General features: G+C 36.6%; 1 protein-coding gene across 10 annotated transcripts; it reads right to left on the bottom strand.

Moving 5' to 3' along the window:
• Window positions 1–12011: 12011 nt before the first annotated feature.
• Window positions 12012–116954, bottom strand: LOC111154411 (phosphatidylinositol binding clathrin assembly protein). Of its 10 annotated transcripts, XM_022513988.1 has the most exons (22): window positions 116599–116954; window positions 81466–81608; window positions 77966–78041; window positions 74689–74791; window positions 67891–67984; window positions 64887–64998; window positions 62987–63093; window positions 60241–60282; window positions 58132–58217; window positions 55946–56069; window positions 55544–55680; window positions 53293–53396; window positions 47783–47932; window positions 44466–44546; window positions 40182–40289; window positions 38223–38354; window positions 38096–38126; window positions 37813–37912; window positions 34265–34288; window positions 32582–32641; window positions 31072–31176; window positions 14937–15033 (listed from the first exon to the last, which is right to left on the bottom strand). In XM_022513988.1, the coding sequence occupies exons 1-22, from the start codon at window positions 116726–116728 to the stop codon at window positions 14941–14943; spliced, it is 2142 nt and encodes a 713-aa protein (XP_022369696.1). In that variant the 5' UTR covers window positions 116729–116954; the 3' UTR covers window positions 14937–14940. The 10 variants fall into 10 exon arrangements, with proteins under 10 accessions (XP_022369695.1, XP_022369696.1, XP_022369686.1 ...); XM_022513978.1 differs by lacking the exon at window positions 44466–44546 and having other exon boundaries at window positions 116599–116814; XM_022513980.1 differs by lacking the exon at window positions 44466–44546 and having other exon boundaries at window positions 38223–38339; window positions 116599–116814.
• Window positions 116955–120280: the final 3326 nt, after the last annotated feature.

The raw sequence follows: 120280 nt of genomic DNA, 5'->3' as shown, positions 1-120280 counted from the left end.
AATATGGAAGGTAAAACAATAAGCTTCAAGTAGGAAATATAACAGAATGTCTTTGTGTTCCCCTTTACAATACTCAATAGATTCTCAAAGTCTATGCTTGAATTGACATCTATATCTGGTTGGTGTGTAAATGTGGATTCAGCTGTGGTGGTCCACATGCTCCCTTCTCCAAGTCTACTGCTCCTTGTGTCACCTACTCCTTTGGGGGGAAAATGCTATAAAAATCACTAATCATAAACTGATAAATGGAATTTCATGAAAATTATAGTCTCTTTTCATTGAAAGATACTATTAAGAGTCAAAAGGCAAGCCACATCCTGGGAGAATATATTTTCTATATATATAGTGAAAAAAAAATATCTAAAATATATAAAGAACTTTTACAAATCAATAGGAAAAAAGACAACCATTTTAGGGGAAAAAGAGCAAAAGATTTGAATAGGCACTTCACAAAAGAGTATATCCTAATGACTGCTAAGCATAAAAAGAAGATTGATATACATGCATCAGAATAACTAAAAAAAGTTAAAAACAGCACAAATATTGACAAAGATATAGAGCAACTTGAACTCTTCTGTAATAGTTGGTGGGATCATAACTTGGCATAAAGACTTTGGAATATGTTTGGCAGTATCTATTAAACCTGAACGTATATATATGTCATGATCCAGCAGTTCCATTCTTGTTTTAATACAGAACAAAAATGAGTGTTTATGTTTACCAGAAGGCACGATAACAATATTCCTAGCTGCTTTACTGATAGTAGTCAAAATTTGAAACAACACTAATGACTGTCAGTAGTAGAATGTGTAAATAGAATGTATAAATGTGTATATATATATATATACACACACACACACACACACACATACACACACACATGTGCACGTGCGCGCAAACAGCAAAAGAGAGGGGGGGACAGAGAGGGAGGGAGGGAGGGAGGGTCACATGGTAGAACACTATACAGCAATGAAAAAGAATAAACTAGTGCCAAATATAGCTACATAGCTCAATCTTATATACATAAGAAAAGAGAGAAGACACAAAAGAGCACATCTGATATGCTTCCATTTACACAAAACAGGACAGGCATACTAACCTTAATGATGGAAGTCAGAATAGTGGTTACCTTTGTGGTAGGGAATGATTAGGATGGTACATGAAGGAGTTTTCTGGTAATCTTGATCTGAGTGGCAGTTAACATGGATGTTTCACTTTATAAACATTAAGTAGGACACTTAAGATTTGTATACTTGACTGATATATTTTATACTTTAAAAAGTTACTCCCCAAAATGTCCCCCGAATATCTATCTTCCATTCCATTCCATAAAGTGACAGTGTGGAAAGGCGATGCTTACGTTCTGCAGTGCGAATGGCAGTGACGGTGTTTCCTGGTGGGAGGGCAGAAGATTTTGTTAGAGTGGTCTTTCAGAGGTCAATAGAAACAGAAATGTCCTTGGAAAAGTTAGGAACAATATGAAGTGGATTTGCCAATTTTCTTTTTAAGAAAGAAAGGTAAACTTTTTATAGATAAGGTTTATCTTTACTTTTCTCAGATAGGAAAAAATAACTTACTGCCTTTCCACTGGGACAAATCCAAGAGCTTCCAGTAAACCAACAAACAGAGGCTATGTGACAGCCCACTGGTTTCAGTAGGTCAGCAGAAACGGACATTGTTTTTCTCTCACTCTTGGGAAGTTCAGACCATGAGATGATGAAAACAAGCCAGGCATAACATGGTAGGATTCCAGCATTAACTTGTTAGTCGTGGCAGTTTTTCACTTCACAATGTGAATTTGAATTGGAAGAAAATATCAAAGAGCTAAAAGTCTTGTTTGCTGCCAAGAAGATGGTGGAGTAGAAAAAGCATCCTTTGGAAAAGGAAAGGGAAGAACGTTCTTTCCTTCTGTTAATATAATTTCTTGTGTTTAGAATTTGCAGAATGGTACCATCTCTTAAAAAAAAAAAGTTTTTTTTAAACAACCCAAATTCTTAACAGTGTAGGGTTGTATCTTTGTGAGATGACATTTCAAAGCAAATCTCAACAAACCCCTGTACCAATGTGAACCTCCTATCAGTGTCACTCACTCGAGGAATTGTTGATCAAACAAGTCCTTCCAGCCAGGCACTGTGTGTAAGGCATTAGGGAGGCAAAATGAAATTGCACCTTTCTTCAAGATGCTTAAAGTCCAGTAAGAGCCTGGTCGCTCTTCATACCAGCAGCAAAGAGAAGGCAGGACATCTAGACATGTTCTAGGTGTGGTGGGTGGTTGTATTTAACTTGGAACATTCTATTTTGAGCACCCTTAGTAATAAGTTTGGAAAAGAAATTTAATGATGAGTTTAGAAGGATTTTATGTAGTGGTTTCAGTTTTCAGAATAACCAAGCATGTGAGTTTTATATGTTGCCGTTCAAGATTTTGGGGGTGGAAGGGAAGAGACTGTCAGCAGCTTTAGCCTCAGGCGAGGAAATTGTTTATTTTGGGCTAGGAATTAGATAAATTTGAAGAAATTAAGGAGATGTAAAGAGATAAAGTAGAGTATGGGAAAACACATTTTGTGGAGTCAGGCTGGCTACCTTGAATCTTGGGCAGTCACTTGACCTCTTTTAAGCCTGGTTTCCGCTTCTATATTACAAGGACCTAATTCTCATCTTGCAGGATTTCTTTAAGGATGAAAAAGAGGACATGTGAGGTGCCTGGGTGGCTCAGTTGTTTAAGCATCTGCCTCTGGCTCAGGTCATGATTCCAGGGTCCTGGGATTGAGTCCCACATTGGGCTCCTTGCTCTGCGGGGAGCCTGCTTCTTCCTCTGCCTTTGCCCTCCGCCCCCCCCCCCGCCCCATTCGTGCACTCTCTAATAAATCTTCAAAAATTTTTTTAAAAAATTATTTTAAAGAGGACATATAACCTGTACATACTAGACATGCAATACAGGCCGTTGAAATAATGACCAGTAATTGACAGGAGTCTCTGGCATTAAGGCCCAGGGTGTCTGGCTGTCTCTGCAGTGCATTCCCATGGAGGGACAGAGCATGCCTGGGTCCCATCCGTCACATGCTGTGAGGTGCTGACCAGTGTCTGAGGACGGCTGCATGAAGGGGTTTTCTGCTCTGGGCTGGCTGGGGGAAAAGCTGCCGCCTGGCATGAGGGCTCCAAGGGGCCTTACCCAGGATCTGCTGATCCACATCAGGCTGTAGGGACCAGTAGTAAACCCACTTCCAAAATTCTTACGAGTGTGGGGGAGGCAGGGTGGGCACCGTGGGTCAGTGGTAACATTTTTGGTTCTTTTTGAGTCCTATAGCCAGACACTAGAGCGATTCAGGGAAAGGAGAGGCCAGGGGATTTTTGTGGCAATAAAGGGCTGTTTGTTAAAGACCTGCTTGATCCTTCCTTGTTTTACTAGAGCTCAACACAACAGTTCTCTTTATTTTTCTTGGAATAAAACTGGCTTTTGCACTAGATGCAAGGAAATATGCCCTCAAGCAGCAGAGGCTTTCTAAATATTAGTGACTTTAACTAGATTAAGTATTTCCATTTCCTATTCCTGTGACTTTATGAGGCTCAAGTTCTCAGAAAGGCTGCCTTTTCTTTTTTTTAACTATGACTCTTTCAGTTGGTTATGTTTTCAATCATTCCGTTCTTATGATCTGAGTAAGTGCTAAAAATCTTCAAGATGCTTTTAAAAATTCTTCACGTAGAAATGTTTTTAGGTTTCCGGCAGAGTGAATGAGTTTGAAAGGGACTGCAGATTCAGATATCCTCACAGATTCTTGGTAAAAAATTTTGTCAGCATTTCCTTCCTCAAACTGGGTGCTCAACTCACTGACCTCTTGCCTTCTTGGGTTCGGGCCATCTTTTTGTATAGCCTCAGCTATAAAAATATGCTAGGCCTTGCAACATTTCCCTTCTAAGAGGAATGAAAATGAACTATGCTGGACTCCCCTCTGCATGACTAACTGAGGTCAGTGAGGCATTTTTACCTTAAAGCCCTCGGACACCAGATCAGAGGGATGGCGTGCCCTGGCCTCATTTTGAGATTCACTTCAGATCTTTGACGTCCTGTGACTGTTAGAATTCATCTTTGCATCAGTTCTTTTCTCCTACCACTTAAAAAGTGACTTCCATGACTTTTTTGCTATTTATGTAAAATTGTCAACATGGACTACTGCTGGGCCTAAAATCTGATGGGAAGGTGCACATTTATACTGAGCACTAGCAGTTTGGATTTGCTTCTTTTTCATTTTTAAGCGTTTGACATTTAACTGTATTCAGTTTCTGTGAAATATTTCCATTCTAAGCTCTAATACTTCTTTTAGTATATCTCAGATCTCAACTCACAACATGTGACATGGGAAGGTTTTAAAGTCATTGATCAGAAAAAGGCTCAGGAAGTTAGCAATTCTTTCGACAGAAAATTGTGACCGTGACAGTGCCTGCTAGTACGCCTTCAAATCTCGTTCTCTTCCACTACAATAATGCACTGATTCAGCCATTTTAGCTCAGTACATGATCACCGAAGTTAAAGACTACTTACCACCTTACCCTGCAGCCACACGACAAAGTTCTAGCCAAGGGAACATGAGAAACTGAATACAATTTCTGGATCATGTCCTCCTTTCCTTCCTCCCCACATCCTCCATCCTGCTCCAGGGGATTCGGAGACGCAAGGAGCAAGCACCTGAAGGACTATGAAGCAGCAAGACACCTACCTAGACCTGAAACTGGGCACCTACCAGTCTTGTGAGCAAAGCTGCGATGCCAGCTCAGACTTGTATGAGAGAGAGAAAATAAACTTGTCTCGTTTGAATCATTCATTGTTTGTGTGAATTTTCTGTGATATGCAAGCCAAATCTAATCCTAATACAGGGACAAACATGAATATTTACCTCACAAGAAGTCAATGTTTCCAATAGGAAAATGAAGTTTCTAAGACACTAAGCAAAACTTCAGTAAGTATTTCTTCTTCATTAAAAAGAAAAAAGAAGTGGTGGCGGGGTGTGGGGGGGAGGTGCTCAAATGACCTTAGGAAGTATTCTGCTTTATCTGAGGACGTCCAAGTGGCTGACCTAAGTATGCGTAAGTGAGTGGGGCCGGCTGTTTTAAAAAATGTGTCATCCCAGACTCTACAGTTACTGCAGCCCTTAGGACCAAGGACTCCTGCTTATGTGAGGACGTGCGGAGATAGAGGTTCAGGGTTTTGCTTTGGAATCAACTCCTGCAACCTCCAGCAGAGCACTGGGCTGACATCAGCACAATGCACACAGGGCAGGGGGGACAATTCCAAAGACTGACATTTTAGAAGCCTCTTTAGTAATACTAACAAAAGCTAACACTTAACTGTGCTTATTATATGCACTTTACATATATTAACCTAGTCCATCCTTCTATAACCCTATAATCTATAATCCTGTGTCTACAGCTATTTTCACTTTACCAACAAGAAACAGGCAGAGGGAAATTTAATAAATTTCCCAAAGTCCCCCAGCTAGTAAGGGACAGAGTCAGGATTTAAAAATACAGATTTTTACCCTTAAAAAGTCTAGGCTCTTGACCACAAGCTATTCTGTATCCTAGTTCAGTGTACTGAAACTTTATCATGTGCCAGGATGTTCTAAATGCCTCTGTTTATTAATTCGTTAATTACAACAGTCCTATGAGGTAGGCATCGTGAGGCCACTTTACAGATGAAGACGCTGAGGCACAGGCAGAGTATGTAAATTGTCCAAACTTGGGTTTTGACCTATAGCACGGCTGCAGGGTCCACACTGCTCCCACCGTGCTGCTCTGGGTCATCAAGCAGCAGGGGCTTCACTCAGTGGTGGAAATGCCCTCAGAAGGGAAGAATGCTCTTCAAAGACAAGTCTCGTGAACGTTGCCCTCTGCGTATGCTCCTAGCCCAGGCTCGTCTCATGCATATTGCCCTCTGCGTATGTTCCTATCCCACAGGCTCTCCCTGTGTCCTTTCCTCACTTACCTGGTCTCATCTCCCATTCTAACCACTCAGCATTACCCTCTCTCCTGCAGATTTTGCTGTTTAGCTCATTGTCACTCTTTTTTAAACATCCTTAACTTCTACTCTAAGGAATTAACGTTACTAGTGCATTCTTCTCTTTCATCTTTGAGATATAACTGGCAAAATTTAAAACTAAAGTATAGGATGTGATGATTTGATATATTTAATCTTTGTGAAGGGATTCCCCCCATTGAGTTATACACACATCCATCACCCATTTATCTACCTTTTTGAGGGCAGCAGGAAGAACACTGAAGTCCTCTTCTCTTAGCAAACTTCGATTATATGAGTGTTATCAACTACAGTCACCATGTTATACATTAGATCCTCATAGCTTATTCTTCTTCTAATTTAAACTTTGCCCTTTTTCACTAATTGCTTATTTCCTCCATCCTCTGATAACCAATTTTCTAGTTTCCATTATTTTTCTATTATTTCTATTATTTTGACTTTTTCCTTTTTAGAATACACTTGTGAGACCATGCGGTACTGTTTTTATCTGTCTTATTTCACTTAGCATCCCTGTTGTCATAAATGACAGAATTTACTTTCTAAGAATAAGTAATATTCCACTGTGTATATATAACTATAATTTTTTAATCAATTCACCTGCTGATGGACACTTAGGTTGCTTCCATTCCTTGGCTGTAGTGAATAATGCTGCAGTGAACATCAGAGAGCAAGGTATTACTTCAAGATAATGGTTTTGTTACCTGCAGATACATACCCAGAAGTGGGGTTGCTGGATCCAAGGACAGCTCTAGTTTTAATTTCCTGAGGAAACTCTATTCTGTTTTCCATAGTGACTGTACTAGTTTACATTCCCAACAACAGCACACAGAGTTCCCTCCCTCTCCATATCCTCACCACCATGTTATCTCCTGTCTTTTTGAAAACAGTTAATATCCAGCTCTGTTCGTTTCCTGGTCTCCATTAACTCTTCACTATCCCTTAGGAATGGAGATAATCTCTGGGACTCATCATTGAACTTCCCCTTACTTCGTGGTTGTAATTTTGGTAATCTCAATCATTTGGGATTGGTATTTTTCCACAAAAACTATTTTCCACACTTTGGATTAATCTCTTCAGATTTCCAGAAGTGGAATTATAAGTATAAAAGCATTTTTATGATTTTCTAAAAAGGCTGTCCAATTCACAATGCCCCTAAAAATGAAGAGAGGTGCTAGTTTTCCCTACCAGGAGTGAGAGTACTCAAATAAGCAAAATAGGGGAAAAATAACAGAGACCAAGGGGCAGGGAACTCCAGAATTCTATTGAGAAAAAGTCTGAGCAGAAGTTTCAAGAATGGAAGTGTGAGAAAGGCTTGAATTGTTCTAGACCCTGACTGCATGGTGAGCACTGAGCCACACAGGTACACTCAAGGGCTGCAGGGGAGGGCTGCAGCCAGTCAGACACACGGATCCCCCATGTGATGGATCACCCATGCCCTTTACAGGGAAAGCCATTTGGGGAGAAAATTACCACGTGTGGAAACTTTGTGAAACATGTATGTTAAGGTTTGCAATCAAGAAACTGTATCTGAGAAGCTGCTTGATAAATGTGAAACTAAAAACACCTTATGGGTCCTCTAGTTTCCCTTAACATAGGACAAGGAAACTGGAGAGTTCACTTACCTCCTAAATCTTCTAGAACAGTAAAACTCATGATGAATGTAAAGCCCTCTTCTCTGTTGGGTGACTGGTAGAAAATTTTGTTCTCCTATGTACCTTGGACCAGTATTCCTTCTGTCGTCAGTGGAAAACTCTTTCTCCACCTCATCACCAGCAAACCCTTGCAAGGGAGAAAACAGCTCTTCCTACTTTTGGTTGGCCTGGGAATTGGCAGAGCCTGGTAGTGTAGACTGGCTTTTAATCTGGAATGATAGCAATGAAGATCTGCACTGAGTCTCCAGTTGTCTACTGTCTGCTGTTGTAAACTGATCCACAAGAACAAGGTTGTTTGGTTTCACAGATGGTCTCTAGGTAACTTCCTATTCTTTGATATGGGCAATTCCTGATTTTAAACTTATGTGCTGTACAACAATTCAAGGCAAGTTCCCTAGCCAAGACCCCATCCCCAGGTTATTTCCCTGGGTAAATTTCCCAAAAGTGTAATAGGATTGGGAGTAGAAACTCTCAAGACTTCTGACAATTCGAGCTAACTTCCATCCAAAAAAGCTATACTAGGTTATAGTCACCGCAGCTTTCAATTAGCAATCAAACCCCATGCACTCCTACCTGTGCTGTTTTTGTGTGTGTGTGTGTGTATATACACACACACACGTAATTACATATATGTAATTACACACGATTACGTGTGTGTATACACACACTCATATATATACACACACATACACACACACACACAGCAAAATGGCATCCTCCTACACCAGCATACAGCTAAGTGGTTATGCGCAGACTATAGCCAGACCAAATGCTCAGGATTGCAGTTCACCTAGTTGATAAAAATCAGTTAAGTGAAGTACTCCAGGCTTTAATTTCCTCGTCTATAAAATAGACATAGCAAATGTACCTTCTCCATAGACTTGATTAAATGAACAAATACATACAAAAGCACTGAGAATGTCCTTACACTTGGAAAGCTCTATTGTTCCCACTGAATCTTCTAGTTATTACTAGATTTTTTTTATTTACTTTTTTCATTGGTCATCAGTTCTTTGATAAACTGTTTTTATCATATCCTTTCCCTTTTGCTATTTGACTGAGATAGTCACCTCACCTATATTTTCATCTAATTTCTTACATTTACACCCTTTCTTTCATTTGGAATTTATATTGGTATACGTTGGAGGGAATTCTGTCACCCTTCGCCAGCTTTATGGTGCCAGTTAAAACCACTTATTAAACGGTCCATCTCTTTATCTTTACTCTTTTGAAATGCCATCTCCATCACATGAACATACCTCAGCTATTAAGATTAAACGCATGAGAAAAACGCTTGTTTCTCCTTTAATCTCATACTCACAATATTTTTTGACACCAGACATGTCCACACCAAATAATTGTAGGACACCATCGGGGTGCCCTAGAATTCAACTTTCACACTAAGTAGAGTTGGTGCAAACCCCAGAGTTTAAGGACTCAGTCCTTCAAGATAGCCCACATTTCCCCAATGCCCCAGACCCCAACTTCAAGTCCAGATCGTCACCTGCACTTCTGACTACCTATAAGTGGGGCACCTGGGGGTTTGATGATCTACTTGAATGGCTCACAGAAGTCAGGGAAACACCAAGTGCTTGTCAGTATTATAAAGGATATGATAAAGCATACTGACAACAGCCAGATGGAGATCCCTAAGTCTGAGAATACCAAGTGCAGGAGCTTCTGTCCCGGTGAACGTGGGGTGCCCCACCCTCCTGGCAAGTGAATTTTTTCACCAACCTGGAAGCTCTCCAGATCCCTTAACATTGGGATTTCTATGGAGGCTTCGTCCCTCCACAGGCATGTTCCATCATTATCTCTGCCTCCACTCCCTCTATCCTGAAGGATGTGGTTGGACTGAAGGGCGAGCTTCTTGGATGACCAGTCCTCGTCCTGAAGCTATCCAGGAGCCTACCAAGAGCTGCCTCATTCAAACAAAAGACAGGAAATTCCAAGGAATGAGTAATTTTTTGTCAGGAACTGGGGTCAAGACCAATTAAAACAAAAGATGCTCCTAGTGCGGTCTTAGCTCTGTGCCAGAAGAGGGGACAGAGACTTTTATGTGTTTTCTATCATTTCATATTATCCTATTGTATTCTTATCTCTTAGGCCAGTATGACCCCAGTTTAACCTTTATAAGATGAAGTGAACTATCATTCTTTCATTTCCACTTTTGGACCCACAGGTGATATAAATTCTGTCCACCATAAATTAAGTCCTGTTATCAGTAGTTATCAAAGATTCGCTCCTAACAATGGATGTTCTGACCACCACACAATGGGCACAGCCATCCTTGCTGGACTTATCTGGCATCTTTCCCCTCCTATTGCAGTCCCTCTACCTGCCTCTTCCTGGCCCTTTGAGTTTCCTTTAAAACATAATTATACAGAAACAAAAAGCTTTTCAGTTCCTATGCTACTTCAGGACAAAAATGATCAGAGAAGTGCAGATTTTGTTTTATGCCTTTTGAGTTGGCCACTAAATTATATGGAAGTACTAGCTAGGGACTTAGAATTAAAAGATTTTATTTATTTATTTGACAGAGAAGAGAGTGAGACAGCACAAGCAGGGGGGAGTGGTGAGGGAGAGAGAGAAGCAGGCTCTCCGCTGAGCAGGGAGCCTGACATGGGTCTGGATCCCAGGACCCTGGGATCATGACCCTGAGCCAAAGTCGCTTAACTGACTGAACCACCCAGACACCCCTAGAAAACATTTCCGATTGGTGACACACCAAAATGGAAGATGATACTGCAGCCTTTCCATTCAGAGCCTATTTAGACAGCAGAATTCCAGGCCAGTCAGATCCATGGAAAGTAGCAAATATGGCTGAACAAGGAACTAAGCTATCTGCAGTAGCCACTGATGGAAGCTGTGAAGCTATCTTTTCTGTAAGGTAAGAATAAGTTCATCTGGCTGAGTGCTGTGGCCTCTCCATATACTCTGTGACCCAGCCACTGTCAAACACATGGGGGCCACACTCATCCTGAATGTAGAGATGTTTTTCTCTCCACTAAGTGTTAAATAAGCATTTGTATCAGCACTCTGAATTCTCAGAATTTGAAAACATGTTGGTTGATGATAAAGAACAAGAGAAGAGACTTGAAATTGTTTTGCTCAAGGAGAAACTTATCCCATAAAGGCCTCTTTTCCAGGGCTCATGTTTTATTTGTGGAGAAAATTTCCTAGTCTAACATAAGGCCTTTCCTAAATATGGACTCTCATAATCACTGGTTAAGAAAAGGCTATCTTAAAAAAAAAAAAAATTTAAAAAAAAGAAAGAAAGAAAGAAAGAAAAGTCAATCTTTAAGAAAATTTTAAATGACAATGTTAGGTCAAAACTACACTAATTTTGAAAATAATCTGTGATGAGTATAGCTGCCCTCTGCAGCTAATAATCTTAACTCCTCTGTAGCCACCGCCAGCTTGGTAGCTGGGTACTAAGATGGTGTGGGTATGTACAGGTTTATAACCTAATACAGTTAAGCATTCAACAGCTAATGTATCTCACTTGTTATACTGTGACTAAAGTTGTATGATCATGTGTTTTGTATTTCTCCTTCCATGGTGTATGGGCATCAGAGCAAGAAGCAGAAAATGTGCTTCATGGAAGAAGACCACACAGGAGCGAAGTATTTGTCAGTCGACAATGCAGAGGGACAAAATTCCCTTTTTGGTTTATAAACAGCAGGTCATAAAAAGGACAATGGATCATGAAACCAAAGACCTGACTCCTTTATCTATTAGCTTATCAACCTGAGCAAGTTGCTTTCCCAGTTCCTGATTCCAATCTGTAAAATGGGTAAAATGTGGGTAACACCTATAAAACAAGTCCCAAAGTTGTTTCAATAGGATGAAAATATTTCTGAAGCACCTTCACAAACACACAAGTAATAACAACAACAATAATAAAAGTAATTATAAAAGGAACAAGCCAGAGACCTGAACAACAACAACAATAATAAAGTAATAATAAAAGAACAAGCCATAGACCTGAAATAGAAGATTCACTCAAACACAAGAGAACAGTCAAATCTGTGATAATGTTAAGGAAGTTAACTACAAAAGTACAATTTCCCAGTTTATATGAAAATGGTTTAATATTAATGGAACTCAGAAACTAGTAAAATTAACAAAATATATTGGCTAAAGCTGTTTTTTTTTCCAACCATGGCAAATATTATGCAGACACTTATCAATGCAAAGTCTTTAATCCCTCCATCATGTAGGACGAATCCTACTTACTACTCCATATTAAACGTGATACATTCAGAGGTGTCTCTGGCAGAATAATCACACGCATCAATGTGCCAAACACAACCATTTTCTCCCTTTACACTTACCTGACCGAAGACCTCTGATCAAAACACAAAAATCAACTATTTTAATAAGTGGTTTAGTTTATCAATAAGGGTCTAGAGGGAAAACAAAAGGTACAAAGATAAATCTTTTAGGAAATTAAGTTAAAACAAATAAAATTTACATTTTATTAAGTCAGCAAATATAATCACCTGGATATATTTTTACTAGCAAAAAAATTGATACTGATGATGAAGAAAACGCAGAAGGCAAAACAAAACAAAACAAAACAATGCACCTCAGACCAGAATACCATAACAAAAAGTTTTGTGGAAGCTGCATTTTATTTGAAAATCCACCCATTTTTGCTAACATACATTTTAATATTGTAAACAAAAATAGAATCTGCAGAGACAATGCAACAAGTATGCTTAAACTCATGTACAGAATTGCTTTCCTACAACAAACTGTCCTTCTTAAGGCCCCTCTCAACCAAAACGTTAAGATGTATTTACACAAAGCACCGATCAACAGTGCAGTTTAATTCTTCGTTAACTAAACTCTTGGCTAGACATTAACTTTAAAGATACTATTTCCCCTTATTTAAAAGGTACATGATCATAACATGGCATGAGCCAAATAAAAGGTTTCAAGGATTTTGTCCCCTCCCCTCCCCCCTTAACACCTCCTAGAGTTTTACTGAAAAGAAGGAAAGTCTTGAAGTGAAAGCAATTCCTCACATTCATTTTGGAAAGGCCCTAATGTCAAATGGAAAATAATGACATGCCAAGCACAAAGCAGTAAAGTTCCTTCCCAATGCACTAATGCTGAATTTAAAATGTAGTGCTTTTCCTAGTCAGCGAACTGTTCCCTTGCAAAATCCTAGGCACAGAATTGACTATAAGGATTAATGCATTTATAATGCTTCCCTAAATCCCATAGAGACTGAGAATTCTTAAGCGACTCAGACCTATGGACTTGCCTTAAAATATTTAGTGCTCTGTATGTCAGCTGAAAAGCATTCTGAATCAGATTCACTTTTATGGATAAAAATCAAACATACCGTGTACATCCATACTCATTTTCATAAGGAGGTCTGATACAATATTAATGTTATGTAAATTGATAATCATAAATAAATACAAATACTTAAGGAATGTCTACTGCAAACTGAATATATAATTTTTTTAAAAGAAAAGTTAATTTTAGTTACTGTTCCTGTATCTGTGAGGACTGGAGAAAAGAAAGATACTGCATAATTAAGAATTACGATTTTGATACCCCCCAAAAGAGTTCTGTTGCATTACAGTAAAGGACACAGCTCTTCTCTCCAGGCAGCTTTTCCAAATACAAATTTCACACTTTCCAAATAAGGGCTTTTCTTGGTAGGTTACTGATTATGGGTATTAATAAAAGTTGAAAGAACTGAAAAGTTAGTCACCAAAAAGACAGATCTTAGTCTGAAATCATGGCAATTCTTGGCTTTATAAACTGTATTGATATGTTCTATAGACTAGTCCCAATTTCCTTCATGGGCCTTCACTGGGTTACTGTAGCATTCTAATGGAAGAAGAGAGTTTAAGAGACAGCAGTTTGGATTTTGCTGGAAGTAAGTATTTGCTGCTTGAGCACTTGTCTTTTTGGAATAATTCCATTCTCTTCCATCTAGTTACATAAACTGTATCTGGAAGAAAAAAAAAAAGAAGAGTGTAAGTTCATTTACAGCATTGTAAGATGTCTTCTCATTAAAAAAAAAAAAAAAAAAATGCTCTGTGGCTTTTACCATTCAACTGGCCCAGAAATGTTTACTGCATGTTTATCACAACCCTGATTACAAAACTAGGTCACTAATACCAGCTCATCATGTGCCAGGACTCAATATCTGAAGCCTAATTAGAGGGACTTCCAAATATATCTAATTACTAAAACCAAGAGACTGGGGAAGAAAGAAAATGAATGAACAATTTTTCACTGACAAATTGAGAACATCTCTCCTTGAACACAAACATTCCATGTGAAAATCTCACTGAGAAAAGCACAATCTGGTATCATTTCCAAATGGTATCATAAAATTAAATAATTAAAGGAAGAGTAATATTATGCTTACTAAATCACTTCTTTACTAATATAAATAAAAATCTGAAAGATCTATGAAGGAATAGTTTTCAACAGGGCCTCACTATTTGCTCAGATACTTCACTCAGGATATCCCTTAAACTGTTCATCCAAAGACATTACTGAAGTAGATGTGCTAATAAACTTGTCAAATCAGAAGATCTCTCAACTCTCAAAGATCTAGAAGCTCTGTCTCCACTGGGGGCTAGAGCACCAAGAAGAACAAACTTCACCACCTTCCAGCAAAAAGAGGCAGTGTGGATCAAACAGAATTCTTCTATCAAAAAGGGCATAAAGTATTCACATGCCCTTAACTTCCAAAAAAAAAAAAAAAAAGTCTATTTTGGGGGAAAATGTTACTGGTTGTAAATGAAAAGGCACACATAAATATAACATTTTAAAGAAACCGTTAAAATGAATTCTTCACAAATAATGTTCAGGGACATTAAAATCAAACTAGAGATGCTCGTAGTCAAACTCTAATCCAACGTGTAGAACTGTGTTGTTCTCCATACATCTTTTAAGAATGACCCAAACATCCAGTTCTTAAGGGTGGTATTTGATCCCATCCATCTGCTGTGAGCAGTGGATGCTTATATGTAAACATGAGATGGTTCTTTGATTTCACACCTTCTAATTATGTTAAAGCAGTTTCCAAAAATTGTTTGTCCTTACGTCCTATTTTGAGGTCTATTTTTATTCTTCACCTAAAGAACAGAGGAGGAGGAGGAGGAGCGAGCTAGTGTCCTTTAAAGAAACAAAGGAGAAGAGCGAACTGTGTTTAATATTTGATAAACTTTTTAAGTATTTAACTCCCCATCTCACCCAACAAGCAGCAATACCTAAAGTGATTTATAAGAAATCCTCCAAAGAGAGCTCTGCAAAAGGGTCCTTTCCTGAAGCTCTGTGAGGACTGTGACTGGAGGGGCTGGATGCTGCCGACAGCTGGGGGAAAAGAAGACAGAGAGAGGGAAAGAAAAAAAGATCTCTGAATGACAGAACATGAAAGCAGAAAATGTAATGAAAGAAGAAGTGGTTTTGTTTTCATCTTTAATAAATATAGAGGCAGCCTTTGTAGAAAATGGAATTATTAAAACAAAAGTTTCAATCACATGTCAAGTTAAAGGTATCCAATGGCATGTGTTTTTCAGAAAACAAATTCTTGTTTCTGAAATTCCAAAGGAATGAAAGTCTTTTACTCAAAAAACGTTGATAAAAGCTGACCCACAGTTAAGACTTCTATTGTGGGTAGGGGAAAGAGGGGAAGAAAGGGCATAATTGTGATTTTTTTTTTCTTTTTAACTAAGGAAAGATGGCTTCCTACATCCAGGCTACTTGTCAAAAGCTGTGCAAACTCGGACCTCAGTTCAGACCCAATACATCCATCTGTAATATTCTTTCCTTCCTTTTTCCTAAGAGGTGGAAAGTCTTGTCCTCAGTGCTCACAGTGTTTTCACATGGAGTTGTCTTCTGCTCTTTCTCTGGACGTGCTATGGCTGATAACATACATTCTGGGAGGTAAAAGTGACGTTAGAGGTCACCTAGTCTAACTGCCCACACACATATGCCCTGAAAATAGGGAATACTTAAGATCATTGATTGTCTTCTACTTGATAACATTTGCTGGGTTCTTGGAATTAGCGCTCTCATTTAATTTGAATATATGGTGAGGCAAAAAGAGTTTGTTAAACTCAATAACGTGTCATCAAAGACAGACAGTTCCTGAAGAATAACAGGTTCATTTTCATATGTGTAGCTCCTTCACCAAACCTACTTTGAATATTTCAAACCAAACACAAATCCTTTTAGTTTGGAGCAAAATTTAATTTTTTATCTCCCTCCCCTGCATAAGACTGCAGAGACATGCAAGCACAGAGGCATGCAAGCATTACTAAATGAGCTATCCTTCTAGGGATGTTCAACTGAGTATTAAATCAAAGTTGACTAAGGGGGAATAGTTTCAATTTATATTTCCAACACTCAAATCCTATTATGGATTTCAAGCCTCATCATCGGTCTTTGCTGGTTCAAAGTGATCTCAATTTTACCTTTTAAGAAAAGCACTACAGAGAATGAATAGACAATGACTTTCAGCAAATATTACAACACAAGTACATGCAATTTGTTGGTGTGGATGTCAAAAGCAATTTAAAGGTCTGTAAATCAACTTCAGTTATTTTAGTGGTTGAGTTATTTTCCTAATCCATACCTTTTGCTCAGAAATAAACAATCAAAGACAATGGGAAGAGACAATGGAAAGGATGATGAACTTACATAGGCAGCTACAAATGGGAGGACAGAGCAGCAGACTGGGCTTAGGGATTCAAGTAACAGCCAGGTAGAGACAAAGTAAGGTGGTTTGGAAAGATGGTTCCTCCTCCCCACTTCAGACCAACCATGGATGACCATTCAGAAGCAGAATGACTTCAAGTAAAGTGATCACCAGTCTCTGAGCTGGAGGGACTCTAAGATTAACTGCGTTTCTCTCCAAAACAAATTTTCTCTTTCACTTGGAAGTTCAAACAAAAACATCAAAAATCCCTTATTGGGGTAGACTGCATCCAAAATCTCAAGTCTCCTATGAGAGACTTAAGACTAAAGATTTAAAGACTAAAATGTCTTAAGTCACATGTTTTCATGAAGTTGGCAGTCTGAAGACCTGACAGTCCCAGAGGAAAATGCATGAAGAATATGATCAACAGAAGGGAACACTTCTACTCTTCTCAATGTGTGAGCATACTGCTAGAGAGAAGTCCTACAGACTTAGAAATAATGTTAAACAGGATCTATTTCCTTGGGGAGAAAAAAGTGCCAGTTTCTAACTAATACTTCTATTCAAATAATCCACACACCTAGAGCTTACATTTATAAATATATAGCCAAATTAAAACATAAGAAAACAAGAGCCAATATCCTTGTATAAGTTCTACGTCATCAACACTCATCTCAAGCACATGAAACTATGGCCCAGACTGGTTTGGCTGACTGCAGAGCACTACAGGCATGGTGGTGAAGCAGCCCTGAAACACCTGTGCCCACCTCTTCCCGGCGCCTGCAAACCACAAGCATACCATGCACTGGTGATACAGTAGCCGGCTCTGAGAGAAAATAAGGAAAAAGAAAAGGATATATGCTGCAATAGCCTAATTACTGCTCAAGGAAAGCAGGAAGAGCAAAAGAGCATGAAGGGCCCAACAGGATCCTGGTGGGTGAGAAACAGGGACTAGAAGAGTCTGAAAAGTCACCTGTAAGTAAAAGAGCTGACCCTCCTTTACTTATCATTCTACGGTAAATTAGAGACTATGTAGGGCTGCTAGTACCAGGTGTGTGTGCGCTCTTAAAAAAAAATCCTACTTCAAATATGCCATCACACACAAAAATAAAACATGGCGTGGGGGAGTGGTCTGTTAAGTGTCTGACTCTTCATCTTCACTCAGGTCTTAATCTCAGGGTGGTGAGTTGAAGATCCGGCCTAAGGCTCCACGCTGGGCAAGAAGCCTATTTAAAAATAAAAGAAACCCAGGGGCACCCGCGTGGCTCAGCTGGATGAGCGTCGGACTCTTGATTTCGGCCCAGGTCATGATCTCAGGGTCAAAGGACGGAGCTCCTGCTCAACAGAGAGTCTGTTGAGGACTCTCCTGCTCTCCCTCCTACCCCTCCCCCTACTTCAGCTTTTCCTCCCATAAATAAATAAATGAAATCTTTAAAACAAAATAAAACATGGCCTTTTAGTCATTTATTTCAACTATTCTCCATACCAACTCCCACAGATCTAAAAAAAAATTAGCACAACTATCGTTCAAATAAAACTGACCTATAACACAACTGAATATGCCTTTTTTTTTTTAAAGATTTTATTTATTTATTTGACAGAGATCACAAGTAGGCAGAGAGAGAGGGAGGAAGCAGGCTCCCTGCTGAGCAGAGGGCCCTATGTGGGGCTTGATCCCAGGACACTGGGATCATGACCTGTGCCGAAGGCAGAGGCTTTAACCCACTGAGCCACCCAGGTGCCCCTGCATATGCTTTTTTAACAGTCACTCTTACTGTTAAGTCTAATACAGACATACTTATTCTTCCTTCCTCATCTCATAGGAAAATAAAATATTGAGAAACAATAAAAGAAGAGCAGTATATAAATAGAAATACTAAGATTTACAAGTAACTGATGATGGTAACTCTTCACTGAAATTCCTCCACCCTTCCCCTCCACTCTAATCAACCTTTAAAACATAATATTGAAATGGGAAGAAAAATTCTAATGCTACCAAAAATCTTTGCTTTTATGTCAAAAGCAAAGGTATTTTTGGTTGTAACATGTGTTTATTGGTATAATACAGAGAGTACACAAATCCTAAGTTAACTTTAATAAAAGTCAAACATACTTAAAAGAGATTTCAAACAAAGAATTCTATTGCTACACCACATATCAAAACAAAAATGGTTACTCCTTCATTAGCTTCCTGTTTTCAACACCAAAGAAAGAAAATTTCCCGTCAGAACAAGAAAATAACAGCAGTGTCAAAGTGAGACTAGTGCAACTGAAAGCTTACAGGAGAATGAAGAATTGGATATTTAAGGATAAACTTCTGACGTATCACTGGCTGTGCTCAAAATTCTTGGAGAAGATGCAACCCTGACACATCTTTTCTTTCCATTTGAATTCCGCAGTCACCCAAAAGCCTGGATAGCAAATAGCAATGCTGTAGAGACTCACTCTGTCCTTGTTAGAGAAGCAAAGTCAACACCTTAAGAAGAAAATGGGTATTTCCTTCGTCCGGGTTGACAGAGCTGAGTTTTATAGAAAGATAGCACTGAATCTAATTTACCTGGCACTTCTATAAATGGGGCTTAGACTATCTAGACCCAATACTCCTACCTCCCTTTAAGACTGTCTTGAGGATTAAATGAAAATATACATAAAGCATCAATACATTCCCTGACATAATATTAGCTCAAATACTAGTTCAAACCTCCCTATCACCTACAATCATTGCTCATCTATTCCTGTAAGAGGCCCAGCTCAAATGTCATTGAATCCACTGTGCTCTCAACATGCTGTGTTTCTCTTATAATGGTTCTTACTGCCATCAACCAGTCAGTCACTTCTGTGTCCATATTATATTCAACCTTAGGCTCCTCAGATGTAAGAAACATAATTTACCTGTCTCTTGTTAAATTTAAAAAAAAATTAAATTAAATGTTAAATTAAAATGTTTTTTGGTGATAAAACAAGCTCTGTATAAAAATAAAAACCAAGGTTTATGTCAACTATTATTATAAGACAAAACAGTAATTAAATGTGCCTATAACACATCCCTTGCTTGCCATTTACTGGAAATACGGCACCCCAGCTTGGTTAAAAAAAAATTTTTCTGAACTGTGTTCCATATGAGCTTTAAGCTACATGCTTTTACCTGTTTTATGTAGTCAATTTCCACTAAAAATGTCTAAGAAGAGAATTTTAGACTTAGACATTTCAAAAAAGGTTTACCCTTCCCCCAAAACAGATGAGCTTATTTCTTTGGTCCAAATAAATATTTTAATTATTATAAACTGAAGTTTCATACTTCTGGGTAACACTACATTTCAAAAAGGTTGAGCCATTAAAGTCCTGCTGATACAGTCCTGAAGACTGATGTGGCCTGGTTTCTGTGAACAGTGTCCACAGTCTACTGGGCACATGGACGATTCCTGCACTAATGCAGACTGTGCTAAGGAGGGCCGCCCTGTCACCACCATGGACTATGTCCATGTATTTATCTGATGTTGGCATAAGAGTTATAATTAAGGTTTCAAAATAATGAAGTATGTATTATTTACAATCAAAGTTATTTGTAATGCATGGAAAGAAATATAAACTGTATTAGATCAGAACAAATTAAATTAGAATTTGGGAATAGAGGCAAGCACTGAAAATAAGGCAACCTTATATAATTTTTTTCTAAAAACAAACAAAGTTCCTCAAAACCCTCCACATTCCTCAATTTCAAATATTTTTATTTGATCCTTATAGCAACTTATAAAGTACACAAGATAAAATTACCATTTTACAGATTAGGAAACTGAGGCTCATCCAAGTTACAGAGTCAACTTGCCCTGAAACACTTGGTTATAGTGACACTCAACACTGTTGAATTCTGTCCTCTCAAAAACATAGGAGGTCCTAATTCCCAGGACCTATGAATGTGACCTTATTTGGTAACAGTATCTATGTAGACGTAATCAAGTTAAGATGAAGTCATTAAAAGGACACTAACACAATGATGGTGTCTTTTTAAGAGGGAAATGCCACATGAAGACAGACACGGGGGAATGGGATGTGACAGAGGCAGAGATTGAAGTGCTAGAGCTGCAAACCAAATAATGACTGGGGCTAACTCTTTCCCTCTGGGAAAGAAGAAAGGCAAGATCTTCCTCCAGAGGATTTGGAAGAAGCAACGGCCCTGGGCCACGTTTTCAGAATTCTACCTCCTGAACTCTGAGAGAATGTATTTCTGATATAAGCCATCAAATTTGTGGTATACCTTGCTATGGGTAGCCCCATGACACTAACAGTAGACTCTAATGCAGATCTGCTGACTCCAAGGCAGGTGCTTTTGTTTCCTCTCTAAAATCTGCTATCCCAGTTAATTTCAACTCAGCCAGAATTTATGGCTATATTTAACATACAGGAAAAAGTTAAAGTGTAACAGAGAAATAATTTTTTAAAAGGGACTCCTCTAGGGGTGCCTGGGTGGCTCAGTGGGTTAAAGCCTCTGCCTTCACCTCAGGTCATGATCCCAGGGTCCTGGGATTGAGCCCCAGATCCGGCTCTCTGCTCAGCACCACCCCCCGCCTGCTTCTCTGCCTGCTTGTGATCTCTGTCAAATAAATAAAATTTTAATTTTTAAAAAAAGGGACTCCTCTAGTATATGTTAGACAGTCAATATACCCCTGTATTTTCTATCCACACAGTGCTGTATATGCTCAGTTATGGTCATCACGAAGGTAGAACTTTACGGTCATTCAAGGTTTTAAGAGTATGTTCTGGTTTTGTTTAAGACAAGAAATTAGATCTCTACCTTTTAGAAAGAATGTCTTTAGGAAAGAAACAGTAAAAAGGCCTTATTCTCTAGGTTGTCTTATTAACATTAAAAGGGCGCCTGGGTGGCTCAGTGGGTTAAGCCTCTGCTTTCGGCTCAGGTCATGGTCTCAGGGTCCTGGGATCGAGCCCCGCATCAGGCTCTCTGCTCTGAGGGGAGCCTGCTTCCCCTTCTCTCTCTGCCTACTTGTGATCTCTGTCAAATAAATAAACAAAATCTTTAAAAAAAAAAAAAAAAAGTCAGAAGATGGGACTTCTCAAATTTTTGTTCTGATTCAGGTTGTACCCCAGGGATTACGGAAGCACTCTCATCTATGGTATTAAATCCCAATTCCCGAACTATATTCCCTCATGGTATCTTCTAGGAGGCAACGGTAAATGAGTATAATGCACTACTGACAAGGCAAAAGGTCTTTTTCACAGAAATCCAGCTGGGCAGATCAGGTGACAGAAGAGGCACTGCCAACACCCACAATTAAAACACCAGGAAAGTTAAGAAAGGAAAAAAGAAAAGAAACGAAAAGAGTAAGAGATTAAGCCTAACAGCAAAAAGAGCCACTAGTTCTGACACACAAGAAAGTCATTAAAAAGGCAATTTTTTGTAAGACTTGAATTATTCCTATATCCAACAGTGTCCCTATTTAGAAGGGTAAAAGACACAACAAGCCATTGTTTCCTTTCAGACACTTAACTGATGTCAGACTTACTTAAAATTGGCCGTTACAAACAAAACACAGCAGCCATTTTGCATCCTTAGCCATATCCTCCATAAATAAAACTAGCAAACCACCATATTAAAACAAAACCAAACCAATACCAATCAAGAAACCAACAAAACTTTCGACAGTTCACTTATTTAATTTTTTTAAAAAGATTTTATTTATTTGACATAGACAAACACAGCGAGAGAGGGAACACAAGCAGGGGGAGTGGGAGAGGGAGAAGCAGGCCTCCTGGTGAGGGGCTCGATCCTGGGACACTAGGATCATGACCTGCGCAGAAGGCAGCAGCTTAACAACCAAGGCACCCCAATAGCTTATTTTAAAAATTAAATACCCATATGTAACACTCTGGTTTTCATACTGCTTTTGAAAAGTAGATTGGTATGGGATCAGAGTAAGTTTCTCATGTAAGGAAGTGATAAGAATATAACTAACAAAATACCCACTCCCCACCCCCCAAGATCTTCAACAACATCTAAACTGCCTCATAAACATCCACTGAAAGAATATTACTTCGCATCATAGTGACTTCAAAAGAAAACTGAAACTAGATGAACTGTCTTCATGCTTTTAACAGAAAAGCTGCATAATGCAATGTAGAATGAGTTTAATAAACTACTAGTCAGCAATGGGTATTTCAATGTATACACCAATAAGTACTAGTAAGATTTAAACACCATTAAGAGAAGGAGTAAGAGTCTCCTAAGAGTCCCCATTCTCCTCAAGTTAATAAACAAACACACTTAAAATAAGCCATTAAACAGTGAGCGAAACTGGGAGGAAGCATGAAAAGAGAAAAAAAGTCACCAATCACAGGGATCTAGTATTTCCCACGTAGTCAAACATCTAGGTAAGATACACTAATGCAGAATTTTTTTTCCTTAAAAACTACAATATTCAAAAACCCCACCAAAAAGGGAGAATTTCAGACCAATATCCCTGATGAATATGGATGCTAAGATTCTCAACAAGATCCTAGCTAATAGGATCCAACAGTACATTAAAAAGATTATCCACCATGACCAGGTGGGATTTATCCCTAGGTTGCAAGGGTGGTTCAACATTCGCAAATCAATCAATGTGATAGAACAAATCAATAAGAGAAGAGAGAAGAACCACAGGGTCCTCTCAATTGATGCAGAAAAAGCATCTGACAAAATCCAGCATCCGTTCCTGACTAAAACACTTCAAAGTATAGGGATAGAGGGAACATTCCTCTATCTATGAAAAACCCACAGCAAATATCATCCTCAATGGGCAAAGCTGACAGCCTTCCCTTTGAGATCAGGAACACGACAGGATGCCCACTCTCACCACTCTTGTTCAACCTAGTATTAGAAGTCCTAGCAACAGCAATCAGACAACAAAGAGAAATAAAAGGTATCCAAATTGGCAATGAAGAAATCAAACTCTCTCTCTTCACAGATGACATAACACTTTATATGGTAAACCCAAAAGACTCCACCCCCAAACTATCAGAATTCATTCACCAATTCAGTAATATGGCAGAATACAAAGTCAATGTACAGAAATCAGTTGCTTTCTTATACACTAACAATGAAAATACAGAAAAGGAAATTAGAGAATTGATTCCATTTACTATAGCACCAAGAACCATAAGATACCTGGGAATAAACCTAACCAAAGAGGTAAAGGATCTGTACTTGAGGAACTACAGAACACTCATGAAAGAAATCGAAGAAGACACAAAAAGATGGAAGACCATTCCATGCTCTTGGATCAGAAGAATAAACATTGTTAAAATGTCTCTACTGCCTAGAGCAATCTATACTTTCAATGCCATTCTGATCAAAATTCCACTGGCATTTTTCAAAGAGCTGGAGGAAACAATCCTAAAATTTGTATGGAATCAAGAGACCCCAAATTGCTTAGGAAATGTTGAAAAAGAAAAAAACAAAACTAGGGGCATCACACTGACTGTTTCAAGCTTTACTACAAAGCTGTGATCACCAAGACAGCATGGTACTGGCATAAAAACAGACACATAGACCAGTTGAACAGAGTAAAGAGCCCAGATATGGACCCTCAACTCTATGGTCAAACAATCTTCGACAAAGCAGGAAAAAATATACAGTGGAGAAAAAGACAGTCTCTTCAATAAATGGTGCTGGGAAAATTGGACAGCTATGTGTAGAAGAATGAAACTCGACCATTCTCTTACATCATTCACAAAGATAAATGTGAAATGGATAAAAGACCTCAACGTGAGGCAGGAATCCATCAGAATCCTAAAGGAGAACGTAGGCAGTAACCTCTTCGACATCAGCCACAACTTCTTTCAAGATATGTCTCCAAAGGCAAAGGAAACAAAAGCGAAAATGAATTTTTGGGACTTCTTCAAGATCAAAAGCTTCTGCACAGCAAAGGAAACAGTCAACAAAACAAAGAGGCAACCCACGAAATGGGAGAAGATATTCGCAAATGACAATACAAAGGGCTGATAGCCAGGATTTATGAAGAACTCCTCAAATCAACACCCACAAAACAGATAATTATGTCTAAAAATGGGCAGAAGACACGAACAGACAATTCTCCAAAGAAGACATACAAATGGCTAACAGACACATGAAAAAATGTTCATCATCACTAGCCATCAGGGAGATTCAAATCAAAACCACATTGAGATACCACCTTACACCAGTTAGAATGGCCAAAATTAATAAGACAGTAAAAGAATGTGTGTTGGAGGGATGCCTGGGTGGCTCAGTGGGTTGAAGCCTCTGCCTTTGGCTTGGGTCACGATCTCAGGGTCCTGGGATCGAGCCCATCACTGGGCTCTCTGCTTAGCAGGGAGCCTTCCTCCTCTCTCTCTGCCAGCTTCTCTGCCTACCTGTGATCACCATCTGTAAAATAAATAAATAAAATCTTTAAAAAAAAAAAAAAGAACTTGTGTTGGAGAGGATGTGGAGAAAGGGGAACCCTCTTACACTGTTGGTGGGAATGCAAGTTGGTGCAGCCACTTTGGAGAACAGTGTGGAGATTCCTTAAGAAATTAAAAATAGAGTTTCCCTATGACCCTGCAATTGCACTACTGGGTAGTATTGGTATTTGGTATTTATCCCAAAGATACAGATGTAGTGAAAAGAAGGGCCACCTGTACCCCAATGTTTACAGCAGCAATGGCCACGGTCGCCAAACTGTGGAAAGAACCAAGATGTCTTTCAACAGACGAATGGATAAGGAAGATGTGGTCCATATATACTATGGAGTATTGTGCCTCCATCAGATAGGGATGAATACCCAACTTTTGTATCTACATGGACAGAACTGGAAGAGATTATGCTGAGTGAAATAAGTCAAGCAGTGAGTGTCAATTATCATATGGTTTCGCTTATTTGTGGAGCATAAGGAATAACATGGAGGACATGGGGAGATGGAGAGGAGCAGGGACTTGGGGGAAATTGGGAGGGGAGACGAACCATGAGAGACTGTGGACTCTCAAAAACAATCTGAGGGTTTTGGAGGGGCAAGGGGTTAGGGTTGGGTGAGCCTGGTGGTGGGTATTATGGAGGGCATGTATTGCATGGAGCACTGGGTGTGGTGCATAAACAATGAATTCTGGAACACTGAAAAGAAATTTAAAAAATAAGTAATTTTTTAAAAAAGCTACAATATTGGGCATGAAACAGAACATAATCCCCATCTTTTTAAGCAAAGGTTACATAAAAATACCTTTAAAATACAGAGTAAGACAGCACAAAAAATGAGGGGAGAACAGGGTGAGTGTATAGGAAGGCATAACTTCAATACTACAGTGTAGTCTATTAAGTTAAAGACAATATCCGAAAGAACAGAGTAGTCTAGTCTGAAATAAGAGCCATCTGGAAGGTATTCAATAACACTAACGCAGCACTTAGAGTAACCTAAATACATGAAGGACACAGAACAGAATTTTTGGCAGCTAATTGGCAGTAAGATGAATATATCTGGTAGGGCTGAGATACTCTAAAAATATTAACGTAACTTAACGTAAGCAAGCAAGAAACCAGAAGATACAGGTTATGTCCTAGGTGAGTAACAGGTCCCAAAAAGCATTTCAAGGAGCAGGGAAAGATTTTTGGTAATAGGTGCAGAACTGGGAGTTGATTGAAACATTTCATTTTGATGGGATTTCACTTTACATTTAAATTACTGTTTACTTTACCATGTCTTCCCTGTCTTCAAAGAATTTTGAATCCAAATGAAAAACGGGAGGAAAATAATGAGAGAACTAAAAGGTTAATTCATTAAGAAAAATTACTCTGTTTACAACTAGCATTTGAATGGACAGAATTAATCCAAGGGACTGTCTCAGAACCATTAAAAGCTAACAAATTAAACTGATTTTAAATACAGCTATAAATTATTACACAATGGTTATAAGTAAGTGAAAAGATCAATGAAGAACAAGTAAGTTAATATAACAGAGAAGGTAAGTTTTCAACCAGGTTCACTTGTCAGACAATGTTCAAAACTTTTATGAGTCAGGCACTGTTTTAGGAATCAGGGACAAAGAAGTAAACAAACACACAGAAGCCTACCTCTATGAAGCTTATAATCCATTCCAGGAGTCTCTTGCTAGACAGGATGGATGGATGGATGGATGGATAGATGGACAGACAGACAGGACAGACAAACAGATGTCAGGTAATAGTAAGTTCTATAAAGAAAAATAACGCAGGATAAGGAAAAGAGCTTCAGATCTCAGAAGTACTGGAAAGGGACAAGAGAAGACTAAAGAATAAAGAATGAGAACTGGGTAAGGTATGCAAGTGTTGAATCACTGTATTGTACACCTGAAACTAATATAACACTGTATATTAACTAACTAGAATTAAAATAAAACCTTAGGGGCGCCTAGGTGGCTCAGTGGGTTAAGCCTCTGCCTTCGGCTCAGCTCAGGTCATGATCCCAGGGTCCTGGGATCGAGCCCAACATCGGGCTCTCTACTCAGCAGGGAGCCTGCTTCCCCCTCTCTCTCTGCCTGCCTCTCTGCCTACTTGGGATCTCTGTCTGTCAAATAAATAAATAAAATCTTTAAAAAATAAAATAAAATAAAACTTAAAAAAAAAAAAAACTAAAACCATTAAAAACAACAACAACAACTAAAAGCATTACCAAAGAAAAAAAAGAACAAAGATTAAGTCTACTTTAAAACATATGAAGGCTTTCTGGCAAAGACAAGCAGTAGGATAACACTGGATACTTTCTGAGAACTGTAAAGGCATGGGAACTGAAGAACCTGAATGTTCTATTTACTCACTATTACTCTTACAAATAAGGAGACTTTGTGAGGTAGCTGTTAAGAAAGAAGGAAAGTTAAGAGGATGAATATGTTGTTATATTTAGATTCATTTCCTTAGGTTTCTAAATATAGAGATAAGATGCTAAAAATACCACGCATAGATTATTCCAGTATCTACAGAATGAATTAAATTAGAAAGACAAGAAACACAGGGAGACTCTTGTAAAATAAGCATGAGATAAAGGGTTCCAATCTGGGTGAAGGCTGTAGAAAGCAAGATGGATGGATGTAATGATAGTAGAGAAAAAAAACTAACGGGGCTTTGTGATGAACAGTTGGAGAACAAAGGGTTAAAGTAATGAAAAGTAACATTAAAAGTTAGGAGATTCTCGGGAGCCTGGATGGCTCAGTTCGTTAAGCATCTGACTCTTGATTTCCGCTCAGGTCGTGAGTGTCTCAGCATGGAGTCTGCTAGAAATTCTCTGCCCTTCCCCCACTTGCGCTTTCTCTCCCTAAAATAAATAAACCCAATCTTTAAAAAAAAAATCTGAAATTTTGCCTTTTAACTGATTGAAACCAACAGAAGATTTTCTGAGCCATTTCACTGCCACCTGATTTTCTCTTTTTCTAGTTATCTATTTGCTTCCTTACATGCTTTCTTCAATTTATATTTAGAGTTAAGTGCTCACATCAAATTTGATTTCTTAATTTGAAATTAATTACTCTAATGTTCTTATTCTCTTCTCTTCTGGCATAATTTCATTAGGAAAAGGTATTTCTGTCACTGTCTCTTTTCACGCCCATGGAAATTCTTGCACTTTTCTGGTGTTTTAGTGACTTAAGTGGATTTTTAGAAGGCAACAGGATATAAAACCTAGAATAAGAGGAGATGCTAGGAGACCAGCACTTTTTTTTTTTTTTTTTAAAGATTTTATTTATTTATTTGACAGACAGAGATCACAGGTAGGCAGAGAGGCAGGCAGAGAGAGGAAGGGAAGCAGGCTCCCTGCTGAGCAGAGAGCCTGATGTGGGGCTCGATCCCAGGACCCTGAGATCATGACCTGAGCTGAAGGCAGAGGCTTTAACCCACTGAAACACCCAGGTGCCCCTTTTTCACAATTTTTTTAAACCATGTATTTTTTTTTTAAAGCAAATTCATATAAAATGTTTGAGTAAGGTTCAAAGCACTCCCAACACTAGAGATATTCTTGACATCTACAGAAGTTATATTCTGAAATGTGTAAATCCAGCAGGAAACCCAAAGATTTGCAGAGTTGTTCACTGCTGCCAAAAGGAAGACAGTGTTAGTATAGTAGCCATTTGGGCCCAATCCCATTAAGTAGAGAGGAAGAGTGTTAGAAATGAGCACTGGACCAGAAACCAAGGATTTCTGGGGTAAGCTGCATTTCATCATTTATTTAGTTGAAGAACCTTTCCAAGTCTCAGCTTTCTCTATCTCTAAAACAGGATGGTGATAGCAAGCCCATCTACCTTAAAAATTATTTTGAGAAGAAGGTGATATAAGTGCTCAGAAAATGTTAGGTGGTGTTCAAGTAGGTGGTATTCAAGTAGTTCCTAGTAAATTTGTAGCACTGGAATATAGCTTTTTCTCTTAAATACATTTAAGGTCCTAATCACTCAATCAATCTATACAGGAAAAATAATAAATAAATGACAGGGGTTCTGGGTGGCTCAATTGGTTAAGCATCCAACTCTTGATTTCGACTCAGGTCATGATCTCAGGGTCATAAAATGGAGCCCCACATCAGACTTCACACTCAGCAGGGGATCTGCTTCTTTCCCTCTTCCTCTGCCCTTCCCCCCACTCGCACATGCTCTAAAATAAATAAATTCTTAAAAAAAATAAATGATCCGGGACGCCTGGGTGGCTCAGTTGGTTAAGCAGCTGCCTTCGGCTCAGATCATGATCCCAGCGTCCTGGGATCGAGTCCCACTCGGGCTCCTTGCTCGTCAGGGAGCCTGCTTCTCCCTCTGCCTCTGCCTGCCATTCTGTCTGCCTGTGCTCGCTCTCTCTCCCTCTCTCTCTCTGACAAATAAATAAATAAAATCTTTTAAAAAATAAATAAATAAATAAATAAATAAATGATCCATATCTGAGGTTAAAAGTATAAATAACAGGGGTGCCTGGGTGGCTCAGTGGGTTAAAGCCTCCGGCTCAGGTCATGATCCCAGGCTCCTGGGATCGAGCCCCACATCAGGCTCTTTGCTCAGCAGGGAGCCTGCTTCCTCCTCTCTCTCTCTCTCTGCCTGCCTCTCTGCCTACTTGTGATATCTCTCTCTGTCAAATAAATAAATAAAATCTTGAAAAAAAAGTATACATAACAAACAAAAAAACTGGAAAAAAAAAAAAAAGAAAAAAGGACATGAGGGAGACCTACAATCTCAAGAGAACATCTACACCAACCATTAGGGAAATCATCATTTTAAAAGATTATCAAAATCTAGTACTTCTTTAGCAAGTTAAGCCAGTATTTAGAACTACCATTGGTAAAAGACAGAACACAAGGTAAACTATGTATATATTTCCATAATCCATTTTATAAAAACAAATACATACAAAATAACTGACTTAAAAAAAAGTTATGGCTGCATCAATTACTCTCACTCCCAGCCATTTTCATTATAAATACTTTGATTAAGAAACAGGAAGAAAAGGTTACTTTAACATGGACAAAAGGGGAAAAAAAGAGGCATCCAGGCAAATATATGAATTGCAAAGAACATGGCTTTTACCTTTTAATGAGGACTAAATTCACTATCCACTCCAAGTTACTGGTAGTCCCTGAGATGCCAATTTATGAAATGAGTTAAATGCTCAAAAGTCTAAAAAACAAAAGGACTGATCACCTATGCTTCCCAAGTCTATGAAATACACAGAGACTAAATTCAAACTGGGTTAATACAAACTAATATTGGTAGTGTAACACTGTAGGGATTGGCAAATGGAAATACTACATGTATTCAAGCGGGAAAGGAATAACAAGTCCATTACCAAATGCTCACATCAATGTTTTCAAATAAGTTTTAAACACATGAAAGTAACCAATCACTTGGCATCAGAAGCAGTGTAAGAAAAGAGTACTTTAATACTTGCGTGTTATTTCTACCAAGTGTTACACAACAGGAGCAGAGTCGTAACGAATGAGAAGCCATTCTATCACTTCCTGAGTGTTACATCTACTAATATGCCACAAGAAAACTGAGTAACAAAGAAACTGCACATCTCTTCTAACCACAGTGGGGAAAAGCTTTTCTAAAAAAAATCCAGATTCCCCTAATGCTAATAATAATGGGATGAAAGTGTGAATATTTGGGGTGAAATTTCAGGAACTGGGAGAGGGTCCTAGAAACAATTGAAGAGGAAAGTCTCTTCTTTAAAGAAATTAGGTCAGCATGGCATTTCAAGATTTTTTTTTTGCCTTCCCATCATCCCCACCTCCACCACCATTTGTTTTTAAATACATGTATCTAGTGAAAGAATAACATTCACCACTTTTATAGACTTGCTACATTCCACAAATATCTCAAGGGCAACACCTTTGTTGTAGCACCAGTCAAACCAAAACACTGGAGCTCTGAGTTTAAGGTTTCTAGGGTTCACAAAGGAGAGCAAAGCCACAATCATGAACAGAAAGTAGGTTCCTTAAACTCAAAAAAAAAAAACTGTCCTCTGCATTGATCAACTGTAAGTTGTCAAGAATTTTCCATCCTTAATGTTTGTAATCTGTTTGTCCACTTCTTCCAAGTAATCAATATTCTTAAAAGTGTTTTTAGATGATAAAGAGGCAAAGAACATCCATTGTCAAAGGGAAAAATAATTTGTTTCTTAAGTTGTATAAAAGGAATTTTTAGTATTCTATCGTTCCCATATCACGCACATTTTAGAAGAGTTACATGTGGCACATAAGTACCTGTGCTCCTGATACAGGACCAAAGGGGTTTGGTGGTCTCATGACAGGCTGGCTATATATTAAGGTTGGCTGCGTCATTACAGGTACACTTCCCATTTGAGGAGGCTAAAAAAAAAAGAAAAAGAAAAAGAAAAATATTAAGTTAGTTAATGTTGATTAACATTTTGCTTAAGTAGTAAACAAGAAGAACGGCAGGAATGGAAAGTACTAGAATTTTAACTCAAAGGAAAAATTCTTGTAAATACAAGTAAGACTGATAGCCATAAATTCTTAAGAGTTTTTTTAAAGTCTTTGATGTATATACTTCTAAGGTTTAAAAAAAAAAAAAGCTTAAATTTAAGCAAATTTAAACCTTACTACAGTATGGCAGACAAAATTTTAACCAATTCAAAATTTTCAAATTTGCAGTTTTAGACATAGGAAAACTTGAAACTGTAAAATGGCTAAGATATTTCAAAATAAACTACCTTTGAATGTCAAATCAAGTTCTTATGCCATTATGCAAGTGATCCTAAGTGAATACAGTTGTTTCTTTGAAGTGGTTTACTCTCAATGATTCTTTCCTTTTATTTCATCTATTGTTAGGGAGAACCAAGAATAGGCTTAAATAACACATTCTTGAGTAACTGAAAATTGAGTCTCAACCAACCAAATAATTCATTCTTGAGTAATTGAAAATTGAGTCTCAACAAACCATCTCTTTGTTTAAAAACTACTACTCCATGGTATAGAATTAACACAAATAAGTAACCAAATAGAGAACATACACACCGCAGTATCATTTTGGTTAAAATACCATACTCTATAATCTTATCTTTCTACAGGTTCTACCTTTCAATTAAACTCCAGAGCTACTTCCATAAAATGTAAATAAAGAAGTAGCACAGCAGCCACAGTAGCAATCCCAAGGGATGTGATGCTGCCTCTTATTAGCAACAGTTCCTCAACCACATACAGGGGTTGAAGCCATTATCTCCATTTCTTATCTAAGTGAATCTTAGAGAGGTGGGAGAGTAAGGGCAGTGTAGACTGGATTGCGGGCAGCTTAAAAGTAAGGCAAGTATTTCTGTATGGTAGTAATTAATCACTGTCATAGGGAAGTTTCTCTGGCCTATACTGGACTAAATTTGCCCCTACACAATTCAAGAAATGTTAATTCCTCTCTTCCCCTATAGTATTAAGGTTTTAAGACTTCAATGGTATTAATATAAGGGCACACAAAGGGTTGGAGATAACATTCATGTTTAAACAAGTTTGTAATGAAGTATAAATACTTAGCAAAGTTATGAGGGGAAAAAGAAGCCAGGTAATACTATGAACATTCATAAATGATATCTACTGTAGAATGACAATTCTAGAAATATTTATGAAACCAATGTTATGATACAAGATTCTATGTTATGCACTAAAGGTATGTGCGTCACCAAGTTCATTTTTTAGTAACTGTAAAAAGGCATGTTAAATATAAATCAATCTATTCTCAAAAAGTTATGTCTGGACAAATACTTACAATTCCATATCCTATCATGCCTGTGGGTGTAGTAGCAGGATAGGCCATTACAGGGGGTGCCTGACATGGTGGAGAAAAAACAAACAAGGGTGTATAACTCATGTTACATCAGTTGAGTTCAAGGAATCAATAGCATAGTTCCACTAAAAAGAATTGCTAAGACAGCTGTGATTAAATGTGACACTCAGGATCATTAATAACTGTGTCAGTTAATGCTCAATGAAAAAAGAGTGTCTTAAAATTAGCGGAAAAGCAGATCAGAAAAATAAAAACATTTAAACTTAGATACAACAGTGATCTAAAATTTCAACGTGCTTTTTACAGGTTTAAAGATCTTCAGATTTAAAAAAAAATACTGAACATTCTAAAATTTGAGGTCTATTGCTATTATAAAAAATGTTTACCCAGGGGTACCTGGGTGGCTCAGTTGGCTAAGCACCTGCCTTCGGCTCAGGTCATGATACCGGGGGTTCCTGGGATCGAGCACCAGGTCAGGCTCCCTGCTCGGCGGGGAGCCTTCTTCTCCCTCTCCTCCTTGCTCTTGCTCTCTCTCGTTCTCTCTCTCTCAAATAAAGAAATAAAATCTTAAAAAAAAAAAAAAATTACCCAGAAAAAGTATTAATGAATGTCTTCCTAGGTGCTTCAGTATTTTGAGCAAGAAAAAAAAAAAAGTTAAAGATCCCATATCATTTAATCTGATCTTTCAAAAACTTATTCTGAAGACCTCAATTCACCTTTTTCAAAGAACCTCAAAGATTTCAAAACACTACTGAGTGTGACTATTTTTATGAGGCACACAGTTTTTATACAGAGTACGTGTATTAGCACTTCTTATAATTTACTCTGTAAATTATTTAAACAATCTTCTACAAAGCACCAATTTGGAGCAAGAAATTTTTAAATCTGTTTATTCTTAAACGCTTAAAAGAACCATCTAGCTTTAAAGTTTAAAGTTCCCCTCCACCTTCTACCCTACACCTCAAGCTTTCTGTAAATATACAATGTGAGCACAAAATCATTTTAAATATATTTGCTGTCTTAACAACATTCCCTCTGTGTGTGTGTGTGTGTGTGTGTGTGTGTGTGTGTGCATTATCTTATAATGAAAACTGAAACTGAATACAGGAGAAAGACCAATAACACTGCTGAAATATAAAAAATAAATTACACGGCAATTTGAACATATGCGTGGAGCAGTTAAATGAAGCATAACTAAAGTGAATAGTTAAAAGTTTAGTATTTGAGTGAGCATGTAGGATTTATTGGTCTCTCCCTACTTAAAAACTGAGAGCTGCAAGAGCAGTAGACAAACTGCCAAGTACAGCGGAAGCCTGTAAGATTTCATGCAATTGTTATTTTCAACATTACAACAATCAACATTTCCCTTCATTCAGAAATCATCAAGTGCATAGTGGCAGCACAGATACACACACAGACACCCAGCCATCTGGCAGCAAATGGCAGAATGTTAAGCAAGAAAAAAAAAGTCTGTATTTCCCATGCCACCATCAGAATCAATTCTGCAACACATCCATGAAATCAGTAGATGCTAGAAAGAATTTCTGGCACATTGAAAATCTGAATGTGAAAAAAGTAATAGCTGGAAGGTTATGAGATTCTGCTACAGCAGTGGTTAATAGCATGCCAATTTATTGCAAAAAAGGCTAGTTTTTGGTCACTTACGTATTGTGGAAAATGCATGCCATTCTGTTTTTCCCAGGGAGAACAATTACATAATGCAATAACACTGGATTAGAACAAATACTTACACAACAGAAAATAACACAGAGAGCATTTTAGTTCACATGTACATTCACTAACTACCTAAAATCCCTTGTATTTCCGGTATCTAATGGAAGAACACCTATACTAAAACACTATCAAGGTTGACAAGGGAAATTTAGTCTCCAACATAATCCCTTTACATATCTAATAGTTTATGACAAGTATCATAAAACACAAAATCTATCAGTAGTGTCAACACTGCAAAATTCAGTGCATCCCATAAACAGGGTTGCATCATATGTCTACCACTCAGGAAAAAAGAAAGCAATAATTCAAAGAATTTGTAGTATAATATCATCATACAGATTAATAAAAGACCAATGAATTTTTTAACTTAAAAAAGTTCAAAAACCTTGACAGTGTTTATAGATTAATAAAAAGGTTAGAAATGTAAAGAAATGACATAAGCAGCAGTTTATCTAAGTAGTGAATCACATCACCAGCCCTCTATGTTAGTCATTAAAAAGAAACGCTATTATATACATACATACAAATATTTTAAGAAAATTCTTAAGAGATGACACACAATGACATAGTTGCATAAATATCATCAACTTACATACAAATTCTAACTGATTAAATGCCTATTACATTCCGGTAGTCAATCTTAAGTCAAGTGGTATCTATAAACTTCTAATATTTCATATAGGTCAATACCAATTTAATACAAAATAATAAAATATTCATTGTATTTTCATATCAGCATTTGGATTTTCAACAGTCTTCATGTATTATCAATGTGTAATTCACACCAAACAGTATAAAATCCACTAACCTAACCTTTTGTCATCCCCTGGTCAGTGAAGTTTGTTACAGTACAGATAAACCTGGGATTCAGAGTCAGAGGGAATGGATTTCAACTAAAATCTGCTTTCTAGATGTTTTAATACTTACAAAAGAGAAATTGCCTAACTTTATTCTTGTAATTGGGATGCTATCAATTCAAACTTCCCCAAGAATGCAGTGTTAACAGACTCAAGATAGTGAAGATACATGTATGTGTAAAAACCTAACAAGCTAATTAAATGCAAGGATTTATTAGAATGGCAGTGACCTCTATTAATGAAAAAGTGTTGCCTTAAAAAGGTGGCTAAATTAAAAAAAAAAAAAGTTGGCTAAATTTTTATTTTTCATCGAAGAAGACTAAACCTAACAAAACTCTTTATATAATGTCACAAATTTTATTAGCACATTATTTTTAGATGAGCCCAGGAAAACAAGGTGGTGCTCTGGAAGTGATTTAATACAAGAAAGTGGCTATAAGAGGGATAATGGTGGTCTTTAACAACAAGAAGGCTACAATGTGTAGCCTATGTAATCGAAATGCTATTTATTTCCAGAATATTGTTAAGAAAGCTTGTTTTAGGGATGCCTGGGTGGCTCAGTGGGTTAAGCCGCTGGCTTCGGCTCAGGTCATGATCCCAGGTTCCTGGGATCGAGTCCCGCATCGGGCTCCTTGCTCAGCGGGGAGCCTGCCTCTCTCTCCGCCTCTGCCTGCCTCTCTGCCTGCTTGTGTGCTTTCTCTCTCTCTTTTTCTGACAAGTAAATAAATAAAATCTTTAAAAAAAAAAAAAAAAAAGAAAGAAAGAAAGCTTGTTTTAAATTTTTCTTTAAGAAGAAACTGGTTTGGGGTGCCCGGGTGGCTCAGTGGATTAAGCCTCTGCCTTCGGCTCAGGTCATGATCTCAGGGTCTTGGGATCGAGCCCTGCGTCGGGTTCTCTGTGCAGCAGGGAGCCTGCTTCCCCTGCCTGCCTCTCTGCCTACTTGTGATCTCTCTCTCTCTGTCAAATAAATAAAATCTTTAAAAAAAGAAGAAGAAGAAGAAGAAAAATAAGAAGAAGAAGGAGGAGGAGGAGGAGAAGAAACTGGTTTTCTCTAATGTGGGAAAACTTTCCGCACTGCTGAAATAGCAGCTAAGGACAGGGGTAAAGCCATAAAGCTACTCTGGGACAACCATACCTTATGGTGATTAAAAACATTAGCAGTACTTCTTCAATACTAGATGCTAACTAGTTACTTGGCATATAAATTAATCCTCATTTTTCATACCTTCTATATTTCTAAATTTGCTTACTTGCTAAAATTTGTGATCCCGAAAATTAACGTTTGTGGTGCTTTCAAGGTCACTGACAGACATGCATGGAGTGGTGAAAAATTTGTTGCCTAACACCTTCATTCTCAGCTGAGGCTGAACAAAATAAGATTCTACCTTGTTTCAGCTCTGATATAACAATGACCAGAGGGATGGAGAACACAGGGAATAATGCAGTATACTACTGCAAGAAGCTCTCTGGCTGTGGAGCCAGCTAGATAGGGCTGGATTCTCAAGTTTAGTGCTGCAGGCTCAGGTAAGTAAGTCACTTAACTCTTACAAACCACATTTTCTTTTCTGTTAAAAAAAAAAAAAAAAAGGCATCTGCTAGAAAAAGTATTTTTTAGGATTTGAGATAATAATGAATGTAAAGGGTATATGTGTGTGTGTGTGTATATACACATACAGGCAATTCTCCTTATTGTTGCACCTATGTTGTTAAAGTAACCCAATACTAAATCAGTGAACCCTGAACCATTGCTAAAGGAAATATGTACACATGTACATGTGAGCCTAGCAATGGTTCAGTGTTTAGGGGATTTTAAGAATATAATTATAGTGGGGTGCCTAGGTGGCTCAGTGGGTTAAAGCCTCTGCCTTCGGCTCAGGTCATGATCTCAGGGTCCTGGGATCGAGCCCCACATCGGGCTCTCTGCTCGGCAGGGAGCCTACTTCCCTCTCTCTCTCTCTGCCTGCCTCTCTGCCTACTTGTGATCTCTCTCTTTCTGTCAAGTAAATAAAATCTTTATAAAAATTAAAAAAAAAAAAAGAATATAATTATAGCAAGTAAGGAAAATCAACTCTATGAACTATTCGACAACATTAACAAAAACCAAACACGTACAGTTTCTTTACCAATGGTGAGATCAGAAAAACACTAATGATTTTATATTCTAGATAAATACATAATAAATTTGAGATCAGAAGTAGAGGGTAATGATTAGAGTTTAAGCTCTGCGGTTAGGCTTCCTGTATTCTAAAAATCCACCCAATCACTTAAAAACTCTGGGATCCTAGGCATATTATGTAGTAACTCTGTGCCTCCATTTCATCTGCACAGTGAGGACAGTAATAGTTACCACCACATGTAGTTAATTTGAGGATTATAGAAGAAAAAAATCACACATTATTTATTAGAATGATGGCTGGCACAAAGTAACCCTTAAATAACTGTTAGCTACTAAAATATACTTGGCAAATATAGTCGATCAGCTTCCTTAAAAAAAAAAATAAAAAATTACTTATATATCTAAAACTCAATAAACAAATCTTCCCACTTACAGCTATCACTTTAAAAACATTTTCATGTTACTCTCCTAAATTAGTCATGTTACTGTGAGCTTTTTCAACTCACCATTGTTGCAGCATTCCAAGCAGTTGTTGGTGCAACCTTTGGCTGCCAGTTAGATCCTCCAGTTAGCTTCTTTTCACCTGGCTGACTCCAATTTACATCACTTTAAATAAACATCAGTGAGAATGTTAAATGTCTATAATTGTAAAGTTTCTTTACTATATACTTAGATTGAACAAAAAGCATTTAATATGCAGATCTGACAGGTCTACACATATTTTTGAGATGAAAGCCAAATCAACCTCTAAATGGTACATGGGGGAAATAATACATATAAAACACTCACTTCTTAGTAGTTCCATTTCCAATGCCAAGATCTACAACAGGAAATAAAGAAAGCATTTAAAAACTAGACTCATTTTTATAATACAATTAATTGTGAAGAAGATTAAAAGAATCCAAAGAATACTTACTGCCCACCAGGTTGGCTAAGGATGAATCCAAGTCATCAGATACTAACTTGTTAGGTGGGAGTTTGGCAACAGGAAGACTCTGGTTCTGAGAGGCCACTGTTGGTTTGAGAAGTCCACCTAGTTCATCAAAGCCTTAAAGTTACAAACAGATGAAACAAGATTTGTAAGGGACTTTATGGTGCTAGCTTTCTACAGGAGATCTCTGCCTTTTCTACTTATTCGTCTGCCGGAAAAGTCCTCCACGACGTTGGACATTAATTAATGACTTTAAATGGAAGAGTGAGAAATTCACCATTTCAAAGTGAACTGATTGAAAAGATCTGTCATGTCTTATTTCATGACAAAATTATATTAAGGTTGGGGCACCTGGGTGGCTCAGTGGGTTGGGTCTCTGCCTTCAGCTCAGGTCACGATCTTAGGGTTTTGGGATCGAGCTCCACATGGGGAAATCTCTGCTCAGCAGGGAGCCTGCTTCCCCCTATCCTCTGCCTGCCTCTCTGCCTACTTGTGATCTCTGTCAAATAAATAAATAAAATCTTAAAAAAAAATTATATTAAGGGTAAAGGGGACGAGAAAGAAGCATTCGAGTAAACAATTCTTATTCCAAAGTTGTGAAAGAGAAGGGAATGGAATAGAATTCTCCCCCTCACTGGCAAGATTTTCTGAAGATTCACTTATTCCTGAGGAAATATAGACAAAAAATACATCTCTGTTCCTCTGAAAAATGTTTCATCTAATAAGTATTTTGTAGACCTTTTTACATTCTTCAGAGTAGAGAATGTAAGGTATATGTAAACCACAACATTAGAAGGAAGTAAAAATGTACCATTTGATTATCACTTTTCTTCTGTCTAAAAACAGTTAACCTAAATTATACCTAAGAAATTGCTAACCTTATGCTCCAATGACATTAAACCATCTACTAAACTAGGACATTGCTTAGAAATGAAAATAAAATAGATCCCTTAAGGTTCTCTACCAAAGCGAGAAAAGTGAATCCAATCAAACAAATCCAGTAAAGGACTCAGTAACATGACCCAGGACTGATAAGAGAATTTGAAAAACAAGGTCACCAAAAATGGTGGTGTACAAAATATGAGTAGCTGATCTCTATTTACTTTATATCCTTTTTCCCAGAAAAACAAACTCAAAAGGAAAAAGCCAAATGTATCCAAAAATGTAATTATAAACCTACTAGTGCACAGAGAAAAAAAATTCTTAGTCCATACATGCTCTTTATAAGATTGCTTACTTTTTGTATAATTGTATATTATAAAATCAAAAACGCCTCAGTATGTTTCTTCAAATGACCTGAACTTATTTACTAATCAAAATCAAAGGTCATTCCATGCTAAGAATAATAAATTTCATGGAAACTCTTAATCTTTACAAAGTTCAAATTAACAAAATACTAAATGAAAACAAATGGAAACCTGGCTCTACAAATTTATATAAGTCCTAATTTTAAGACAAATGAACAAGCATACTACAGAAAGAACCATCCTTAAAAATAACAAAAAGCCCCTAGAGCTCTGGTACTTAATACATTCTAGCTGGTTAAGCACCAACTGTCTCAACAAGTCAGGTACCAAATGTTTTATTTTTCCTACTTTTCAAAAAAGCCAATTTCATTTCAGTAAAGGTTAAAAATTGTAATACTACAAAGCACAACATTCTACACATAACCATTAGCAATTTACCAATCTAATGTGAAGAAGATCTCATTTAGCTCTAGGAGAAACAAAATCCTCCCAGAATCAAAATTGCCACTAAGAAAAGGGAAACAGTTAATAATCCCTTGAAGTTCTTCTCATCTAGTAGCTGGGAGAAGAGAAACAACTTCACTGGCTTACCCCAGTTTAATCTATTTACATATGTTCAAAAGATATTATTATCTGTCCTTGCACAGAATCTAAATGAGAACATTATATTAATGTTAACAGAACAATTTTTTCTTACCCCCAGAATCTACAATAACGTTGGTAGATTTATTTCCAAACACAGATTCAAAGTCAACATTAAGGCCAGCCGAAGGATGTGGCTGTGCAACTGGAGATGGAGTGAATCCTAAGGAAAACCAAAGTGGAAAAAGCTCAATTCTTTAATACATCTACATTTACAGCTCTTAATAATGACGACAATAGGATGGAAAAAGCAATAAATTCCCCCAATGAAAAACAAGGCCAATCCTTCAAGCAGAATGTTTCTTAACACTACTCCATCTTTTTGTGGTGATGACATTTTTCTGTAACAAAATCATCCTACTGACAAAGAAAACAAAAGAGCAACTGAAGTTGTACTAGTAAGTAGTAACTAGTGAGTTTCATTACAAAAGTAAAATCTTTATCTTTTTACCTTAATTTTGTGTACTGATGATTTTTTAAAAACTAAACACATCTAAAATTCCAGGACTGTGCATGAAGTAAAATGTATACACAATGCAAATGATCACTCGGTAATGAAGTAAATATTCTATAGTGTTTTAAAAAATACCTACTTAGAGATTCTACTTAGATCCTAGAATCTTCCCTCTCCCCCCGCCAACCTACTCACCTTCCATTATTTCTCTCACCTTCCTTCCACCTTTAAATTATTAATTAAATGCAATATGGTTTAAGTTCACTTGAGAAGAGGATTCTGAAAGTTACAATGCATTAATCCTTAGGTTTCCCCTTTAAAAATAACACTTTAGATCTATCATGAGTATTCCATAGGACACAAGTTTTTAAAAATATTCTTATTCCAGGGGCACCTGGGTGGCTCAGTTGGTTAAGCTGCTGACTCTTGGTTTCAGTTCAAATCACCATCTCAGGGACCTAGGATCAAGCCGGAGTCCAGGCTCTGCCCTCACCGGGGAGAGTGTGCTTGGGATTCTCCCTCCCTCTGCCTCTGGCTCTGCCTCTTCCTCTGCTTCTGCATGCACGCTGTGTACACTCTCTCAAATAAATAAATCTTTAAAAAAAAAGTTCTTATTCCATAATTACTTCTTAAACCACTCTTAAAAACAATGGTCAGGGGAACCTGGGTGGCTTAGTTGGTTAAGCATCTGCATCTGCTTTAGGTTCAGGTCATGATCCCAGAGTCCTGGGATTGAGCCATGCATCAGGCTCCCTGCTCTGTGGGGAATCTGTTCTCCCTCTTCCTCTGCCCCTCCCCTCTGTTCTGGCATGCGCTCTCTCAAGCTCTTTGTCTCTCTCAAATAAATAATAAAATCTTAAAACACCACCACCACCACAATGGTCATACAATGAGAACACAAACACTATCAAAGTATAAAATAATTTAGTATATAAATCTGACCATTCATCAAGACGTTTCTAGATTTCTAGACTTACCAGTTTAATAACATTTTATTTTTTTAAAAAAGATTTTATTTATTCATTTGACAGAGAGAGAGAGAGAAAGAAGCACAAGGAGGGAGAGCAGCAGACAGAAGGAGAGGGGGAAGCAGGCTGCCCGCATAGTAGGGAGCTTGATGCAGGGCTCGATTCTAGGACTCTGGGATCCTGACCTGAGCCAAAGGAAGATGCTTAACTGACTGAGCCACCCAGGTGCCCCTAACAACATTTTAAAGTGTACAAGCTGTTTAAGAATTACACCATGGGCTCTCACTGGTTCTTCTCTATGAGAACTTATGCATCTACTCAAGAAAGACAAAAACCTACTGTGCTTAATTTTGTGCCCATAGAACCATCAGTGTAAGAAATACACAAATTGTTCTTTAAGTGATTCTGGAAACAGTACGCTGGCTAGGTCTCCAAAGTTTAGGAAATACACACAAGAATAATTTATAACTAGGATAGCATATCAAATTCCCGTTTTCTCCTCTTTTATCCCACCTTTCTAGAATCCGGTTAATATCAGAGATAAACCTATCTTCTACAGTAATCCATTTATTACTTTCTTTAAAGAGAGGAGCCATTTACTATGGTCCCTAGGGGCATCAGTCTGTGCAATTACAAGACTACCACCTAAAAGTGTAAAAAGTTTGAGAGGATATAAAGTAACCCAGAGCTAGCACCTCAAATTTAAAAACGTCTCTAGGTATGCAAAAAGTAAAAAGAAATTTTTTATAAATTGTAATATCTGATTGGCTCCTAGGGAAGCAAGCAATGTATTTCAAAGTAACAATATTTTAAGTAGTAACACATCCTCAAGGTAAGAGTTCTACGTTTTCATTTCAATGAACATTATCAACTTAATGGCCTTTTATCCCAAGTCATTTTTTGGGAGACTGTTAGGGTTTTAAAAAAAAATTTTTTTTTTTTTTTTTTAATCAGATAGAGAGCATGCACACTCACACAAGCAGGGGGAATAGCAGGCAGAGCAGGCAGAGCAGGCAAAGGGAGAAGCAGCCTCCCTGATGAGTGAGGAGCCCCATGCCAGACTCCATCCCAGGCTCTGGGATCATGACCTGAGCCGAAGCCACCAAGGCTTCCCAGGATTTAATTTTTAAAAGTTACTTAAAACAAAGATTAAAAACTACTATCACCATCTCAAAAGAAAAATCCAGAGACCAAAAAAAAAAAAAAGATGAACAAGTTCTGAGTTAAGGTTAACTGTATAAAATAATCATGACACTGAACTGCCTACTCTTTCACTTCACCAAGGCCCAGTGAAAACTCTACCACTGACCATCAATAATTCATAGATCAACATTTAGAAATCACTGCCTGGCAGAGCAAATATCAGGAGGACGATAATAAATTAACTGCATGGTACAAGATGAATAAGCTTTGGGGACAGAAAGGCATTCCGAATACCGTCCAGAAAAACACACCGTTTTGTTAAGGGATTTTAGAGGTAGTTCCATAATAAATTAGATCTCATACTTTCTGTGAAAGTAACTTCTACTATTTACTAAACTCTATGAAACACTAATGCAAGAGCTTTATAAACAGTGTATTATTTAAACTTCACAATAACCCTATGAGATAGTCATTATTATCCTCATTTTACAGATGAGGAAACAAAGAGCTTAAACAATGTTATTCAAGGTCAAAGATTTATTTTTATTAAGTAGCAAAACCAAGACTTAAACCTCAGATTATGTGATTTCAGAATCTTTTAGCGGTTTTCAGCTTATCCCAAGTATTTCATTTTATATAAACTAGTAGGCAGAAAGAGAAAATTGTATTATTACAGCTATAGTAATTATATTTATTTGCTATTAACGTTGTATGAACTTCTTGAGCTTCTCACAGCAAATGCTGGGCCAAAAAAGTGAACAACCATAGCAGTTTTAATAAAGTCTAAAAGCAATGAAAAAAGTGTTCAAGGCTGTATCTGATGATTAAATAATAACAAATATAAAATGATTTACATACACAAGATAGTTTTCAGTAGTAGTTTTAATGATAATTCTACGTACCAGGCATAGCGCTAGATTTTATACAGTCATATATGTAAATCTCATGACAATCCTGTAAGTTATTATTATCCCAATTTTCATACGCTTAAGAAAGGTCAAATAACTTGTTTCAAGTCACACAGGTAAGGACGTAGAACTGGAATTCAAAAAGGAATTCAAATGCAAATTCACTGAATTCTAAACATATACTTTCCATCAAATGTCCTCATAATTTCCATTTTTAAATCTTTTTAATCACGCCCAAGTCTGCCAGTCAAGAGCCTCATTCGTCACTTGTGTCAAACCCACTTTTCAATCCCAACTGAACTAAGGTAATCAACTCTTATGCACCAAGAAGAAAAAAATAAAATAAGCTGGAATTTGGGGTTTCATTATCACTGCACTGGCCTAGAACATGTTTGGAAAGACAGAAATGAGTATCAAAATGGCCATGCCTCTCTGGAAACTGTTCCCGGTTTCTTCTGCCTTTGCATAGTGCTGGCAAAGCACGCCTATTTCCAGAAGAATCTCCCTACATCTGTGCCACAACTGTTTAAATCAAAAATTATTTAGTGTTCTATCACTATACAAAGAGCTTTAAATTCCATAAGCTTGTAATAATAAAATGTTATAAGCTTCTCTGAAAATGTGAACCTTTTGAGTACAGATTAAAGTAGGGAGATGACAAGCATCCACTCACAAAACAATCCTGTGTTTAATTAAGACAAGCAAAATTAGGGAAAAAATTATCTGTTCCTCAAAAGCAAGTATATTTTTTCTTAGCCAAATTAAAAAAAACAAAACAAAACAAAACAAAACCCTCATTTTAAAGAAAACAAAGAACTCCCTCCTGCATAAATAAATTGATAAGCTTTAGAGATATCATTACCTACCTCCAAATAAACCAGCTACGGTAGAAGGCTCATGGCACATAAGGGTAGTATTAGGATAAGCTTGAGTGCCACAAAAAGAATCTGACAAGGCATACATGGGGGGCGGGGGAGAGGGAGACAGAAAAAAAGGAAGAGAAAAATGAGGAGGAACAGTTAAGAGTGGAATGGAATAATTAAAAAACAAATGAACAAACAAAACAAAGACAGAAGAGTCCAAGCTCTTAGTGTTCTTCACATTACAACTTATTTTAAAAAGCACTTAAGTCTCCATTACAAATATTCTATTTAAAATATATTCACAACAGAATTTTTAAAATAACCAACATGTATTTCCTTAGAGAAATAAGCAACAGTTGGCTTTTTAGTCAATATTAACATGTCTTCTGATGTCTTCTTTTACAGATGAGTAAGTAGGCCTGAACAAGGTCACAGACATGGCATAGCTGGGATCATCAACCCATTCTTCTTGACTTATAACTGCTTTAATGAGGACAAGCTACTTTGTACACTGGGGTTCACATCATCAGACCAATGTCCTACTCTGAACGAGTTAGAGGGTGTCTATGTAGCTGTTCTCTGATTTTTCTCGGTCGTTCTTAATCCTTCAGAACAGAGGCTGGCAAATTACAGCCAGAGGCCTATTTTTAATATGGCCATGTGAGCTAAAGAAGGGTTTTACATTTTCAAAGGGTTATTTTTTAAAAATGAAAGAAAATAAAAGAAGAATATGTAACAGAGATCTTATGTATCCTGTAAAGTCTGAAATATTTACTATCTGGCTCTTTACATAAAAAGTTTGCTGATCACTGTTCTACAGAAGCACTATCCAAAAACTTTCTTGTAACAGAAATGTTTTATAAATCTGTTCTAATATGGTAGACACTAGTCACATGTGCCACCGAGCAACAGAAACGTGGCTAACACAGCTGTAGGAATGACATACCTTGGGTGGCCCTTTCATGCTCTGCATAAGAAACTGTTGGAATTTTTATTATACAACCTTACTTCTCAGGAACTTTTAATGTGGATTAAAAGGCTTTTTATTATAAAGCCTCTTCTTAGGACAGACATTAGCAAACTACAGCTGCATGTCTTCATGAATAAAGTTTTCCTGGAACACAGCCAAATGCACATTTATGTTTTGACTATGGCTACCTTCATGCTATAATGCCAAAGTTGGTCGCTGCAATAGAGACTATAGGACTCATGAGCCAAAAGTATTTACAATCTGATCCTTTAAGAAAAAGTTTGCTGATTCTTGTTCTAGACTAATGGCCTAGGTTGACATGAATGATTTACATTTTCCCATTCTAGACTCACTTTTATAAAAACGCAAGTACTAAACAGTAAGTTTTTGCTAATGATAAAACTTGACAGATGAATATTTTTTTAAGTATACTTTATACTTTCATTTATATTATTTACACTCAAAGAATATAAGAGTTTAAATAAAGTCAATACTTCCATAAGGAAAGGGCTCTGTAAAGCAAAGACATTGGACTCCTGCTTCAAGCCTTTGCTCCTATCAGCCAGGTTGTCTCAGGACATTAACTTTTCTCAGACTCACATGATTGTATTTACCATCCATAAAAATGGTAGCAATTCTGTTACCAAGATGAGAATTGAGAACTTGACCAAATATTCTCTGGAGGTCCTCACAAGCTTACAATCACCAATTCTAGGATTTTAATTTTCAAATGCTCCTACTCACCTTAGCATATATGGCCATCAACTTTACTAACTTTCTTTGCTTTTTGGTCTTCCTCTTGCCCCAACCCAAAGGCCTTAAATTAACTTAAAAAAACATTAGGAAAAGGACATTTCTTTTCTAGTACATTCCGTTAAAGGGTTTCCTTGAAAAGCGTAAGTAATAATTAACTCTAACAGAATTTTTTCTATTTTTACTCTGGTTCTGTTTCAATGTGAAATAGCTATAGCCTATAGCATTATGTCCCTCTAGGGTGAATAGAAGACTGACATACTGAAGCACATGTACTGGTCTGACCTAAAAGACAGAAACTGTAAGACCAATAGTAAAGACATAGCTGTTTCATACCCCCAATTAAAGCAACTGACTTAATGGTACAAGAAGCCAGACCCACTAAATACATGCTAGTTCATATTCAATAAGTATAAAGAAAATATAAACTTATTAGAAAACCACATTCCAAGGTTAACTCTAGTAACCTTTTTCTACCAAGCAAATAAGGTACAGCACTTCACAAATTTTCTGAAGAGTAGCAAAATATGAAATTTAGTTTCAACCACTTTTTACTTAATTTGTAATATGTTACAATGACATGAAGGAATGCCTGCAATTAATTCTTAGAATTTGGAGCTAAGAGACTAGTTATATATAATGACAGCACCTGCCTTGGAACTTCCTAAAATCTCCAACTACTCTTTTCTAGTCAGCTCTCTTCCACCTCCTCATATGTATTGAACAGAATGTTCAGAATGTGGCCACATGTCTATTTAGGGTACACAGTTGACTTTCAGCATGCTGCTTTAAACACAGATTTAAATTTACATCACCTTAAAAGTTGTTTCTCTGAAGTGAATAAAAGCAGTTTCATCATCTTTTAAGGGGTGTTCAGAATCTTTTCACAGGATTGAAAATTGTTAATTTCAGGTTACTATATATTCATAAACTTAGATTTCCTTGTGTAACTCTGGAGTGAAATTTTACCTTTTTAAAGATTTTTATACCACAACTAAAGGCGATTTAGTTGTTTTCATTTTCTACTTGTCATTTATCTCCAGGCTAACAATAAAGTGAAACCCTTAAGAATGGGACAGAGGGTATGTATGGATTTAAGACAATCTACAACTGTACTATTCACAGTTCAAAAAAAAAAAAGATAGCTACTGAGAATGATAACCATCCTCTCTCCTAAACAAAGAGGGAAAGATATAAGTACATACATATTAGTAAGTGTAAGAGATGTTACCCTATAGCCAACTCTCTGAATTAATAAACAAAACATGGGGGGGGGGAATGTGGTAAATGATGTTAGACAGCTTGAGTATCATACTATACTATGATGGAAAACAACACACTAAAAAAAAAAAATATCAAAAAACAAAAACACCAACCCACAACTTCAAAGGAAATCTTCTTTCCTAAAAACTTGGATCAAATAAAATTAGGGATACTAATTTAAAAATGTCACTACATTATTGTTATTTAGTTTATTTTAAAATTTAATAAAATCCAAAATAATTACTGCAGCGCCTTAAAAATAATTAATGAATATGTAAAAAATACTTAGGCAGTATAAACATTAATTGGAAAGAAAGGTTAAATGGTACTTTACCAACAAACATTTCATGAGTAGGTGTCCTAGTAGTAAAAGTGGATACATCTGAAGAAATGGGAAGGTGAACATCACCACTACTTTTTGTGAGGAAAGGATTTAAGCTTGGAATGGCATCATCAACAGCATCTACAGTAGCAGAGAAAGGATCTGTGCAGTCCAAGTGCATTACAGCAAAATGAAGAAAGGAAGTAAATTAATTAGTATTGTAATTAGTCAAAAGATGCAAAGTGAAAAGTAGCAGCTATATTATTGTTTATTAATCTTAAGTGCAAAATACCTAATCATTGTCATCAAGATGGAAGAACTACATTTAACATCTTTTAAAATGAATCATCAGAAGAAAACATTAATGTGTCCAATTAACATCTGTAGCATACTAAGGACAGATCTGCTCTCCAACATCAGGAAGCCAATAGGTAAAAAAGAAAATAACCAAAATGCATCGATAAAAGAGCCACCCACCCTGGACCATGTTCCCCACCCTATATGGAAATGTATTGGCTTTCATGGCATACCTATGTTTATTCAAGTGAAAGATATAAACAACCAGTATAGTATGTGTGTGGCATAAGTAAAATATCAAAAAACAAAGAAAATTAGGGGTAAAGGGCTATTTATAACATGTGGGTAAGTCTTAAATAGGTTCAGAGGTAGAAATTTAAAAAAATAAAGAAGAAAAGGTCTAATGATTTAGAAACAGGAAAGGAATTTTAAGAACAGAGACAAAAGAATGGTGGCCACTTCACAGACTGGGAACCACAATGAAGGTCCAGTTAAGAGTTCTAAAGCGAAATCATTAAGGCTTTAAATGATTTGCTAAAGTAGTAACAAAAGTACTATTCCATATTAGGATGGTACCAAATGTGTATTATTATCAAATCCTACCTCTAAAGTTATTTTAGAATCAGATATTTACTATACCTAAACCTCATTCAAGGTAATCACCATTCTAATGACTTAAAACCACACATCATTAGCAGCAAAACACTCCTAACCTCTACATTCTATACTTTTAACCAGAAGCCTGTTCTTGTCTACTACAGTTTGTGATGCTCACTTAACAATATGATATTAAGCACTGTATTTTACTCTAAGACTGTATGATAAAACAATAAGAACACAAAAATAGCCTAAGGACCAGCTCATTCACTACAAATACACTTTTCCCTGAAGTCAATAAATTCAAAGCAGGTGCTCCACAAACCCTACAACTATTTTAAAAAGGAAATAGCAAGAAAATATTGAGGTCACTGGCTTATACAGAATCATTTTTTAAAACTTTAATTTTTTTTTTTTAATCACACAGGACCTTTTCTAGGAAGTATTCCTACAGAACATCAATTTACACCCAAAAATAAAGTCTTACAAATGTATCAAAATTCACTGATACAGTATTCAAAATAAAACGATCATGTTCAACACCTTTCCCATCTCCCACTCCTTAATAAATGGAACAACGGGGGAAAAGAATCCAAAAAAGTAATTAAGAAATAAGAAGTAGAAAATAGATAACAAGAAAAAGGTTTTCTGTACTAGAAAAAAAAAATATAATGATGACCACTCTAACTCCTTTCTGCGTAAAGAAGGGGATGCATTGTTTAGAGTTCATCAATTTGTTCAAAGTACTATTTTAAAATACTGAATAGTGGCATGAGGTTTTTAAAGTATTTCATACATGGTCAGACCCAAAACATCTCTAGTTCTTCATACAAAAGAAGCCATGAGAGAAGTCATTCGAAAAAATACATTCTGCTGTTACAGATCTATTAGTTTATGAGAAAAGACATGTTTGGGAAAAGTCATTAGTTATCTGCTGCTCTGATGAATGATTGAGTTTTACCTAAGTACTTATTATCAATCATTTTCTATTATATGAAACATCTTAGAGAAGAATATGCAGAAACAAGCAAGTGTGACTGTATTTAGGTTTAGACAGTAAGAAAAAACAGTTCTTAATCTACTTGACAGAATTATTAGATAATATAGATGATGTTAATCTGTTAGTGGATACTGTGCTACTAATAATAAAAACAAATCCATTACGATTAAAAGAAAATAACATTCCAGCTACCCCAACTTAAACTTTATTCACTAGACTGGTGAATGAAAAATAAATAAATAAATAAATAAATAAATAAGTTTTTTATTTTAAAAAATATTTTTTCCCATTATTCCTATATTACTTACTAGAAAAGTTTTTTATGTTACAACAGTCAAAGAAAAATAATCCCAAAAAATTGAGGATTAATATAGCAGACATATTATAATGCTGAGGTCCTAAATACTGGATACCCATATTGATACAAATAAGTTTTCCCTAAAGCATTGTGTGTTTCATGCCAGTGGAGAATAAAGCAAATTTAACTTCAGAATGGTAATTCTTTTTTGCCTGAATTAAATTCTAAAATCTAGCTTAAGACATACATCAGTGTACTGAGCTGATAATATTGTTCATTTTTAGATTTGATGTAACACAAAGTTTTAAAGGTGATATAAACTTAAATCTTCTCACATATTAGTATTCAACACGAAGTGCCTGTTCAGACTCCAGACCATTTCTTGAAAAATCAAAGGCTCATTAATAATGCAGTGAGGGGTACAGAAGAGCTTGTGTTCTCTCTTTCAGTTCATTTTTAGGTGGACTCTTAAATGCCTTTTAAATAAACAGTCAAACCTTACTTCCCTTTAATTCAGCATCACTAACTACCTGTGATTGGGAATACACAGCATCTCTGTGGTGCTTTATGGTAAGAACTAAATTAATGCCAAATCTGTTTTAAAAACTCTGCTATTAAAAACCATTTTAGCAAATAAAAGCAAGACACAGAGTAAAATTTTAGGATTATCAAAAAATCATACCTTTGCTTTGCCACATGCTATAAAAGCAGCATGATGTTAAAATGTTACATATTTCAAATGTTTAGGTAAATGGTTAATTTAAAAAAACTTAACACTTTACTGTTATGATCAAAACCTTTTACTTATATGGTTTATTTATTCATCTCAATCTAACTTTAATTTCAAAAATAAAGTAAAAAATCTTAATCCGAATGTCCTGTATATAAAAAATATACTGTATTCAAAGTATTCAAAGTATTCAAAGTTCTTGACTTAAAACACTCCTCAGGTATCCATGCAGAAGTCAAAACTCTGAAATTATCATCGGCTCAGAAATCAATTATCTTTATATCAAAGTCAAGATAAGATTTAATTCTTTTTTTTTTTTTTAAAGATTTTATTTATTTATTTTACAGACAGAGACCACAAGTAGGTAGAGAGGCAGGCAGAGAGAGAGGAGGAAGCAGGCTCCCCGCTGAGCAGAGAGCCCAATGTGGGGCTCGATCCCAGGACCCTGAGATCATGACCTGAGCCGAAGGCAGAGGCTTAACCCACTGAGCCACCCAGGTGCCCCAAGACAAGATTTAATTCTTAAGTTGAGAGGTTCACAGTAAACATTACTGTCCTTTCCTCATATATAATGATAAGCTTTTGGAAAAATAATGGTCAATTGCTATAGCCTCTGTTCCCACCATACTTGATTTGTATTTTTAGTACTTTTAATGGCCTCACTTGTATATAACAAGCCTAATGCTAAAATATGAAGGAATTTTTGATGGAAATAGGAGCAAGAGAAAAATAACCTAAAACAGAAAAATAAGACAGAATTAAGTATGTTCCGACATACAGTATTCACCCACAGACTGCTATGAAATGAGTTCTTTTAACAGGACATTAAACGACTTTTACAGGTTGAAATTTCGTGAAATTATTCTCCCACAAAAATAGTCTATCTGCCTTCATATGAGTTCAATAATCCCAAGCCAAAACTTTTTAATTTGTTAATTATTAGAATTAACTATATATGGTGTCCAAATAAAATAACTTCACAGTTCAGTTTCTTTGAAATGTATTAGTTCTCACTAAGACTTCTGTAAAATTTCTCATCTATTTTGGAAACAACTACTTGTTTTGTTTCTTTTTTTGTGGGGGGGGGTGGAGCAAGCTAAAACTGCTTACATGGTCATGTCAATTCTACTAAACTTCTAAAACAATTCACAGTAAGCAGAAAATAAGCATGTAAATTTTGCCAGATTAAAAATCCTAAAATTAGGATATATCATTAGAATCTTAAAAAATTACTTTCTAAATTTGCTATGTTTCACTCAGATAAAAAATTCTAAAGTATTTATTGACTTTAAACTAGATTATCAGTTTTAGGAATTAACTCAGAGAACTTAAGATTTAGCTAAACTAAACTAATCTTCTAAATCCTTTTTTTTTTTATCAAGTCATGACTAACAAGATTAGTCTAGAAATCTAGTATTTTAGCGTTTTACTATTTCTGTTACCTGCCATATCCTGAACCAGAAATAACCTGTCCAGAAAAAAAGAAAACATCCACTCATTCAACAAACTTATTAAAAATCAGTGTCCTAGGCAATGATAATATAGCACTGAACAAAATAAAAACTCCTGCCTTCAGAGACTGTGCTCTATTATACTACACAGAGCCTCAAGAATTAACTATAAAAACTGAAAAAAAGTTCTTAAAATTCGAATCATTAAAATATAGAGGAAACAAGTCTAATTCATACTAACATAAAAATTCTTGAAAATAATTAACTTTATCTCGCTATGAGAAGTAAGCTGATCAATTCAGATTTTACATGTGAACCAAATAAAACTTTAAGGTAGCTTGCCATTCCCTATTCTATAGACAGTATCCTTGCTCAGAATATCTCCCCTTTTACTAGCAAATAATTTTTGAGTGTTCATAAAATAATACTTACATAACAGAAGCATCACAACCAACCAAATGAAATAATTTGAAAACATACTATATGTCTATGCAAAACTGCTTAAAAATTGACATGGACTAGGTAAAATCCCTCAAAGATGCTAGGTCAATGATCATGATATAGTCACCCTAAGATCAATAACTACTACAGGGCAACAAACATTCCTGTTACTATTAGGGGAAAATTCTTTGAGTACCAAAATCTTATAGGTCTCAACTAACTACAAGTTTTAAATACAAGTAACATAAAGATTGTCATGACAGTCCCAGTCAGAACACAGTTTACTACTTGATAACACCATGTGAGTTTTATTAGAACCTTATCAGATATTTACATGACAGAAGTTTTCTTTCTCCCGTAAGTCACTTTTTTTCCTATACCAAAAACAAAATAACCCTTGGGCATTTTCTGATTACGGAACAGTTACTCAACACTGAAAGAATGATTTCATACTTCAACATACACTGGGACCTTCCTCTTCACCTTTATTAAAACTTTTCATAATTTAATTGAACAGAAATTCCAAAATTACATTTACAAATACATGAAAATGTCTTCAAGGAACAAAATGACCTCAATGCCATGGTAATATTTTTGAAATTCTCACTTATCAAGTGTAACCAAAAACTACACAAATAAGTAAAACACTACAGAATGGGAAAGGGAGTGGCCTATACAACATAAAAAGCAGAATTCATTAATGCTTACCTCCCCATGTACTTGCTACCTGAGAAGCAGTTGACATAGGAAGTACAGATGGGTGAAAAGTTGGCTGTTGTAAATCAAGCAGATCATTTGGTAGCTTTGATGTGCTAGGAAAATATTTTGAAAAGATGAGTTATTTATTTATTAGGTAAATGTTGCTCTATCAGCCACTTCCTTTCTCCTGCCCAGTAAATAAAAAACATTAAAAGTGAAAAAAGGCCAAGTAATGTAAACCTCAAAAGGAGGAACACTTTCAGGAAGGTAATAGTTGCATATCCTTTATATATTTAACAGCAAGTTTTTACTTATAACAGTGTATTTCTAAGGAGGTTTGGGAAAAAAATTCATGTACCGTATTTTAAGTTTATATAGGATTCAAATAATTATAGCCCTTCTGGAAAGCATCAGTGACTTCCCCAGGAAAATACTGATTTCTTTACTGAAATGAAGCTAAACAACACGATTCTGAAATATGAAATATCCTGGCAATTTTAATTTTTGTAAGGAAATTTGTTTTCTTTTAATCTTCAAAGAACTTCAATTACACTGGTAATACTAATACCTTTAGCAAAGTAAAAATACCTGTTAACTTCCTTCTATTGCTTCAATATCCAAATATACCAACAATATAGGAAAAAATTATGCATGCATACATGATATAAACTTACAACAGAGTCAACCTATTACACAACTCTGGAGGCACTGTTTACACGATATGTAAGACTTTTATGTGATTAAGGAGTAACAACTCAAAGATCCTAGAGTTCCCTGAATTGAAGCATTGTGTGTACTATAGCACAGATCATTTTTTACTTACTCAAAAACAAAATGCCTTTTAGACATAAAAAATAGTTTTGACAGGTAAGTAAAAATACAAATGCATTTAATGCCTTGAGAAAAAAAAGAACAGGCAATAAAGCATTCTATAATAGGCTATAAGACTTGCCCTCAGTTACAATTAAAAAGGTAAAAACTTTGAGTGTATTAAGTGAAATAAAACATAGTCAAATTAGTTCTTTATCTAATAATTTGTTTAATTCTCAAACATTCAAGATCTTTTCCATTTATCTCTCCTAAGACAGACTTCTTTCCAAGGTCTCCAAGTAGGGACACTTCATGTTATTTAAGAAGGATTCTAAAAACATAGCACATAAATTAAAAAACAAAATAAAAAAATAATATAAAGCTGGGAAAAAAAAAAAAAAAACGATTCAACAAGCATCTATTAAGACTTTAGGGAAGAGGTAGCAACTGAGTAAAAGTTATACTGAGCTATGAGTGGACTCAGTAAATGGGAGGGAAGATGTTATAAGAATGAGTTAATAAAATAAACAACAACAATAACAAAATTAAAGAAAACCCTATCTCTCTCTGTGGAGCATCTACCATATGCTACTTAAGAATTGTGCTAAATCCTATACTAGCCACCTGGGAGTCTGCTGGAAATGAAAAACCCCTGTAACTACTGAATCAGAAACTCTGGGGGTGACACTCAAAAATCTATGGCTTCAGAAACTCTCCAGGTGATTCTGATGCTTATTAAAAATTGAGAACCACTGAACTGTACCATACATCTTATTTGGAGACAGAGATAGAGACAGAGATAGAAAGGAAAAAAAAAAAGAAAGAAAAGAAAAGAAAAAGAGAGAAGGAATGAAAGAACAGAAGAACAAACAGAGCAAGGATTCAAACCAGAATCTGAATTCCAAACTTAAGACTTTAAACCACTCCGAGGTAAAAGACAGGACAAATTTAGAAAAAGCCAATTATCCTAATTTGCCTGGAAATATTAACTTCCACTGTTCAGTAGCTTTAATTACACAACAAGATTACTGAAGTTAGTCTGGTAGGCTTCAATTGCCACAGAAACCTGGCAACTCTAAACTCTTACTATGTTCCAGATCACTGAGTTTAACACCTGGGAACAGACATCAAAGACATTTAATTTAATATCCAATGAAAGAATACTGTGAAATAGAATACATATCCATGTACATAAATGAAACAGCTGCACAGAGATAACCTACTACATTCCAATTAGTATGAATTTGTAACTCAGCCATCTTTCATCTCCTAAATATGCAAAACATAAACTCTTAATTATATCACTATCACGAACTATTATCACCTTTGTGTGAATTTATGAATACAAAATCACAAATTAAACTAAATCTGAAAAGTTCTGTAACATTTCTATGAGAAGTCTATCTTTAAATCTAAATATTCAAAGGTAACCTTTATCCCCTCCACATACCTGTTAGAAGAACTAGGAGTAGAAAAGATGTCAATGGCTGGTGCAGTCATTATACCCCCTGCTGAGGAGGACACAGGAGAGGCTGCGGTTGTTAAAGAGCTATGAGGTTTCTTTGCAAGTTCTTTTAGGCGCTGTTCCTGTTGAGAAAAGAAACTAGCATAAGGAATCCAGAAAGCAGATTTTAAGGCCTTGGAAAAAAAAGTATTATCTAATTTTGTTCTGATAGCAGAAAGGTATTCTCTGTTTTATCAGCCATTCAATGTCAGGATGAAAAATCCGACTACTGAGTTTCACCCCATCTGGGTAACTATACATGAAATACTGTTAGTCTATTTAGAGGTCCCAATTACTTGATGAACACCTTTACTTGTTTTTCCCAATACAGAGAATGCAAACACCTACCTTTAAAGCTTTTAAACGAGCCTGTTCTTCCTCTAATGCTGCCTGCTTTTCCCTCTCATCCACTTTGGTTAGAGACAGGCCAGTACTTGCCAAGGAAGAAACTGCATTGGAAAGTGTTGTCGCCCTAGAATAATTGGACAAAGGTAATTTGGCTTTTTGCAACATAGTTATGAAATGGTCTGGAAACATGGCCATGGATAAGCACTACAATTATGAACTTACCTTATAGAGTAAAAATCAGTACTTCAGATGAAATATTCTACCCACAGGATTATTAGCAATTAGCTAATTTATACAAACATTCACTGCTTTTTTAACGGTTAGACTTTGGAAAGGGTTCACAATAACATTAAGGGACACTGCTTTTTCCAAGTCCCAAGGGAGGGAACCAATGCAATTAGGAAAGAGCTCCTGTGCTCCCAGAAAAAGCCTGATGGGTAAAATGTATTGACTTTCTCACAGGAAATTACTCTGCTAATTTACATCCTAGATTTTGGCAGTACTACTATAGGAACACTAAAATATGAGTACCAGTAACAAGTAATGTGTGTCTAGATGTTTCCTGTGTAATAACACCCAAAGATGTCGTTCCCAGAGGACCACAGGTTCCTTTAAAGGAAGATCAATTTTATTTCAGTCATTAGTCCACCTGGCACTTCCTTTCTATGTGCTAGTCTTTTGCCAAGCCAGAATTTCCTTTTCAAACGTCACACATGTAGAATGCATCATCTCTCACTGGCAGATACACAGCAGATCACCTCCTTTTCCTTATGTATCAAAACCTTATCCATACCACAGACCCCAACAACATTAAATTCCCAAATGTCAATTTTAAGCACCATAAACCCATGTAGTAAAGAATTCTAACTTATAAAGATACAACTTAGAAGGGAAGAGTAATACAGTTGTTACAGAAATGCAAGAAACCCGGCAAATTTTATGATAAAAAAGTATGAGGTTAAATCAATATACACCTGAACTATTTGACTTTATTTTTCATTATTTTCTCAAGTAAGTGAGCCATATAATTTGGCTTATGCTTCTAAAAACCTACCAGAAAATTCAAAGAACAAATCTGAATTAAAAAGTACTAAAATCCAGTAATAACATTTTCCTTTAAAAATTAAATTTTGGGGGTCCCTGGGTGGCTCAGTGAGTTAAAGCCTCTGCCTTCGGCTCAGGTCTTGATCCCAGTGTCCTGGGATCAAGGCCCACATCGGGCTCTCTGCTCAGCGGGGAGCCTGCTTCCCCCTCTCTCTCTGCCTGCCTCTCTGCCTACTTGTGATCTCTGTCAAATAAATAAATTAAATCTTTAAAAAAAATTAAATTTTGTTACCCCCCCCAAAATAATTGTGAAATAAAAAGTCTAAAGAAAAAGAAGGTTCTCATTATAAATATTTTACACAAATTTTTTTCATGCTATTAAAAGAAAATCATCATAATAAAAAATGAGAATTACTCAAGTCACTACCCAATACAAAACTCATGTTACACAGTCAGTATTAGATGATCTGTGCTATTTTCAAGGTTAACTGGTTTCAGTCTTAGAAATCAGCTCAAAAGCTGTTTAAATATGTCAATAATCAACTGGCATTAGAGAAAGATGATGAAATTTGACATCAGACATCATAGGTTTGAGTCCCAGAATTACTACTGCATAAATTTCACTGGCCTACAGTGGAGGTTAATCAAATTTGTAAAAGGGCATCTGAAAATTACTAGACACCATATGAATCGATGCGTTACCACTTTTTTAAAAAGTTTTATTTTTTAAATTTATTGCTCATTTTTTAAAGTTTTATTTCTTTTAAGTAATCTCTACACCCCACGTGGGGCTCAAACTCACAACCTCAAGATCAAGAGTCGCATGCTCTTCTGACTGAGCCAGCCAGGTGCCCCAATATACTATCACCTTTGAGAGAAATACTGACACTATGAATACCATTGCAAACCATGTAGTCAGTTTTATCATCTTAAGAGATACTGCCATCTATTGAAGATCAGGAACTATTCCAAAAATTTACATGTATTAATGCATTTAATCCTTAGCAACTCTATGAGGTGAGATGCTATTAAGCACATTTTATAAATGATTAATCAAGAGAAGGGGAAGTTAAGTAACTTGGAATTCATCAACTTTCTCAGAAACATCACTCCTGCTCTTTGCCCTACCAAGAATAATGTACCTGCTTGCAGCTGTAGAATCTTTGATTTTCTTTCCTTCCAAGGAAGCTAAATGTTGTTCCAAAGCATCAAGAAGACTGCTTGGGGCCTAAAATTGTACAGATATTAAGATTTTCATGATCATTAGGCCACTGGTCAAAAAAAAAAAAAAAAATTAAGTATTATCTAACATATGAGAGTAATAAATAGGTATATTCCTCACAAACTAACTAACAGTGGAGTTATTTTTATTATATAAGCATGACCTAGTAAGGGGTATTAATAAATGTAATCAAAAATATAAAAACTGAGACTATGTAAACATGAAACATTAAGAGAGGTTCCTGCAAGTAATTACTTTTTTAAATATTTATTTGAATTTTAAATAAAAACATACTCCTAAAAGCTAAACATATTGTTGGGCCCATTCCCTATAATTAATAAATACTTGTTGAGTAATTGAAGTGTGCAAACATTATCTTTGAACAGTTACTCAGAAATAAAACTACAGAACAGCATCAAGAAAATGCCAATTAAAAATCACAATGAGATACAATTTTTTGCCCACTAGAATGTCTGAAGTTAAAGACTAGCAACATGGAACACTGGTGAAGATATGGAACAAATGAAACTCTTACACAATGTTGGTTGGAATTCATCCACCTTGAAAAAGGATCTGAAATTTTTTTATGATATGAAATATACACCTAGCTTAACTATTCAATTCCATTCCTAATTATCTACCCAAAAGACATAAATAACTATCTCCACATGAAAAGACTTGTTCAAGAATGTTTTAGTAGCTTTATTAACAACAGTAAAAAATTACAAATAATCCCACAGCCCATCATCTGGAAAATGGATAAACAAAATTGTGAAGTCGCACAGTGAAATATACTAGTCAGCAATAAAGAGGAATAAATTAATGGTACACTCAAGACTGACAGAACTCCAAACACTATGATGAGCAAAAGAAGGCAGATAGAAGAAAAATACTTGCAAGATTCTATTTATATTACATTTAAGATGTCAAAAAATTATGTTATTAGAAATCAAAACAGTGATTTATGGAGAGGACTAGGTAGTGACCAGAGGGGGACCTGAGAACAGGGGTGATGGAACTGATTTTTATATTGAACAGTGTGCTGATAACGCAAATGTTTACAGTTTATCAAATTCCAGTGAAACAGATATTTAGCTTAATTTTATTTTAAAAAACAAAGACTGGCCTTTAAAGGCTATATAGCAAATCTTAACTTAATATGAAGAGCTAATTACTTTCAAAAGGAAACCTTTTCAGTGAGCTGAAAAGGAACTGTTCACTACCTTTCAGTGAAGCAAATGCCATCAGTGGCATTTACTTGCCCCAAGTAATCTTTAGGATTTGAGATAAAGAGTTACTGGATTACAGGAATCTCAATCTCTCTACCAATTACGACTTGCACAATTTCCTTCACTCTGCATTTTCTCTCTATATACAAGACCTTACCTTAGTACAAGAAAGATATAGTAGAAAACCAATTAAAACCAAAAATACTGGATTATAACATTAACTATGTTGAACTGAGTACACATGTACACCACTCCCTAATCTCAACAAAATGTCTAAGACTCCCAGGAGCTCTTGTCAGAGATGAGAATGTTGACAGTGATTAACATTTAAAAAGCTATTATAGCACAACAGACCCATGCTAACTACCTCATATGTAATTACTGAGTCCATGAGGAAGACACTAGTATTATATCCATTTTACAAATGAACAACCTGAGACAGTGAAATTTAAGTATCTTGCCTAAGATCACATATAGTCTAAGGTACACCTGAGCTGAACATTTAGATATTTAACCACCAGGCTACAGAATCCTAAATTAAAACTGGGCTTTGAACTGGAAATTAAAGGGAATAAACTAAAGGAATGGTATAGTAATGGCTAGCTCCACCAACATAAGAGATGAAGAGATCAAAATGCTAGCACAACCGTAGGCAATGTATCATGTTAAAATCTGCCAAGAAAATTACACTGATCTCCTTGACAGCAGGAGCTGCATATTATTCATCTTTGTACCCTTCACACCTAGCAATACAGGGAAAGACAGGAGACAGTGAAATGATATTACAGCAATATATTTACCTGTGAAAGGTCTGGTATATCACCTCTGTCAATTCCGACTTGCTGTAAGAAGCAGAAGCATTGTATTCAATAAACAAAATTATAATAAATAAGTATTTAAAATTTAGAAAATGAAATTTACAGATAGTACTGCGAACAATATTCTAGATAGATAATCTTTAAAATCAGAAGACTATTTAATATCCAGAGGTATCATTCAATATTCCCAAGGGCTTAGATGTTCTTTAATGGCTCTGAAAGTCATAAACGGAGAACTAGAGGCTGAAATTCAGTAAGACTCTTTAAGTTACCATCTCCGCATCTTCTGAGCACCTATGTAAGCTATGCTGTCACAATCTGCAAGCCCAAAGACAGTCTCATGAAAGAGTATTTTATTTCTCACATCATACGGAGCAGATGGTCTATTTCAGTTCAAACCAGAAGAACTGGAGGTAAATAAAGGCTTAAAATTAAAGTCAATAACTACAACTATCAAATGCAAAGAATGTAAAAGGCTAAAGGGAAAAGTCAACAAATTAAAACATTTAAGAATTTATTGGAAACATAGTAAATACAGTACCTTTTTTTTTTTTTTTAAGATTTTATTTATTTGTCAGAAAGAGAGAGAGGGAGAGAGAGGGTGCACACAAGCAGGGGGAGTGGCAGGCAGAGGCAGAGGGAGAAGCTGGCTCCCCGCCAAGCAAGGAGCCTGATGTGGACCAGATCCCAGGACCCAGGGATCATGACCTGAGCTGAAGGCAAGCACTTAACCAACTGAGCCACCCTGGGTCCCAAATGCTACCTTCTTCTTATTTTAGTATATGACTTACCCAAAAGAAATGGAAAAAAAAAATAAATACACTGATTTCTCCTTGAGAGATACTTTAAATCCAATACAAACTTCAGTGTACTTCATAAAAGTGCTAACGTAAAGCTATTTTCTTCAAAGGTCTCATCATCCTGTTTTATTCTATTTCATCTGCTACAGAATGAAATACCACCATGGTAATAGAGCTAGACTCACCAACTTGCTAGTTCCACATTAACTACTTTGATATAACTGATCAGTTATAGCCCAGTCATCATCCAAAATTATCCTAGCAAGACATCTCTACTGGTGATGGGTAGAGTATACAAAAAGAGAAAACAGAAACTTTGAAAGCTGCCTCTGTGCAAGCTCTGTGCAATGCCTATAAGCATTACCACAACACAAATGCCTTCTGTGACAATGCCAGAAAATTATTTTTTTAAAAGGAGGGTTTTATTAGCTTTTTATTATTTTTATTATGGTTTCTGGCAAAAGATAAATTCTTCAGTAAGATGTTTCGGACAGTTTAAACAACTTAAAAGTAAAAATATTTTTGTCTAAACTAACTAAATCCTTCCTTTATTTGCCAAAATTAATGAACTACACTTTTCAAACACCATTCAGCTACCTATAAAAATCCTTTGTACACATCAATACAGATAAAAAATTACTTGGGCCAAGAGTTCTCAAAATAGGACATCTGCTGGATTCTGAACTGAAGGTTATAGATTACTTTCTTTTCATTGGAAAATATAAATGTATAATATAAAATTCCTATAAAATATATATTAGTTTATTATCCTTAAAAGATCACTACTGACATTCATTTGCATTCCAATAAGTGCTTTCTCAAGGTGGCAGAGAATAAAAATAATGGCAAATGTCTTCAGGACACAAACTAGAAGTCAGATACTGTTCTGAGCAATTTTACAACAAACCAGTGAGGTAAGTACTATTGAAAACCCCTTTTACAGATGAGGAAACCATGGGATGCCAAGATTAACACCTGTATCAAGATGGTATAGCTGAAATCAGGGTTCAAACTCGGGACATAAGCACCCAAGTTTATAACACCCCACTGCAGAATTAAAACCACACTAGGGAAAAAACGTTTTCTAGGTGTCGTGGGGAAAAAATGCGGAGGTTATCAGTCGATGGCTAAGCATAATTTCTATAGATTGATACAGAAATGTTATTATGAATTATCTTAAAGTTTATCATTCGTAATGAGCTCACTAAAAATTAAATTGTTGGCTCAGGCTAACATTCTTTAAAATATTCTGTGTTTTCTTACAAGAAAAAAAAACCTCTTGAGGAAAATTTTCTATTAAACTATATTTGCCATTAATACATCAGACTGAGGAATGAAAAAAAAAAAAAAAAAAAAGAACACTTTAAAGTAGTGTAACACTATTCTAGAAATCCAGGAAATTGTTTTTTAAATAGATCTATAAAATTATCCTACAACTTACATTCGTGGTTTTCATAATCAATGATAAACAATATATACACTAAATTCACTTCTGTAGGGGGAACAAAACTCTATGAACCATGTGACCCTATCTACAAGTCTCACTGGAGGAAAAAGACTTGCACTCACACTGAATATTCTCTATCACATACCAGGACAAATATGCTAAAATACATGGCTAATGCCAAACATAAAAATCTCTGCCACCATTATGTACCATCTACCTGATTTTGCAGAGAAATAAACAATTTAAAAATAGATACCTTTCAATATTGAATATTGAATTAAATATACAGGATCTTATTCAATATCACATCATATTCATACCATAACAAAGGATTCAACAATAGCATATGGATATGACTAACTATATACTTCATCATATTTAAGATGTTTCTTTCATTTGGATAATGCCTTATTTCTTTAAAATCTATACTTAACGACAAAAAGGCAAGTTAAGAGACATAGTCAACTTAAGGACAGTTTACCTCTGCAACTTTGAGAAATTCTGAGATTCTTGTCATCCTAGTCAGGAACTTCTTATAGATGTCAAGACCTTCTTTGCACTGGTTCTTTTTCATATCAAAATATTTTTCTGCCAAAAGTAAATGTAAGAATGCTTTTGTTCACATCAAAACAGAACACTCAAAAAGGAAAAGGCTTAAGTAATAGCCCCAAAGAGATGATACAGGTGTCTCAGAGAACACACTCACCCTACAGGAAAAATATTAAGTGTTATATTAGCTTAGACATTTAAAGCAAATTAAAACAGAGGTGCTATTATATCAAAACAGAAAAATCATTTGACTTCGCCTATATTACTAGTTTGTTCTATAAAATTTCTTACCTCACAATTCCCTAAATATAATTTGCATTTTTTGTTAACACGTTATACTTTTCTCCATTTAAAACAGCATTAACTTCTACTTCCAAATATTCTTAGTAGTAACATATTAATAAAGATGGCAACTTTATCATGTCCAAATGTCACCTGGAAAACTTATTTAAACTTACTATATGAACAGCAACAAAGAGCTTCATTTATACCAATTATAGGGTCTTAAGACAGATTCCCAAAACTCTGTAGAAAACCTTCTTTTACCTAAGAAACAGTAAGTTCAATTTCCCTATCATCATAAATTAAAACATTCCTAAAGGAAGTAAGTTGTGAATAAGCTCATAAAAAGCAAATTTAAATAAAAAATTTTTTTAAAGGGGAGGGGAGGGAAAACAAGCACAGTGGAGTGAAAACATTTGATACCTGACACTTGATACTTAGGTACTCTTTAAACTGTTAATTTGTCTACTCCATCCAAGTCCCACAGAAAAAAATGATAATTTCTTGGAAAAACTAACCACACTCTCTCCCTCTCTCTATATATATAGAACTGCATTCTGTATATAATGAATATACACATTCTTAAAACGCCTCAAAAGTAAAAGGCATCCCAAAAAATAAATGTTTAATGCATTTAAAATAATTATCAATTTTAAAATTAGGCTTAGAACAAACATCTATTTTACAATCAAAATTCTTTATGGAGTGAATTGTGAGGAAGTAAGATTTTTCTGGCAGAGAAAAAACTCCAACTTAATTTTAAGGGTATTTTATATTTTAAAAAATAGTAAAACTAATAGGAGAAAAACACAGATATATGTAAAAAAACAAAGTTCATCTAGGGGCACCTGGGTGGCTCAGTTGGTTGAGCAGCTGGCTCTTGATTTTGGCCCAGGTCATGATCTCAGGGTCCTGGGATCAAGTTCAGCACAGGGCCCCCTACTCAGTGGGAAGTCTGCTTAGGGATTCTTTGTCTCTCTCCCTCTTCCCCTCCATCCCCTTTCACCCCATTAACCCCTCACACCCGACCCCACTTAGGTGTGCACGCGTGTGTGTGCATAAGCACACTCTCACTCTCTCTAAAATAAGTAAATCTTAAAAAAAAAAAAAAAAAAAAAAAAAGAATTTCATCCAGTTGAAACTTCTAGTTGTAAAAAGAAGTATTTAATCACTTAACCCATAATCAGGTATAAAAATCTTTTCTCCAAATAAATTGTCGTCATCAATAACCCAACGAGTGGTTAGGCAGCTCTAAGTAACAACTCACACATTATTTATCAACAGGACACAAGATTAAAAAAAATAAAATGTTATTAAACTACAACAGTGTTGGGGGGCATGGGTGGCTCAGTCTATTAAGTGTCTGGCTTCAATTCAGGTCATGATCCCAGGGTCCTGAGATTGAGCCCTGCACTGGACTCCCTCAGTGGGGAGTCTGCCTCTCCCTCTCCTTCTGTTCCTACCCCTGGCTATGCTTTCTCTCCCTCTCTCAAATAAATAAATAAAATCTTAAAAGAACAGCAACAACAACAAACTATAGCAATATTTACCCAACAGGTTTATAATTCCTTCATTGTATGCTGCAAACAGTCTAATGGCATCTTTGAACAGGAGCATGAAGGCAGCATTTATTACCCCATTTGTAAGTTCATTACTATTAACCTAAGGGGAAAAAAAAAAAAAAGAGATGAGCTAATCTATGTATTAAATGACAAAAACTTCCTTCAAAAACTGCAAATTCAAATATTTAAGTTTATTAGCGAAAAAGACATTTATTTCTTGCAATCAGAGTTACATCCAAATAGCGCAAAAATCTGTCAAGAGTTCAGGCACAAGCAAATAAAAATTCTGTAACATTCAATTTAATTCAGAAATAAGTCACAAAGAACAAAAATACCCTGTAACTTCTGAAATTCCTAGGCAATCACCAAGGCACAAAGCTAAACTAGGTAGAAGAAATGTATTTTTTTAAATACACCTTTTTCCAATATTATAAACAAACACCTTCACAATAGCTATGATAATATTTTTATTTCATATGGGGGAATTTAATGATATACTGATTGTAAAAAGCATAGTACCTCACACATAAAGAATATTACTAAATTATGATATAACAACAACAAAAAAAAACCAGCACCTATTTGTCTATCAAAAATACTAGAAATACCTTTAGTTTTATCTCAAGAAATGAATAAAAAGGATGAATCAATTAACTTGCTTTTAGGTATAGAAAAACATAAGCACAAAGTTGAACAGTAAACAACAAATTGGTAAATACTTGCAAATCTCTAACAAGGTTGACTTCCATTATAGAGAATCCTAATAATGAAGCAGATGACAGACAATTCACATATCATGTTGAAAAGACTTCCCTTATCAGGCAAATTAAAATACAATAATTAAGCTAGACTAGAACTATCCTTTCTTCAGCACCAGACTAGGAGATACCAAAACAATCAAAACCAAGCTACTACTCAGTGCCAACAAGGATGAAGAAAAACAGGCACTCGTTGACAAGTGACTGGGCTTAATCCTTTTGTAATGTAACTTGGCAGTATTTATTAAAAATTTAAGTGTTTATGTCCTTTGATCCACCAATCTTTTCTAGGCATTAACCCTACAAAATTGGATTTATAAATGGGTAGGTAACACACACTAACACACAAATAGAATTTAGTGTGTCCCCCCCTCTCTGGTTTCTTCCCATTCATTTTCTGAGTTAAAAAAAAAAATCAGAAAAACTCCAAATCCCTGCCAAAAGGAACATCAGGCAAATTGTTACATGCAATGAAGGACAATAGAGACACTGAAAAGAACACAGTTTTATAAAAATATTCATAATTAATCAGGTGAATTAAGTTTCACAGTTGGACCCTCTCTCTAATAAAAACCAAACTAAAGCTCCATAGTTACACCAATCCCCTATGTCTTCCACACTAGAGATAAGCAAACATTTTCTGTAAAGGACCTAAATGTAAATACTTTAGATTTTGCAAATTATATGGTTTCAGTCACAACTACTCAGTTCTGTTATTACATCAAAAAAGCATCCATAAACAATATGTAAGCCAGTGAGCCTGGCTGTATTATAAAAATACTATTACAGAAACTGAATTGAAATTTCATATAATTTTCACCAGTCAAAAATATTCTTTTCTTTAAAATTATTTTCAACCATTTAAAAATATAAAAATTATTCTTAGCTCACAAGCCATATAAACAGGCAGTAAGCCATAGTTTAATAACCTATTTCAGTCTATGAAGCATCTACAGAATTCATTTATTGTTTAACTCAACATGTACTCTAAGCACCACATACTCCTGACAATGGGGACATAGTAGAGAAAAAGCAGACCTGGTCCCTGCCCTCAAGAACTTTAAAGACTATCAATTAATAGCACAAGTTAAAGAAAAAATCTATTTGAGTATGAAATTTTCAAAGTTTCATTCACTAACTTGTACTTATATAAGCTCTAAAATAAAATGTCTCAAGACAGATGCCCCCAAAAAGAACCGATTTGAAAATGCTAACACCTCACATATCACAAACAAATGACAAGGTTGGTAACTTGGTTTAAATAATGGTCACTGGGGGCGCCTGGGTGGCTCAGTGGGTTAAAGCCTCTGCCTTCAGCTCAGGTCATGATCCCAGGGTCCTGGGATCGAGCCCCGCATCGGGCTCTCTGCTCAGCAGGAAGCCTGCTTCCTCCTCTCTCTGACTGCCTCTCTGTCTACTTGTAATCTCTGTCAAATAAATAAATAAAATCTTTTAAAAATAAATAAATAAATAAATAAATAATAAATAAATAATGGTCACTGAAACAAAACTTTCAGGGAACACAATGCTTTTCAGCAACAGCTTTATATATAACAAGCTGTTTTGTATGTGTGGGTGTGTGTGTGTGTGTGGGTGTGTGTATAACAAGTGTACTTGAACTTTCCTGTATTTGTTAATAACTGATATGCTTTTGGTCCTACAATGCAGACAAAGGTGAAATATTATATTGGCTATTCATAAAGAAAATCTTTACCTATTTTTAAAATCTAAAAACCATTATCAAAAAAATTTTGATTTTCAATCAATCCTTTCACCTATCACTTTCTTTAGCTAGTATACCTTATAATTCTAGAGCTAGAGAAGCAACACCAAACAAGTCAGAGCAAATCTAAAAAAATCATAAAAATTCAAATTTACCTAGGTTGGGACCACATTTATATAGAGTCCTTAGCCAAACAGGATATTAATGTGAAAAAATTAAGAGTTTATGAAAACTTGAGAATAAAGACTATGATCAATAATGTACTTTTTTAGGGGTGCCTGGGTGGCTCAGTGGGTTAAAGCCTCTGCCTTCGGCTCAGGTCATGATCCCAGGGTCCTGGGATAGAGGCCCTCATTGGGCTCTCTGCTCAGCAGGGAGCCTGCTTCCCTTCCTCTCTGCCTACTTGTGATCTCGGTCTGTCAAACAAATAATATCTTTTAAAAAAATAATAAAAAAATGCATATTTTTTAAATCTTAAATTTTTATAAAAGCATTTGCGCAATCAACTTACATTAAAATCAAGAAGGGCATCCATCTGATTTTGAATAATTGGTACAGTTTTGAGGAGTTTTTCTGTGTTCATTGTTCTCATAACACCATCAGCCCTGTTTTTAAAATTAAAAAAAAAAAAAAAAGAATTGTTGTTAAATCTACAGTTTAAGCTCTCATCTGGTTCTCTAAAGAGAATAAGTTGCTATAAAACATCACATATTTTTAAATCATTATCAAACCTGACACTTCAACGAAAGTCTTACAGAGAAAAAACAAAACAGGAAACACTGTATGTCCAACATCAAAGAACTAAAAAAAAAAGGTGTAAAAACATTAGACATAAAAATCAAAGCTTACATTATACAGCCAGATTTACAGCATATTTTTCACATGAGGAATCATCTGATCCTCACACCACTCATGTGTGTGAAGGGCAATTCTACAGATTTTTTTTTTAATTGAAGAAAAAAAAAAAAGAAATCATCATTGGCCTCAAATCACTAAACATTTAGGACATGATGGAGCCAGGAGATGAACTCAAGTCAGAGTAAGCACTGCTTTATTTAAGGGATTTTATTTATGATGACTCAAACTGCAATGACTTATAAGCCATTAAAATATGTGATATTTAAGAGGAATGCTTCTAAATATTCTATTAAAATTTCCCAAAGATTTAAATATTACTTTAGATATTTAGTCTAAAGATATAAGAAATATTAGCAGTGTCAGAAAAAACTAGAATTTTACAAAAGTAGTCCCCAAAACACTAGGTAAGAGGTACCTGGGGCTAAGGTACACAATGAACATCAGGCTCCATTTTAAGGGTTGGTGTATGTTTTTCAAATGCTCACCAAAATCCTATAGATAGACTATTCCCATTTTGTTTGATGAAGTTTTAGGTTCCTTGAGATATATAACTGTCTTAAGGTGAGAACTAATAGGTGGTAGGATCATTATGTAAACCCAGGTATATTAGACTCAAGAACAGTGCTGTTCATAACCTTTTGTCAGAAAAAAAATCACTTCCAGAAAGTGTGTAGACTTTCTCTAATTTACAAATGACCTACATTTACTTATAAACAGCTACTCCTCTCAACTTAAAATGCACTAGTTTAGGTCATGTAGTAGAAAATCCATGTTGATTCTCCAGTGGGTACTTGTCTAACATTATATGACTAGACGTACAGTGTTTTCTTCACTATCACATTTTCCGTGTCTTGCTGGCTCCTCATTCTTTACACATCCTCTAAAATACATGTTTTGTACCTTAAAGTGTTCCTTGGCCCCATCCTCTCACTCTATACTTAAACCCCCAAGTAATCTGTCATTCCCAACACAGAAATCACCAAGATGCCAATGACAGACTTATACTCCGGACCAGAACTCCCAAGTTCCAAGTTAGTATGTCCAATTGCCCACTTCATATCTCATCTTGTATAAATAACAGGCATGTCAAAACTAGTATTTCCAGGGGCGCCTGGGTGGCTCAGTGGGTTAAGCCGCTGCCTTCGGCTCAGGTCATGATCTCAGAGTCCTGGGATCGAGCCCCGCATCGGGCTCTCTGCTCGGCAGGGAGCCTGCTTCCTCCTCTCTCTCTCTCTGCCTGCCTCTCTGCCTACTTGTGATCTCTGTCAAATAAATAAATAAAAATCTTTAAAAAAAAAAATGGTGATATTCTAAAGCCCCAGGTATAATTTACAAAAAAAAAAAAAAAACAAAAAAAACAAAAAAAAAACAAAAAAAACTAGTATTTCCAAAACTAAATCCTTAATGTTGTACCACTATGCCCAATTCTACTCCACTCCAAAATCTTCCCAGTAAAAGGTGCCCATCTCCCCAGGGACGTACACCAGAAACCCTAGGGACAATTTTGATTCCCCTTCTCTCACTAGCTCCCACATCATGTCTTTCCAACGAACTTCAAATTTCTCAATTAAGAAAAATCCTAACAACTACCAAATGCTTATATTAGACTTTAAAAGACTCAAATATTTCACAAACCCAAGTGCTTTAATATGATTCAGACCAAATATACGACAATTCATACTCCATACAGAACATCAAGTTTTAGGACTCCTTAAATACATTATAATTAAATTCAGATACTTGTTTCTCAAATAAAAAAGCAATGGATTAAAGGCTGGTCACCCATGTTCTTATTTACAGAAAATACCTGGGTTATTCTGTCTTTTGCTCATTATATAGTAGTGTCTTGATACTTTGAATCAAACCAATTCAGAATTCAAGGTAATTCAATTTTAAGTTAGTACTATCAAAAAGTGGAATGTTAAAAAGAAAACACAGGGACTGATATTTAATAACCAACTGTAAAGATCAATCCACAGGCAACTGGATCTATTTTTCATAGAACTATTTAATATGGGGCGCCTGGGTGGCTCAGCGGGTGAAGCCTCTACCTTTGGCTCAGGTCATGATCTCAGGGTCCTGGGATCGAGCCCCACATCAGGCTCTCTGCTCAGCAGGGAGCCTGCTTCCCCTCTCTCTCTGCCTGCCTCTCTGCTTACTTGCGATCTCTGTCAAATAAATAAAATAAAAAATCTTTTAAAAAAAAAACTATTTAATATACTATTTACAAACTGCTCTAGCCATCTTTTCAGAAACTGCTAAACACCTACTATGTTTAGACACTGTGGTAAGTCCTGAAGATATATTATGACTAAGGTTATATTGCCCTCATGGAGGCGACATGTTAACATAAAATCTAACAAGAGAAATAAGATTTCCTCAAAGAAATGATGTTTGAGTGAATTATTGAAGAATGACTAAGTATTTACCAAAATAACAAAAAAAGAGGCTTTATTTAAAGAAGGCAGTACTTATAAGCAAAAAGTCATTTAACCATTACTGGTTAGTAATTCATCTTAATTTTTTAATATCCTATACTTCTATTTGAAAATATAGCTGATCTCCACCTCACGTTTTTTATACCAAGATATGTTACAAATGAATCAAAGACTTTAACATAAAATACTATATCCATAAATATATGCAATGAAAACATGAATAGGTAATTGATCATTTTGGGGGTAGAAAAGCTCATTTTGAGTGTCCTAAAAAGAGGAAAGCCATAAAAATAAGACTACTCATAAGATTTAAAAACTTTTCATAATGTTTAAAAAAGAGAGAATATACTTGTAACTCATAACAATTTATCTACCTAATAAACCAAAAGCTTATTTGTTGGAATGTTTGCCACGTGCTAAGCATTACACACAGTATTTAATTCTTACTACGACCCTAACAGACTAGTAATATCACTGTTTTTCATCTTACAGATGAAATAATTCAGAACTTAAATCAAGGCTTCTCCATTGTACCAGAGCAAACAGTACAAATAGGCTATCTATGCACCAAGATATCAATCCTTAACCCTTCAGCCTCAGGAAGTGTTCTTAATTTAATCCATTGTCCTGTACAAATAGTATCAGTGTATGTGCCATATGGAAAAAATTAGCATGATGGATATGTAAAAAAAGATCCTTGGGGGCACCTGGGTGGCTCAGTCACTAAGCATCTGCCTTCGGCTCAGGTCAGGATCCCAGAGTCCTGGGATCAAGCCCCACATCTGGCTTCCTGCTTCTCGGAGTTACCTATATTACCTATATTATTCTTGCAGCATTTCTGGAAGTGAAATTACTTCAAAATAAAATTATTTTTAAAAGTGAGCAAGCTGGCTGAAGTATGTTACTAAAATTCCTCATCTAACTGGAGTAAAGCTAGAATTCAAACCCAGATTAATCTGACTAAACAGCCTGAGAGGGAGGGACACATGGTTAGTGACACTCCCACTGCTTGTGCATGCACACTCCCTCCAAAAATGAATAAATAAAATCTTAAAAAAAAAAAATAAATAAACAGCCTGTGAGCTCTTAACATTAAACACAACAGGAAAGAATAAAATACCGAATAGGAAGGGGGCAAAAGATACTGAAAGGCAATGAACAAAGTATGGATTGCATTTTAAGAGACAAAGAGGCTCAGTATCACCATTTATTGAATTATTCAATCACTCAATGTAAAATGAACACCCAGTAAGATACCTTTTCATGAGGATGGAAGAGTACAGAGGTATCTGTAACTGTATTTAAGTCAATAATTTGGTACAACTTTTATAAAGGCCAATTTGTTGTTTTCTATTAAAATGTTAAATGTGTATACTGGTTTACACATACCAAACATACAAAATTATTACCCCAATAAGTAAAACTTTACTATTTACCACACAAATCCTCTCCAAAAATGAAACAACTCACTGAGGTTCAGCCATAATATGATACATTTCAAGCGCTATCACTTTCTCAACTTCTACCCTAATGTCCCATTATTTTTTCTTCCTTATATACATAATCTGATAAATATATATGTATGTGGATGTATCTGTGTGTGTTTGTCAATTTTGTGCTTCTTGGTTCACTCAATTATGGCTCCTCGATTCACTTTCCTTTCCCTTTAAGAGTAGTTTCCTTTATGTCAATACTAAATATATTGTGATTAATCAAGGCTGTTCTCAGCCAAATAATAAAAGTCTGCTCTATTAAATACAACTCTCCTCAATCTCAAAACTAGCCCTTCAGTTTAGGAAAAAAGTTACTACTTTAAAAAATCTATTAATATGGGGGCAATTGGGTGGCTCAGTCGTTAAGTGTCTGCCTTCGGCCCAGAGTTCTGGGATTGAGCCCTACATTGGGCTCCCTGCTCGGTAGGAAGCCTGCTTCTCCCTCTCCTACTCTCCCTGCTTGTGTTCCCTCTCTCGCTGTGTCTCTGTCAAATAAATAAATAAAATACTTTTAAAAATCTATTAATATGAAATCTACAAATATCCTGAAGATTAGTTTTACTGAACATACTTTATAGTGAAATATTACAGAAGTCAAAATGGAAAATGGTTCATGGGACAGAATACTGGAATTAAGAACCAGATTTTTAAGACGAACTCCTCTATTATCATCTCATAAACAACAAAGTACTTTAAGATAGGAAACAAAATCTGTGGAATTTAGTTTTGGTAAATTCCAAACTAATCACCTCCTGATTAATTTGGAATAGCTACACAGAACATTTAGGTTTTAAAGATGCCTAGTGGGATGCCTGCGTGGCTCAGTCAGTTAAGCAGCTGCCTTCAGCTCAGGTCATGATCCCAGCGTCCTAGGATCGAATCCCACATCAGGCTCCTTGCTCCTCGGGGAGCCTGCTTCTCCCTCTGCCTGTCACTCTGCCTCCCTGTACTCTATCTCTCTGACAAATAAATAAATAAAATAAAATAAAATAAATAAATATGCCTAGAGTCGCCTGGGTGGCTTAGTTAGTTAAGGGTCTGACTCTTGGGTTTCAGCTCAGGTCATGATCTCTCACTCATGGGATCAAGCTGAGTGAGGATCCATGCTCAGCCCAGAATCTGCTTGGTATTCTTTCTCTCCCTCTGCCTTCCTCCCAACCCCTCCTCGCCCCCCACGCCACCCTGCACATGCAGGCAAACTCTCCCTCAAATAAATAAAATCTTTTAAAAATAAAAATTAAAAAAATTTAAAGATTAAAAAAAAAATTTAAAGATAAAAATGCTGAGGCGCCTGGGTGGCTCAGTCAGTTGGGCATCTGACTCTTGCTTTGGGCTCAGGTCATGGTCTCCCAGTTGTGGGACTGAGTCCCACTCCGGGATCTGCATTCACCAGATCTGCATTCTGCTGGAGATTAATCTCCCTCTCCCTCTGTTCCTCCCCCTGTTCCTGCACTCACAAGCACACACTCTCTCTCAAATAAATAAATAAAATCTTAAAAACTAATGATTAAATAACCAAGCAGTTATTTCTACATTTGTATTAAATTTTCCATTGAAGTCTAATAATTTAACATTTCAAGAGAACAATTTAAAGAAAACATTAATTGCTTAGAGATTTGAGCAGTAGGGAAATTCAGAAAGGCATTTATCAAAATTATTTCTTCAGAAGCTAGATTCCCCTTAGGGCAGTCCTTTAGAGCTATAAGGGTCACCAATGCCCCTTAAGAATGTCTTTAGTGGCTTTTACTTTTTTTTTTTAAGATTTTATTCATTTATTTGACAGACAGAGATCACAAGTAGGCAGAGAGGCAGGCAGAGAGAGAGGGAGAAGCAGGCTTCCCGCTGAGCAGAGAGCCTGATGTGGGGCTTGATCCCAGGACCCTGGGATCATGACCTGAGTCGGAGGCAGAGGCTTTAACCCACTGAGCTACCCAGGCGCCCCTTTAGTGGCTTTTTCCTAAGATCTTCTATCATATACCCCAAGAAAAATCTATATACCAGGTTGTATCAGGTAGCAATCCACACTGCAACAAGGATGCTACAACTTGAATACATTTTGCTAGGTGAGAAAAGCCAGACTCAAAAGGCCACGTAATGTATGATTTCATTTACATAAAATATCCAGAATAGGCAAATCCATAAACACAAAGTAGATTTGTGGCTGCCAGGGTCTGAAGGAAGATGGAAACAGGAAGTGATTCCTAATGGGTGTGAGGTTTCTTACAGAAATGATGAAATGTTCCGAGATTAGACAGTAATGTGGCACAACTTTGTAATATACTAAAACCCACTTAATTATATACTTTAAAAGAGGGAATTTTAGGTTGTGTGAATTGTATCGCAATAAAGCTGTTATCCTAGCACAAAAAGCGTATGATATACTTCAAAGAAATAAAAAATTCATCATTCAAAACTGGTCTGACATTTCATAATTCGTAACTTAATAATTTCTATGGTTTACATTTTAAAATAGCCAAATACATCAGATATATTTAAAAAAAAAAGGAAAGCTTAACTCACCCCCTTTTCACTTTTGTGAAATCAAATGCAACTTGTCTGTATGAAACTGCTTTTTCATTGAGGTATCTACTATACCGCCTAATAAATGTAGACATGTCATATCCTGTAAGAAACAAAAAATGTTTTCACAAATTACTGAAATCCCAATTTGCTTAGAAAACCAACTCATTTCATCCAATGACAATATCTTGATATCCCAACTCAATCTAAGGATGTATATTGTGACTAATAACAGTATCACATTAAAATCTCTAAGACCTCACATGTTTTAAGTCAAGAAAGTCCTATGTGGCTTTGAAAAACCTCCCCCCACTTATAATTTCACTAATAAATATTTCTATTTTACCTCTAACCAACATTCCTACCACAACTGGAAAACCGTGTTCTCTTAAACACTCTTTGATAACCTCATAATTCAAATTTAACATCCTATGGGACCATAAGCCCCTGTCCTCAAATCATTTAGCAATTTTATAATTTTCATACTTATGAAATCTTCAGTTGTGTATTATTTGTAATAACCAAACTTACATATGCCAATCTTATAAGAAGTGCATAAAATTATTGCACAGTACAATGAAAGAAACAGCAATATGCAAGTTTAAAGCATAATAAGAAACTAGAGGGATATTTTTGATAAAACTTTAAGATTTCATCATAATCATGAGATTTGAAAACTTCAGCAACATAAGATCAAATCAATGCTATTTAAAAAGCAACTTGTATTTTAATTATTGCTTTGCTCAAGGAGTCTACAATTTTTGCTACTCATTAAAAAGCACGTCCATCCATTGGGGAGGGTATGTGCTATGGTGAGTGCTGTGAAGTGTGTAAACCTGGCGATTCACAGACCTGTACCCCTGGGGATAAAAAGATATTATATGTTTAAAAAAATAAAATTTAAAAAAAAAAAAAAAAAGCACGTCCATCTTATTTTAGCTCATCTTCATCTAATAAATTTCACTTTATTTGATGATCTCTACAACTTTAAAAGACAATAGCAAAAGGGTAACATTTTTGTGACTGGATTTAACATCATTACCAATTCATTTATTCAGCAAATATCTATTGAGTGCCTACTCAGTGCTGCTGAAGAAAAACCAATGAACAAAATGGAAAAAAGAAATGACTGCCCTCATATATTCTCGTGACTACTACTGTATTGTATAAGGTGTTACATATATTCCCTACCTCTTTTAGTTTCTGACACTTTCCTTGAACACTGTGTTCCCATATTACTCTTATTCCGTGTTCAGTTTCTACCTCTTTGATGTACAGTGTTTAACTCACTAGACTAGAGGCTTATTTATATTTATACACACCCAGTATAACATCCAGTGTGTGCATGTGTATATATATATATATATAGACACACACACACACACACACACACACATATAACATAACAGACTTCACCCAACAAAACACATATGCAATAAAAATTATTTGTCAAAACCACTGAATCACATGCTTTTATTTACTTTCTGGGCTTTCTCTACAGAACAGGAGCTTCAAATAAAAGGCCTAAAAAATGTTCTCTACATAAAAGGAACAAAAGTCCTAAAACCTTATTACTAGAAGTGCTTAATTCCCATCTTAAGAAAGTAGAATATCAGTAGCTAATAAGACACCAAAAATTCCCCATTCGGACAAATGCATATACTCTGCTTTTGAGTAGTGGTTTGCAAACTGTTTTCCAGAGATTCTTAACTTCTAATGAAGTGAATGAAGGGAAACAGAATCAAAAATACAAGCAAGTAGAGTTTCTTCCATATCCCTGAAGAGAGACCAGGTCCAGTTTTATCTGCTACATATTTCTGGTGTCTATTTAAGGTTTTACTTGAAAAAGGTATTCTACTGCTTAATTTATTCTTAACTAACTACTGAGAGTACTACTCCTCTTAAAAAAAAAAAATCAATCTTGTAACACTCAGCCCTATCTAGAGATTACTGGCCTTCCAAAATCTCTGGAAGATAGGGTATTTGATTCATTCTAATTAATACTCCCATCTGCCCAAAGTGAACAAGTATTGAACTGGGCAGTCCCTGGCCCAAACACTGCTAGTCACTAAATTCCATTGATGTTACCTCCACAAAAGACATTATTCAGGTCCTCACTACCTTTCTACTAGTGACCAGAACAAGGACCAGAACAGTCTCAATGTCTTTAAGACTTTATCACTCTAATCCAACCTGTACTGACCTATGGCAATTTCTTTATAACACATACTCCCTCTCCCCTTCTTCCTCAAATCAAAAAACTCTGATGGTTTCTCACTGCATTACAAAACCCCAACTCTATAAAAATCTTCCATGTCTGATTTTGGCCCCAAACAGCTTCTTGAAGGCCATCTGCCACTACATGTCCTGCAATACGTCACTTGTAAATTCTATTCAAATTCATTTGCTCTACAAATCTTAAATATCCCATATTCCTTCACATCTGTGTACATCTATGTACCTTTGCTTAAACCAACCCACATCCTTGTCCATCTTTCAAAGCCCAAAAAAAAAACCTCCCCTTCTCCAAAGACATTTCCCAGATTGAGCCCTACTGCTGAATATTCCCAAGTCGTGTGGTATGTCCCTTATGATGTCATTCCTAGACTTGACCTGTACAATGTTAACAGCCTAGTTCTCGAGCTAAGTACAACAGATCCCAGTAAGACAGAACATGCATAGAGCACATAGCAATCTCAAGTTACTGAATTAGAAGTAGAATAAATAACAGATGTGAGCATCAGTGAGCAACTCATCCGAGTAACATACCATACTTACCTTTGCTACTAAAATATATAATATTCCCAGCTAGATTTTTAAAATAAAGCATAAAATAACAACAGTAACAATGAAATCTCATACTTACACAGGGTTTCCTGTGTGCCAGGCATTGTTGTAAGCACTTTACATTTATTAACTAGATTAAGCCTCTTTACAACCCTAGAGAGTAAGAGCTATCATTATTCCTGACTCTATAGACCCAGAGAGGTGAAGTAAGTTGCTCAAATTCACACTGCTGGTTAGCAGTAAAGAAGGGACTAAAACCCAGGCAGTTAAATTCCAGAATCCATGCTCTGAAACCACTATCCAATTCTATTTCTTAGAGTTCTAGGTGTCAAGTACTAAAGTCAATGTAATCATCACATTAAAAGGCAGTCTTTTCTTCCTTATACCTTTCACTAAAATATGTGATTCCTCCACAGCTAAAAGACAGAGTTCAACTCTGCAGTAGTCATCATACAGGGTTGATTTGCTATAATGAAAAAGTTGTCTTTACCTTGCAATCCACTTTTATCCAAAAAATTGCTTAAGTTAAACAGCGTGTTTCTTGAAGCCAAATACTGAATAAAGCGCTGGAAAACAAATGATTATGTCAAATTAAGGTAATGTCATCTAACAACCTCTAATTCAACAATGGGGAAGGGAGTGTGTTTAACACATTCTGTTAAGCTTATCTAACTTAAATTTTTCATCCTCAGTCCTACTAACAAGTTACCAAACCTAAATACATAATCCATGTATGTCACTAGCACAAGGGAATTTATTAAAGCCTAATGCTCATGGCTTTGGCATAAGCATCAAAATAAAAGGAAACAGGCACTTTTACCCTGGAATCAGCAATTCTGGCTTTACTACTGCATTATTAGAGCTATAGCTAATCACACTAAAGTGGCAACTTTAAACAGCTACCTGATGACCCATATTTTTATGACATTTTTAAGAATGAAATACAATCATACAAGAGAATAGTATTACAGATATCCCCTTACCCACTGTCCAGATTAAACCATGGCCATATTTACTTTAGATCTTCTTACAGAAACAAAACATTAAAGAGTCTATTGAAGCACTCCTTCTATCTCATTTCCTTCCCTCTTCAAAATCAATCACTTTTCTGAAGTAGGTTATCTATCACTCTAACACGTATTTTTATAATTTTTCTATTTAACCCATACAAGGTACAAATTTTCTTTTCTATTTTAAATTTACAGAAAAATCATACCATACTTATTCTTTTCCAATGTGCTTAAAATTTTTAAGAACTTTTCCTCAAGAATTATCCATTTAATATATGTAGATCTAGTTCACTCATTTAAAGTGATGTTCTAGTATTTCAGTGACCTACTATATGATTATATATTCATTTCTTCATGGATGTTTAAGTTCTTTCCAATTTCACTATTATTAACAATGTTTCACAGGCATCTTTGTATTGGTCTCCCTGTGCAAACATATAGGAGTTTACCATGATATAAACTTAGGGTAGAATGGCTGGATCAGCATGTATGTAAAGGTCATCTCAAAATTCTGCCAAATTCTCTCCAAAGTACTTACCACAGAACACAACCTTAACTTCCCTTTATATATACCCTCTAAAATAGCTAATTCCTTTCAATTTCACTTCTCCTTAGGATTTCCTTCTTTTTTTTTTTCAATGTGTGCAGAGGGTTACTATCAATTAGGGTATACACCATCACTCCCCTAATCTTGTTCATCTGCCTTCACCTCAAACTAACAAGCCAGAATTTTGAAAAACAATTTGTAAATTGAAGGCTCACATTTCATCATTTACCCTAAAATGACTGGTTGCAAAAAAGTGTTATATGATCCCAAGACAAAAGGTCCCCAGATGGCTCAGTTGATTAAGTGTCTGCCTACAGCTCAGGTCATGATCCCAGGGGCCTGGAATCCAGTCCTGAACGGGGTTTCCTGCTCAGCGGAGAGTCTGCTTCTCCCCCTGCCGGGATTCCCCATCGGAAGTAAAAAAATAAAATCTTGAACAAAATCCTAAGACAATATTAAACTCCATGATTTTCATAAGCGGTGATAATTCTTTATTGTGGGAAGTTTGCCCTGTGCATTATTATATTTAGAAGCATCCTTGGCCTCTACCTAGGGATGCCAAGACCATCCCCATCATTTTTGACAAACGTCCCCTGGCAGGGGCAGAACAGAGGATCACTTTCCTCCCTTCCCGATAGTATTCTCATCACCAACAGCACAGTAAAATCATATGCATACTTTCTCAAAGACTAATAAACCTGTCAATGAGAAGAACATCACATTTGTCTTAGCTTAAGGGAAATTAAACATGGGTTTATCTAAAAGAAACGCTATCTCTCTTCTCCTGTCAGTCAAATGTAAGGAATGACAGTCAATTTTGTTTCTTTGCCTTTGTCAAGGTTTTAGTCCTAATATTATCACCTTATTTACAGTCTCTAAAAGCCATTACTAATAGTTTTCCTCTTAATTCGGCATTCTAATTGGTTATATTTGTGGCTTTTTCTTTTTAAAGAATAAACTATAATATTTTTTAAAAAGGTGAAAAATACAATAAGCCTGAAATTCTTCAGAATGATCATGATCTTAAATAAACAAAGTATCAACAAAAACAGAAACTATTACCCTAGTTAAGATCAAAATGCTTCAAGTTATATTAAAGCTAGTATATCTAAATATTTTGATTGACTCTGTACACTGGTTGTAATAAAATAGAAAGCAACTGAGTAACATATGTCCTAAAAATGATCGAGTCTATTGACTAAGCAATCATATTTCAGCTAACACGTCTGGAAATAACTTTTGAAACTTAAATACTACCAATAAAATCACCCAATGTGGAGCTGCTGTTAAAAATAATCAGAAAGCAAAATTTCTAGGAAAGGGAAAGTTAAGAAAATTATAGAATATATGACCCATTAGGTTGTCACTAAAAATGATAAATATATAAAAAACCAGAGAATATGGAAAAGCTTATGGTTTCATGTTATATAAAAAAGCTAAATGTAATATTTTATCTAAATTTTGATTGTAGCTATAAAAAAATAATTCCTGGACAAGGACCAGAAGGGAACAACAAAATGTACATACAGTAAGATCTGCTGCAATGAAATACGTAAATTCTTGCTTTAATTCTGAACTTCAGTGATGCTTACTGGTATCTGCCAAAGCTGACAGCAGAGCTTTATCACTGAAAAGCCCAAAATGAGTAAAGTGATGGGTGTCGGAAGTAACTAAATAACTAAAGTCCCTCCCCATTTCTCCAGAAGCCCTCTCTCAGCAACCAGTGGGCTGCATTTTTCTAAAGTGCATACTAAATGTAGATTTATCTACACGCATTAAAATATTCTTTTAACATAATTTTAAATGTTCGCTTTAACTCAACTTTACAAGTAAGTATGTTGGGTTGAGGAAACCATTTAAGATAAGAACTAAAAAATCTACTGCTAGGCTATCATGGAAAACAAGACGTTTCTCTCCAACATTAAAACCCAAAAGCTTACACATCTTTTTGCTAACTTTTTGGGGAATGAAGACTTCAACGAAGACTTCAGACACACCTCTGTTTAAGGCACCCTTAAACAGTCCCTCTCAGCAAATGCCATCTTAGTCCTCAATAGCTTTCAACTAACTTAGTGGTTCCAGAGACTGTATGAAATGAGATAGACATCTGAGACACAATAAAGCAAAAAGACAAACATATGGTCTACACATAAGGTCTACAACAGTGCTGCTTACAGAACCTACCTTTAGAGATTAATCTCTGTTTCTTGATCCCATTATTATAAGTCCTCTGTGCTTTGACCCACTTTCACTTCCCAACTTACAGACCATCTCCTCAAATTGTACAATCTACAATTCTATTTCTGCCTAGTCACTTTGCCCTTTTAACCTGTTATTATTTGGTTGCTGAAGTCATTCCTGAAATTTCAGTGGGAGAATCAAGCTGAATCATCAGTCATCACAGCAGTATGCTTAATTAAAAATATGGCTTACCTCATTTCCATACACCATCAAATGATGAGTTGTAATGAGAGATTTGAAGACCACCACCCAACTACTGTTAGTAGTTCTTTCAAATAAACTGTCTGCCAACTGTGGGATGTTCACATTCATCTCATTTGTGCACTGAATTAAGTCTGCAATTAAACAACAACAACAACAACAACAAAAAGATTTAATCTCTAGCTTTAATTTACTTCTAATTTCAGATGTGCATGCTGACAAGTGGAAAACCTAACAGTGGAGCAACAACAGATAGTCTGGAGAAGTTATTAAAAATCTCTTAGGAGAACAATTGAGACCACTGAGAAGTTAAGAGGATACTGAGCAGGGTCACATAAATGATCAGTATCAGCAAGTAAATCAAACTTCCTTTGAGAGCAATTCACCCTCAAATATTCTATTTATCTCAAAAGGAGCTATTTCAAAGAACCTGAATTCCTGGAAGAACTTTCAATTCTGTTATTACTCATAAACCTTCAGAACTACAATGCTAGGATTATTCATCCCTACCATTAAAAAAAAAACAAAACTTAAATCATATATATGGAAGCATGAACAAGCTGAGGGTCCAACTACCTTTATTAATATTCTCCCTAGAATGCTGTGTTTGCATTATTAAAAAGACAGAGCAGATACGTGGTCTGAGAGTGGGCAGGATCTCAGTTTGTTTATATAAATTTTCATTCTTCTCTCCCTTCAGTTTTACTGAGTTAGCTCAGTTACCAGTTGGTATCAACTAGATAATACTAACAAATAAAAATGGAAACTAACAGAAGTTTTTGCTGCATAAATTTCCAAGTAAGAAATGATCCAGGAACTTCATTTGCTATTACTCTGAACAGTTAAAACAACATACGTTCCAATTTTATGTTTTAAGCAGGAGAGCATTATTATAAAATGGTCTAACACAATTGTTTCAGCACCAAAACTGAGGGAGAGGCAGCTCTAAACAGACCTCAGAGTTTTATCTCCAATGTACTCAAGAGACATTATTTTCAAATTCAATGAAGAAAATAAAAATACAATCCAATTTAGAGAACAGAGAAATGAGTTGTTTTAAAGTATGTTTAAAAATATATAAATATCTCATCTGTAACTACCATAAAGGGAAAGAAATTAAAGTTATTCATGACTCATAAGCAGTCTGCCTTTTTACTCTCCAGCACATAATGATTAAATAAAAATTCAAGTGACCTAACTTGGCCTTGATAGCAAGAAACACCAAAGTAGCGCTAACCATTTATCTGCTTACAATCTTTCAAAAATGTCTGTTCCAACAGGCCCAATTATTATACAAAGTAACATTTGATAAGCAAATGAATTTTAGATAAGCAGTTAACTCTAGCCAACCGTGCTTAAAGAACAAAGCACGAAATAGTCAGAATACCCACAGAACAGAAAAATGATACAAGGCTTTCACAATTCATACTTGCAACAAAAATTAAATAGTACTCTTATTTTGGTGTGTATGGTTCAGTTTCTGATAATAAAAAACAGAACTTGATCTCTGCCTTCTCTGATTCTTCTTAAATAGTACGTCATACCTGTCCTACAGCACTAAATATATCATGTACACCTTATTTCCAAAGCTAAGCTTTCTCTCTGCCCCTCAAAAAGTAATCTGAGGCTAAGGCATACTTGTCTTGCTCTTTTTGAATCCTTTAAAACTTCAAACACACTGGTCAAGTTCTGAACTCAATTTTAAGTTATATTCTTAGTTTCTTTCTTCCTCTGTCTTGCTGCATCTTGCATTTTTCTATATCCTTCCAGAAACTGTCTTGATAAGTTATTCAGTTTTTAGTTACTTCCCCTTGACAGCATCGAGTCATTTTACACTCCTCAGAATCTTGGTTTTTCGTTTTTGATTTTTTTTAGTTTTCAAAACTGAAACTGTCATAAAATTTCTTGTCACATTATTAACCCAAAGATGCTCCAAACCTCTCTGTATTCATATACACTACCTAGAGCCCATCAGTAATCAAGTCTCGTAATCTCCAGCAATTCTACCTATTCCTCCCCATCCAACTATCACCGCCAAAGCCAGAGTTTAAATTCTATTTATTTGGGGTTTTAAAAAATTTTTTAAAGGATTTTATTTATTTGAGAGAGAAAGAAGCGAGCACAAGCAGGTAGAGGGGCAGGCAGAGGGAGAGGGAGAAGCAGGCTCCCTGTTGAGCAGAGAGCAAGACACGGGGTCAATCCCAGGACTCTTTGAGATCATGACCTGAGCTAAGAGCGCCATTTCACTGACTGAGCCACCTAGGTGTCCCTAATTTCTATTTATTTCTTAACTAGGGGGCGCCACCTATCCTCTAAGTATTCAGAAATTAGGGAGGAAGATTAACACTGAGAGATTTTACTGGCATTTAATACCTAGGACGAGGAAGATTATTAATTGTCCTGCAACGCACAATTAGCACTTCACAGTTTAAAACTGTTCCACCCACTGAGGCACCTGCTTGGCTCACCTGATTGAGCATGTGACTCTTGATCTCGGGGTCATGAGTGCAAGCCCCACATTGAGCACAGAGGCTACGTTAATAAATGAATAAAAACAAACAAACATGCTCCTCCCAAAACTGTCCCCACAAAGAAATGCTGGACTGACTGCTTCTTATCTGATGATACCTGATTTGGGGTCTCACCTACCTCACACCCCCAAACAATCTCTAAACTGACCACAGAATGATCTACAACACGACACTTTCAGTGCTTAACCTCAATGACGTCCCTACTATTTACAGGATGGCATACATCATCCTTGTCAATATTCTTTCTTGAATCTTCCCTTCCAACACAAAACCACTTCCCAGTTTTCTGTGATGTACCTTGCTGTTTCACACTTGAAGCTTTACATTCTTGCTCATTCTTCAAAATGAATCAAGTCTTCCTTTCACATACTAATGTGCCCTCCAGTCACTAAAGCTAGCACATAATTCTACATAATAGAATTATTCTACACTGTAATTATTTGCTTCCAAATCATTACCTTCTAACTAGTCTGAGACACCTTAAAAGGAGACTGCAAACATTTTTGTTAGCAATTCCCATTCTCTTCATCACAGAGATAATAAACTGCTAGACTAGTCAGAAAGAGCATGATCTTAAGTGAACCAAAAGGTATAAATCGTAGTTTCAACTACTACAGGATTTTACATATAACATTAGAATATATATTCTACCAATACTATAGTAATAAGCCTTTGTAATCCACTCCCTCTGCATCACTTTGCTTCTGTCGCACTGACATCTCCTTTGCAATGCCTCCCACAGGCCAAGAACTCTTAACCTCAAATGCTCAGCACTTGCTGTTCCTTCTGCCTAGAATACTCTTCTCCCAGATATCTATACTTTTTGCTCCCACACTTCATCCTTATAGATCTTTGCAAAAATGTCATCTTATCAGATGAACTCTTCTGAGTAGTTATACAAAATAACAAAGCCTCAGGGCACTTCTCTACCTCTAAACCCTCATTATCCACCCTTACTCACTTTATTTGTCTGCATTTACCACGTAACTCCTCTTAATCTGTTTAATGTTTTTCTCTTTCAATTAAAATGTAAGTCCCATGTGGGAAAGCTCTATTTTGTCTCTACTGCATCCTCAAAGGCCCAAAATAGTGCCTTGTGTACCGTGATCACTCATACTTTTTGAATACATTCATTTAAATAAGCATATGACAGTCCTAGCATGACTTTTTAAATAAGCATCCAAAATGGTATTTTTTATATAGACTAAAACCAACAATCTCTGACTACCTGCACAATCTGCTACTGTCAAAAGAATAAAAAACAAACATGAGCACATTACATGTGAAAATTTTCAAATTTCAGGTGGGAGAGATCTAACAAATAAAGGGTTTTTTAAATAATGCTTATGAAAACTATTGTATACTTTAGAAATGAGCACATAAAAACTGAAGGTAACTCCAGAAACTAAAATATAGCACTTCACATTAAAAAGGAAAAAGAAATAAGAATTCATGCTGAGATTATGAACCCACAGTAGACCAAACACAAAACCAAAGTTATACAAATATTCCTGGGAGAAGAAACACTGAATCATTAACACGAACTCTACAAAATATACTGCCCCTATAAGTATTTTAACTCAAGCAGTTCTCTAGGCAATAATTTTTCCTCAGCACAATGTCTCTACTACAACAGCTTGAAAAAGCTTCTAAGTCTGAGCTCCAACAACAGGAAGGAAAATGTTATCCCACCTCTGACCAACCAATCACTCCAAACAAGAATCACAAATATCATGGGAATCTTGATAGCTACTGCTTTTCCCATTCTCAATTCAGAAGACTTCAGCTCTTCTAAACCACAAACTTGATATTAAATTTCCCTTACCAATCAAAAGGTTCTAAATGGAAACACACTTTGGATTTTCTTTTAGTTATTTACCTTAAGAATATAAAAACTGAAATACCTTCTTGACATTACATTATTAATAATTCCTAACCCCCACACCAAAAAAAATTACTACATGGGATATACGTTCTTTGCATTAGGTATAAATGAGAAGTTATGAGGATTCTAACACATACATGCAGGAAGAAAACAGGCCTACCACAGAAACATAAGAGCATTTTTCCAGACAGTGGAAGGAACCAATCCCTACTATACAAACAAAATACTCCCACTTTTATTATCTAATATGCCCCCCTCCAACAATGTCTGAAGTAAAGTAAACATTACCTGTGTTAACACAAATAAGACTTTCCAAAAGGTCAGATCACAGAAACTCACTACTACAGTAGTGACAGGTTTATGAACAGATTTAAATTTTTGTAAAAGATAAAGAGTGCTTGGAAACATATATAGCAAGTGAATACCCAATTAGCCAATTCAGTGCAAGTCTTAAATATCTAATCAATGTAAAACAAAAATGAAACATACAATTTTTTTCACGCAAAATGTCCAGCAAAATATCAAAAACTTAGGAGTAACCAATTACCAGATGGCTTCACTAATCTTACAGCCATATTCTTAGTACAGCACACAAGCCTATACACATCTCCCAAGGCAGAGTTCACCAACTTTAGAAACTTAAGCCACTTAGTGTTCACTTCCACAGCAAGTCAGGCACACACCATTAGCAGAATGTTCAGGGTAACAAGTTCCCAACTACACAGGCATTCACTGGACTATATATATCAAAACTATGCTGATACCCAAGTAGATTTTCTAATAAATAAACTTGGCTAAAAAACAGTATTAGTTAAAAAAAAAAAAAAAAAAAATGAAAACAAAGACAAAAAAAACCCACAATGTATCATAATCATTTAGCCAAATGCTACACAATCTCTTTCCAAAGGATCACCTGAAACATACTTTTTTGGCGTGTATGTATGTCCACATCATTTTTTTTTAAAGATTTTTTTTATTTATTTGACAGACAGATCACAAGTAGGCAGAGAGGCAGGCAGAGAGAGACAGGAGGAGGAGGCAGGCTCCCTGCTGAGCAGAGAGCCCTATGCAGGACTCGATCCCAGGACCCTGAGACCATGACCTGAGACGAAGGCAGAGGCTTCAACCACTGAGCCACCCAGGCGCCCCTATCCACATCATTTTAAGACTCTTTTCAGGATTAGCTAAATGCTCTTGGAACTATACATTAAGAAAGTCTCAACAGATACTAATAATTAAGTACTATTCTTTCTTTTTTCAGTGCTTTTATATATATTACATATACCTATGTCACGTATATTAATACATAAACAAATATTTTAAACGACTCCAAATTTGTTTTCTATCAATTGCATTTTTTACCAATAACTCCCTTCATCCATTTCTACCACCTTCATTCCCCACCTCTTGCAATCACCAATCTGTCCCCTGTATCTATCAGCTTTTTAAATATCCTCATGTAAGATATAACATGGTGCTTGTCTTCCTTATTTCACTTAGCACAATGCCTTGGAGATCCATCCATGTCGTTGTACATGGCAAGATTTCATCTTTTTTATGGCTGAACAATATTCCACTGTGCAAACATACCACAATTTCTATATGCATTCACCCATCAATGGACACCTACGATGTTTCCATATCTTGGCAATCGCACATAATACTGCAATGAACATGAAGGTGCATTTATCTTTTCAAGTTACCCAAAAGTTGAACTGCTGGATCATACAGTAGTTCTATTTTCAATTTGATGAATCTCCATACTTTCTTCCCAGTAGGTACACTAGTTTACATTCCCACCAACAGTGCACAAGGATTCCCTCTTCGCCACTTGGTATGTCTTTTTGATAATGGCCACTTTAATAGGTATGAGGTGATATCTCACTATGGTTTTCATTTGTGTTTCCCTGATGATTAATGATGTTGAGCACCTTTTTACATTCCTGTTGGCTATCTGTATGTTTTCTTTGGGGGAGGGGAGATCTATTCAGATCTTCAGCCATTTTTTTAACTGGACTGTTTTTTGCTACTGAGCTGTATGCGTTCTTTATATATTTTAAATATTAACCCCTTATCAAATGTATGATCTGCAAATATCTTCCCCCATTCAGTAGGGTGCTTTTTCAATTTAATGGTTTTGTTTGCTGTGCAGAAGACTTTTAGTATGATGTAATCCCACTAGTTTTGCTTTTGTTGCTTCTGCTTTTTGTGTCAGATTCAAAAAAATCATCACTGTGCTCACTTCAGCAGCACATATGCAAAAAATCACCACCAAAACCTGTATCAGGGAATTTACCACCTATGTTTTCTTCTAGGAGTTTTATGGTTTCAGGTCTTACATTCAAGTCTTTAATCCATTTTGAACTCATTTTTGTGTATGGTTTAAGACAGTGGTTGGGTTTCATTATTTTCCACGTGGCTGCCCAGTTTTCCCAGAACCATCTGTTAAAGAGACTACTCCTTCCCAAGTGTATATTCTTGGCTCCTCTATCATAAATTAATTAACCATATATACTCAGGTTTATTCATAGGCTCTCTTTCTGTTCCATTGATCCATATGCCTACTTTTATGACAATACCACACTCTGTTAGTTACTATAAGCTTTGTAATATAGTTTAAAATGAGGGACGGTGTGTGATGCGTCCGGTTTTGTTCTTTCAAGACTGTTTTGGCTATCTGTGTGTGTGTTTGGCTGTTTTTGTAAAATTTTAGAATTAGTTGTTCTATTTCTTTGAAAAAAATCCCATTGGAATTTTGGTAGAAATTGCATTGAATCTGTAGATTGCTTTGAACAGCATGGATATTTTAACGACATTAATTTTTCCAATCCATGAGCACAGGGTACCTTTATATTTGTGTCTTCAAATCCTTTTATTAACCCTTGAGGATTTCAATATATAGGTCTTTCATCTCCTTTATTTATTCCTAGAAATTTTCTTCTTTTTGAGGCAACTATAAATGGGATTATTTTATTCTCCTGATAATTACCACTACAAAGAAATACAACAGATTTTTGTGTGTTTTTATCCTGCAATTTTACTGACTTCATTTTTTAGTTAACAGTTTTTTGATGAAGTCTTTAGGGTCTTCTGTATAATATCTTGTCATCTGGAAACAGTGACCATTTTACTTCTTTCTTTCCAAGGTGGATATTTTTTTTTTAAGATTTTATTTATTTATTTGACAGACAGAGATTACAAGTAGGCAGAGAGGCAGGCAGAGAGAGAGGAGGAAGCAGGCTCCCTGCTGAGCAGAGAGCCCGATGTGGGGCTCGATCCCAGGACCCTGAGATCATGACCTGAGCCGAAGGCAGAGGCTTTAACCCACTGAGCCACCCAGGCACCCCTCCAAGGTGGATATTTTTATTTCTTTTTCTTGCCTAGTTGCTCTGGGTAAGATTTCCAGTACCATGGAATAGAAGTGGCATAGAAGTTGCATCTTTATCTTGTTCCTGGTCTTAGAAGAAAGGATTTGAGCTTTTTATTCTTGAGTATGATGTGTACTCTGAGCTTATGAAAGATACAATTTCATTAACAGGACTCATTTCTTCAATCATCTAGAAAATTAGAGATACACTCAATCTGGAAGGCAAATTAAATGGATCATCAAATGTTGCTTCACTGATCAGATCTTTGAAATCTTTGCTGGGTAGGAGTACAAACAGTAGGAACAACTATTCATCAAGAAACAGCAACAAAAAAAACAACAGTCAATAAATAGTAGAGGAGAGGCAGCTGGGTGGCTGAGTCATTTAGCATGTGCCTTCAGCTCTGGTCACGATCCCAGGATCTTAGGATCAAGTCCCACATCGGGCTCCCTGCTCAGTGGGAGCATGCTTCTCCCTCTTCCCCTTCTTGTATTCCCTTTCTCGCGGTCTCTCCCTCTGTCAAATAAATAAAATCTTGAAAGAAAGTAAAAGAAAGAGTAGAGAAGAAGTTTCTGAACTTTTGCTTTTTAAAAAAATATCAGCAACGTTGTTCTCATTTAGCAAAAATTTGAAAGTATTTATAAAACACACAAGGTGAGGGTGCCTGGGTGGCTCAGTCAGGATCCTGGAGTCCTAGGACAGAGTCCCACATCAGGCTCCCTACTGGGCAGGGAGCCTGCCTCTCCCTCTGACCCTCCTCCTCTCATGCTCTCACTCTCTCATTCTTTCTCTCAAATAAATAAATAAAATCTTTAAAAAAAAAATAAGTAAACCACAAGTTGAAATGAGACTTATGCCAAAATAATTTTATACAAAGAGCACTTACCATAGGTGTCAAATGTCTAAGAAATGGAATAAACAGTCTTAAATGTTACTCCTCCACTCATTTTTTTGTGTAAGGTTGAGATGTAAATGTTACCATTTTAACTTAATAGTTTGCAGGGTCCTTCCATGTGAAACACAAGGTTGTACTTTTACATAATCCCCATTACAATTAATTCAGAAATACGGTCTTCTTAGACTGGTATACACCTTAAGAAATAAACCTAACCAAATTACTAACTGGATGTCAAAGTAAAAACTAGGAAAAGACTTACATACTACATACATACTACATACTACTCAGTAAGAAATGAGTTAATTTGAAAAAAGAAGGGTGCATTTCAAAGTGTTAAAAAGAAATAAAGATATCCCAGTGGCTTTGATGAAGTATTTTGAAGCTAAAGGAGCTAAGTGACAATGAAAGAGGACATGTTCAATAATGGTAAAGACAGCAGTCTTAAAATGAAATACTACGAGGCCAACAAACAGAGTGCAAAAAAGGCTAACAGGGGAAAATATTCATGGCACATTAAATCAAAGCCATGTTAAAGAATACCACAGAATAAGATTCCATTTTTAAAAACTATAGATGTATAAGATTGTCTGATACATACTGATGAGCCTCAATATTCAATAGGCTGATGCAAAAAGAACTGAATGCTTCCAAACTTCTTCAGCAACTGAACTATTTATGAATAGGTAGTCACAATCGACATGTAAAAGAACTATTAGTTCATAATTTTACAAATCTCATTAAGCACATCTCCTGTCACACAGCAAATACCAATCCTATAGCAACTTATTAATTGGGTGTGAAGGTAAAAACTGGGGGGAAACTCACATACCATAGAGTGTTTCAAACAAGTAACAAGGATTGGGGGGGGGGTTACAAGGATGAGATAATTTGAAAGAGGAGAAAAGGGTACATTTTCAAAGTATTAAAAAGAAATAAAGATATCCAAATGGCTTTGATAAAAGCACTAAGAAGCTAAAGGAGCTAAGTCACAGTGTACAAGGACATTCCAGACCCTTTGGGGAATACCATGATTGATGGCAGAAAGGACAGCCCTGATGTGTTCTTTTATTTCTTCCAGCATGTGACGACATGGTACACACACAAGAGCTGCATGGTGTAACAGCTGAAAATCTGGTAGCCACTCTTCCAGAGGCAGGCCGATACTGGGAACACAAGTTCAATCTCTCACCATGGCAGATGAACCTTACATTACCTCCAGAACCCACAAAAAAAGGCAAAGGCCCATCTTACTAAAAAAAAAAAGTTGCAGCTGCAGGAAAAACCAATCTGTTAGCACAACTAGATATGCTATTTTTGTCACACTGGGTTCTCTGCAAAATGAATGAACAAAAGATTCACACATTAAAACTAAGAAATGTAAAGATAACGCTTTGGTAATAGTACACGCTATATTTAACCTGTTTATGCCATAGTAAGTTTTTCTTTCCCTTTTTTTGACGTTACATTTATTCACGTAATCTCTATACCTGTGGTGGGGCTCAAACTCATGACACCTAGATCAAGAGATCAAGAGTCACATGCTTTTCTGACCGAACCAGCCAGGTGCCCCAATTTTTCTTTCCTTTTGACTGATTTTTTTAATCACCATGTAAAACAAGAGGTTTTTTTCCCTTAAAACTATTCGAAAGTTGCTATAAGCAAGACATTACAAATTCTGTCATTATCTGGCTATCCCTATTTGTTTTATTTTATTATTTTTCTTTTTTTTTTTAAGATTTTATTTATTTGACGAGAGAGATCACAAGTAGGCAGAGCAGCAGGCTTCCTGCTGAGCAGAGAGCCTGATGCAGGACTTCATCCCAGGACCCTGAGATCATGACCTGGGCTGAAGAGAGAGGCTTAACCCACTGAACCACCGAGGCACCCCCCCCTTATTTATTTTAAGCAATGTTTTTTTTTTTTTTTTGAACATACATTAACCCAAAAGACCCCCTCAGTGCTAATTTCATATGCTTAAGGAGGCCACCCAAAGAAACCAGTTTTTTAAAAAGAGGAATAAAAAATTTAGCATAGGACGCTTGGGTGGCTCAGCTGGTTAAGCCGTTGCCTTTAGCTCAAGTCATGATCCCAGGGTCCTGGGATGGGAGTCCCATATGGGTCTCCCCCTGCTTGGTGGGGAGTCTGCCTCTCCCTCTCCCTGCCACTTCCCCTGCTTGTACTCTGTCAAAAACAAAACAAAACAAAACAAAAACAAACAAAAAAAACTTGAACATAGTACTCTAAGTCTGCAATGTATGTGGGATAGACCATCCAAGTGTCAAGTGCTGATGCTCAGAACACTTCAGAACGTAGCATGGACTGACCTCCTCTGTATCTGCAGGAGAGGAAAGAAGTGGGACTGACTACCTAAGAACAGGAAGAATTCAGATGGAGCTAACTAAACAAAGCCAACCCTAAGATACTCTGTTACTACCTGGCTGAAATTTAGCCACTTAGGTCATAGCTGAACACAAGCCAAGTTTGTTGAATTGTCAGTACTTTAATTTAAAAAATGTAAAATAAATCATTTTAGTTAATGGAATCATCACAAGCTGCTCTAAAATTTTATTTTTTTTAAAGATTTTATTTATTTATTTATTTGACAGAGATCACAAGTAGGCAGAGAAGCAGGCAGAGAGAGTAAGAAGCAGGCTCCCTGCTGAGCAGAGAGCCCAAGATGTGGGGCTCGATCCCAGGACCCTGGGATCATGACCTGAGCCGAAGGCAGAGGCTTTAACCCACTGACCCACCCAGGAACCCCTGCTCTAAAATTTTAATCAATATATAGGTATCTTTTTCAAATCAGTCCAACCTACTGTCTCTTAAAATTATCTACATTATTTATGCATTTGCCTCTTCACCAACAAATCTGTTAAAAATACATAAATCTTACAGGAGCAGAAGTTTAATTCATAAAAATGCTCCACAAAAAAACAAATACTCTTTGAATACTCTCAGAATTCACTACTACTGATTTATATTTTCAAGTGAAAAGGTCATTCTCTTCCCCCCCCCCATTATCAAAATGTTTTAGCCTGCTATGTAAGCTAACTTAGTATTTAAAAGAAGTCTGAAAACTTAAGGTTTCTCCTTGGTGTTCTGGTGTATTCTGCATTCCTACCACTAGATGGCAGACTGTGCAGCAAAACAATACCACTGTAGCAAGACTAGAGGGATTCAGGTTTATCTCCTTAATTTTGAATCGGTTTAGGATTCTAGTACTTCAAAGTGGTGATTTCCAAACCTTGACACCCTAGTCCCACCCCAGATTCCAAAGAAGGATCTCAGAGGTGAGGTGAATCATATTTTAGTAAATACTATCTCAAAGGCAACTGTTATTTCTATTAATTTTTAATTTAACAGAATATATGATGGTAATTAGTTAACAGAATAAAAATACATCACTTGATGTAAGAGTAACAAAAGATTTATTTATAGGAAAACAAAATGAAACCATTACAGTGATCCAACATAAAAAAATAATATATCCACTGTATAAACACAAGGTGTTTTTCTTCCCTTCTTCGAAGATTGGAAGTTTCAGAATTACCACCCCACCTGTAGGAAAGTAAACTATATAAATATCAAGTAATTTCAGAGTAAATGCCAAAATTAAAAATTCACTTTCTGTATTACATTCTAAGAACTTACAAATACTTTATCAGCCCAGTTACAGAGATATAACAAGGATTCTTAAAAATAATCTAACACTGGATCAAAAATGCACAAAACGTAATTTCCTAAGCAAAATAAAAAGTCAACAAACTCATCATAAGTACACTGTACTTACCCCCACCAAATGGTCCACAGGAGAAGAAAAAATGAAAAGGAGAAGAAAAAATGAAAAGAATTCCTTCCTTCCAACAAGACCAGAAACAGGAATCAAAGCTTAAGAAGCTCCTCAAATGCAGTTTAGAGTACCATATAGGAAAAAAAATTACCTGGGGTCTAAGGACTAATTCTGGAGAAAAGTATGTTATTAATAGGAGGTGATCAAGTGTCCTGGTTTTCCTGAAACATTTCTGGTGTACACCAGTTGTCCCAGTGTCCCATTCAGATAGCACATCCTTTCACTCTCAAAAGTGACCCAGTTCAGAATATAAATTCTCTGTCACCCTAGTTATAAGTGACCTAATAAAAGTCTACATGTAGCAAAGGAATTAATATACTATCACCACGTACTCCAGGCATATTTGCATTTTTCCTTCTGGGGTGCTATATTCAGGTTCTTCCTCAGCCTTCCTAAAACACAAACAAGCTTCCATTCTGTTCATTTTGTCCTCTCATCCCCCAACCCTTGGGCATTTTCCTAACATTAATAATCTGATTCTGTTTTTATTTTACCCTGAGAAAAATCACATTTTCAATTAAAAAATCTAGGCAAATGATTCTCAAATTTCTTCTCTAAAAATCAACCTAAGGTCTTCTTGGAAGTTGGAGATACTAGAAATTTTCACCTCTATATCCAAAAATATCAGAAATATAATAATCTTGACTGTACCCTGAGTGTTCCTTTTCTGTTTTATTTTTGTTGTTGTTGTTTTTTAAGATTATATTTATTTGACAGACAGAGATCACAAGTAGGCAGAGAGGCAGGCAGAGAGAGAGGAGGAAGCAGGCTGCCTGCAGAGCAGAGAGCCCGATGCAGGGCTCAATCCCAGGACCCCCGGACCACGACCCGAGCAGAAGGCAGAGGCTTTAACCCACTGAGCCACCCAGGCACCCCTTCCTTTTCTGTTTTAAGTAATCAAGATCTGTTCAAATAAATTCAGGTATCTTTTGTTTTCTCCTATCTTCCACAATGTGTGACATGATGCTATAAATATTTATAGATTTATAGGTGAAACAAAAGCCCATTTCTCCACTCAAAAATCAGTCAGTGGGTGTGGAGGGAAAATTACAGGCAAAAAGTCCTTCTCATAGCTAAGTTATACTGTACAGTCCAGTCCAGGCATAAAATTTAAGTAAGGAGGAACCCAAAGGATTTTCACGGCTTTTCTCAACAGTTTAAATTCTGCCTAGTCAGAGTGAATAATAAATTGTAGTTAGACTCTCTGCCACAGTCTACCTCATCCAGAAAACACAAGTTCATGTCCCAGATGCAATTACAGCAACAGAATCTTTGTGATCCATCTTCCTACAGTGTTGCGAACCTTAGTATGAACAAGTAGAAATTCTGTACATTCTACAATATTCATCATATACTGTAATATGCCAAATAGTCTTAGGACTTAGAAAAAGGCAAGTGCAGACAACGCTGCTGCCATCAGGAAGCTTAGATACTAGTTGTGGAGAAACAATCAGTAAACAAATGACCAAATATATGTCAGATGGTGATAAGTACTAAGGATTTCTTAGCACTTAAGTAGGAAGGGACAAGTTTGGGGGGGGGTTGCTAATTATACATGATTATCAGGAGTCTTTAGATAAAGAGACTTAAAAATTACAGTAAAAATGGTAGTGCATCACAAGTGGCCTGGAGGCCTACAGAACTGACTGCCATGATCAACTACCATTTTCCAGAGAGTGGGGAAAGTAACAGAGGTATCCTATTAACTCTACATCTGAAGGATGAAGGATGTATGCTTCATCCTTGCTAAACCAAAGTATTACTGAACACAATCTTCTCTTGTTGATTCTACGAAGTTTCAACGAATAGGATCCTATCCTACAAATAGGATAACGGAGGTATCCTATTAACTCTACATCTGAAGGATGAAGCATGTCTGCTTCCAAACCAAACCAAAGTCTTACTGAACAGAATCTTCTCTTGTTGATTCTACGAAGCTTCTAGTTTTATGTGGATAATAAGTAGGGACTGGGAATCTCATTTATTTATTCATATACTTCACAATTAAAACAAAAGCAACCCTAAGTCGCATGGGTGGCTCAGTGGGTTAAGCCTCTGCCTTCCACTTGGGTCATGATCTCAGGGTCCTGGGATCAAGGCCTGCATCTGGCTCTCTGCTCAGCAGTGGGCCTGCTTCCCTCTCTCTGCCTGCCTCTCTGCCTACTTGGGACTCTTTCTCTCTCTGTCAAACAAATTAAAAAAATATCTTTTTTTAAAAAAAAGCGACCCTGAATCAAAATTACACCAGCCATTTACTAGTAATACTTCACCAAGTCCCACACTTCTGGCAAGTAGGTATCAAAAGACCCCTCTAAACCCTTAACATATGAAGGCCATTTCTAAAAACTTTTTTTCAAACTGCTGTAAACAGTAATGACAAATACAGCCAGAAACAGATAAGCACAAAATAATAAGCTACCTATACGGCTTTAAGTTTTTAAATAATGCTCTGTAAGTGGAAAATATAATTATTAATAAATCACCATAAGAAAAAGCATTTTTCCTAAAAAGTTTTAAATGTAAGCGTTTAAGGGGTGCCTGGGTGGCTCAGTGGGTTAAGCCTCTGCCTTCGGCTCAGGTCATGACCTCAGGGTCCTGGGACAGAGTACCACGTCAGGCTCCTTGCTCCGCAGGGAGCCTGCTTCTCTCTCCTCCTCTGCCTGCTGCTCCCCCTGCTTGTGGGCGCACTCTCTTTCTCTGACTAATAAATAAATAAAATCTTAAAAAAAAGAATTCAGTTGTATTCTCTTTAAAAAAAATTCATGTAAATTATGCCTCAATAATGTTAATTAAAGGAAAAAAAAAAACTCCCACTAGTTTGAATGTTTAATCTAAGCTTTTGCCATGAACGGTTTGCTAATCTAAAAAAACTTTTTCAGACATCCTATGTATGACTATAGGAAATTTGGTAAGTTTTATTTAAATTCCAAAATAAAGTTATTATTTGAATAATCTATGTTTAAAGTCATCAACCTAATTATACTACAGCAAAAATTTAAAACTTAATATTTTGAGGATTATCTCTTCTATTAAACACTGACATGATCACAACCTATTCTGCCCACTACATGGTAAATTATGGATTTATTCTCCCTAAATACAGTTATAAAATTAAGTTAAGAATACAAGGTATTACTTAAAAATGTAAGTTAAGAATACAAGGTATTCTGACAGACCTCTACTGCTAGGGAATACAGAAACAATCAATTTAACACTTAACGTATATTGTACATAATGCTTACAGTGGGTTTTTATTTAGTTCTGCTTCTATGTACCAATGATAACAATACTAGTAATAAAAAGCTGAGAAAAGTCTTAATTGATGCTTTCATGCAAGCAGCTATCTATTTCTAGGTAGAAAGATAATATCACATGTATTTTTAAAATCTATATATTCTAAATGTAGATGGGTATCTAAAAAGTCCCTTAAATTTCTGAGATACTGTATCTTCCCCTTGGTTTGTTATGAGAAGGCAATATAAATCTTAAGTGGTCTAGTCAAGTAGCAAAGAAAAATTCAACTACCTTTCTCCCTTTTCTAGAGTATCAATCTTTCACCAATTTTCCTTTTGCTATGATGACAGAATCTCCCCAAGAGGCCTTCCATCCACCTAAAAAGCTACTACTTTGAAAACTACCATATTTTTTTTAAAGATTTTATTTAATTATTTGTCAGAGAGAGAGGGAGAGAGAGCAAGCACAGGCAGACAGAATGGCAGGCAGAGGCAGAGGGAGAAGCAGCCTCCCTGATGAGCAAGGAGCCCGATGTGGGACTCGATCCCAGGACACTGGGATCATGACCTGAGCCGAAGGCAGCTGCTTAACCAACTGAGCCACCCAGGCGTCCCGAAAACTACTATATTTTAAGTATGAATTCTCCCTAAACTTGACAAATACTGGAGACCACTAACTAGACCTTTTGTTGCACTGCTATATTGAACAACTTCCAGAATGAGTAAGATTGACAGATGGGGAAAAGGGGTTTCTATTTTTGTTTTTTTCTATTTTTTTAAAGTCCATTTCTCCCTGTAAGAGCTCTTTTCTGACTTACATTCATTAGTCTATCCTAAGTACTACTCATTTCCAATCTCTGCTTCAAAGAGTTCTGATGAAGATACTAATCTCACTATCACTAAAGTTCTGCTCTAGGCTCTCCCATTTCTTCTAATGGTGCCATCCATGTCCATTTTCATGTGCTAAGACTATATGATAACAGGATCAAGTGACATCAGAATGAGCAAAAGATCTAGAATCAAATTTCAGATTCACTATTTATGATTATAACTTCAAGGCATGTGAATTAGCCACTCATCCTTTTTAAAAATAGGAATAATTATCAAAATAGTACAGGAACATACTTAGAATATTTTAAAAACTTTAAAACAGTATTAGAAATATTTGATCTTGTTAGTTTTACTTGGTATCTTATTTTATTGATGAGTTCTCCCTCAACACTTTCCCAATACAATACAGTATTATGAAACCACCTCAAACTCAGTAACTTCTGTACAACCTTCCTTCAAAAGTTTATGAAACTCGGTTTCTTCAACTGGGAAGTATAACCGTGGTTACATGCATATGTGGCAAAATCTTTATACATGCAGGTCTCTTTATACTTTACAAAGTTCTTTCATATCCTTAGTTTTCTGATTATTACAATAGCCTTGTGACAGACAAGGCAAGGGATGTTCTGTTACCTCCCTTGTAAAGATTTAAATACTTGCCTATCTAATGTAACACAATACAGTGGCTGTGCCAAAATTAGATTCTTTACAACAGTCATCTTTCCACCAAAGGGATAAAGATACACAAATATTTTCTCTCAATTCTCTCTCTTCATTCCAAGTAGTTTGAGTCTTGTCATCACCTTCTCTATTCTAAAATTCGTACATCTCTCTTCTTATCTCTCACAAATCTAACTCCCAGTACAGAATGTAATCCCTTCTTGTTTGGCATAGTATTTTCTCCTCATTAGCATCATCTTCATTCTGGCTACAATCAACTGAAGTTGACAAGGTACAAGGAAGGCATCACATCACTCAAACCAAGTTCACAAGGAACAGGTTTCAAGGGCTTTGGACATTTTCATCTCCAAGTGCCTCAGAAATTGTAAGCTTTAATTTATACACAAGCTTTAAAAAGCCAATAATGTTACAAAACCAAGTCGATTCACCAGATTTCAGGTGAGGAGGGCTAACCTGATTTACCATGAGAGGAACACATAGAGCATTTCAGTCATCTGACCCAGAGATGTAATCATTTCCAATACTTAAAAAAAGGGGATGGTCCTCGAAACCTACAGGTTGGTCACCAAGTTAGGAAAACACAACTGTGATGAAGAAACTCAAAGAAAAAAGCACTCCTAGGTTAAGTCTACAAGCCCAAAGTTAAGAAGCAGCCTAAAAGTTTTCCACCTCCTAATAAGAAATGGTTTTTACCCTGCACAGCACTTTCAACAGTTAGTCAGGAAATGTCTCAGCCTCCTGAGCAGCTCTATGAATAGCTCTCTAACTTAGCTGTCAGTTGCAACTCTATAACTAATTCTTAATTCAGTAACTGTGATCATTTTTTATTGTCACTCAGGTGTGTTGTGGGATGTTTCTGGGATGTGTGAAAAATTTGAAAATAATGCCTTGGTCCACTCTAAGTCACCAAATCAAAACATACTTTGCAAGAATATGAAGAACAAAAATAAACGAATGTTTATACTGTACCAAGTCTAAAAGTTTATACTGAATTAATACCTAACACAAATTCCAAACCTGGTAACTAATACAAAATAGTCTGTCAAAACAAGTTACAAAAGCTAATGCTGAGAAAAGAAAACTAAAGGAAGAAATACCGCCACTAAACCTTAATTTCTCAGTTGTTAAACAGCTAGTTTTACTTCTAAAAGTATAAATGGGCACAAGGATAATATGGTCACCTCTTCCAGATCTGAAAAAGTGATCATATAAAAAACAAACTAGGTCTCTCTTCCTGTTTCATATGAAAAGATCAAATGTCAACTATCCTAAAACACTCCTGAATATGCGATTTTTGAATACAACTTAACTGCAGAGCAACAGACTCAATTTTGTATTTACCAACAAGTATTCACACTAGCCTCATAAAATCAAAACTAGACCAAATCCCCCCATGACAGATCACCTGAAATAAAGCTAATAACCAAAATTAGTGAAATCTGTTTTGTTTGCTACTCACCTAAGATAAATGCTACACTTTTCCAAAATCCCACCCTTCTCTTACCAAAGATGCTATCTGCAGACAAACTCACCAGTTAGAAAAGGTACAAGCAACTATTAAAACAAGTTTCCTACATATAATTACAAATTGAATGCAACTAAAGATTATTCTAAACTACAACAATAAGTATCTTATTTAATTTCAAGCCACAAAGGTAAAAAGATGGCCAAAGAGAAAGCTCACACTGTATTTGACAAGTATTTAAAGTCAACTGAAAACTAGCTACATGTACAAGTACTGTGAGTAAAAAGATTGAGACCAAACATGAGTAAGCAGCTAATCAGAAGAACTGAAGCAAACTTTGCCTATTCTAGAGTTCTAGTTCAGTATATATACAGTATACATATACTTCAGAAACAAAGTCCTTCCAACAAGCAAATAAATTAAGAATCTTTGAAACAATTAATGCTAAGATTTCTGTGGATAACTTTCTAAGAAGTCAAGGGATAAAAATAAGGTTTGAGAAGTAATTCACACATTCATCACTTAACGAAAAAATTTTAAGATGATGTTACCATACATCTGAGCATACAGTGTTAGTGATGCTCCATCAGATACGCACAACTGACCTTCCATTATGACCAACAGCTATCGAGACATTAGCCAGTGTGTATCATTCAATCTACATCAAAAGTGACTACCAGGGACGCCTGGGTGGCTCAGTTGGTTAAGCAGCTGCCTTCGGCTCAGGTCATGATCCCAGCATCCTGGGATCGAGTCCCACATCGGGCTCCTTGCTCATCAGGGAGCCTGCTTCTCCCTCTGCCTCTGCCTGCCATTCTGTCTGCCTGTGCTTGCTCTCTCTCCCTCTCTCTCTCTGACAAATAAATAAATAAAATCTAAAAAAAAAAGTGAATACCATCTTCACCCTTTTTCAGGTACCAATTTACAATCCTGACACATTTTTGTTGGCAATTTCCTCCTAAAACAAAGCCACATTCAACAATGCAGCCCCTTCCTCCTAATGACAGTAAGATATGCAAGTTCAAATTGTTTTTCAGTAATGATACAGTGGAGGGGCGCCTGGGTGACTCAGTGGGTTGAGCCTCTGCCTTCAGCTCGGGGTCAAGCCCCACATCGGGCTCTCTTCTTAGCAGGGAGCCTGCTTCCCTCTCTCTCTGCCTGCTTGTGATCTCTCTCTGTCAAATAAATAAATACCATCTTAAAAAGAAATAATGACAGAGTGGTAGGTGGGACACTCCAATCGAAAATGAAGCAAAAACTCAAACAGAAACCGCCCATAATCTTAGTTTCCAAAGTACTAAGCCAAGAACCCAAAAGCTAGAAGGACACAAACATGTAACACCACAGAACAGCAAAGCAGGGAGGCAATTTAGAAAATAAGCAATTTAAGTGAGTAAAGGACTTTCTTAGGTCAAATGGAGCTGTGGCAGCTTCCCATGTATCAGTTCAGCGATTATTCCCCTTGAAGCATATTAATAATTTACTCTAAGAAGTACAGGAAGTTGCTGTTTGCCAATGTAATTTTACGTATTTATGAAATTATACTTCTGAAAGAAAGACTTTCTCCCAACAATATCCTGTTCCCTAAAAGTCCTCTGTGAGGTAAGAGGTTCTTCAAACTGCCTGACTTCCACTTAAGGTTCTTCATTGCCTTTTAGTGTTAAATTTAGTCTCTATATCATTTAACTAGCAGTGTCTCAATTTATGTGTATGTACAACACAGTTAATAAACTATATGTTCAGGATTGTTATGGTTCAAGACAGAAAGGATTCTTTAAATCTTATTAGCTATTCCCCATAATGCAGATTATGTCCTAATTAAACTGATTTGATTAGATTTTGTATAACACCTAAGCTTGAAGTCTCCTTAAACTTTCATAAAATCTTGGGGCGCTTGGGTGGCTCAGTGGGTTAAGCCTCTGCCTTCAGCCCAGGTCATGATCTCGGGGTCCTGGGATCGAGCCCCACATAGGGCTCTCTGCTCAGCAGGGAGCCTGCTTCCCCCTCTCTCTCTGCCTGCCTCTCTGCCTACTTGTGAGCTCTCTCTCTGTCAAATAAATAATTAAAAAAAAAAAAACTTTCATAAAATCTCTATGTCCAGATCAAAATTAGGTATATATCATTTGTTTGGAAGACTTTTTCAATAATTCCTGCACAATCTTTGTACTCAGAAATCCCAAGAACCTCAGATATTGCCACTATTAATGCAGTCTATAATAATCAAGCTAATATAAAAAGCATGAAGCATCAAAATCTCATTTTCAGTTTCAAGATCAGCAAGACTCGTTTTCCATAATTTAACACTAGAGAAAGAACATAAAGATACAGTATAATTTTGATAATCAGCTCTATGGTCCAACTTTAGCCACAGTGTCTAAAGCTACATGAAGGTGAGATACTATCTAAAGTTTATGATTGAAATCCATACTCTATCCACAATCCAGCTTCTTGTTCCCACTGTACTTCTCCTTACTCCCAAACCTATCCCTCCTGAAGCCCCAAAGGACCCCATTCACACTCTATGATTAAACAGACTCCTTCATTCCCAAACACACTTCCAGCCCTCCTACCTGCAAATGTTTGCTCATGCTGTTTCCTCCACTTCAAATGCCTACTGCTCCTGACTACCTATCATTTAAGGTCCAGTTCTCCCCCTCATCAAAAGCAGTATCTTTCAATGTCGTTTGATAAGAACTTTATCTCACACTGCCTGATAATACAACTATCTGTATATGTCCTATTCTCTACTAGACTGAGGACATGATCAGAAATGTCATTTTTGGATTTCTCAAACATCTCAACACAGTAACTCAGATACACAGTAAACACTCAATATGCAATTGCTAATGAGTTCATTAGTTTCCACAAGATTAATAAACTCTTATTTGGTAGAGATCCAGCTTAAAAAAAAAAAAAATCAATGAATGACTGGGCTGCTTGAGTGGCTCAGCTGGTTAAGCGTCTGCCTTTGGCTCAGGTCATGATGCCAGATTCCTGGACTCTCCGCCCACATCAAACTCCCTGCTAAGCATGGAGTCTGCTTCTCTCTTTCCCTCTCCTGTGTTCTCTCTCTCTCTCTCAAATAAATAAATAAATCTTTTTAAAAAATCTATGAATGACTAATAATTAATGTATCATTTGCAGATAATAGATATCAACAGTTAAATCACATAAATCAAACATGCCCCCAAGAATCTTACTGACTTTTAACTGGTTTATCAAAACTTTTATATCCATAATGACCATCATCACATTTTCTGTTTTAAGTTCATTCATAAATTTGGAATTCAAAAAAACTCAATTCCAGACAAAGCCACAAAAGCCATGAGATCAGTGTAGTGGATTTTATTTAGCAACCCAAACCACTATGTATAACAATATTCAGAAGTCCAATTTCACATCATAAGCTTATCTAAACCCTTGCATAGTGGGTTTAGATATGCAAGTGGGGTAGCTCAGTGGGTAGTTCAGTGGGTTAAACCTCTGCCTTTGGCTCAGGTCATTATCTCAGGGTCCTGGGATCGAGCCCCGCATCGGGCTCTCTGCTCAGCAGTGAGCCTGCTTCCTCCTCTCTCTCTGCCTGCCTCTCTGCCTACTTGTGATCTGTCAAATAAATAAATAAAATCTTTAAAAAAAAAAAAACAAACCCTTGCACAAATGGTCAACAAGACTGCATTTCTTTCTTCCTATCCCTTTCAATAACCCTACCACCACAAATTACCTAGGAAAAGGAAAGAACACTTCCCCAATTCCACAGCACTGGCATCTAAAACTAGGAAAGCACCTTATTAATGAGGAGGAGGAAAGGGGACTCTAAAATGAGGATTTGGGAAGGAGGTATCAAGGTAACTCCTGCCCCTATAAGACCTTTAATGGCTCCCTCTCCAGCCTCATTTCCCTCTTTAACATTCTGCATTCCACCACACAGTACTACTGAAAGTTTTCCCCAAACACATCATAATGCTCTTTCTTGCCTCTACATCACTGCATGTGCCAACCTACTGAGAAGAAACTCCTTTGTCCATCTGGCAAACAACTATTCATCCTTAAAATCCCTGTCAGCTCCTCTTATCAAGCTTGATTAACCTTCAAAATTACTTACTCCAGCCCCTGCTTTGAAATATTATATAAAAAGCATTATATATTTATCTTGACATATTAAAATTATTTGTTTACACATTTTCACTATTGGATCACATGCTCTTTGTGTCATTCAACTTTACATTCTTTTCTAGATTTTGATGACTTTTTCTCAGCACCCCACTAACTGCTTCTGACCAGTGTTTTTGTTGGTACTGCTCAGTATTAAACAGAACTCCACCTTTTGCACCAAACAAAATTTTGCTTCATTTTCTTACTCATAGAGCAAGCAAAAGATTTTCATAGTTTCCTAGAGAATTTTAATAAAACAAAATTTAAAAATACATTTCTTCCCCGAAAAAAAAAAAAGTCATGCAAAATAATTAGCTCTTAGGTCATTAGGTTTACAAACGAAGTAAGATTTACCTATATTTCATTTTTCAGAAGCAAATTAATTTGGATTTTCACAGACAGTTCACCATAGAGTTCTAAAACCAGGAAAGAAAGGGCATAGCTTAAGTGGGTAGTAGGAAAAAAACCAATTAAGGTCATTGCTTGGCTCATTCAACATAGCTTATTAAAGTCATATACTTCACTTCTGGGATCTTTATTTGCACTTTAAATGTTTTGCCAATATTAAAAACAAAGCACACAATGCTTAGCAAACAAGGCCTTATGGCATTCTGCTATGAGATATGGACTATCACAGATAACACTAAGTTTAAAATCAAGGACTGCCTTGGAATTCACTTTTAATAATCACACATAAGCAAATAATAATTATAAAAATAATGGAAAGAAAAGGAGAGACGAAAACCCAAGATTTGACTAATTTGAACTCATCTATTTGAAGTTAAATATACCAATTATAGGTAGGTCCTGCAATGAGTAATATTTTACTGTGTTAAACTGCTTTAATTTTACATAATCTAACTCTAAAAGTTTATTTCCCAACTTCCATAACTCCTCACATCTTCAACCAATAAAGAATTTACTTCATCATGGAAACAGAAGTTTAAAGAACCACTACTCATAGCAAAGACTATTACTTCTACAGTAATCATCCTCTTCCTTTATTTAAAAAACCCTAATACCTGTTTAAAAACATGTTAGAACCCTCCCCAATGAAAATTTAACTCCCCCTTTTTTTTTTATTATTTATCAGAGAGAGAGTAAGAAAGCGCACAAGCAGGGGGAGCAGCAGGCAGAGGGAGAAGCAATCTTCCTGCTGAGCAAGGAGCCCAATGAGGAACTCAATCCCAGGACTCTGGGATCATGACCTAAGCTGAAGACAGACCCTTAACCAACTGAGCCACACAGGCGTCCCTCATTCCCCCTTTATTCATTCAGCATATTTTTACTGCATACATGCTATATGCTGTTTGTAGCACAGTAAAGACAACACTCAAGGGCTCTTTAAAAATTGTAAATACAGAAGCTATAAATGACAACAACATAGTGTTTACAGGCAAGTACAAGATACTATGGAAACATACACACTATTTTGTGCAGACAAAAATAACTGCTTACTGATATGCAAATAAGTATTCTCTCTCCACATATTTAAAAGACTATATTGAGAATCTTAAAAAAATCTTTCAAAAGAAGGGAAAAAATATCCTTAATTTCCCTTAATTAATTTTCCCTGCCTTCTCACACTATACATAAAAATTAACTCACATTTATTCAAACCTAAACATAAGAGCTAAAAACCATAAAGCTCTGTCAGGGTAGTTTAGGTATAAATCTGAATAATTTTAGATTAGCCAGGTTTCTTAGCTATTATACCAAAAACACAATCAGGGGAAAAAAAGTTGCAACTTCAAAATTAAAAATGTTTGTACATCAAAGGGCAATAACAAAAACGGTGGAAAAGCAAACCACAGGATAGGAAAAAAGACTTTCCAAATCATATGAAAATCAAACATCTGGAAAATGTAAAGAACTCCTCTAGTATTCAAATATATGAAGAATCAAATTTAAAAATGAGCAAAGGAGGGTCGCCTGAGTGGCTCAGTGGGTTAAAGCCTGTGCCTTCAGCTCGGGTCATGATCCCAGGATCCTGGGATCGAGCCCCACGTTGGGCTCTCTGCTCCGTGGGGAGCCTGCTTCCTCCTCTCTCTCTGCCTGCTTGTGATCTCTGTCAAATAAATAAATAAAATCTTTTAAAAAAAAAATGAGCAACAGATCTGAACATTTTTTTCAAAGACATACCAAGGTCAATAAGCACATAAAAAGATGCTCAGCATCATTAGTCCTTAGAGAAATGCAAACCAAAATCACGTATCACTTAACACTGATTTATAGAATGGGTACAATATAATTTTTTTTAGTTTTTAAAAACGTGAAAATAGTTAAGTGTTGGCAAAATGTAAAAAAAAAAAAAAAAAGAAAGGAAGTTTCATACATTGCTGTTGGGAATGTAAAATGGTACAGTGGCTATGGAAAAAAGTCCAGTCAGTTCTCAAAAAGTTTAGTATAATTAACTGTATGACCTAGCAATTCTTCTCCTAGGTATACACCCAAGAGAACTAAAAACACATGTTCACACCAACACTTGTACAGGAATGTTCATAGCAGTATTATTCTTAATGGGTTTCAAAAGGTAACCAACCCCAATGTCCATCAATGGATGAATGGATAAACAGAATGTGACATATCCACACAAGGGAATATTACTAGGTTACGGAAAAAAATGAAGTACTGTTATATGCTACAACATAAATAAACCTTGAAAACCTTGAAAGCTAAGGGAAAGATGTCAGTCATAAAAGGCCACATGTGCATGATTCCATTAACATGAAATGCCCAAAAGAGGAAAATCCATAGACAGAAGGTAGATGAATGGTTGCCAAAGATGAGGGCAGGGGGAAAAAAATGGAAGTGATTGCTAACAGACATGTGATTTCTCTTGAGGGCAATGGAAAATGTTCTGGAATTAGTGGTGACGGCTGCATACAACACTGAATATACTAAAAACCACTTAACTGTATACTTTAAAATGGTGAGTTTTATGTTGTATGAATACCTCTCACTGTAAAAATTGCAAAAAAAAATTACTTTGTCTTATAACCCCCTTTCTTACATTAGATTTGGATTAAACAATATTTCAAATTTTTCAGTATCCTGCATGAATCATATTTCTGCAAACTGTTTCAGGTACATCAAAAAGGTCTATGGGGCACCTGGATGGCTCAGTCAGTCAGGCATCTGACTCTTGGTTCCGGCTCAGGTCATGATCTCAGGGTTGTGGGATGCCTGGAATCTGTTTGAGATTCTTACCCCTCCCTCTCACTCTGCTCCTCCCCCTGTCCACATGCATGCCCATAAGTGCCTGCTCTCTAAAATAAATAAATAAATAAAATCTCTCTCTTTTTTTTTTTTAAAGGGGGTCTGCCAGCCCTGTGTGAACGATGTAAATACCATCCTGCTGCTTAGTTTTTGGCATATACTTGAATACAATAAGATTTTCACATATTAGATGTATTTAAAATACAGTGCATTCATATTTCTTAGGCATCCACAAGATAAATGATTATTACAACACGTAAAATTTTTAACATTACATACATATACCACAACCCTTGTTCAGATCTTAGAATCTTATGAAGAGATCTCTAACCACTAGAAACACATACGTTAAGTATAAATATGAAGTCACTTGTACAGTATGCTTACAATCTTTAGTAAGAGAAGAAATTTGGTAAGTAATGCTAGCTGCTTCAACCACCACTTGGAAGAAGTGTCCCTTGATTAAAATCAGAGCCCCGTGGATGCTTTCGAGTAGTAAGTTTATGACTACAAATATCAGCACCACTTTGGAAATTACTGCCAGAATTCCAAGTGTTCAGAGAAAACTTTCAGCAATCCCCACTTGCCCCTAGAATCAACTTATAGCTGAGATGGTGGTCCTACTATCATACCATCACTACTCCTCTCCAACGCTTGCCTCGTATCTCATAAAGATTCATTCTAAAACAATCATTACTTTCCTTTTGCATTTTGACATTATTAAGTGTACTTTATCCTTCCTGACATCTAAAATGAGTTTGCCATACAGTTAGTACTCTGGAGACCCCCTGCACACAGACTACAATACAATACCTCCTGGAGTTGTATGAGGAAGAAACTCTGATAAACATTTCAAATCTATTGCTGGTCCCCTGCTTAATTCTTAAATTTCTACTTTCAAGAACAGATTCTGAAAAACATGTCTCAATACAGTTTTACTGCAACCCCCATTTTTTTTTTTCTGAGACAATATTTTGATATCATCTACTATTTCAACAAAACTAACCCTCTAAACGCCTCCTGGGTTCCATGAAACACAGCAATCTTTTATATTTTTAATCAGTGCTACCAACTTTTAATTTTGAAATCAGGTAATTACCATTCACTGCAACTAAGAAAATCACCATAAAAATATTATTGAATGTTTATACCAACAGATCTCTATACTGTGTCTCAAAGTTGTTCATGGAATAGTCTGACCTGTGAAGAGAGATTATGTGTAATCATCCAATATTTACTGAGCACCCACAGGGTCACTGATTTAAGTACTTCAAGAAGAGATACAGAACAGTACAGAAAAGTACAGTTCCTATTCTACAGAGAAAACACAGATGAACCCAAAACATATACAAAAGCATGATACCAACTATAGTTTAAACAAAATTATACAAGACCAGTGCTCTAAACCCTGAGCTATGGAGCCAATTTAAACAAAATTATAAACTTTAAATGGTGATAAAAGGTCGCAATGACAGGACCAGGGGGAATTATTCAATAATGTCTTTAGAAAAAGAGGCTACTTTAACTATGAGTGTTAAGGAACACAAGTTAGTTTTTAAAACGTTTAAAAGGAGGGAGGTATCTATTTTGACAGAGAAGAAACTATTTTGTGTCCAAAGAATGGTATATGCAAAGGCTAATAGTCTGGGGGTCAAGAACTTACTTTAGCACAATCGGTAACTAAAGTGCACAGCTGAAAAGGAATAGCTTAGATGTTTCTAAAAAATAAAAAAAAATTTTAAAAGGTGAGGAAAAATGGATCAGGAGTCCCAATTAATGATGGACTTTATTAAGACCTTTTAGGAAAAGAATTAGTAGACTCTTTTTGCCCCCAGCAGTCTCCTTTCCAAGTCACACTGCACTGTCCTCCCAATCTACTTAACAGTGTGACATAAAGGATTAATGCCCCATCTTTTGCTCAAAGTCCTCCTAAGGATGGGTCACTATTACCTGCCAAATTACTCAGAGTTTAAAGGACCTCTTAAATCTACTTCTGCTCTGAGTATCCTTTTTTCCTAACATACACTCTTCCTTAGGGTTACATTTACTAGTCTCAGAACCTTTCCAATCTTAAAAATTGAGGACCCTGGTAAGATTTTGTTTATGTGGATTTTCTCTATCGGTATTTACTGTGTTCGGGATTAAAACTGAAAACTGAAAAGTCATCTCTTAATCCTTTTTAAAATAATCTCATTCCATGTTAACAATTTTTTTATATTTTATTTTATTTTTTTATTAAAATATGTTATTTGTTTCAGGGGTACAGGTCTGTGAATCACCAGGCTTTCAACACAATTCACAGCACTCACCATAGTACATACCCTCCCCAATGTCCGTAATCCAGCCAACCTATTCCTCCCCACCCAAGTTAACAATTTTCATGAAAAGTAACTATATTTTTCAAAACTAAAATTTAGAACAGCGGTACGGTTTTACCTTTTTGCAAAACTTTTTACTATCTGGCTTAATTGAAAACTGTTGGATTATCATATCTGCTACTACATTTAATCTTGTTGCAATATCAGGCCCTAGAAAATTCCACTGTACACCCATGAAAGAACCAAAAATGAAAAAAGGCAAATAATGTCTTAGTATATGAATACAGTTTTGACCTCACAAATAAGCTGAAAGGGGGGCGTCTGGGTGGCTCAGTGGGTTAAAGCCTCTGCCTTCAGCTCAGGTCATGCTCTCAGGGTCCTGGGATCAAGCCCCTCATTGGGCTCCCTGCTCACTGGGGAACCTGCTTCCCTTCCTCTCTCTCTGCCTGCCTCTCTGCCTACTTGTAATCTCTGTCAAATAAATAAATAAAATCTTTTAATAAAAATAAAAAATAAAAATAAAAAATAAGCTGAAAGGGTCTTTGGAACTCCCGTAAGTGCCAGGACCTCATTTCAAGAACTACTGCCATGAATAAATGAACATGGTTTATTCATTCTCTGGAACAGAAAAGCATTACTAAAACATCACACTGAGATGAAAACACAAACCTGATGCTAGACAACCTGAACTCAAATCCTAGTTCTCCTTCTGATTATGACCTTGAACAAATTACTGAACTTCTCAGCACCTTAGCTGCTTCTTCAGTAAAACAGTGATAATAATAAAAACCTTGCTCAGAAAGTTGTTGAAAGGAATAAAGTTAATAAAAGTATTTATTTAGTACAGTGAGTGCCCAACACAAAATAAACACAAATAAATATTAGTTAAATAAATATAAAATCAATCAATGCATAAATACAAGGATTTTGTACTGCCACTACATTCTAGTATAACTTGAAAAATCCTTAATACTGTCTTCCCATAATCTGGCAAATTACAACTCTAAACATGTTAATATAAAAATTCAGGTTCATCAGAATTCCCTTCTAAAGAATTATCATTCGTAAAATCTGACTACCCAGACATTTTTCTCCATTAAAAGAACCATATACACAATGAACATATAAGATTCTAAAAGGTCAAATCCAAAAATTTCAATTCTCTAGAGAAATGTATAAAACAGTTTAACGGGGAACACATGGAGACAGAACACAAAGTAACGGAAATGCCACTTCAGCCACCAAAAGAACAGGAAGAGCAAATACTAAGGCTGTACTTTGAAAACCTAACCCTATTTCTTCTTGGTAGGGCTCTAACCTCTTGCCAAGAAGACTTTAAGTTTATTTTTCTTACATCTTTGATTTGAAAGGGGAAATCTTGAAACTAAGCATTTTGGAAATAAAGGAAACAGAAGAGAAGCTCTTTCTATGCATTATGGTAAACATTTACATCAAATATTCTAAATGATAATCAGGGTCAAAAGAAATAATTTTATTTAAAATAATGCAATTCTGGCAATTGATTAGAAAAGATTACTTTTTAACTATTAATGTACTTTTAAAACATCTGATTAAATATTTCATAGGAGTGTTTCACAAATCAAATGGGGGGCGAGAGGGAAGCCTAGTTACCTCTTATGAAGGGTTACTCCTCATCTGCCACTCTAAATTTTAAAACACCTTTAAAAATTATTCAGATACATATACACTAAACATGAAAAGCCTTCCTATAAGGATTAAAAAATAGATGACTGGAATCTAATATTTTTAAAAATAACAAATCCACTAGTGAAGCCTAAGTATTTTTTGCAGATATTTTAGAATTAATTTGCTAATTACGAATAATGCAGCTACCAAACTGGTTATATATCAAGTTCTCTTCTGAGTTTCTCTTTTAAAGTACATACAATTCAGAAACATAACTGAATGTACCAAGGAGGAAAAAAATTACATTTGTGTAGTTCTGCTACATACCTCAGGCATTTGACCTATTTGATTCCATTACCATTTTCTGTATTTCAGAACTATTAAAGACTAAATAGTAAGGGACAGAATCGGTTAAATAATGAAAAGGGAAAATATAAATCATATGGTTAATTCTTATGAGAAAAAAGAATAATAAGTCCACATGTTAACCACGAAACAACTGCTTCCTTAAAACAGGATCTATTTGGAAAGCCTCAGTTACTTTATTTCTAAACATGACACATCTTGGGGCAGATTTCCCACTTAATCTCTTCCTCACATGCACCTTCTTGCAAATCAGATCCCAGTTACCAGATACCTTCTCAACAATATGCCAACTAAGCACCCGATGGAAGTCATACATCAATACATTTGATTAAAAAGGTAATTAATTCAGGTACTTTTTGATATTTTACATACATTTTCAATGGTTATACAAACCACTAACCCAAATACAAATTCCACCTTCTACATATTCAATATATTCACAAATTCTTAACTTTCAAAAGAATTGTTCCCACAATTAAATTTAAGCAGGGTATAGATCCAGCACACAACACAAATATCCCACATTGTATCTACTACAGAGATACACTAATAATGGATGCTTCTTAATAAGAACAAGATCTTGATTTGTTCCCAAGATATAAAGCACATGATGGATGGAATGAAGCGTCCCTGGAAATTAAGTGGGAAAAAATACAGATAAATAAAAGTGAAGCCATTATTACCATTAACATAAATACCGTATTTCAGTGCAACATGTTAGAATGTAAATGCCCAAGAACAGGAAATTAAACAAATATGTAAAAAAATTAAGTATTCCTATCAAAAAAACAAAATAAGACTAAAGGTTATGAAGTCAGATAATAATGGTTTTTAAATTAAGAATTTATAAATTTAAAAAATTGTGTTTTGGGGCACCTGGGTAGCTCAGTCAGTCAAGCATCCAGATTCTTTTTTTTTTTTTTTTTTTAAAGATTTTATTTATTTATTTGACAGAGAGAGATCACAAGTAGGCAGAGAGGCAGGCAGAGAGAGAGGAAGGGAAGCAGGCTTCCTGCTGAGCAGCAAGCCCGATGCGGGACTCGATCCCAGGACCCTGGGATCATGACCTGAGCCGAAGGCAGCGGCTTAACCCACTGAGCCACCCAGGCGCCCAAGCATCCAGATTCTTGATTTCTACTCTGGTCATCCTATCAGAGTCACGGGATCAAGCCCTGTGTTGGGCTATGTGCTGGCTGTGGAAGTTGCTTAAGATTCTCTCTCTTCCTCTCCCTCTGCCCTTCCCCTAACCCTCTCTTCAAAAATAAATAAAAAATAAAAATTATGTTTTGTTTATATTTGAATAATTACGGATGTTTGACATTCTATAGCCTCTTTAAATGGAGTTAGAAACTACTACCTAAGCATATGGCTTGCCTCTCCCATAGCGATAAGAAGAGGATTAAATTAGGTAACAGTTAATAAGTGCCTGGCAAACTGAAGTCCTTCCAATTTAAGGGTTGCTATTCTTCTACCTTGATTACGACCATTAGAGACCCAAAACTAAATGCAAATCGTGTTCATTTTAACATTTATGTTTCAAGTTGGACAACTCTTCACACTAGGGACCCTAGTTAACACTATTACCTACAGACACCCATAAGCAAAGCAAAAAATCTTTCTAAAACAAGTATATAATGTAGTATGAACTAAGCCCTAAGTCGTAGATAATAATAATCACTTCCTAATATGGAAACACCTTGTGAAGTACACAGAAACCACCTCCACAGTCTAATGGCCCATGGGGGGGAAAAACACAGTCCTGGGCATATTTTTGTTATACACTAACATTTAAAAAATGAAATTGCAAGGCACTTGGGTGCCTCAGTGGGTTAAGCCTCTTCCTTCGGCTCAGGTCATGATCTCAGGGTCCTCGGATCAAGCCCCACATCGGATCAAGCCCCACATCGGGCTCTCTGCTCAGCAGGGAGCCTGCTTCCCCGCCCCCACCTGCCTCTCTGCCTACTTATGATCCCTCTCTCTCTCTCTGGGTCAAATAAATAAATAAAATCTTTAAAAAAAAAAATGAAATTGCTTTCACTAAGTTCAACTGATAAGGCAACAGTCATTCAAGATATTAAAACATGCAACTGATCTAAGCCCTCACTAGAAAGAAAAATTCCTAGAAGAGAAAAAATTATCTCTACATTAAAGCCTGAAGTTCATGGCGTCAAGACACAGAACTGTCTGTGAAAGCCTTTTTAATTTTCTGGAAGCGTGTTAAAGTGTGTGGGTAGGAAGGTGTTTAGAAAAACCACTGATTGGCCAGTCTTCACTTAATATAAATTTATGTCATTATTAAAAACTTGTTACAAGGGCATTTAAAACTACATAGGGAAAAGAGTATTTTAAAACCTTACTTTAAAGAACTAGATAAAAGTAGTAGCAACTTATACGGATTTAAAGAAAAAAAAATTACACATTACCAAGAATATTCAAGTTCTAAAGTCGGAGCTTACAGCAGTGGTAGAAAAGAGCTACAAATGTTGAGTTTACTCTCCAAACCTAATCCCATTTGGCATCTGCAGTAGCTGCTATTACAAGAGAAAAAGGGTAACACTAATAAAACACAAACATCACCCTCCTAACTCTAACCTATTTTCTACCCTTCTTCGCAAAGTGTTAAAAATACTGCTACATTTGAAATAATGCAAAACTTTTGAAAGCTATACATATTTTTGTTATAACTTATCACTTTGAAGTGAGCTAGAGGAAAACAGTTTTTACAGTAAGAAGTAGTTTTTTCACCTACCCCCCATCACAAAAAAGAAAAATAAGAAACAACAAGAATTAACAGTGTTAGGTCAAACCGTAAGACTGGCTATAGCAAACCAAGCAGTCACTTGAAGGGAAGTAAAGAGCAAAACTGTCTACTCCAAATATCAGATAATCAAAAAAAATCACGTATGGTTTCACAATTCATTTTAAAGAATTTTCCATATATAAAAAAGTGTCACCATTTAAATATATTCTACATTTTCTAAACAGGCAAGGACTGAGTTAAAAGCAGCCTGCACCACCAGTGCATTAGAGGAGAACCAAGCAGTAATGACTTTTTTTTTTTTAACTTTTCCACAGCGAAGGAACCAGTCACAATGAATAATGGGTTTGTCTGTATCAATAACTTGTTCTAACAGCACTTCATGAGCAAACTATCTTGGAACAATTCACATTTTGTACATTTTTCTTTAAAGTACAGACCCTACAGCCAAAGCCCAAAAGAGAAATCAAAACAGGACTCACTGTCAGTGAATTCCCTTTCAGGCCTTGCTCACTCTTGCTCCAAACAGTAAAGCAAAGTTACTTTCATGAGAATAATTCAGTCAGGCTAATGTGTCCAGCTGCCATTTTAAAAAGGAACTTATTATTGGGCCTATTTCCCCAGGTTTTTTTTCCCTGAAAAGTTTTAGGTCACTCCACTGAGTCAAACCTTGAGTAATCCACTGAGCTTTGTACCTCCAGGTAAAGGAAAGAAAAATGAGGATATTACAAGTGGCTTCCAGGTCTGGAAAAAGTTGGGAGGAGTTAAGCTATGGTAATTGTATGTAAGTTAGTGAATGGAATAATATTACACCAGATAAGGGAAGCTGGTCCCCCGAGATAACTAGCTTAAATTAAAAAGGAGTCCAAATTCAAGCATCATCAATCACCTTTTTACCATTTTTAAAGAGATGCAGGTTATTTGTAGGTTTGATACTAATCCATTTTTTATCCCAATAATCTACACTTCATACTCAACCTTCTAAATTCAAACCGCCAGGGTTAACAGTTCCAGGAAATGATACCACCATCAGCGAATCCTTTTCCAGACCCCATTAGAAAAAGAAATACGGGGGAGAGGGGGGCTGACATTCACAACTTATCTAAAAAGCATGAAAATAGAATGATTAAATTCCACCAAAGGCAATTAAAAATCCCAACTTCCCATAAAGCGTTCCCTACACCAAACGGAGTACCTTTACTTTCATTCTCCCAAAGTAAGTAATCTGGGCTAAGAGTCGGATAATGAGTCTGATGTGTCTGACACAAAATGAGACGAAGGAACCTAACTGAAGCTACAGAGGCAAAGAAATGTAACCCAAAGGAGAGAGGAAAGCTGGAAGAAAAACCCGAGAAGGGAACGGACAGAAGAGACTGACTAGTGGAGCAAAGGAGTGGGAATCACTTCAAGGGAGACAGCCTTCAGGACTGCGGAGAAACAGGGATCTAGGTCCACGAAACCGGGCGTTTACGGAACCCGAAGTCTAATGGGGAAACAATGGGGCGGTGAGACCGGGAGCAAACCGAGAGACGCTCAGGAGAGGGCGACTAGGCAGCACCGGACGGGGGTGGGGGTCGTATGAAAGAGCAGAAGGCTGCAGTAGACAGAGGCGGCAGGGAGGTGAAAAGCTACGTGGAGAGGCAAGTTGGTCGAGTGTGATGGGGTTTCGTGGCGCACCGGGCAGGAAAGCGAGGGTCTTCTAGGTATCTGGGGGTGGGGGAGTGGCTTATCAGGGATTTTTAGACAGGGAACGGAAGCCGTGAAGGCAGGTGTGATGGAAGCAAAAAGCACACACCTCGGAGCAGCACAGGACCCGCCGTGCCAGACAAGACGACGGGAAGGAAGAGGCAGCTGAAGGGGTAAGAAAAGAGGAGGGAAGAACGCGGGTCGCGGGGACAGAGGCCGTGGTCGGCTTCACTCACAGTCCAGGTGTTTTTTCTTGGGCCCCATGATCTCGTGGGTCGTGGCCTTGCATACTGTCTTGGATACCGCGGAGCCGGTGACACTGTGCTGAGCGGCGGTGATTCGGTCCGTCAAGCTCTGGCCGGACATCTCTGCGGCGCCTCCGCCACCCCTCCCGCTCGGCAGCCGGCGGGGACTGGGACCCCCAAGGGCCGGAGGACCCCCACCCCCCACCGCACCCCCTACCCCCACCGGCTCCTTCTCCGCCTGCCGGCCTGGGGCGGGGCTCAGGGCCGCGCGCTGCCACCCAGCGGGGAAAGAACCGGCTCGTGTCACCCGCGGGGTCAGGCACGGTGTCGGGCACTCCCCTGCCCCCGCCTCAGCTCAGCCCACCCCTTCCCTGGTCAGCTGGAGCCGGGCAGGGAAAGAGGGACAGGCAGCTGCAGGAAAATGGCGGCGCCAGGCTCCTCCTCGGAGCTTTCCGGGCTGTCCCGGGTCACGTGACTCGGGCACCGCCCCTCCGTCTCCTTCTCCCGCCCCTCTTCCCTTCCCTTTCCTCTTCCACGCCCGCCCTCCCTCGCTCCGCGAGGGAAGAGCGGGGCGGCGCCCGCGCGTTACGTGATGGAACCCGCCCGGCGGGCGCAACAGGAGGCCCGCCCGGGGGCAGTGCGCGGCGGGCCGCGTCACGTGACGCTCCCTGCCAACAGGTCGCCCGAGGCGGGACGCGGGGTCACAGAGGGGAGATGGGCGGGGGAGGGGCGGCTAGTCCCGTGGGCGGGGGAGGGGCGGCTAGTCCCGCGCGCGGGGGCGAGCTAGTGATTGGCGCCTGTTTTACCTCTCTCCCACCCCAAGGGTCTTCTGTTGCCTGTGGTTGAAACCAACGGCTTGACAAAGAGGAGGTGCGGCCACCTTCACGGCTTGGCGTGGGGAGGGGGCTGTCAGGGCTCCGGCTCTCCGAACTTCAGTGGCTGGGTCAAGATTGTGTTGAGAGATTCCCGCCCCCCACCCCCCAAAGCCATCCTCCTGGTTTTAAGGAAAAAAAACGCTTCAGTTGGTCCATTTTCTGAGCCTGGCCAGCAGGCCTCTCCCTACTGTGAAACTGTTGAAGCTCTCACTACTTACTTACCCCGGGAGGGTTGGGTTTGGTTTTTGTTGGTTTTGTTTTGTTTTGTTTTGTTTTGTTTTGTTTTGTTTTTCCCATTTTCTTGAAAGGCTTGGAAATGTCACCTGTTTTTGTTTATTTCTCCTCTGAAAACTCAAACACGCTACTGCTGGACTAAATTTAGATACTAACCATCCTGTATTCTTTCTCTAGGGTGTCAAATAGGACAGGAAACACATAACTTCACTGGAATTTGAAAAGGGAAGTAGTAGGATGATGTCAACAGAGATTAGCTTGACCCTACAAGGCTGACTGCGGAGGTGATTAAAGGTCCAGACCATAGAAGGAAGTGAGAAGGCTGGTAAATAGAGAAGTCCCATTCAAAGAATTGAGACATCACTACCTGCCGTTTCCCCGCGTTTAGTTTTTCCTTCCCTTTGGCCTTTTTTCTCTTGGGTGAACCAGATTTTCGGGAAAGGAGACACTGACACCTGACCTGTAGACAGTTTAGAGGAATTACTATAACCTGTGAATCTGTTCTATGAGCCTTTAAAAATGTAATTAGGGCCACATTTAACTCAGGTTTAGGGATAAATTTTTAAATCTCTATGAGTGTTAAATTACCGTGATAGTCCTATGTAATCTTGCTACTTCCAAATGAAATGCTAACATACTCCAAAAGTCTGTGTACACCATCTGCCAGCCAAATCCAAAATTCGTGCTTCAATCTGGTGACTCTCAGAAGATGCAAAGCTAATAGTTAACATTTTATGTATCATATCACAGATTTTGTGGTCTCCTTCCATTCCCTTCCCCCCCTTTTTTCACTATGGCTGGTGAAATTCTGCAGCACCATGATTTGCCAAGAACATACAGTCTTAAATCAGCAGGCTTCATCTTTGTCAAGCCAGTCCCAAATTTCACAAAATGGTAATGACTTCCTTCAGTGCTTCTGCAGTCCATCTACAGTTTGCTGCCCAGTTTGCCGCCCCGTGTCCATTGTGCAGTGCAGTCACACAGTCCTCAAGGCATGTTGTATGCCATCCTTGCTGCCCTTCTATGGGTTCCACTGAGTGAATTACCAGTTGACCTGAGCATCTGCACTAATAATAATAACTCCTGCTGAAGTCAGTCAATATGAGCATGGCATTTGGCTGCCAATAGCTAAATATTTCAACCTTAGAGAAAATGTAAAAGTTACTCCTAAGTACACAGCAGGAAACTTGTATTTTTTGCACTACTATGAATGATTTTAAAGGATATATAACTGTACGTTTTTCGAGGATGCATTTTATAAGTTTCTGAATGAGTAAATAATCAGTGATCATTATAGAAGTTTATGTACAATGGTGAACTGAAAGATATGAAGAAATTTTGAAGATGATGGGAAAATATTCTAAGGATAGGAATTACTGATGGGCCTACCTTCCCTGTCCTATATCCTTAAGTTTTCTGTGTGTTCTACTTTCCTTGGTCTGTTAAAGAAATATCTTTACTTGTCTCACAGGTGCTTCAAGCTCACTATGGCCAAAAATGGTTTCTCTTGTCCCTGCCCATTCCATATCCCTTGTCCATGCAGATCATCATCTTTGTTCTTTATTCCAGGAATGGCCTCACCACCTGCCCAGAAGTCCAAGTCAGAAAACCATGACTCATTCTTAGTCCTCCTCTCTTACTTCTCTTACCCAGCCTAATCTAGTTATATCCCTCAAACCCATTTTCTTTCTAACACCACATCTCTTGCCTTAGTTCTAGCTTTATTATCATTTATGAACTCTTTCCCATGTAGACTGTTCTAATAACTTCTTAGCTGATTTCTCTCTCTCTCATACCTCAACTGTCCAATCCAGATCTTTCTGAACCTAAAATATGAATCTTTTCTTTGTATTAAAACCTTTGTAGCACCCCATGCACTACTCTAGAGGATAAAATTTAGGACTCTCAGTTTGACAGATAAAGCCTTTCATGATCTAGCCCCTACCTAAGTATAGTTTGTTGAGCCTTATCTCTCTCCAGTCCTCCACATGCAGTCTAGTTAGTGTCACACTACTGGGTATGCCATTCTGGTTCACACCCTCGTAAGTAGTCAGCGGTTTATTTCTGTTACTCATGTAGTATCTTACACATCCTCCTACTAATTATTTTTATAATTGTTTTATTGTGCTAGCATGAGGCACAGAGATATCTTCTTGTTAATATTGTGGCTGATAGGGGCGCCTGGGTGGCTCAGTGGGTTAAGCCTCTGCCTTCGGCTCAGGTCATGGTCTCAGGGTCCTGGGATCGAGCCCCACATCAGGCTCTCTGCTCAGCAGAGAGCCTGCTTCCCTTCCTCTCTCTCTCTGCCTGCCTTTCTGCCTACTTGTGATCTCTGTCTGTCAAATAACTAAATAAAATATTAAAAAAAAATATTGTGGCTGATACATAGTAGACACGCAGTAGAATACTAGTTGAATGAATGAATGAATGAATGAATAAATGAAAACACTTAGAAGTCACCCATTTGGAAACACTACTCCAAACCTCTCATTGGATAAAACCTGCCAACTTTTTCACACTTACAGCATGTCCATCCTGTACTTATCCATCTGAAGGATCATCTT

The sequence above is a fragment of the Enhydra lutris genome, unplaced genomic scaffold, assembly GCF_002288905.1.
Source record: "Enhydra lutris kenyoni isolate GAN:26980312 unplaced genomic scaffold, ASM228890v2 scaffoldscaffold37, whole genome shotgun sequence".
In the NCBI taxonomy this organism is placed as follows: Eukaryota; Metazoa; Chordata; class Mammalia; order Carnivora; family Mustelidae; genus Enhydra; species Enhydra lutris.
The sequence above is the reverse complement of the archived record's forward strand: the minus strand, read 5'-3'. Positions and strand labels throughout refer to the sequence as shown.

Bases quoted from the DNA above. Each gene is read 5' to 3' on its own strand.
- LOC111154411 (XM_022513988.1), bottom strand. From the start codon at position 116,728: ATGTCCGGCCAGAGCTTGACGGACCGAATCACCGCCGCTCAGCACAGT. The intron at 63,094-64,886 runs GTAAATATTGCT...TACTTTTGGCAG, and splicing joins AGGAATTATAAACCTGTTGG to AAAAATATTTTGATATGAAA. The intron at 32,642-34,264 runs GTAAGTGACCAA...CCACCATGTCAG, and splicing joins GCATGCATTTTCCACAATAC to GCACCCCCTGTAATGGCCTA.